The 144,179-nt window shown below is 40.0% G+C and overlaps 1 protein-coding gene across 5 annotated transcripts; it reads left to right on the forward strand.

Moving 5' to 3' along the window:
• Nucleotides 1-1,653: 1,653 nt before the first annotated feature.
• TRAF3 (TNF receptor associated factor 3) lies at nucleotides 1,654-115,741 on the forward strand. 5 transcript variants are annotated; one of them, XM_067463003.1, is made up of 13 exons: nucleotides 1,655-2,066; nucleotides 5,214-5,272; nucleotides 57,176-57,295; nucleotides 68,772-69,030; nucleotides 73,435-73,486; nucleotides 77,658-77,762; nucleotides 79,949-80,116; nucleotides 84,195-84,275; nucleotides 87,751-87,825; nucleotides 95,744-95,836; nucleotides 100,850-100,990; nucleotides 104,418-104,592; nucleotides 109,468-115,741. In XM_067463003.1, exons 4-13 carry the CDS (start codon nucleotides 68,789-68,791, stop codon nucleotides 110,037-110,039), a joined length of 1,704 nt encoding a protein of 567 aa, XP_067319104.1. In that variant the 5' UTR covers nucleotides 1,655-2,066; nucleotides 5,214-5,272; nucleotides 57,176-57,295; nucleotides 68,772-68,788; the 3' UTR covers nucleotides 110,040-115,741. The 5 variants fall into 5 exon arrangements, with proteins under 5 accessions (XP_060611100.1, XP_067319104.1, XP_067319106.1 ...); XM_067463004.1 differs by lacking the exon at nucleotides 1,655-2,066 and adding an exon at nucleotides 2,073-4,672; XM_060755117.2 differs by lacking the exon at nucleotides 57,176-57,295 and having other exon boundaries at nucleotides 1,654-2,066.
• The last annotated feature ends 28,438 nt before the right edge of the window (nucleotides 115,742-144,179 follow it).

A 144,179-nucleotide genomic window follows, 5' to 3' on the forward strand; every position in this document is an offset into this window, starting at 1 on the left:
GGGCTCTGGCTTAGGGATAAGGAGAGGAAAAGCAGGTGTGTGAGAAATGATGTCATGAGAGGGCTTGATGCCTTTTAAGTGGGTTTCTGCTGTTACAAAGCCATGGTATTCTCTGTAGTAACCTATGGATGTGAGAGCTGGAACTTAGGGAAGGCTGAGCGAAGGAAGAGAGATGCTTTTGAACTGTGGTGCTGGAGGAAAGTTCTGAGAGTGCCTTGGACTGCGAGAAGATGCAACCAGTCCATCCTCCAGGAGGGAAGGATACTAGAGGCAAAGTTGAAGTACTTTGGCCACATCATGAGGAGACAGCAAAGCCTAGAGAAGACAATTATGTTGGGGAAATTGGAAGGTAAAAGGAAGAGGGGCTGACCAAGGGCAAGATGGATGGATGGCATCATTGAAGTGACTGGACTGACCTTGAAGGAGCTGGGGGTGGTGACGGCCGACAGGGAGCTCTGGCGTGGGCTGGTCCATGAGGTCCCGAAGAGTCAGAGACGACTGAACAAATGAACAACAACAACTGCTGTTACAATCCTTTGTGAGAGCAACATTGCATTTAGGTGAATAACTCTCCGTTCCTGGTCCTACATTTGTTTCTCTCTTGTGGGTTTGCTTATTTATATATGAGTCGCCTCTGGCTGAGAAAGGCGGTATACAAATGTAGCAAATAAATAAATAAATAAATAATCAATTGCGAGTTCCTTCATGGCAGAATGGGGTTGGGCTGCATGGCCCCTTGCGGTCCCTTCCAACTCTAGGATCCTATGACGCCATTCCAGTTGGAAAGTCCCTGGGTTTTCAACCTGGAATATTGTGTCCAATTCTGGGCACCACAATTCAAGAGAGATATTGACAAGCTGGAATGTGTCCAGAGGAGGGCGACTAAAATGATCAAGGCTCTGGAGAACAAGCCCTATGAGGAGCGGCTTAAGGAGCTGGGCATGTTTAGCCTGAAGAAGAGAAGGCTGAGAGGAGATATGATAGCCATGTATAAATATGTGAGAGGAAGCCACAGGGAGGAGGGAGCACGCTTGTTTACTGCTTCCTTGGAGACTAGGACACGGAACAATGGCTTCAAACTACAAGAGAGGAGATTTCATCTGAACATGAGGAAGAACTTCCTGACTGTGAGAGCCGTTCAGCAGTGGAACTCTCTGCCCTGGAGTGTGGTGGAGGCTCCTTCTTTGGAAGCTTTTAAACAGAGGCTGGATGGCCATTTGTCAGGGGTGATTTGAATGCAATATTCCTGCTTCTTGGCAGGGGGTTGGACTGGATGGCCCATGAGGTCTCTTCCAACTCTTTGATTCTATGATTCTATGAAATAGATAAATAAATAATCATTGGCGAGTTCCTTCATGGCAGAATGGGGTTGGGTTGCATGGCCCCTTGTGGTCTCTTCCAACTCTAGGATCCTATGATGCCATTCCAGTTGGAAAGTCCCTGGGTTTTCAAGAGCTGTTGATGTTAAGGCTAGTGGGGCTTGGAGGCCTCTCTCCTTGCTAGGGTCGCCATAGGTCAGTCCACAACAGCAGCAGATATACAGCAAGCCCCTTGGTTCTTAGTCCCGCTGCTGGCGAGGAAGGGAAGGAAAGGAAAAACGCGCAAGAGAGAGGGAGGCAGGCGGGCGGGCGGGCAGGCGCGAGAGGGGCGGGCAGTCTCTTGGCCCAGGCCCGGCCCTTCTGCTCCACCTCCTTGGAGCCAGACGAAGGGCTGAGCCGCAGAAAGAGAAAGAGGAGAGCGAAGGAGGAGAGAGAGAGAGAGAGAGAGAGAGGGAGAGAGAGAGAAAGAGGAGGCACCGGCGGCGGGGATTTCCAGCCTGGGCTGCGGGAGGGCGGGAGAGGAAGTGCGGGGCGGGGTCGGAGGGGCAGCGCACCAGGGACTTTCCAAGCCGGGGCCAAAGCAAGGCGAAGGAGAAGGCAGCAGGAGCAGCACCGTCGTGGGGCTTGGAGCGGCTGCTGGGCGCTTTGGAGGCGGCGGTGCAGAAGGAGGAGGAGGAGAAGGAGGAGGAGGCCGGGGCTGGAGGGACCTCTCCTCCTTCCCTTCCTTTCTTTCCCCCCAAAGGAAGAGTTAAGTCGGGGAGGGAGACCGTATGGGGAAGGAAGGAGGGATTGGGTGGGATTGCCTGTTTCCTTCTCGAGGCTGCTTCCCAAAAAGCTGGAGGAGAAGGTGTCTGCGTGTGTCTATTGTGGTGCACATTTACGCATTCCTGCATTTTTTGGCCGGGGAGGGAGGGAGGTGTGTGTCTGGTGCGTAATTACGCCTTTCTTGGCTGCTGGCTTTGGAGAGAGAGAATGAGAAAGAGGGGGAAGGGGGGGGGTGCTTGGTCTGAATGGAGGGGCTTCAGCTGCATGGTTGGGTTACATTATTTATGGTGGTCTTTTGGTGGGGAGGGGTGTGTGTGTGTGTGTGTGCTGTGCGTAATCCCACACGCCTGTATTTGTTGGATGGCTGCTGTTGGCATTGCTGGCTGGAGATTGGCTCAGGAGGGGAAAGACTTGGTTGCAGGAAGGGGTTTAGGTTGTGTGGGGGTTATATTGTTATTGATCTTATTAGGAGGGGGAAGAGGTGTGTGCGGTGTGTAAGTACGCACTGCATCTGTTGGATAGCTGCTCCTGGCATTGCTAGCTGGGGATTGGTTGTGGATGATATGACTGGATTGCATGAAGGGGCTCAGGCTGTGTGTTGGGTGGGTTGTATTAATATTATTGATCTTTTTGGAGGGGGAAGATGTGTGTGATGTGTAAGTACGCACTGCATTTGTTGCATAGCTGCTGTTGGCATTGCTACCTGGAGATTGGTTCTGGATGGGATGGCTGGATTGCATGAAGGAGCTCAGGCTGTGTGTTGGATGGGTTATATTATTATAATATTATTATTATTATTTGGAAGGGGAAGAGGTGTGTGTGGTGTGTAAGTACGCACTGTATTTGTTGGGTGGCAGTTGTTGGCATTGCTAGCTGTAGATTGGTTGTGGATGGGTTGGTTGGGTTGCATGAAGGAGCTCAGGTTGTGTTATTATTGATATATTATTTGGAGGGAGGAAGTGGTGTGTGTGGTGTGTAATTACACATTGTATTTGTTGCTGCCTGCTGTTGGCATTGCTAGCTGGAGAGTGGTTGTGGATGGGATGGCTGGATTGCATGAAACTGCTCAGGCTGTGTGTTGGATGGGTTATATTATTATCATTGATGTTGATACTATTTGGAGGGGGAAGAGGTGTGTGTGGTGCATAATTACACATTGCATTTGTTGCTGGCTGCTCTTGGCATTGCTAACTGCAAATTGGTTCTAGAGTGGATGGCTTGGTTGCATGAAGGAGCCCAGGCTGTATGTTGGGTGGGTTATATTATTATTGTTGATATTGATCTTATCTGGAGGGGGGGGGGGAAAGTGTGTGTGGTGCGTAATTACGCATTGCATTTGTTGCTAGCAGCTCTTGGCATTGTTAGCACGAGACTGGCATTGGAGAAAAGGAGCTGTGTGGAATGGAAGGGCTCAAGCTGTGAGTTGCCTTGCTATTATTGGGTTGCTGTGAGTTTTCTGGGCTGTATGGCTGTGAGAAGCATTCTCTCCTGATGTTTCGCCTGCATCTGTGGCAGGCATCATCAGAGGTTGTGAGGAGCCATGGAGAGGAAGAGCTAAACAAGTTCCTGGACCACATCAACAGCATCCACTCAAACATCCTTAGAGGTTGTGAAACGTCAGGCCAACTGCAACATTCACAGTTGCCTCAAACAGACAAGAGTCCTTTCTACCATCCTGGACATTCCACACTTGCCTCTGAGGATGCCTTCCATAGATGCAGGCAAAACGTCAGGAGATAATGTTTCTGGAACATGGCCATACAGCCCGGAAAACTCATAGCAACCCAGTGATCCCTGCCACGAAAGCCTTCAAAAACACATTATCAGTATTACTATATTGATTTGGATCCTGCTTTTATCTCTAGGCTGAGAAGCAAAGTTGCATGGAGAGGCTCAGGCTGTATATGTGTGTGAGAGAGAGGGGGAGACTTTACTGCTGCAGGAGGTGTGCCATCCATCCCTGCCTTGAAGTCATTCTTGGAGAGAAGGAATTGTCTCCTTGTCCTCCTGAGGAAGGGGATATAGACCCACTCCATCCCTCTATTCCTTAGAGATAAGGGGCTGTAATAAAACACAAGGGATTGTCTCCTTGTTCTCCTGAGATACAGACCCAATGAGAGGTCCCCAGGCTCATGCCAGCTCATGTGTCCATTTGGAGAGGCCAGCAGAGGAAAGGGGATGGTGCTTTTGCTGGTGTTTGCCTCTATGTGCTTGTTCGTGGTCCAAGAATGTGTGGGACCCCCCTTTTCTCCCCCTGTTGCCTCTCTGCCCAGCTGCTTGCCCCTGCTTGCCTTTGCTGCCCTGCCCCTCCATGCTTTTGGCTCCTGCTGCTCTGCCATGGCTTCAGTCCCTTGCTGGGGCTGCTCTGCTCTTTCTCAGGAGCCCATGCTCTCTCCTTGCCTCCCTTGCGGCTGCTGAGAGGCGACTTGCTTTGCCTGAGTCCCAGTCTCAAGGCTGTTGCTGCTTTTTCTCCCCTCTCGCCTCTGCTTAAAAACCTTTGCTGCTTTAAAGAGACTGAAGATCTTGGGAGACCAAACACACACAGGCACAAACCACCCCCTCCAGGTGTTGGAGCATGGAGCTGCTCTGTAAGTCTTTCCAAGGCAGGAATGTCTGAGGTCTTGTGTCTGTCTGTGGCTGGGGTTGGCCAAGGGTAGCACGCTTTTCCTTTTCATGCTGTGCTGAAAAGGTGTCTTTGCATGCATTTGTGTATGTGTGTGTGTGTTGTGTGTGTTTGAATGCAGAAATGCTCTCCCTAATTCCTAGCTCCCTCCATATGCAGTCAGTGTGGGCGGAGGGTCGTTTGGTTTTAAAGGGGAAGTGTTTGGACTGGAAGCAGATTTGTTGGGGGGTGGGCTGCTTTATTCATTCACTGGTAGCAAACTCTCTTTCATGGTATCCACTTGGCATGTTCCAAAAGCTTGTTTTGCTTGAAGGCTTCCTCGTGAGTGCATGGATGCACGAACAGGTTACATTTTCCCTCCCATTTCGTTCCATGATAGCTGTGTAGGATAAGGAATGTTGCGGGTAAAGTCGAGGGATGGATGTAGGATAAATGCAATGTAGGTTTAGCCTGACTGAGAAAACCTTTTATTTTTGTGTTGTATTGTTTATTTCCCCCCCCCATAGGGATAGGATTGTAGCTGGTCCAGAAGAAGGAGCAGGTTGTGAAAGGGAGCCGCAAGAAGGTAGTACGGCCTTATATTACCAATTTGTTTGCTGTTGTAACCCATCATGCTTTTAGATGTGCATTCACATCCAGAATGTCGATCCATGTACCATGCTGTCATGTTGCATTGCTGTCAAAGGGAATTGCTTTAAAAGTTTACACTGAGTCATTCTACTGCAGATAAATCTGTCATTTGTTATAAGAGCTAATAGCCATAAATAAATATTTTTATTTGGATGGTGCATTTGTTCATTCTTAATGAAGCTTTCTAATGGATTGGTTGCAAAGATGCATATTTAGATAATGCTAAAGGTATGATTGAACTGAAAAAAATAATACTGTTGCTTGCCATTCTGGTCATGCCTCTGTACTGGGATATTGCCTGTGTGTGATTTGAATCCATTGCATAAACTTCTGTCTTTTCAACTCGCCTAAATCTATTACCACATCTTGTGTAGCAGCAAAATAGATAGAATGTAGAATGCATTATATGTTTGGGATACTGTTCATTTGCGAAGTGGAGGAGGGGGGAACAGTTGTTGATCTGTAGTGAAAACTATATCTTTGCTTGTTCTTATCAGTGCTGTGAAATGTATTTGGCAACATTAAGCTCAATTTTGCCGGTTACTGACCTCATTGATTGGATTTCTATTGATATCTTGGAAGTTAGGCTTTTACCCATCATATTCTACTCTCAATGCATGTCCATAAAGGGGAGATAAGTCTTTCTGGCTTATGCTGTTGAGTATTGTGGCATGAATGGGTTTGAACATGGATTCTGTCACTGGTTGTACATGGAACACAAATAGCCACATCTTTGGTTGCTAGGTCTTTAAGTTGCTTTTTTCCCTTCCAGTAGACCTTTCTGTTTCATTTTGGAGGTATAGTTGATGGCTTTGAAACATTATTTCTCTTTTCTATTAAAAGACAACAGAAGGTAGTTTTGCAAAGTTGTGTTCTGGTTTGCAACATCGGTGGCTAAAATGTACCCATGTGCATTACAGCATAGAGAGCTTATGGCAAAGATGTTCCACGTATGAGGCAACATTGCTTTCATGTCTGAATGTGTGGTTCCATGATCGTGCTGGGAAGCCCCTGAAAGTACCGGCTAATAATGGAAACAGTGATCTTGCTTGAGGTTAGGCAGCCGAAAGTTATCTTTGTACATAGGGCTTTTGCATATGCTATTCCACGTCAAGTTGTACCAAAGCTATATCAGTTTGGCATGTCTACTAAAGGCATATGACTGAATTGCATCTTGGTAGAATGTACTGCTTGCGACTGAGGCTAATGTGTATAATCCTCGTGGGAATTAACCCCAACCCAATTGGGTGCTGAACGATATTAAAAGCCATGGTTTTCTCTGGAATCCAATCTGTAAGAAAATTATATTTCATGACAGTTTGACACAAAAATTCTAGAGGTGGATCAGGCGGGCAATTTCCAATGTTCCGAAGGAGGCATTAGAGTCCACGGAAACGCATGCATTATCGTCATTTCGTTTCCAATGGATATGGAACGTGTCACCAGGCTAAAAGCAAGAACTTCGTGGTACTGTGTGCACCAAAGCCTGCTCTTATTCCATGAAAGAGCTAGTCCAGAACCCTGTTCCACAGAGTGACAAACCAGATGCATGTGTGAGATCCACAAGCAGAACAAGGCAGCAGGAGCCCTTTCTTGCTCTTGTTCCCCAGCAACCAGTGTTCATGATCTTGCTGCCTCTGATCCTGGAGGTTGTATGAAGCTGGCATGATGGCTGGAAGTCATGAATAAAGCTGTAGCTTCCTTGAATTTGTCAGTGACCATTGGTTAATAACGGCATGAGCAAATTCCAGAATTTTCACAGAAAGAAAGCATTTGTGATTATGAGAATTCAGAATATCTGGATGCATGTGATCTCAGCGTTTGCATCCAAATGTACACATGGTTTTTTCATTGCAGTATAGACAAATGAAGTATGAGGAACAGAAACAGCACGTTAAGTATAGGTGGCAATAGGGTGCAATACTCAAAGTATGCACACTGAAATTGTCTATTAGAATATACTCGTAAGCCATTTTGATTCTAGCTTATTTATTTTTAAGTTGGGTACTCTGATTCCAGCTGTTTAGAAAATCAATGCTAGTTTGTGTTAGTGACAAAGAACATGATTAGCTGATTTTGTAATTCACCTCCTGAAACTTTGAATATAACACTTCTACAAAAGGTCCTATGTTGTAATAAGAGCAGAACAATTTGTTCCCAGTTTTATGAGAGATTTTGTTGGGCCTGTTTCTCATTGAGTATAAAAATAAGGATCTTGCCCTCATTTTTTATATGTATGGCAGTGGCAGTGAGAATGCACCTGTTCCGTCTCCAGACCCAGTGGGCAATCACATATGGGTATAATATTTGCATAAGGCCAATTTGTGTGAAATGGTAAGGTATACATGGCTTAAATACCCCCAAACCACCTGGTCAGCCTCAGTTGGTACTTGAATGGGAGATCTACAGCACCAATGAATATGAAGTGCTGTAGGCTTTATTTCAGTGGGAAAAGGCTAGCAAAAACACTTCTTGAGTATTCCTTGCCTAAGTAAATCCTATGAAATGAATGGACTTTCCATAAGTGACTTGAAGGCACAGATTCCCATATGTATAGTTCTCAGTTGTGTCACCAACTGGAACTGAATAGGGATTTCAGCAAACATTCCAAACTCTGGACATCCAGTGGGCCTAGAACAGTGCTTCTCAATCTGTGGATCCCCAGATGTTTTGACCTTCAACTCCCAGAAATCCTAACAGCTGGTAAACTAGCTGGGATTTCTGGGAGTTGTGGGGACACACAGGTTGGGAACCACTGGCCTAGAAGTATAACTTTGTTTTCCTGTTATGCCAATATTTTTGTAGTAGTCTGAACCAATTTGTGCCTGAGGGGAACTGTTAGTTAACCTGTGTGTAGTGTACCTTCAGGTTTTCTTCTACAACCAAATGTGGTTATGCTTTAATTTGAGGAGTTTCCTCACAGGATAATGTAACACGTTTCATTCTTTTGGTAAGAAAGAGCCAAAGGAATATACAATATTTTGTATTGCAAATTGACTGAAATATATACATGACTGGTAGATAAGAACATGGAATACCACTTTAATGGAGAAGATGCCTGGAAGGGCATTGGAGATAAGACCTTTTCTGGGACATGTGGTTCTCCTTCATTCAGTCTGTACACAATATGGTCAAGCTGAAGGATCACCAGATTTATATTCTCTATTCTAGAAAGTTATCTGCTGGAGATTGAAGATATCCTGATGGTATTCTACACTGTTAATGCCGTTTGATACCACATTAAGTGGTATGCAGTTTGGAGAGGCACCAGCACTCTTTGACAGATAAGGGTTAAGACCTTGTGACACTACAACTCCCATAATTCCATAACATTGAGCCATGGGAGTTATAGTGGTGTCAAACTGCATTAATTCTATAGTATAGATGCATCTTGAGTTTCCATAGCTCATTTATCACCATATACCTGCCAATGGTTCTCAACCTGTGGGTCCCCAGATGTTTTGGCCTTAAACTCCCAGAAATCCTAACAGCTGATAAACTGGCTGGGATTTCTGGGAGCTGTAGGCCAAGACACCTGGGGACCCACAGGTTGAGAGCCACTGCCATAGACTGACTATGCTGTTGAATCTTTTGTTCTTGAAACATGACTTGTATTAACATAAATAAAACATAGAAAATAATGTATTAACTTTTTGGAAAAAATATGTTGTATTTTGGTTTTTTGTTTTAATTATGTGTAGATGCTGAGGCTAGTTATAGTAAATCCAGGCAGAAATGTACATAGGCAGTTAGGTCTATATAATCCTTCATGGAGTGGCTAAAGATGCATCTGCACTATGGAATTAATGTAGTCGACATCACTTTGGCTCCATGGCTCAATGCTGTGGAATTATGGAAGTTGTAGTTTTACAAGGCCCATGAGGTCTCTTCCAACTCTTTGATTCTATGATTCTAAGGCCTTAGGCTTTTCTTCCCAAGAGTGCTGGTGCCTTACCAAACTACAGCATCCAGGATTTCATAGCATTGAGCATGGCAGTTAATGTGGTATTGACCTGCATTAATTCTACAGTGTAGATCAGTGGTTCCCAACCTGTGGTCTGTGGACCACCAGTGGTCTGCAACAACTAAAATATGATCCTTGGCCTCACTGTTACTACACCATTGCAACGAGAGCAACACAAAACCCTCTTATAGTGTTGAAGCTTATTAAATATGGTTTTCTGTGGGCGAGCAGATGGTGACTACTGGATGGGATATGTTCTGTATCAGAAACTAGAGCTGATGTGATCTATCCAATGCAATTTTCTGAATCAGCACCCCAAATAACCAAACCGAATCTAAAGTTGACCAAAAACTGATTCATAACCCTTTTGGTATTTGGCAAAAAAAAGAAAAAGAAAAAAAAAAGGTTGGCAATCACTGGTGTAGATGCAGCCTAAGATAACCAATGCCCATCTTGTTTAGTCAAGTAGCTCTTGTTTGCAGGAGGACAACTCTACGTGGAATTCTGAAGGTGTCCTACAGAAGCCTTAGTTGTTTTGCAAATGAACTTGCTATTAAGTCCTGAATCTACTGATATATTGTGGTCATTCTCTACACAAACGTAACTGATAAAGGCCTGTGCTGTGGTTGAGCAGCACTGTACTTTGGGTTTATAACCCTACCACTTAGTGGAAAGTCTTATGCACCTTATCTCTCTCATCATATGATGCTGCATGATGGGAAGATGTATTTGTCACAGTGGAACCTCTTTTGGTTTTCCTTATCTATGTTTTTTAAATAAAAAACTGGATCAACAAGGAAAAGGAAAGCCAAAAAGTTCCACTGTGACAAATACCTCTTCCTATCATGCAGCATCATTAAAAAAACCCCTCAGAAATCTTGCCTCATTCATGACTAGCAAGTGAATTCATAAATTGCTGTGTAAGCTTTTGAAATCTGAAGGTGAGTGGGTGGATCATCTCATTTATGTTAATTTCAGCTTGCTGCATCCCAAATAATCAGGATGAGTTACAGCAAATTCAGTGGCGCTTTCTCTGTACCTCGAATTGGACATACAACCCAATATCTATTTTCAGTCCAAATCTGAAATGCAAAATCATTCTAGTTTTTGTAAATTCTCAATTTTTCTAGATTATTCTAGTTTCCTAGTTTTATCTCTTGCAAATCACTCTGGGTTAAATGGCAATCCATTTTGGGGTTGTGACCTACAGGTTGAGGTCTACAGCTCTCTGAATGGCCTTTAAGGAGTCAGGATAGGCAAGGTCATGCTGTGACCATTGCAGTCAAAGTAACCTGTGGGAATAGTGTCATTTAGTTAGTTCTTCTTAAAAAATTACCGTATATACTCTAGCATAAGCCAACCTGAATATAAACCGAGGCATCTAATTTTACCACAAAAAACTGGGACAACAGATTGACTTGAGTATAAGCTGAGGGTGGGAAATGCAGCAGCTACTGGTAAATTTCAAAATAAAAATAGATACCAATACAATCACATTACTTGAGGCATCAGTAGGTTAAATGTTTTTGAATATTTACATAAAACTGTATTTGAAGATAAGACTGCCCAACTCTGATTAAACCATTATTATAACCTCCTTCAACGTGAATGTACTTATGTCTTCTTCCAATAAGAATAAAAAGAGTAAAATAATGGAAATGTAATAATAATAAAAATATTTAATAGATGTAATAACAACAATAAAGTAAAATAATAATTGTAATAATAAAGTAAAATGATAAATGTAATAATAATAAATAGAGTAAAATAATAAATACCTTTGACTTGAGTATGAGCTGAGGGGGTCTTTTTCAGTCTAATGAAAGGGCTGAAAAACTAGGTTTATACTTGAGTATATACAGTACATCTGAAACAGAATACCGCAGTTTCTCCCTTCTCACCTGTTAGAACGGATAATAAAGTCTACCTTTATGTATTTTATTATTATTTTATATTATATTATTTGGAGCATCCGGCAGTGCAATGGGTTAAATCCTTGTGCCATTTGAACTGCTGACTGAAAGGTCGGTGGTTCGAATCTGAGAAGTGGGGTGAGCTCCCATCTGTCAGCTCCAGCTTTCATGCCAGGGACATGAGAGAAGCCTCCCACAGGATGGTAAAACATTTGGTCATGTCCTGGACTATGCCCTTGCAGATGGCCAATTGTCTCACACCAGAAGCGACTTGCAGTTTCTCAAGCTTCACAAAAATATTATTTTTAATTTATATGTTACCTTTCTTACAAAGGTGGCTTACAAAAATAATAAGTTAAAAATCCTATCTTGTCCAATGTAAAACAATTAAAATCATATACAGTCATCCCTCCATATTTGCTGGTGTTAGGGGCACAGGACCGGAATGAGAGTGAAAAACTATGAATGAAGCAATTGCTGGGTTTTTTTAAAACCTGAGATAACATTTATCTAGCCCAGGGGTCCTCAAACTTTTTAAACAGAGGGCCAGGTCACAGTCCCTCAAACTGTTGGAGGGCCAGATTATAATTTGAAAAATATATATGAATGAATTCCTATGCACACTGCACATATCTTATTTGTAGTGCAAAAACACTTTAAAACAATACAGTAATTAAAATGAAGAACAATTTTAACAAATTTAAACTTATTAGTTTTTCAGTGGGAAGTGTGGGCCTGCTTTTGGCTGATGAGATAGGATTGTTGTTGTGTGCATTCAAGTTGTTTCAGACTTAGGTTGACCCTGAGTGAAGGCTGTTGGGGTGAAACTTGCTATAATGGTAGAACTCATTTACCACTGTTGGCCACCCAAATTTCAGAACATTTCACTTTTCTATAGATTTTGGGGAAATTTTCAAAGTTTTTATAAACAACATTTTTTTTTAAAAAAACTACAAGTACTAGCTTTTATGAATTTTCTATATTTACTGATTTTACAGATTTTTTAAAAAAAGTTTTGACAAACTTTTTGACAAAAAACATTTTTTTAAAAAAACGCCACAATAGCTATCTCATTGAACCGTTCTCATATTGACCAATAGAAACCAATATTGTCATAGAATCCTAGAGTTGGATCCCCCCCCCCCCAAAGAGCCATCTAGTACAACCCCCTTCTTCCAGGCTGAAGGGCACCATCAAAACTCTACTGACAGGGGGCCATCCAGCCTCTAAATTAATTAAGATGCTTCTCCTATAGGATGGGGGCCATCAATTTACGGATTTCTTCCCAGCCCAGCACATAGATTTACTTACTAGAAGTATCAGTCAGTCCTCCTCTTTGCAGATTCACCCATTCATTGAACCTCTCGCTGGCTGCCGTTAGGGAGGGATCTCTCTCCACCACCCTGATTGGTGCTACTAGATAGTTTGGACCTATTTATTTATTTATTTATTTATGTAAAGCATTTATATTCCACCCTTCTCACCCCGAAGGGGACTCAGGGCGGAGCACAACATATAAATGGCAAACATTCAATGCCAAAACATATTAGACAATACATATACAAAAGTATTAAAAATACATAAAATCACATACCTAAACCTTATCCTGGCACTAATAGAGCGCAGATACAGGCTAGATCCCAAATAACTAGTGACTGCTATCTAAAGAGAGCGGAAGTGAGTCTGCATCCAATAAGTAATGCCCAGTTTGGGGTATTTGGGAATAGATGCATCATCCATATTATTGGAATGAGTGAACTGGATTCGCTTTCCCCCCAGCATATTAATAACACTTCTTTTTAAATGAACTAATGCTGGTGCTGAAGCATTGGCTCATTTAAAATACTTCTATTCCTTCTTCCAGCAAGTTATCTGCAAACTATATTGCACTACATTAAAACCAACATAATTATAAGACAGAATAAAAGTGACACAGGGAGATAAGTATGGAAAAAAGAAGAGCATTAGCTCCTTGTTAACCCTTTTGATAAAAGCCCTACAAAAGTACCAGACTTTGCCTTTGTCTAAACCCATCAAAGGCGAAGATATTTCTTAACCATGTACCTGTCTCATCCAATATCATGTATGTCCTTTAAACCACGTTGGAAAGAGGATGAAAACTCACACAAGACTATTCATTTCACAAAAGTCTCTCAGGAAGACAACTATCTATAACTCAGGATAAGAAGAAGCAGAAGTGCTTCAGTCTTTCAGGTACTTGCTTTATTCCACAGCTCATTATCTTGGTCACTCTTTTGTGGCAAAGTACCCAATTACTCTGGGTCTAAATGCCTTAAGGGCACCAGATCCTGTTTGACCTTAGAAGCTAGGCAGCTCAACCCTGCTTAGTACTCGGATGGAAGACCACCAACACTTATCAGGTGCTGTAGGCTATGTTTCAGAGGAAAGAACTAGCAAAACTATTTTTGAGTCTTCCTTGTCTTAGAAAACCTTTTGTATGGGGTCACCATAAGTTGATAAGTGATCTGAAGACACGAGCACACTCTCTTCCTATATGATATTTTCAGAGTAAAATGTGGAAGTAGCTGCGAAATAAAGAGGATATTTTCTCCAAAACTAACACAGCATTCATCTTTCAAGGTGATTTGGTTTTCATTCTTGCCGTAAGAGACAAACAAATAGCTGGAGCCAGATTGTGCTCATTTGAAATTAATGTCTGGATTAATTAATATGGATCTTCCAGAATATCAGCAGACCTTGAACTTGTCTATTTCTGAAGAGCTTCCTCTACACTGACTGTATTAAATATGGCATATCCCAATTAAGATGATTATGAGAAAAGCATCAAAGATGGTCCTCTCTTCAAACACTTTAAAGGGCAAGTTTGTCTTTTAAAGAACCCTTTCTTGCAGAGAAAGGCCAAAATTACAATATGAATTTACCCTCATTTTAAAAAGCTGGCACCTATTCTGTTGATGATTAAGATTGACAGTTATCAGCTTTTGTGGCAACAATGTTGGATAATTTTATTCTTAATATCGTCATGAACCCTCTTTTAATTTTGATCCCAGAATCTTCATATGAAGCCTGTCTTTTCTGAGGCTGCACTTGAATTCTGAATATGAACTTGTACTGTAGACATTTGTGTCGTTATTGTCAGTCATAGAATAATTGAAAAGTAAGAGCTTGCAGTCATAGAATCATAGACCCATAGAGTTGGAAGAGACCTAATAGGCCATCCAGTCCAACCCACTGCCAAGAAGCAGGGCAATCACATTCAAAGCACCCCCGACAGATGGCCATCCAGCCTCTGCTTAAAAGCCTCCAAAAAAGGAGCCTCCACCACACTCCAGGGCAGAGAGTTCCATGGCTGAACAGCTTTTACAGTTAGGAAGTTCTTCATAATGTTCAAGTGGAATCTCCTTACCTGTAGTTTGAAACCATTGCTCTGCGTCCTAGTCTCCAGGTACATTGGATATGTAGACTAAACTCTTTCAAAAACTCATTCCTTGCTGAATTAGGAAGATGGCATAGAGATAGAGATAGGTCTTCTCAGTGGTGTGTTGGACAAGGTCTGATAGGTAAATATGGTTTGAAAAGAATAGAAAGGCAGATAGTCCTGAGGACATCTTCTTTTAAGCCCATTGACCAAAGTATTAACCAACTTTAACTGGAAAAGGTATTGACTTTATTGATACTGGTAGTGTTACCTGGTGTCCAGAGGTGACACCAGTGAGCTTCGTTGATCAATTGTACATGGCATGTTCATGATAACATGGTTGTCTAATCTTGTTTCTCTGCATTCCATATATACATTTCTACTGTCTTTGCCTGATAAAGAAGTCTGTGAACTTCAAAAAGTTAGAACAATAAATTTGTGCTTTTCAGTTGGCCTCATGAAGGCATCACCAAAGTAGGGATTTTTAGATGTAATACAGTTGTTTGAGCATTGGATTATAACTTTGGAGACCTGCTCAGCCATGGAAAGTCATTCAGTGACCTTGGAAGAATCACACATCCTCAGGCCCAGAAAATCCCATAATATGTTCAACTTGGGGCTGCCATTGGTTGGAAATGGTGGAAGACACGCAAAAACAAACAAACAAACAAACCTTCCCTGGTACAGGGAATTTGAGAGCAGAAGTAAAGTGAAGAAGAAAGATGGTAACATTTGAAGCAACCAAACAACAATCTTCAAGCATGATTCAGTTTCAAGTATTCAAATGAGAGAAAAAGTGAAATAAAGGGAAGGTTAGACAGATACTACTGGGTAAATAGAAGACTTTTGTTGTGTTGCAATACATCCTTTGTGGAGCAATAGCTGATTTTTTTCATGCTTTGTGCATTTCATAGAATTGTACACTGCAGAACAATGTGTACCCCAAGGCTGTTTTTTCAGCCCTCAGTCATTTCCTCCAGTTCACATTTACATTACACCTTTCCTGGCAAATTTCTGTTTGTGTGTATATTGCCTTTCTTGGAAGCCTGAAGGAGTGGTGATATGTCTTTCAAATAGATCATAGCTCTTCTCCCCTTGATTAACATAAAGTAACCGGTTTTGGATAATCAGAACTGAATGCCAGGTTATATTTGTTTATGAGTTTTTAATGTGGGTGTTTTGCAAGTTGTGTGGTCCCTGAAGGGCCCCAGGAATACATGGCCCTCAGATCGGTCATTGCCTGCACTTAATTTAAAGATTTCTTAATTTAAATATACCTTGGAGAAGATTGCTTCTTTTAATGCAGTGGGTCTTTGGTATCTGCTGGGCTTTGGTTCCAGAATCCCCAGTAGATACAAAATCTGTGGGTGCTCAAATCCTATTATATACAACCGTATGGTAAAATCGTGTGCCATATATAAAAAGGCAAAATCACTTGCTTTTGGATATATTATCAAAAAGTTGGTTAGTTGAGTCCATGAATACATAATCTGTAAATACAGAGGGTCAGATGTACTTGGAATTGCTATCTGTAGATTTCTTTTAAAACCAAAATCTTAAATTGGCATCCATATTTCAAAAATGTTTGACACCAAAATGGAAGATAAGTAAATGAAGGGAGAAATCAAGACCAAGGGAAGTACTGCCTGATGGCACTGAAGACAAGAAGGTGAGTGGATATTATTCGAAGAAACAAAAGGAACATCAAGAATGGCATGGGCCCTTCCACACAGCCATATAACCCAGAATATCAAGGCAGAAAATCCCACAATATCTGCTTTGAACTGGGTTATCTGAGTCCACACTGCCATATATTCCAGTTCGAAACAGAAAATGTGGGATTTTATTCAGCTGTGTGGAAGGGGCCTTAGAAACCAGAGATGGCAAAACTGAGAGATGGCAAAAAGTGATATCTTCCAGTTTTCAGAGAATAGTTTTCATTGTGCTTGGCCTTACTCAGAGAGAAGCTGTGATCTTATGCATTTTGCTTCCGTTGCGACAGGAACTGAATTGGTACTTTCTGAGGGTGTTGTTAGTGGTGTCACTAGGTTAATGGCAACCTTTCTGGTGCAGCGGTTTGGTTGATGTTTTGTCTTATGTCTGTTATAATAGGCTGTGTTTTTATTTAATTTTAGTTGTTAAGTCATAATTTGTGTTTATATGTTGGGTTGTTTAAACTTCGTTAGTATAGATGTATTGTTGTTGTATTTGGGCATTGAATGTTTGCCTTTTATGTTTGGAATCTGCCCTGAGTTCCTTCGGGGAGATAGAGTGGAATATAAATAAAGTTGTTGTTGTTGGTTGTTGTTGTTGTTGTTGTTAGACTAGGCCTCTGGGAATCAGGATTCAAGTCCCTGGTTGGCTATGGAAACCCATTGCATGACATAGGGCAAGTCACGTTCTTTTGATCTTAGAGGAAAGTAATGGCCAACCTACACTGTTTTCCAAGAAATTGCATGATAGGCTTGCTTTATCATCACCATAGTCAGACTAATGGCATGCAGGGATGCAGCAGCAACAACAAATTGAGTTAATTGGGCAATTTTCTTTTTTTATATAAAAGCACATATTTTGATCCAATAAGTTATTAACAGTTTTCAGTTTAGCTATAATGCAAAGCCATTAATTTCTTTGTTGTTGTTCTTACCTGCTGCTATATGCCAAGTATGTGCTGGAACATGTAATTTCACTTAAAAGCTGCTCTGAAGTGGGACATAGTGCGACATGAACGTTTGTACCAATTCTTGCAGTATTTCCATTCTTGCTCTTGTATGTATCTTAACTTCTCTCTTGCTACTGTAGAAACTAGTAATGATCTCTGGAGTCTTTAGTGGCCTTTGTCCTGGTCATAGCGAGGGGTAATAATCTCTCCATCTCTTCTTGGCCTTTCCTGAAAGAGCTTTTCCATCAAGAAAATAATTACAGAGTGGCATTCATGATTTCAGATTTTTAATGAGCCTGTTGCATGTTCATTGCTTTGAATAAAAGTACTGTATGTTTTCACTATAGAAAGCTCACAATCTGAAAATGTGAATTAGCTGAGGTTTACAATCTGAGAAAACTGTCAGTACTAAGACTAAGTAGAACGTTGTCTAATAGCTCTTTTATTTTATGAGATTTTTTTTTAATCTTGGAGAGTAATTGCATTATGAAATCCATCTCTTGTCCTGAAGAAACGAGATTCAGTAGAACGTTTATCATTCTGAGAAACTAGCCCTAGCTATTGTTGATTTGCTTTGTGTTAGAGTCATTTTTAAATACAGTTAGAAGAAGGATCTTGGGAGACTTCTTTCTGCAACTTGTTCAACATTGGTTGGAAATGTATATGTGGTTAAGGCTAATAAACATGGAAGAGTCTACGAATTTGAGACTTGGCAAACTCAGAAGGTCAATATAGACTATAGCACTTGGCTTTCATTTTTGAACAGGACCTTTCCAGTTATATTACTGTCATGACATTTTATGTGCCATGGCTGTGTCTTCTGGAATTCTGGGCTTTGTAGTTTGGTGAGGTACTAAAGCTCTCTGATCAAGGAATCTAAATAGCTCTGCACCTAAAGCAGTGTTTCTGCTAACACCTAAAGCAGTTTTTTCTCAACCTTCCCAAAGCCACAACCCCTTAATACAGTTCATATGTTGTGTGACCCCCCCAACCATAAAATTATTTTTGTTGCTACTTTGTAATTGTAATTTTGCTACTGTTATGAATCATAATGTAAATATCTGATATGCAGGATGTATTTTCATTCACTGGACCAAATTTGGCACAAATAACCGATGCACCCAAATTTGAATACTGGTGGGGTCGGGGGGATTGATTTTGTCCTTTGGGAGTTGTAGTTGCTGGGATTTATAGTTCACCTACAATCAAAGAGCATTTTGAACTCTACCAATCATGGGATGGAACAAACTTGGCACACAGAACTCCCATGAGCAACAGAAAATACTGGAAGGATTCGTTGGGCACTGAACTTGAGTTTTGGAGCAGTGTGGACTCAAACAATGATGGATCTGGACCAAACTTGGTATGAATATTCAATATGCCCAAATGTGAACACTGGTGGATTTTGGGGGAAATAGACCTTGGCACTTGGGAGTTGTAGTTACTGGGCATTATAGTTCACCTACAATCAAAGAGTATTTTGAACCTCACCAACGATAGAATTGGGCCAGACTTCCCACCCAGAACCCCCATGATCAACAGAAAATACGGTGTTTTCTGATGGTCTTTGGTGGCCCCTCTGACATCCCCTTGCGACCTCAGGGGTCATCACCCCCAGGTTGGGAAACAATGACCTAAAGGCTGCAAATGCTTTATAATTTCACATGTTGAATCTTTTCTGTAAGATAATGCAGTGATGTCGCTAGCGGGATATGATGTGGTGTGGACTGCTTTGGGTGACACCTTCAGAGAGGGTGATACCAAAATATATGAAATCATTGTACACTTTTCCAGTACATATTGCCTCTTTCAAGCTCTTTTACAAAGTTCCTACATGTACATTGCTCTCTTTGATGCCCGTTAATCTCCCTTGTCCATCTTTGCACTGCATAGCCCAACTAGAAAAAGGTCCTCTGGGGCTCAGATATTGTGGGGCACCATAATAAAGACCTCCTTCTTTGTTCCTTCTCCTTTCTGCCTCTCCTGCTCTTCCCTTCCATCTGTTGATAGTTACCAGGGCAGAAGAGTGCTACAGAGAAGAGTGTACAAGGTAGCTAGAGGTGGAGTGATGATGTGAGGTGGGAGAATGATAGAAGTTCACTCACTTATTTAAAATTGGATCCAGTGGAAGGGGTGGGCATGCACATCTGCCGCGGCTGCTGATTTGGAGTGCGGTGATGGAACATTTCCTGAAACCAGTAAAGTCCTTTCTGGAAATGGCATTGTATCCCCTCACCTTGATCCTAAAGTGTGGATTTAAAAAGAAGTGCTGAGTTCAGATAAACCTTTCATATGCCTGGAATAAGAGACAGGTGTACACACCAGGTTTCTAAAAGTGCACCAAAATTTAATACATCTTTCAAGTTGATATACCACTATCACTTTTGAGCGTTTTTTCTGCATAGCTGTTTAGTATGTCCACTCTGGCCAATTATATTAATGATTTGAAGTTCTTCAATTGGGTGCCTGAAGTAATGTTTGCATTGAATTCTTTGACAAAAACGAGGTGATGTAGTTTTTAGCAGATTAAAGGCAGCTACTGTGGCTGGGAAGAACTATTCGTTATTAAAAAGCAAAACTTGGACATTTATGATCCCTATCCACATCATAGCACACTTAAAGAAGTGAATATGTTAAGAGTTCAATAAAGTGGTTGTCAGGTAATTGAAAAGACTGAGTGAAGTATTTGGGAGAAATGTTGTCTCCAATATGGTGAAGTTCCTTAGTAGAAATATTCAGGGTAGTGTAGGAGGGAAGAGACAATGCTTCCAGTTCTAGCTCCAGAAGCAAGGGAAGAATGTGTTAGTGCAGGAGCCTGGAAAACTTAAAACAGACAAATTCAGAAACTATTGTAGTCGAATTAAGATGCATTAGTACCCATCTTCTGAAGCAAGCAAAAAAAAAAGGGGGGGGGGGAAATACTATTACTTTTTCTGGTAATGCATTAGTACCCATCTTCTGAAGCAAGCAAGCAAAAAAAAAAAAAAAAAAAAAGGAAATACTATTACTTTTTCTGGTTTTGCCAAAACATTTTTATTGATTTCAATCCTCCAACTCAGATGGATTTGATTGTGATTTCTCCATTGTTTTTTGGCAGTACTTATGGAGAGGTGGATGTGGTTGGTGGCAACTCCATTCCCTTTCCATGGAAAAGGACAATATTTGGTAGAGCATCTCACAACAATGTACAGACTGCCTGCACAACAATGTACAGGCAGTCCCCAAGTTACAAACAAGATAGGTTCTGGGTTGTTGTAGGCTGTTATGTGGTCATGTTCATGTTTGGGCAATGCTGCGTTTGGAGGTCCCTATGTAGACTTGCCCACAGCTGCATGGCATTTGTTAGACTCCTGCAGAGGCGAGAGGATCCCTCTTGTCCTTTGCTGAGCGTAGCATTTGTTGGATTTTCTTAGTGAGTCTGTAGATAGTTTGTAGGTTGTGTTTCTTCATCAGCTTCCCTATGCAGTCAGTGGTTCCCTTGATGTATGACAAGAACACTTTTCCTCTGGGTGTCTACATAAGGACCACCAAATACAGTGCCCAAACATGAATCAAGGAATATGAAAGGCACTGCAGACTACTTCACGCAGAAGAGTCAGTCATAGCAGAGCACCTGATGAACCAACCTGGCATATTATTTGAGAACACAGAAATGCTGGACCACTCTAACAACTATCATTTCAGGCTACACAGAGAGACCATTGAAACCCACAAGCATGTGAACAATTTCAGCCAAAGGGAGGAAACCATGAAAATGAACAAAATCTGACTACCAGTATTAAAAAACTCTAAAATTATAACAGAAAAATAAAGAACAAAACTCAAACACAGGGGAATTCCAGAGAAGAAACAATCAGGAACAGCTAATCACCTCTCAACAAAGAATTCCCCCAGGCAGTAACAAGGCATCCTAAAAGCTGTCAAGCCATCAAATGCTAATCAAGGTGGCCAATTGAAACATTCATACCTAGCTCCAACAGACAAGAGTTCTTTCTCCCACCCTGGGCATTCCACAGATATATAAACCCAATTTTCCTAGTTTCCAACAGACCTCACAACCTCTGAGGATGCTTGCCATAGATGCAGGTGAAACGTCAGGAGAGAATGCTTCAAGAACATGACCAAATAGCCTGAAAAACCTACAACAACCCAGTGATTCCGGCCATGAAAGCCTTTGACAAGATGGATTCTGTAGTTGAATGTGTAAGTCGGAACAGGTACATTTTTAAGTCTAATGCCAGCTATATCTATCTATCTATCTATCTATCTATCTATCTATCTATCTATCTATCTATCTATCTAAGCTTTGGATAGTTCAGGGAAGAGCTAATATCTCTGTGGTGTTTGCTTTGCTGTCTGTGCCCCTGTTTAGAAGATTATGCCTCATTTTCTTTCCCTGTGATAATTGAAATTTGAAAAATGTAGCTTGTTGTGGAAACAAGAATTGGTGGGAAAGCTTCAGTGGAGACACCTTTTCCCCATGATAACTCTTCTAGGAGTGAATTTCTCTTCCTAGAAGTAGATTTCTCTCACTTTCTGAGGTCTCACCCGTGTTCTTAACTATGAAAAATTTGTAAGTCGAATGTTTGCAACTCAGGGACTGTCTGTATATTGATCATGGTCAGTGATCACTAGGGAGGTCCATCTACAAACATCACTCTTGACTTCTGGAAAGTTTCCATTAGCATTACTTAAAAAAACCCTGCTAATCTCTTGGAAAGACAAGTGGACCAAAGTCATGCTTCTGAAAAAACAAAGACCACCGACATTGAAGCTATGATCCTCCATCTAACTTCACTGGACTGGCCATGTTGTACGAATGTCCAATCACAATCTCTCAAAGCAGTTACTTTATTCTCACATTAAGAACTGAAAACAGAATGTTGGTGGTCAACAAAAGAGATTTCAAGATGGGCTGAAAGCTAACCTTACAATATGTGATATAAACACCAAGAACTGGGAAGCCCTGGCATTCGAGTGTTGTAACTGGGCGTCAGCTGTTACCAATGATGCTGAGGTACAAATAGTGGGCAAAAGGAAGAACATGCCAAGAGGATGGTGCATCAGGAAAATCTTTGTTGGGACTGCCTTTCATCTGAAAATCTATGTCCGCAGCGTGAAAGATTCTGTGGATCCAGAATAGGTCTTCACTGTCATTTACATACTCATTGTCAAGACTCTACCTCTGAAAGACATACTTGGACCATACTTGGACCATGAAAAGTGATTGCCTGTGAAAAGGTTAAAACTCTATGCTAATTTGTTTTTTGAACCTTTGAATGCACAAGTTGTGCTTTTTTGGTCATTGCAAATATGTCAGAGCTGTCATTTTTGCCTATCTGCAAGGATGCTTTGAATCACATGCTTTTGTCTTCCTGTGTTACAGACATGCACTGTTGCTGTTTTTTTTAAATAGTGGCTGATTTTCTCAAACTTTCTAAGATTTTAACTACAATATTGTGGTATGGTTTTGTACAAAGGGCAGGTACAGGTTGGTTGACATCTTGAGTTACTGCCCTGGTGACACCAATCCTAGTGACACCACTGGATTCTGAAATTATTCTGTGGTGTCTCCATTTTCTGCTACTCTATTGAATTTATGTTGAACCTGTATATCAGGGTTGTCAAACTCATTTTCACCGAGGATCAGATCAGCCTTAAGGTTCCTTTCAAAGGGCTGTATTTTTTTAATTGCAGTACTATATAAATGTAACTATGCTTCCCTGACATTGAAAGCCTTCTGAGCCTTGTGTTTGGCACATGAGTTGTTGGTGGTTGAATGAAAACGGGTGACTCCTAGTTCTCTTAAATCAATACCTAGCATTGGAAGCTGGAACATGAGTTTACTTTTCTGCTCAGCAGCAAAGCCTGATGTTACCTACCTAGTACTTACACTGTGTCTGGCCAAGACAAAGACTTCATTTTTCTTGCCAATTTCAATATACAATATTTGTTTTGTTCCTTTCCCTAGGTCTATATTGTACCTTATTGCCAAAGCCTGAAGGGAGCTAACAGCAAATTTAAAAATAAAAATGCAAACACACTACAGCCAGTTAAAAAGCAGCAAATACAACCAAGAATAAAAGCAACCAAGGAACACTCGGAGAAGAACCAAAAACCAGAATAGCAATTACATGCTCCTAGCACAATATGAATTTTGTTGAACATTAAAGGATGATAATGACATCCTTTTCATCTGTACATATTTTAACTTTTCTAAGCTGTCCTAGACATCAACTTATATCTCCATACAAAAAAAGGGAAATGCTAAAGAATGCTCAAACTTTCATACAGTGGCACTTATTTCACATGCCAGTAAGGTAATGCTCAAGATCCTGCAAGGTAGACTCCAGCAATACATGGAACAAGAGTTACCAGCTGTATAAGCTGTATTTAGAAAAGGCAGAGAAACAAGAGACAAAATTGCCAATATCCCCTGGATAATGGAGGAAGGAAAGAAGTTTCAGAAAAACATCTATTTCTGTTTTATTCACTCTCCTAAAGTCTTTGACTGTGTGGATCATAGTAAATTGTGGCAAGTTCTTGGTGGTATGGGCATATCAAATCACCTTGTCTCTCTCCTCAGGAATCTATATAATGACCAAGTAACAACAGACCATGGAACAACAGACTGGTTCAAGATTGGCAAAGGAGTATGGCAGGATTGTATAGCCTCACCTGACCTATCCAGCTTGTATGCAGAATACATCATGTGACATGCAGGACTTGACAAATCAAAGGCTGGAGTTAAAATTGCTGAAAGAAACATTAACAACCTTAGATATGCAGATGATACCATTTTGATGGCTGAAAGTGAGGAGGAGCTGAGGAGCCTTATAACCAAGGTGATAGAAGAGCAAAAGCTGGGTTACAGTTAAACAAAAAAAACAAGATTATGGCAATCAGACTGATTGATAACTGGCAAATAGAGGGAGAAAATGTGGAGGCAGTGACAGACTTTGTATTTCTAAGCTTGAAGATTACTGCAGCCAGGAAATCAGAAGACGTTTATTTCTTGGGAGGAGAGCAATGATCATTCTCGATAAAATAGTTAAGAGTAGAGACATCACACTGGCAACAAAGGTCTGCGTAGTCAAAGCAATAGTATTCTTTGTAGTAACCTATAGATGCGAGAGATGGACTATAAGGAAGGCTGAACAAAGGAAGATAGATGCTTTTGAACTGTGGTGTTGGAGGAAAATTTTGAGAGTGCCTTGGACCGCAAGAAGATCAAACCAATCCATCCTCCAGGAAATAATGCCTGACTGCTCATTGGAAGGAAGGATATTAGAGGCAAAGATGAAGTACTTTGGCCACATAATGAGAAGTGCAAGATGGATGGATGTTATCCTTGAAGTGGCTAACTCGACCTTGAAGGAGCTGTGGGTGGCGATGGCTGCCAGAAAGTTCTGGCGTGGGTTGGTCCATGAGGTCATGATGAGCTGGAAGAGACTGAATGAATAAATAAACAAAACAAAAAAAGCTGTCTTGAGTTCCAGGATGGGAAGAGGACAAGAGGATGATTTATTACAGAATCAGTTCCACCATGTAGGTGCCACCATAGATAGGGTTACATAGATGGTGATTATTTTCCCTAAAATTTGTTGCTGTTGGTTGTTGTGTGCTTTCAATTGTTTTTTATTTATAGCAACCCAAAGGTGGGGTTTTCTAAGGCTGAGAGTGTGTGACTTTACCATGATTATGCAGTGGGGTTCCATGGCCAAGAGGATGTTAAGACCCTGGCCTCCCAAGTCGTAATCCAACATTAAACCACTACATGCTGGCAATATATTACCCTAATCCTTACAGGAATTTCTAAAATAGACCAATTAAATTAATAGCTGAATAGTAAGTCAACAAATATTCAGTCAACCCCATTAAGGTCAGCCCTGCACATTTATGGGTTGGACTTTTGTGGATGTTCTCTCTAGGAATCTCTAGATTGTCCAATGCAATGCTGCAATCAACTTCTGCCAGAAGGTGGTCATAGAATCACGCTGAAGGACCTAGAGGTGTTTTTACCATTTATTGTGTTGTAAACCGCTTTGAGCCCCCCCCCCCCCCCGGGGTGAGAAAAGAGGTATAGAAATGCAATAAATACATAAAATAATACAATCTAAAATATAGGGTACTTCATAAGCTCTATTCTGATTTGGACAACCCATTGGATTTGAGCCTAGACATGCATGAAAAATATGTATGTAGGGCAAACAAATTATTTCCTGAACCAACTAACTTCTAGCTTTTCTGCTGTCATTTAATACTAGAAAAGTTGTAGTGCAGATTTTTAACATTTAAAGCACCTAGACTAAAAAGCGATTAGTGAACCATCCTTCATAAGGAGAGAATTGGAAGATAATGAGAATGTAGATTTTTTTCAGGACTGGAACATCAATGAGCCACCAAGAGATCTTTTTTGAAGGATCTCTTGATGGCTTATTCAGCATGTACCTGAGGACAAATATGTGTTTTAAAGCATAAGCTTGAAGGACTTAATGCCTTGCAATTCTTCACCCTCCTGAATATATATTGTTGACTAATGAGGAAGTAGCTACTAATGAGGAAAATGGATGTGACTGGTCAGAAATATTTTAATGGAATATGCTTGTATGTAGTGATATACATACATGCATATGAAAGTTGATATATGCGTATGTAAGAATAGAAAGTCATGGACTTTATGAAATCTGGAAACAAGAGGTATCGACATGCAGATGTGATAGAATTACAATATTTGAACAGTCCTACAGGCAAGCAAGCCTTTGAAGTGCTAAGACAATTTAATATAAATCCAGTGTAGAGTTGGGAAGTGGCCCTTTTCAAGGCACTTTCCTCAACTCCTATCTCTACAGCACACATCCTGTTGAGACCCTTAACTTGAACAAGAGTCTAAGCAGTTCAAGTTTTTGGTAGGAGTCCATTTGATCTGCTAGAGGAATGGAGGATGACACATCCCCTGAAAGATAAGCCTTCAACGAAGCCTTGTCAATGAGAAGCTCAATAATGTGGATTGTAATGGAAGTAACAATTTGAAGACACAAAGTTTTATAGAGGCCATCCAGTGCTCTGTTGTGTCATAGGTACTTAAGCATTCAAGATAAACAATGTCTGTATGGAATGTTTCCTGTGAACAGATGATAGTTTGCTAATATACGAAGGTTATCTAAAAAGTGAGGTTACCAGGCATGTAGCTCTCGTGGAGAATTTTCTCGGGGGAAGTTGGTATCACTGCTGTGTAGAGGGAAGCCAGCGGAAGAGAACGAGCAGTGCCAGTCTTCAGTAGCTCATCGAATAGCATTGTAGTGAAGGTTAGAAATGAGCATCTTCATTTTGTTTTCCCTCCAAGTGAGAACTTTGCGCTGTAATACGCTACCTAAATGCTAAGGGCATGAACGTTGCTGCGATCCATCGTGAAATAGTTTCAGTTTATGGAGAGGCTGTAATGTCAAGACAGCATGTGACAAAATGGGTACGGAATATATTGTGAGACCATGAAGAAACTTCACAGAACCATCCAGAACAAACATTGTGAGATGCTGTCGGGGGAGTCTCTTCTTCATGACAATGCGGGTCCGCACACTGCTCATACAACACAAGAGTTGTTGACTTCATTTGGTTGGGATGTTCTAAGCCACCCCTCTCACAGCCCCCATCTCACAATCAGTGACTATCATCTGTTCACTAAATTGAAGGAACACCTTGGTGGAAAATGCTTTTCTGATGGCGATGAGGTGAAAATCAAAGTGACAAACTGGTTGAAAAAGGCGGAGGGAAACTTCTATGACACAAGCATAAAAAACTCGTCCCACAGATGACAAAATGTATTGAACTGAATGGTGATTGCGTGGAAAAATAATGTAATACCTATGCTACAATCCATGTAAGTTCTATTAAAATATATTCTTTGTATTAAAAAAAATCTTATAACCTTACTTTCTGGATCACCCTCGTATATCACTTTTTTCTTTTGTGTTTAAATAATAATACATGTTTCAATTTAATGGGAAAAAGGGAAAAAAGACAAAGTGGGAACAGATCCATCCTTGAGTCCCAATTTGGTTCATTGAGTTGTCCAAAAGACTACTCACATACCAGTGATGCTGTCATCCAGTGGCCTTCCAGGTTTTGTATGGCATTAGCATATTTTGAAAGGAAGAAATGCTTTTCCTATGACTTAGTTAATGGTAGGAAAAAGTTTAAGATTAAATATGCTGGCCTTTCATATATCACCTTTTCCTTTTGGCCTGTTCACCACAGAAATGCAGACCCACGCCCTGATTCTCAGAGTTCAGCTCTTGATCTGATCATTGCTTTCAAGAGAGTCCTTAAGCTTACATTTTCATTCACAGACACATTTTGGAAGGATGTATTATATACTCACATTTCTATTCATTTTGCGCCTTTTGGGAGTTTGATTTTAATTGTTTCTGCATATTAATAGTAGGCAGTTAGCTTCGCCAGTTTGTATCCCAGCAGGAAATGCCTGAACATTGAAAATCCCACTGAAAACAAGATCAGATTTTAACAAAAGGAGACGGTGTATTAATCCATTCTGAATACAGCAGGCCAACAATATCCATGGGAGACTGGTTCCAAAATCCCCTTCAGATTCCAAAAAAGTGCAGGTGCAAGACCCTATTAAAATGGCATAGGGTGGAAGTCAAAACGGAAGAGTCCAAAGAATATTATGTGTCAGGTGGCCAGAGTTTGTCATCATTTTTATTAAGGACTCACTGTACATGGTAGGATCATGCATTTCGCTGAGTTGTTTTTTAAGTTAATAGAATTTCTCTTGCAGTGTAAAGGGGCACTTCCTAATACAAAAAATGAGCATGATCTTCATTTAATATAAGGGAAGGCTCAAACATCTAGAGAAGAAAGGGGTGCATAGTAGTTTGATTTGGTTGCAGTTCAGCACTGCTTATGTACCAGCCAGTACTAATTACATTATGTACACATCATGCATTATCTACTCAGTTAAGAGCAGCCCATGTAAATACATCTATATCAGTGGTTCTCAACCTGTGGGTCACCAGGTGTTTTGGCCTATAACTCCCAGAAATCCCAGCCTAGAATTTCTGGGGAACCCACAGGTTGAGAACTACTTATCTATATCCAATATATTTTTCAAGAAACTTCCAAGCATATTAACATGTGGTGAAAAGGTAGTATAGCCAATGTTTTCTGAAATTGAATATATGTTTGGAACTGGAAAAACTAGCTTCACCCATAATCTGCCTATTGCATTTGTGTGGAAACTGGGGTTCTGGAAGGAAACTGACAGTACAAAAACCAGTACTGTTGCAAAAATTCAAATCAATAAAATATAAGTACAAATCCTTTCAAAGCAGGAGGCTCACATGTGATTTTTTTCAGTAGCTTTCCCAGATTTTTTTTTTAAATCGATATATGGTTTGGCAGAAAACCACTAAGTGCACTATAGTCAATGGGAAAAGGAATTGAATGGACTGTAGTTCAATAGGATGGTCAGAATCGTTTTCAGTTTAGTTCCTTTTGGTTCTAGTATCATTAGTATTATAGCCTTTATATTAATTAAAGTCAAGTATATTTAACATTTGTTTATATTTAAATATAAATGTTATAAGTGTATAACATGGGCTTGTCCATGAGGTCACACAGAGTAGGAAGCAACTAAACGAATAAACAACAACAACAACAACAAGTGTTTATGGAATTTTATTTGATGCTGTTCAGTAGAAGACATTTTAATGATTCATGCTTTAAAAAATTATCCATTCCATGTTATGTTGGACTAATTCTAAGCATTTTTGATGTTAAAAACAAAAATAACTGATTATTGTCCTCAACCTTATTCTTCTGAAGCATCTTGGGTGGCTCAGTGCCTTCTACCTCCTCTGTTGTTCTTGTGGCACTTTATATATATATATATATTTATATCCTGCTTTTCTCCCATGGATGAGACTCAAAGCGACTAGTAAATGGTAAAAAACACAAACTACGTAATACAAGAACACAACATCATCTCTCCAACCCAAACATATAAACATTGCATAAACACGTTACAGAACACATATAAAATAAGCGTAAACATAAGAACATTTATCATTAAAAATCACAGGGCCTCAGGCCACTGAGGCTGTATTAAAAACATTGTACTAAAAGGTCTCCAAATCTTTGGCAATGTGAGCCTTGCCTGACTGAGATAGCATGCTATTGTATGTTGTCGGGGGAGGCCTGCTTCCATAAAAAAGTTTGAACCTGGAAGTGAAAGGCCAATAAGGAGGGGGCCGAATACGCACCTCTTTCGGGAGAGAGTTTCACAGCTATGGTGCCACCACCGAGAAGGCCCTCCCTCATGTTCCCACAAGTAGTACTTGTGATGGTGGTGGGACTGAGAAAAGGGCCTCTCCCGATGATCTCAGAGCTCGTGTGGGCTGATAGGAGATTCGGTCCATCAAGTAGATGGCACAAACTGTTTATCTTATGTGTTTCCCTACATTTACTACAAGGAGCCCCCCGGTGGCACAGTGGGTTAAAGCACTGAGCTGCTGAGCTTGTCGATCGAAAGGTCGCAGGTTCAATTCTGGGGAGCGGCGTGAGCTTCCGCTGTCAGGCCTAGCTTCTGCCAACCTAGCAGTTCGAAAACATGTAAATGTGAGTAGATCAATAGGTACCGCTCCGGCGGGAAGGTAACGACGCTCCATGCAGTCAGGCCGGCCACATGACCTTGGAGGTGTCTACGGATAATGCTGGCTCTTCGGCTTAGAAATGGAGATGAGCATCACACCCCAGAGTCAGACATGACTGGACTTAATGTCAGGGGACTACCTTTACCCACTAGAAGGAGCCATGCATGATCCAAAGTGTAAGCAGGGGAACAGCAGGGTAGTGATAGCAAACAGATCTACAAGATACTTTGCAGTCAGAGATCTAAACTTCAGGCAGTAGTCTATTGACTTTTGTAACATCTACATCTTCCACAGCACATTAATACACGTAGTTCTGCCACTTTAGGTTGAATTGGCTCTTTGGTCCCATTTCTATGAAACTTTCTATGCCTGACACAAGGTGTCATCTTTACCCTTCAACCTTTTATAATATGCAAGTAGTGGCATTAACCGTTGTATTTGGATGCTGAACAAATATGCCCTGAGAGGTTAATTATGAGCAAATTCACAATGAAGATTTCAGTTAGGTTTCAGAATTGCCTTAGGCTTCTGTATTGCTGTAGTATATCTGAACCCCTTGCTGTTGAAGACACCTAGATTTTCAAGTGTTTACCAAATTCATCATTTTCTGTTAGACTATGCTGCTGGGTACCTGCAGGCTGTCGTGTAGACAAAAGGTGGAATGGCTTTTGATTGTACCCACTTTGTTTATTTTCCACAGAGAAAGTTCCACTAAGAAAGTCTTTCTTAGTTTGATATTATGGGGATTTTAAATATGATTTTGCTTGAATACAGTACTCAAATGAAATTAAACCAAGATCAAACTGATGATGGCACCAATTTTTACCAGTGGTTGTGGTAATTTGTGCCATGTTTTGAGTTCTTTCAAGAGCAGATAAAGTTCTCTTTCTGCTTTACTGACTACATGGCCATGTAGAGTTAGAGTCCAAAGAGAAAGGATTCCAACCTTTTATACTACAGTATGTATATATATTTGAAAGTGCCCTACTTTTGTGTTCAGTGGGACCCACAGTCCTGGGTAAGATGGCAATCCTTTCTATTATGATATCTGAAGTGGTATTGATAATTGTACTAAAGCAGTGGTTCTTAAACTTCCTAATGCCACAACCCCATAATGCAGCCTCATGTTGTGGTGACCCAACCATAAAATTATTTTCATTGCTACTTCACAACTGTAATTTTGCTATGGTTATGAATCATAATGTGAATATTGATAAGCAGGATGCATTTTCATTCACATGACTAGATTCGGCACAAATACCCAATACACTCAAATTTGAATACTGGTGGAGTTGTGGGGGGTGGGGGTTGATTTTGTCATTTGAGAGTTGTAGTTTTTGAGAGCACTGTGGACTTAAAACAATGATGAATCTGGACCAAAATTAGCACAAATACTCAATATGCCCAAAGTGAACACTGGTGGAGCTAGGGGAAAATAGACCTTGACATTTGGGAGTTGTAGTTGCATTCCGAACCCCACTAACAATAGAATTGGGCCAAACTTCCCACACAGAGACCCCCATGACCAACAGGAAAATACTGGAGGGATTTGGGATGAATGACGCTGATTTAGGGGAGATGTAGTTCACTTATATCTGGAGAGCACTCTGAACCCAAACGACTATGCCAGAGGGATTCCGGTCCATCAGAAACCCCCTTGTTACCCCCCCAAGGGGTCCCGACCCCCAGGTTGAAAAACATTGTACTAAATCCTCTTTTGTCTTATGCTCAATATTAGTTTTTTGCCAGTTGACTTGTGTTCCATTTTGGATAATGGAAAACTATTTATGGGTATCATTATCCCATTGGATACAGCTTTTCCCCTCTTCTTTCTGTCTGCTGATTGGAAGTTAGAGAAGAGATGCTAGATTGTACACAATCTCTGGCTTGTGTTTGCCAAAGGTGGCCACAAAATCTGTTGAACACACTTGTAGTTGGGCCAAGGCTTGTGGCATTTGGGAGCAATGAATGAGAGAGCTGTCTTGGATTACAATGTTTATGCCAAGTGGCAGCCTTACAGGTACTGACTGACCTGGCCTTTCTAATCTGGTTTTGCTTTAGCTCAGAATGGGTTATCTTCCTGGAGTTCTTCAAAATTACCTTTCAGACATTTCCACTGGATAAAATAATTTTGTGTCAGTTGGCTAGAGAAGTATCTCCAAATATGTTGATCTCAAGAGAAATTGTACTATAAATCCCACCATCCCCATCTAGCAAGGCAAATTACCATGCTAGTTGAAAATGTTAGGATTTACTGTAAGATCAGCCCCCTCGCTGATGGTGTTCCGTAGAAAATTAAAAACCTGGATGTTCGAACAGGCATTTGGTTAATTCGGTGCAATGAATGTAATGATTAAAGGTTTGGTAATATGGACGACGAAACTGGATCACGATTTTAGTCAGGAGATGCATTGGATTGTTATTGATGTGCGAATATTGTGTATTATGTTTTTATGGTTTTAAATTGCATACTGTTGTTGTATTTTGTTCTAAACCGCGTTGAGTCGCCGGCTAGGCTGAGAAACAGCGGTATACAAGTATAGCAAATAAATAAATAAATAAATAACATGTCTTGGGTGATGTAAGAAATGCTAGGTTGGGTGCCGATTATTTTGAAGCTTTTAAATTAGCTATTCTCTGCATTGTGTTATACTGCTACCCCTTTGCTTTTTTGTCCAGGATTGGGACATTGTTATCCATGTGATTATCTTAAACAGTTGTGACCTGCTGCTATGAATGTATAAACATACTCACCCTCCATTGGACGTCACCCTTTTACATTGAGCCTCTCTCAATGTCTGCAAAACTGAATGAATTTTTGGGTCTTGAAAAGCCCAGGACCCCTTGGCGATGTATTTCCCCCATTCCTAATGTATAAGATCTGTTAGTTAGGCAGTGTGATCCTATCCAAAAAGCTGATCTGACATCACTCATTTGTAAACGCTAGTTGAGAAATCATTCTGCAGGAACGTGCAGCAGTAGAGTGTGTCCTTACTCATCCTGAATAGTTCCTTCACCCTAAAATTTATTATCTTAGTAGCTTTAGAATGCCTGTATTAATCCCATTAGTACTGATTTGATATATTTTAAGGAGGCATGTGTGGTCATTTCAGATCTTTGAAACTAGTGAAAAAAGTAGCACCCTAAATCAGTGGTTCCCAACCTGTAGTCCGTGAACCACCAGTGGTCCCCAAGAAAAAATATAGTCCATGGCCTCACCATTACTACACCATTGCAACAAGAGCAACTGGTCTTACGAAACCTTCTTATAGTGCTAAGGCAATGGGGATGTTGGGAGGGCAGAGGCTGACTACCCACGAAAGATGCGACAACAAGCCTCCTGACTGTTGCTTCTCTTCGTCCTCTCTCCCCCTGAGCGGTGTCATTCCATGTGGCACCTGGAAGCAGGGTGCCTTGGTGTCTTCCATTTTAGGCCTGTTCCTGGGGTTGTTTGGGGTGCTGATTCAGAAAATTGCATTGGATAGACCACATCAGCTCTAGATTATTAAATATGGTTTTCTGTGGGCGAGTAGATGGCAACTATTGGATGATATATGTTCTGTATCAGAAACTAGAACTGATGTGGTCTAGACAATGCAGTTTTATGAATCTGCAGCCCAGTTAACTAAACTGAATCTGAAGTTGACCAAAAACTGTTTCGTAATCCTTTGGGTACTAATGTTGGAGAGTGGTCCCTGGTCAAAGTGGTTCTTAGTCAAAAAAAGGTTGGGAACCACTGATCTAAATGCACCTGGGTGGCTGCCATGCTTCCTTTTCGTAGTCTACAAGTGGGGGCTTTTTCTTAGAGCCAAAGATTTTCAAGAATTCCTGTTTTGCTTTAAATTGTATTTTTGAAAGCTGTTTTTAAAAATCATTTTACAGTCAATATTGTTGTCATGTTTTTAAAATTGTTTCCAACTTATGGCGACTTTAAGGTGACCATATCATGGTTTTTTAAAAATTTGTTCAGAGGGGTTTGAGGCTGAGAGAATGTAATTTGCCCAAGGTCACCCAATGGGTTTCAGTGACCTTGTCTGGATTTGAAACAGTCTCCAGAATTGTGGTATTAGAGAATGGCACATGGGTGTCGGGGGGCGGGGGGGGGGGGGGGAAGATATATCTCATTTTAAATGCACTTGCTTTTACTTTGAGAACCTAATGGATATTATTGGCAGGACCAGTTAGGTAGTTTTGTTTGTGTACAAAAGCCACATTGTGACCTGATGTGATTTTACAAATGTTATTGTGCCCTCTCTCACATATTGCATGGCACATTGGGTGTACAAATCTGTTTCTAAAATCAACTTTAATGCTGTCCCTTGCATTTTATAAAATATATGTTCATGGAAAATACTGCAAAATAGTAAAAAAATAACTATTTAAAATAGCTTGTAACAGATAACAAGCTCTAAGGAGAAATGCTGTAAGAGTGTTTCATAGTTGAGCATGATTAATGCATTGTGTTGATTTAGGCACTAGTTGGCAGCATAGTTATACACACTGATGGAAGGTGCTGTAAATGTGAATGAGTCTGGTGCTGTTTTGCAGTACACTTGGGATTCTGGCATTCAGAACTCTGCTGGTGAAGATCATTTTACTATAACTGCTCTGTTGTGGCAGAACTTTGCTTACTGCTTGGTGGCACAATGCTAAGGGCAACCTCCTTAGTTAGTATGATATATAAAGTATATGTGTATTTTCCTTCAAGTTGACTGTTGATTAATGAGGACCACATTAATTTCATAGTGTTGTGAGTACTTCAGTGACTGCAAAATAAAATGCTAGAGTCTAAAATAATTGGCTAAAAAAATAACCCATGTTTCTTGCTTTACAACAACACGTGATAGTGTTTGAAAGCCTTTTTTCAAACAAGAGATAACTTAGGGCGCGCACACACTTAGGATTAATGCAGTTTGACACCATTTAACTGGCATGGCTCAATGTTATGAAATCCTTGGAGTTTGGTGAGGCACCAGCTCTATTTGGAAGAGAAGGCTAAAGATTTGTAAAGCTATAGATCTCAGGTTCCATAGCATTGAACCATACTAGTTAAAGTGATATCAAACTGCAACAATTCTACAGTGTATATGCATGCTAAGATTAAAAATCTTGGTTTGATGTAAGGAAAAAATGGTTTTGAAAAGGCAAAAAATAGTTTGACAAGCTGGAAAGGGAGACTGCATTATCAAGGCACTTCCACATCCCAGTAAATACCATTGGAAATCAATTTGCAATGTATCTGTTTAATTATATGTGTCTACAAAAATCAGCTTTACTGTAAACTTCTCGTTCTTCAAGTGCTTTTGCATGCTGCTTTGATTGTATACTCATTGAGGAAGACTGCAATGCAGTATTTAGTGTGAGCTGTAGTATACAACTGTTGAAAACTAGAGCCAAGGGTACATTATCACCATGCGTTAGTGTATCAGAAAGGTTCTTCTGAGCTTAAATTGGTCTGTGCAGCTCACAAAACATGATGGATGGAAATGCATATCACGTCTTCTTGTAGACATTGGGGGGGGGGGGTATTTTTTGTGAATGATTTAGAAAAATCATTTCTGATTCAGTGGGGTGGTGTTGTCCAGGGAATCTCCAGGCATGGTGGAAATGTCCTATAATGCCTTTGGGCACATCTCACAGTGACATCTAGCCCACTCCTGTCCTCGGCATAAGTAAATCTGTGCTGGGATCTTGCAGAAAGGTTGAGTTAATTGCATTGGTTTTGTATGAGCAATTACATCCACGAGGGAGTGTGTTCAGTTATCTACAACTCCCTTTCTGCCCTTCAGAAGTATGTACATAAAGCTGGGCTACTGTACTTGCAGTGCAACAACAACAACAATAACACTTTATTTATATTCTGCCCTTCTCACCCGACTCAGGGCGGATCACAGTACATATGCTCAGCAACATTCAATGCCGCTTTGTATATACAGTACACAGACAGAACAGGAGGTGGCTTGTTTCAGCTGTTTTTGGTGCCATTGAAGGTTGGGCTTGAGTCCAGGGGGTGCTGCTGCTCTATTTTCTATGACGAAGAGCCATCAGGACTTCCTTCCTTTGGTTGCCCAGCATTTTCAGATCTTTCTTTATGGCGTAGTAAAGCACCTCCCCTGCTTTTTAGCAGTACCTAATTTCTCTAATTACAGCTAAAGCTGTTTTCAAATTGCTTAGGTAAACAATGAGCTAGGGGGACAGTTGGCAGCTCATGCCAACCCGGGGTTTCAAACTTACAACCTTTTGGTTGATAGATCTATCAAAAATATTTACCAGCTGTGCCAAACCTCCAGAAAATTGGCTCAAGATAGCCTTTTAAAAAGCAAATACAATGGGTATAGTTGCAATATTAAATCTTTTGGATAAAGTGCATATGATTTTGCAGAATCGGAGTATGCATATTTTTAAAAATGACATTCTTGCCAATATTATAAGCGTACTACCTTGTTACTTCTTCTGTTTTGGTGTTCTCTATCTGAGCACCTTTGACCGTGGGGATTATGCTTTCACCTGATAAAGGAGTAGTGACCTTGTATGCACTCTAGGAATACTGCTGGATAGGGATAATTGTTCTTTCGGTTTGGGTTTCGATATTCTTAAGAGCAAAAGGAGGAGGAACAATACAAGTACCTAGTAAACAAGTCTCTCCTTGTGCTCTCTTCTCTAACTTCATTCAGTATGTGTTGGAGAAAGAAAAAAAGACCTATGACCTGGTTAATCTCTGTGTACTGGGCAAAATGTCAGATTTACCTTAAACCTGTACAGCTGTAATTGTGCTTTGAAGCCATGGTACTGCTAAGGTATCTGATTATGAGTGGATATACAGCATACCCTTCTATTCAATTCTGCTAAAACAGTGGTTCTCAATCTGTGGGTCCCCAGGTGTTTTGTCCCACAACATCTCACCAGCTGTTAGGATTTCTGGGAGTTGAAGGCCCAAACATCTGGGGACCCACAGGTTGAGAACCACTGCACTAAAAGGATGAGAATAATATTCTCAGGTTTTCTCCTCCTTGCTGAGAAACTGTCTTAACACATATTGAGAAACTGGAGATTTGCAACCAACTTTTTCACATTTTAGGGTAGCATTTTGTGATTTTTTGCAGAAAAGCTTAACAAACATAAGACTTGATAAAAATGCACAGATGTTACAAAATTTTGCTTCTTTTTGTGTTGATCCATTCCAACACTCCTCACTTTCCCCTTTTTTGGAAGAAAAGTCCTCAGATGGGGGAGCTTTGTGTTCCTCCCTGTTTTTTAACTGCTCCCTCCCTTATCATTCATATCTGCATTCTGTATACATAAGCATCTATGAACTGGTGTCATACCTGGGACTTAATTTTGTGTCAGGCTTTCTATATTAAAGGTGTCGTTTCTTCACAGGATACCCAGTCTCTGGCTTACCTACTTAAAGCTTGGGAGAGCTTCATGGAGGACTTAGGCAAGGGCCTTCTTGAAAAATACTCCGCAAAATAGTTTCCAAGTATGGCAGTTCTTAGGGGGTTTTTTTATTAAAGGAATTCCCAACTAGAGATGCATATGGGAATGTCAACTCTCTCCTTTCAGGCATCAAATTTGTGTGATTAACTTTTGCAGACTTGATTCTTCATGGATTTGATTAATAAGTTCTCCAGTGTGACTGTGATCAATTTTTAACAGAAAATGACTGTAGAGCAGCCATGGGCAAACTTCAGCCCTCTGGGTGTTTTGGACTTTAACTCCCACAATTCCTAACAGCCTACTGGCTATTAGGAATTGTGGGAGTTGAAGTTCAAAACACCCGGAAAGCTGAAGTTTCCTCATGCTTGTTGTAGAGTCACATTGATGGACACTTTTCTAGGAATCTCTAGGACCTCATCACACTAAAGAATGGATCCACTTAATCTGGTTTCTGCCTCCTGCAGAATTCTGGGGGTTGTAGTTTAGTGAGGCTGTTAAAGGCTCCTCCCTAAACTACAAACCCCAGAATTCTGTGGATTAATTCAATAGTGTGATGAAGAAGATCTGCCATTGTGGTTCTGTTTTCAGTTTCTGGCAGAGGTTGACCATAAAGACGTATTGAAGGACTATTTGCACTATCCCATTCCCTTGTCTTGTTTACAGTCTGACCATGCCTTATGATAGTTTTCACCATAGGTTATTGGGCGTTTTTCTGAGTATAATTGTTGTTTTATAGGCTATGTATTACTTCATTGTATTGTACTATGTGCTTATTTTATGCTCTGTGTGCTTATTTTATGTCTCTATCTCCCTTTGGGGAGATAGAGGCAGGGTACAAGAATAAAGTTATTATTATTATTATTATTATTATTATTACTCTTTCACTTCTCAAGCACCATGTGCAATGTTAACATATAAACAAATGATAATAATACACATACCTGTATGTACATCGATCTCATGTTATCCTCAGAGGACAGATTTTGGGTCCAAAATTAAGGATTTTGATAGGACTCCTGGATCCATTTAGGATCATTCTGCTCAGAGGGGCATCGCTACCATTTTCGCACTCATGCATTCAGAAAGGTCCTTTCACTACTTTTCTAGAGAAGAGAATGCTTCCCTTTGTGATCAAAGTTAAGGGTACTGTATTATCACTCATCAGAAGAAGGAGCCATCACCCTCTCTGAGTTGAGCAGCAAAAGATGAGAGCTTATTCTCTCTTGGGAGAACCTCAAAGAACCAGGGACCCCCTTCTACTTTCTCAGTGCTCCTTTGAAAGGAAGCCCCAATGACCCATTCTGCTGCCACCGTTTTCTCACCCAGGCATTCAAACAAGCCAGGCACAGTTCCTTTATTTGATAAGAGTTCAAGCACCACACTTACCTGTGGAAAAATAAATCCAGTTTTTTTGGGCTGTCTTTTTGACTAACAGTTCTAGAGTTATACATGCGTACAGTCCGTCCTCAGTATCCACAGATTCAATCATCCATGGCTTGAGATATCCCCCATCCCTCATTCCAAAAAACAAAATTTGATTTGCTATTTGCCATTTGATTTTGTTAATGTCTACAGTAGGACTTGTATAAATTAAATGGGTTCCTGAATATCCACCAAAGTAATCTATACCCACAAATACAATCCATAACCAGGAATGAAATATTAACTTATATTGGGTAAACAAGTACACATTTCCAAGTATAATGTGTATGCTCCATACATCAGAATGAGTAAGAAACTAAACATAAATTTGCCGCTTGTGAAGTCAGTTGGTTGAACTGAAGAGTCTGTAGAGCACATGACCAGTTATATCCCCCATCTCTTATTCCAAAAAACAAAATTTGAGTTTGCTATTTGCCATTTGATTTTGTTAATGTCTATAATAAGACTTGGGCATTCCATGGATTTTGAATCCTTTTTAGAATAGAATAGAATCAAAGAGTTGGAAGAGACCTCATGGGCCATCCAGTCCAACCCCCTGCCAAGAAGCAGGAATATTGCATTCAAATCACCCCCGACAGATAGCCATCCAGCCCCTGTTTAAAAGCTTCCAAAGAAGGAGCCTCCACCACACTCCGGGGCAGAGAGTTCCACTGCTGAACGGCTTGCACAGTCAGGAAGTTCTTCCTCATGTTCGGATGGAATCTCCTTTCTTGTAGTTTGAAGCCATTGTTCCGCGTCCTAGTCTCCAAGGAAGCAGAAAACAAGCTTGCTCCCTCCTCCCTGTGGCTTCCTCTCACATATTTATACATGGCTATCATATCTCCTCTCAGCCTTCTCTTCTTCAGGCTAAACACGCCCAGCTCCTTAAGCCGCTCCTCATAGGGCTTGTTCTCCAGCCTCTTGATCATTTTAGTCGCCCTCCTCTGGACACATTCTAGCTTGTCAATATCTCTCTTGAATTGTGGTGCCCAGAATTGATAAGAGTTAAAGTACCGACGTCATATTGACTTGTGGAAAAGTTACCGCAAGTTTTTTTTTAGTTGATTTTAAAAAAATAGGGTCTGCTTAATGGCTTTGCATAGTATTGTTTACCATATTTTAGGAGGCAATTGATTATTCTTGATTTGATTTGATGAACATGAATCCAAGCTGATGATCAAGCGGATCTTCGCCGTGAGACTCGGTCTTATTTTAAAAACGTAGGTTATTTGAAGAAACCTGGGAATCCTGATTAACACCAGCTAAAATAGATGTAGCTGAGGCAGCGCATTTATTATTGTCTATTCCCTTTGCGTCCACTATGCTGTATGATTGGCAGGATGCAAAATGGCGGATGTCCTCTGGATACCTTTTGATCTGGCAGTTTCCCATTTAGAAGCTGCTACTTATATGCATCCTGCATATCTTTAGCATCCTTGTATAGCTTGTAATGCCACTAGACAAATCCCCGTCAGCAGAAATCCCCACAGACTTTTAAGTGGCTCTGACTGTATTGCAAGAGCAGCTTAGGGAGGGCATCATGTTTGATTGCCTTAAAAATTACAGGGGGAGGGACATTATACGTCCAACGGTTGTCTAATGCATTTATTTTAAAGTCCCTGGCTTCAAACTTTGGTTGGCAACCAGTACTATTATCCCATTAGTATTTGGTAGCACAGACTCCTGGCCCTGAAGAAGGAGTAGGGATTCTATAAATAAAACAGTTGTCTGATTCAATAGCACACTTTAAAAAAAATGACATTTTTGAGAGCTTTGAAAAGTATTTTTTTTAAAAAAATTACAACTCCCCAAATCCCCCATCTACCAATCCAAAGAAATAAGGATTCCATGCTTTAATTATACAGCACGAGTATGATTGAGTTGCTTAAGCCCATTGAAGGGATTTTGACTAATTCAGTGTATAGGTGGGTGAGAATTTTGTGTGCTTTGCTGTTTTTTTTAAGAAGATTTTTTTTTTTGAAACATTCAGATTTCTTTCTAAAGTCAGTGGAAAATACTATTTTTTTTACAAAACTTTTACAAGATTTCACAAAATTGAGAGAAAAAGAAACTGTGACTAGCTGAATTTTTTGTTTGTCCCATTTTGAAAAATAAGAACTTAATGAACATTTATGAATTTCTTCATAAATGCCATGGAAAGAACTTGATTTTGTAAAAAAATCTCTTATGTGCTAAAAGCAAAACTGGCCAATCTTTGTTTATTTAGTGTATTTATGCCTCAACCTTAAGTCAGAAAGGCTCTCAAGGCGATTTGCAAATTGTTAATTTGGTACAATACTAGCTACATTTCAGAGGAATTGTCAAATCCATCTTTGAATATTCCTTGCCCAAGAAAATCCTAAGTTGACAGACAATTTGAAGGCACATAGCACATAACAAGGAAAAGGGGATGGCCGTGGTGGACAGCATTACAGTATATAAATTGACCCCGTGTATAAGTAGAGAACAGGTTTTGGGGTCAAAATTACAGATTTTGGTATAACCTGTGAATAAGTTGGCAATGATTCTGCTGGGAGGGGAAAGCTGCTCTTGGCTGCCACCACCATTTCTCCATTAAGTTGTGCAAAAAGGTGGAGTGAGTAGAAGGTGTTGGTGCTTCTTTCAGATTCTAGGACAGACTAGGTTCTTGCCTTTCAACACTCTTCTCAGAGAAGGTAGTGATTCCTCTTTTTTATAATGCGTAAGGTACAGTACTCACCTTGACTGTAGGGTAAGTCGACCTAGGTTTTTTTATTCAAAGAAGCAAACGTACAGTCAAACAAACACATATAAAGAAAGACAGATTTCACAAAACAAAAGGACCCCTTATAAAAAATATAGACTTTTTAAATATAAAAAATAAACCCAGAACAACTATCAAACTCAAATCTAAAACAACAATTCTAACTACTACTACTCCACACACCCTACTAAACACATCCTACATATAGAATACTAAAAACTAATCTATGATTGGTCTAAAAACTAATCTAATTGGTCTCACACTCTCTGGGTGTTGGTTTTCATTTCTCAGTTTACTGTTTCCTTGAAATATTCTTATAGAACTACCCTTCTACTTTTAATAACCTTTATCTAAGCCAGAAAACCAATAATTGTCCCCATCTTCAGTCTTTCTTGAGGTTGGTCAAGGAAAGAAATCAACATCATCAATTTATCCATCTCAATTTGTCCTTCAAAAGCCAGTTTTCTTCCATCAGGATACATTATTCTTTCTATTTCTGGTGAAGTTGATGCTCGCTGTCGTAATCAAATAGTAGTCTTTCATGTTTTCTCTCTAGGTGATCATTCAATATCCCTAACAAATTAAAACTCTGGTTTTAGCTTTTACCATTTATTTTGACATTATATGTATTTGATTCCAATATTTCTAAGCCTTTTTACAAGACTACCACATATGGTAAAATGACCCAACGGTTTTCTTACATTTTCCTCCAAGGCCAGAGTAGCCCATTTACTATCTATCCTTTACTGGTTCAGTAGATTTTTCTTTCATCTCAACTTTAACAATCACTTCCTCTTGTATTATATCATAAACCCCTGTGATTTCTGGAACCAGGTAGCTATATAACATGCGGGACTAGTATTAGTGGACAAACAAGTGTAAAGTCCTCTTCGGCTCACAGATTTTCACGTTTCAAAGGTTTGGTTTAATCGTTACTTATAAGTTGTAGCTCTCCTTGCTGAAAATGTGCTTGAAGTTGCAGAGCAAACATTGCAGATTTGATCAAACAACTAGCCACCCCTGCTGGTTTAGTAATAAGCAAATATCAGACATCACTATAGTTTCTGTAATAGTATTCAATGCATTTCTTAGCCATCATCCTTGGCCTTTCTAGTTCTTGGACTGTTTGGGATTATATAAACTGTGTCCAGTGTCCAAAATCCTTCAAAATCCAAAATTGGCCACATAGGTGGCTGACATAGTGGCACCATTGCTTTCAAATGGTCCAGTGATTTCATGCACAAAATTATTTAAATTTCTATATAAAAATTACCTTCAGGCTATGCACATGTGCAACATATATGAATTTCCTGTTTATACTTCATTCCCATTTCAATATATCTCATTATTTATATGCAAATATTCCAAAATTTGAAGAAATCCAAATTTTGGAACATTTCTGGTCCCAAACGTTTGTGATAAAGGATACTCAAGCTGTGTAGGCTAAAGAGATGGCGCTGGGAGAGTTCAGTGTCTTTCTCGTTCCACCATCCTTATTTAGAGGAGCTATGTTTTCTCCTACTTTCAGTAATTATCACAGTTTGTGACATCAACAGCAATTACACTAGTTTCTGGCCTTGTATCAAAGTTTTTTGTGTGCCTAACAACCAACTTCACATTAAGGAACAGTGCAAAATCTATTACACTCAACTGCACATTAGTGATGGAAGCAGAAAGCCAAGAATAGAGACTATGAAGGAAGGAGCTGGGAAAACATTGCAGCCCAGGAAATGGCATGAAGTGGGGAATTATGGGGGAGAAACTATATAAAACTGATGCTTGTCTTTGATACAAGGCAGATAGGGAAAATATGGTATAGACATTGAGAAAAGCTGTAATAGAGATAGGAGGAGACTGAATAGAGTTTTGGAGAGCTTCACATGATTAAATAGTTCAGGAGTTCTCACCACCTCACTACCTCTGATGATGCTTGCCATAGATGCAGGCGAAACGTCAGGATAAAATGCCTCCAGAACATGGCCATATAGCCCGGAAAAACCTACAACAACCCAGTTCAGGAGTTAATATGTGATATAAATGTTCCTTAATAAAATTATTCTTGTTTATTGTTGTGTGTGGGGTTTTTTGCAGTTGTGTGGCTGCTTTTACTAAGTTTGATTTATTTATTGCATATCAAAAGCATTGCACCAATTAGTATAAAACTGATAAAAATAGAAGAAGCACAAGCAGCTAAATATCTCTTGACCAAAAACGGGCAACAGCGACCGCATTGTCTATAGCCTCCAACAATTCTTCCTCTGAACATGAGGCAAGATATGGATGCAGATGCAGAGTTGTCTGTTCTGCTCCACAGTTGCGCAAGGTAGAGGATTGTTTTAGGGAGTGCCATTTTGCCAGATTGTCTTTTGATCTGTCCACTCCACTTCTGAGTCTGTTCAGGGACTTCCAAGTTGTCCATTCTTGGTTTGCTCCTGGATGCAGGCCCTGTGGGGGCGGCCATCCAATTGGGATTTCCTGGTTTAGCTGCCCAGAAGGACACTCCTGCTGTTGCTGGGGGAAGGTTAAGAGGAGTGGTGGTTCTCATGAAGCTTTCCCCTGATTTGAGTCTACTGGGAGGAGGCTGATAGCCATGCAGTGGATAGTTTTCACAGTATTCAACTTTTATTTCTCTCACAGTTAGCATGTTTACCTAGTAAGTTTGAGAGATCAACATGATGATGGTGATCAGGATGATGATGATGATGATGATGATGATGATAAACAATGTTGATACCAGCCACTCGATGCAGGGCGCAACACAGTCAAAACGCATCAACATAAAATATGTACAATAAAATATATTTAACACATTGGTATAAAATACAAAGATTAAATTACAGTAGTAATAGAATGTAAATTTAGATGCTCTGGTCACATGTTTTAAAACAAGTTTAGAAAACAACACATCCATTTGTCCACATAGGGATCACCTTGAGGCACAGGTACCCAAGCCAGAGAGTGATTGAGAGGGATTAAAGGGACAGAGTCAACCTGGAGAGGGGATCCATCATAAGGGTATACAAAGTGAGCAATACATAGTATACATCACACAAATTTCCTCCATCTGGTTGACTTTTTGCACAACGATAGGTATGAAATAAACAGTAAATTGCAGATTTCAAGAGAAATTGAGTGATTCTCATCCTTACTCAAAGGTATACATGGAAATCTGCCCTAATTATGTGGCATTCAAACTTTTGAATCTATAATGAAAGAGAATGTTGTGCTTGTGTCTGTGGCAGTCATAATTCATAAAGGTGCCTTAGTGGTTTTGGTTGTTGTCCAAGTTGCAGTCCTAGATTTTAAGTTGAATTTTCCCAGTCTATTGGAAGGGTTGTTTCAAGCCATAAATAAATAAATAAATAAATAAATAAATAAATAAATAAGGAGCGGGATAGCCACGTTTGTAGTGCCTGCTATTTGGTTGTCATTTAACTAGGTTGTAATCAGAAGGTGAAAATTCCATGGTGCAGGGTTGTGGAAACAAAATAGAAAGGCTTGCCTTAACTCATCAAGAAATATTTTAAAAAGAGACCACAAAACAGGAGTGGGCTTTCTGAAACGTTGCCTTTAAAAATTCATGAAGCAGGAAATGAAAGGCAATAAAAGAGGATGTGGCAAAGGTACTAATGCTATGATTAGGGACCATGGTGAAAAGGATCCAGAAGTAATACTGGTAAGATTGCAAAGTTAAATCAGTGGAGGTGGAGGAGACATGAAAACATGAGTGCTTTGTAGTGTTGTTAGCTGTGATGTATGTATGTATTTATCTGTTTATTATGGTTAATAATATATATTATTATCAGTCTCCATAAAGCTCTTTGGATATACAAGCTTCCCTTACCTTTTGACTCTATACCTTCTGATGTCTTGCTCATTCAGCACATCAAAATTATAGCTATATACTGCACTTTCAATCCTTGGTCTGCTTTTTCAGTTACGCTCGGCCACTTTTTTTATTCTTCATTGACTCAGTGCCACCTAACATCCAGTTTTGTATTTACAGACTAAAAAAGGACAGTTTTGTTTTACTCACCAATCTGTTGAATATAGGGTAGAAGCCTTGTATTAGGTACTGAATTTGGGAAGTACTGGGTTCAATTCAGTTGGAAAATAGAAGAGGACTGTCTTGATGTATTGCTGCTAAGATTCTTGGGAGAGAGAGAAACATAGAAAACTAGAAAAGGGCCACAAAACTTCTATTATTTCCAGGCTTAAAAGGGGGCAGGAAAGCAGGACAAACACTGATTCCTCATAAGATTCCTTTAAAAGGTTTCTAAGAGCTCTATTTTAGGGTATTAGATATGGACCCAGGCAGCACTGTGGATATACTACACATTTTTCTATATTAAAAACAAATAAGTCTGAAAAGATGTTATCTGAAGGTATAACAAAAAAACAATATTTGAGGATAGAAAAGGAAATTTACAAGAAGAAGGTTCCTTATTTGTCATTCAATATAAATAGACCAGACATGTTGTTTTCTGAAGCAGGGGTGTTGCAGATTTCATAAGGTCAATTAGATTCACTCCTTGACAGAAGTTATTTTCTGTAATTGATAGGGTTGTTCTTCAGTACACGGTCCTTGCCGATCCCCATGCTATGCAATTTTTGGTAACTGGAATGGAAAGATATTTTAGGTTTACACAGGTTAGTCCTAGACAAGATCATCTGATCACAGGTATGAGTATTGTTTCCACCCCTAATCCATATAATTCAAAATAGTAGGTCACTTCCTTTATCTTAATTGCTGCTTCTCTTCACTATAAATAGTATGGTTATAAAATAACTTGGCCCTTTTACTATGTTTTCCACTTCAAAATGGAATATTGGTTTCATGGCCGGAAAGCAAGAAACAGTTCCTAACTTTTTCAGGTTTTGATTAAAACTGCATTAGAACTGCTACATAAATTTATTTATTTATTTATTTATTTATTTATTTACTTTGCTTATATACCGCTGTTCTCAGCCCGAGGGCGACTCACAGCGGTTCACAACCAATAAAAACAGCAATAATTCAATGCAATAATGTAATAGCAATTAACAAATTAACATATTACCCAACAATAAACAGTTACTACATTAACCAATCACTAGTCTCATCATCCAAAAAACATAATCCAGAATTCATCCTCCATTGTTCCATTCCTAAGTTCATTGCCAATCATTGCACTAGTTATTTGAACACCTGCACAAACAGCCAGGTCTTCAGTTTTTTGTGGAATACCATTAAAGATGGTGCTAGCCTAATGTCCGCGGGAAGGGCATTCCACAGCCGAGGAGCCACCACCAAGAAGGCCCTATCTCTCGTCCCCGCCAGCCGTGCTTGAGAAGCAGGCGGGATCGAGAGCAGGGCCTCCCCGGAAGATCTCAAAGTCCTGGTGGGTTCATAGGCAGAGATGCGATCAGATAGGTATCTTGGGCCGGAACCATTTAAGGCTTTATAGGCCAACGCCAGCACCTTGAATTGAGCCCGGTAGCAGATCGGCAGCCAGTGGAGCTGGCGCAACAGGGGAGTTGTATGCTCCCTGCGTTCCGCTCCTGTTAGAATCATGGCTGCCAAGCGTTGGACTAGTTGAAAATTGACATTTTCATCCAAAAGTCTCATGGGTGTTACACTTCTCCTCTCCAGCAACCATTCGAGGTAGTTCCTTCTCATTCACAAGGTAGTCTAAAAACTGTAAGATTGTCACAACAAAAGAGACAAAAAGTTGAGAGCCCTCAATGGAATCTAATGGAAACACTGGTGACATGTCTCAATAGATGACTATTTTATTTTAGGAAAATCATATATATATATATATATATATATATTCAATGTATCATATTTATTTCAATGGCTACCTTCAGAAGCTACATAAAACATATAAATATACATTTGAAATTTAAAAGGGGAGTACCTAGTTATATAATAAAATACACACATGAATCCTTTGAAGATAGCATGAGAAGACATTATACAACAAATCCAAAATCCACAACCAGTGATACCTTTATTGGGCCATCCTCAAGGCATAAAATACTTTATGCAAGCTTTGAAAACTTCACTGGCTTCTTCACCTGGCAAAGGCGTTAAAAAGCAGAGAACTTTGAGAAGACATGACTCACAAAAATACAGTAATGCATGGCGAGGTAGAAGAGGAAAAGAGGAAGGCAGCGTTAGCAGTGAATAGATTCAATCAAGATAGTCAAGAATTTGCAAGACCTAAGCAGGATTATTGATAATTAGCCATCCCCTGCCACGCGTTGCTGTGGCCCAGTCTGTGTATATGTGTTTTTTGTGTATATATATTTGTGTATATGTGTGTATATATTTTTGTATATGTGTATATATGTGGTTTTGTGAATGCATTGTAATGTAATTTTTTTGGTTTTTTAAGTCCCTTCTGCTGTGTTTTCCAATGTTTTTATGAGTGATGTTCATTCATTGGCCTGATAGGTGTATTGTGTCTAAATTTGGTGTCATTTCGTCCAGTGGTTTTTGAGTTATGTTAATCCCACAAACGAACATTACATTTTTATTTATATAGATAGGTATATTTGGAGGTCTCTTATTTTTAGGGTTGCAATAAGTCGAACCTGACTTGATAACAGTCAGCAACAAGAGACACATAATATATCAAATCATGTATATGTTCCAATCATTGTACCTTGTTTAAAGCCTATACAGAATGATGGGAAATTTTTGCAGGTAAAAACGGTTATGTGTTGTCCTTTTAAATGTATAAGTATGTTTTTTTGTAACTCCTTAAAAAAAAATAGAAAGATATTTGGGCCGAAACACACTGGGGTTTTTCTGAAATAAAGCCACCTATTGAGAACTTTGAGATATGTTTCCAGGTGTTTCCTTTGAAAACAACAAAAGCCTTATATATATTTTTTCTTTCAAAAATGGTGCGAATACTATCGTTCTTCTAACTAAGCTATTGTTGATGAGATGAGTCAGTCTTTAAAGGATGTGAATATTCTAAGTCATTTTAAAGTTTTTAGCAGTTGAAGCTCAATATCCTAGTTGGGCCCAGAAGCAAATTTTCAGGTAAATGCAATTGAAACTCAGCATGTTGAATGTGTATCCCTCTTTCTGCACAGGTGTGCATCTCTATGTGCATAGTTGCCTTCAGGATGTCTTGACTTATGGTGGCCTCATAAATTCTATAGGTTTTTCTTAGCCAAGGAATATTTAGATGTGGTTTTGCCACTTCAGTTGTCCAAAACATAGTCTACTACAGCATAGTCTTGGTGGTCTCCCAGAAGTGTACTAATTAGGACTGACCCTGCTTAGTTTCCAAGCTTGAACAGGATCTTTTCTCACTTCTTAAAGCTTTGGAGTTTCCTTCCAGGGCAGTCCCATATGGCACTTGTAGTAGTAGTCAGGTTATAGATCAATGTGGCCTTAGACCAGAATGGAAGAATTTACACCAATCAACAACTTTAATCTGTGTCTCATGGAGGAGATCTAGGCTTAGAGCTCTACTCCAGGTTTTAGAAGTTCCCCTACTCAAAAGAGTTGCCAAGGCCCCACAGTCATAAATGTCAGTACGGGCATTTATGTAAATTGAATGAAAAATATTGTAGGTCTATACAAATGATTGTGTGCACTCTCCTTTTTGCTCCAAGGCAGGTGTAAGGAAACACACATTAACCTCAGATAAAATCTCTCAGTGTGCTCATCTTATTGATGCATCCTTTTTGTTTTAAGTGCATTCGTTAGTGGGAGTATTGTAAGCTTAGTATAAACTAAGGGTAGGATCAAGGCTTTCTTTGAAGAATTTCAGCTGTTCATTCCCTAGAATGTGCTCATTTCAGTTAAAAATTATTTTGTTCTTCAAGCCAAAACGTTGAAAGGGATCTTGCTGGTCGGAAGAAAAAAGCCCCACTATATCTGTTGGCATGAACCGTAACCTAAAATGTTCACACTAGGAACATCTAGCTGAGTAATTGGGTGTTACTGGAAACTTGCCACTGTACCTGTAGCTCCATACAGTTATATGACTGGACTAAGTAGAGGAAGGGGGCCCAACCTCAGCCTCCAATGTGATTTAAATTTCATTCAAAGGCAATCATTACAACTAAAATGTGGGGTGACATTTTGTGCTCGAAAGCCTCCAGAAAATTATATCCTTCTCTTCCCCACTGCCCAGTTGGAGAACCACTGCTAAGACCAATAATTGTGTTTTCAATTAATAAGCTTAAGTTTCCAGAGTAAGCTTTTTGTGACGGACAATGCAAGAGAAGGAGCAATATTGGTAGATTTTTTTGTTGTTCACAGCAGTGACTGAAGGTGTTCCTCAAAGGGAAAATTGCTGGGGGAAAGCAAGAAAAGAAATGTCAACTGTGACAAAAGCTGTGTTGACTACAACAGCTTAAGGCCTCAATAAGGAAGCAGAAAGCTCCCATACAAATTTCTTTATTTGGTTTTAGTTAGAAATGCTTTAGAATAGTTTTGGTGAAGTTAAAGAAAAAGGGGAACCAAATCTCACAGGTGCATCAATGTGTATTGATACTCAGATAATAAAACTTGACTTTGTGTAGACCAGTAGTTCTCGACCTGTGGGTCCCTAAGTGTTTTGGCAGCTGTTAGGATTTCTGGGGGTTGAAGGCCAAAACATCTGGGGACTCACAGATTGAGACATTGATGACAATAGAAAGGAAGAAAGCTGAAGAATTGATAGGCTAAAATACAGGGCTGTAGAACTGGATTTATGTTGAAAGATCATAAAATCTGCAGACTTAAAAACAACAACAACAACAACTTTATACTTATATCCCACTACCATTTCCCCGACGGGATTTGGGGCAGCTTACATATGGGACAGAATGTCCACAAGAGAAAAAGCAAAACAATCCATTAAAACAAAAACACAATTAAAATAAAACATAACAAAACTTAATCCAGATAACAACACAATTACATAAAACATAAGAGTATAAAACGGAAGCATTGAAAACTCCATCAAAATGACATTTATTTATTATTATTTATTTATTTACTGCGCTTATATACTGCAATTCTCAGCCCAAGGATGACTCATTGCGGTGTACAACATGAGAAAACAAGTGCAAATTACAAAACATAGTGCAAAATAATCTACAATTCATCATTATCAGAAAAACATCTTATCAAAACATCAACATTACTACAAAAATTCTACTACATTCCGAATCGTCTCATCGTCAACCCACAATCCGATATCATTTCCGTTGTTCCATTCCTATGGTCAAATTACCAGTCATTGCACTTCTTGCTCAAATGCCTTCTTAAATAGCCAGGTCTTTAACTTCCTGCGGAATATCAACAGGGAGGGGGCTAGCCTGATGTCCACGGGAAGGGTGTTCCACAGCCGAGGCGCCACCACCGAGAAGGCCCTATCTCTCGTCCCCGCCAGCCGTGCCTGTGACGCAGGCAGGATTGAGAGCAGGGCCTCCCCAGAAGATCTCAAAGTCCTTGTGGGCTCATAGGCCGAGAGGCGGTCAGTTAGGTATCTTGGGCCGGAACCGTTTAGGGCTTTATAGGCCAAAGCCAGCACCTTGAATTGAGCCCGGTAGCAGATCGGCAGCCAGTGGAGTTGGTACAGCAGGGGAGTTGTATGCTCCCTGCGTCCCGCTCCTGTTAGTATCATGGCTGCCGCACGTTGGACCAGTTGGAGCTTCCGGGCCATCTTCAAAGGCAACCCCACGTAGAGAGCGTTGCAGTAGTCTAAGCGGGATGTAACCAGAGCGTGGACTACCGTGGCCAAGTCAGACTTCCCTTTTTTGACATTTGACAAAAAAAAAATACACCCCAATAACCAGAAATACTAAAGTGGACATAACCATGCTACCCAGGTTTTCAGATCCCTGTGAGAGGAGAACAGTGTTGGGGTTTGTCTAATTTCCCTTGGAAGGGTGTTCCAAAGTCTGGGGGCCACCACTGAGAAGGCCCTCTCCTTCGTCCCCACCAGCCATGCTGGCGATGGTGGTGGGAGCAAGAGGAGGGCCTCTCCGGGAGATCTTAGTGCCTGCGCTGATTCATAAGGGGAGATGCGATCACAAAGATAGCTGGGGCCCGAACTGTTTAGGGCTTTTTAGGTCATAATCTGTACTTTGCGTTGGGACTGGAAACTTATGGGCAGCCAGTGGAGATGCTTTAATGGGGCGGGGGAGGGGGGGAGGTATTCAGCTGTCTCTCTGTGGTTCTCAGTTCCAATCTATTATGAACCACAAAAGTGACCATATGTCATCAGGTCAGTCACTGTCCTTAACATTGTGAAGACTTCAGAGGTGACATGATTGCTATCTTAAAATATCTAAAGGGCTGATATATAGAAAATGGATCAGGATTGGTCCATTGACTAGAATACAGATCAGTGGGTCCAAATTACAAGAAAACAGATTCTACTTGAACATTAGGAGAGACTTTCTTTATTGTCAGAGCTGTTCCACATGGAATCAACTGAGGCTGGATCTACACTGCCCTATATCTCAGGATCTGATCTCAGATTATCTGCTTATCCTAGATTATCTGGCAGTGTAGACTCATACATTCCAGTTCATAGCAGATAATCTGGGGTCATATGCTGAGATATAGGGCCGTGAAGATCCAGCCTGGGGTTCTGAGAAGAAGTTCTTTGACATTGTCGAAGGCTTTCATGGCCGGAATCACTGGGTTGTTGTAAGTTTTTTCAGGCTGTATGGCCATGATCTAGAGGCATTTTCTCCTGATGTTTTGCCTGCATCTATGGCAAGCATCCTCAGAGGTAGTGAGGTCTGTTGGAACTAGGAAAAAGTTCTTTGATATCCTTGGTTGCTGTCAATCTGGTCCTGAATATTTGAATTTGTTTAAAAAGTAACTGGATCTACATGTTCCATAGCATACAGTGGTGTGATAAAATGGTGTCTCTTATATAAAATGGCAAAATCACAGTTTGCTTTTTGAATATTTTTGGGGGTGAGGTGCATGTATATTTTCAAATTATTGATGGTTGAATCAGTGGATGCAGAATCCATGGATATGGAGGACTGCATGTACTTTATGAGGCTTGCCAAGTTTTTTTGCAAGCATTTAATTTTGCAAGCATTTAATTGAACCCCTGTATAGACTCACTTCTTTAGTTCACAGACTTGTGCATTCTTCAATATAAACCTACCCTAACATCAGGCTTTACAATTTACATAGTAGCCTGATGCATCCTTTCATTTTTCAGTCAAGCAGCAAAGATGCAATTCTTGTGACAGTTTGAGTTCTTCCCCTTAGCAAAAGTGGTTCTGACTAAATGTGCAAATAGAGCAAAATTAAGTTAATGCCTCGTTGTGAAACAAGACCTTTCGAACTCAGATTCTACTAGTGCTAAATGTTATTTTGCCGCTTGTAGCTGTTAATTTTGCATTCATGGCCTGGGAAGCATGTCTTCATCATGGACTTTCCCAAAAGATGCTGCGAACCAGATATGCAAAGCAGTGATACTGCACAATCTTGTGATTTCCTTTCATAACCTCCATCCCTCTACCTATCATTCTTCTTCTAGAATTATCGATGTAACTCTGCCGCTTGTCATACTGTGGCCAATTTTTAATTAAAACAAGCCTGTTCTGATAAGCTTGCCAAGTACAAAGTAAATTTTGGCATCATATTGAAAAGCTGTTGTAGATATATACATTTTGCAAGACTTCTAGTCCCTTTTTGCTCAGTGTTCTTATAATGCAAGATGTTTCCAACAAGAAAGACAAATACTTGGTGCAGATTTTCCTATCTGGAATACCCATCCACCAATCTGTTTCCATGAGTTCATATATGAACTAAAAGATTTGGGTTTTGAAGGTCTGATAGTAACTGTGACGAGAGAAATACAATATCTGTTGATGGAAGCCAGTGACTGATTTCACTGAGATGGGGAATCAAGTCTGGGATTTAGTCTAATTTAATAGAGCTATTGGGTGTTTCTCAATCTGGGGATCGGGACCCAAGAGGGTGTCAGAGGGGTCGCAAAACGCCATCAGAAAACGCAGTATTTTTTGTTGGTCATGGGGGTTCTGTGTGGGAAGTTTGGCCCAATTCTGTCATTGGTGGGGTTCCAAATGCTCTTTGATTGTAGGTGAACTATAAATCCCAGCAACTACAACTCCCAAATGTCAAGGTCTATTTCCCCAAACTCCACCAGTGTTCACATTTGAGCATATTGAGTATTTGTGCCGAATTTGGTCCAGCTCCATCATTGTTTGAGTCCACAGTGCTCTCTGGATGTAGGTGAGCTACAACTCCAAATCTCAAGGTCAATGCCCACCAAACCCTTCTAGTATTTTCTGTTGGTCATGGGAGTTCTGTGTGCCACGTTTGGTTCAATTCCATCATTGGTGGAGTTCAGAGTGCTCTTTGATTGTAAGCGAACTATAAATCCCAGCAACTCCAACTCCCAAATGACAAAATCAATCCCCCCCAAATCCCACCACTATTCAAATGTGGGTGTATCGAGTATTTGTGCCAAACTTGGTCCAGTGAATGAAAACACATGCTGCATATCAGATACTTACATTATGATTAATAACAGTAGCAAAATTACAGTTATGAAGTAGCAACGAAAATAATTTTATGGTTGGGGGTCAGCACAACATGAGGAACTGTATTACGGGATCGTGGCATTAGGAAGGTCGAGAACCACTTCTGTAGCTGTATATGGGGTCAGTGTTCAATTTACAGTAGGAAGGAGGATTCTTGGATTCATGCATGACTGTGAAGAAGATAGATTTTGGAAAGGTGCTTTTTCAGGGCTACCTTTTTTCCAGGTTCTGGAAGAGAGATGTTGTGTGAAGCCTTCTTCCTAACTGAACCTCCCCTATGCTTCCCTTTCATGCCAGTATCTATAATGAAATGTAGCAAGCACTGATGGAAAACTACATTGGCTCTCTATCCTATGTGTAACATGACTAATATGATGAATATAATTATTTGACTATCTGGCTTTGGATCTATGCACAATAGATGTTTACATACGTTGTTTTAAATTGTTGTTTAATTGCTTTTAATTGTTTTTTCTTGTTTGGGCATGGAATAATGCCAATTATGTAAGCCGTCCTGAGTCCCCTCCAGGGTGAGAAGGGCAGGATATAAATGCCATAAATAAATAAATAGATTGATTGATTGATAGTACCAGCTAAATTTGAGGAGAGTTGTTAGTGGAGAATATACTTGAAAACTAAGAGTAAGCTTGAAACTCTAATATCTGTAAAATTAAATCCATCCTTCTGTGACATTTTTTTGGATGTCGTTGCCCCGTTTCTTCTTTTGATATGAGGTAGTACCATGTTGCGGCCATCAGAAAGGCATGTATAGGTGATCCATTTTGCTAGCAAAGCTGCTCTAGCATATTGATCAGCCAGGAACTAGTAACCACATTAGTGCCCATTGACTAAAATTTTTGGTTTTTTCTCTCCCTGGAAACTTGCCAGTGACCAGCAACTGGCATTTCATAGACCAGCACATTAATAGGGAACACAGTTTTGAGTAGCATTGCCCTAGCAGAGTATTACATAGCGTCTCCATCAGCTCAGCCTGAAAATGATGGTGATGATGATCATATTTATTTATACCCTGCTTTATCTCACCAAACAAGACAAAGCGGCTTGACATAAAATTAGTAGATCAAGATTTTCCAGGGAGGTCCTGCTCTCGGCCCCACCAGCCTCACAGGTGTGGCTGGTGGGGGATGAGGGACAGGGCCTTTTTGGTGGTGGCCCCACTGTTGTGGAACTCCCAAGTGAGATCAGGAGACAGCTAAAGACCTGGTTGTGGAACCAAGCGTTCAGCCCATCATAGGAATATTTAAAATTAAAGTGAAAGTCGAAAGTGCAATAACCCAGGACTGTTTACGGACAGTGGCTATGCCTTTGTGTGATATGTGATTTTATGTGCCATGTTTAATAATGTTTAATGTTTTGTCAGGGAAGCGTCAATTTTGATGTTTTATACTGTTGTTTATCAATGTCATAGAATTGTTGCCAACACTGTGAACCGCCCTGAGTCCCAATCCCTTTCAGGGTTGAGAAGGGTGATAAATAAATACCACAAATAAATAAATAAAAATAAATGTATTTATTTATTACACTTATATCCCACCTTCTCAAACCCTGAAAGGGACTCAAGGCGGCCTTTCAAAGGCAACGATTTGATGCTGCATGTATATATATCATTGATAAACAAACAAAAACTTTAAAAACAACCAGTTAACATAACATTAAAAGAACAATTAAAATCACATCCATATACAGTTTGAAATATACAAATATATAAACATTAAAACAGAATTAAAGACAAACAGCCCTAAAACATTCAGTTTAAATCCATCAAAAACACCCCCTAACTAGATCAATAACATTGTTCATCTTTAAAAGCCAGCAAAATCTTATTATAATTCTGTGAAGAATATATAGGCTAATCGAATTATATCTTCCTTTGTTCCACTGGAATTGTTGCCTTGGAAATTTAGAGCAAAATTGGACGATTTGCAAGTCTCTGCGTTATAGGGCAGTGAAAGATATGGTGGACTGTATCTCAAGCTTCTCTTTTGTTTCAGCGTTTTTGTTTTAGAACCAGTTCGTAGAGCTAAGCTACTATTTTGAGTTAAGAGTACTCCAATTAAAAAAATAACAACAGGGTGCAAAAGTGTTGGCAACTGCTTGTATTCCATTTTCATAGTGTTGTGTTCTTCAACTTAATTTTTATTCTCAGTATGGTGAGGGCCTCTTAGGGGTTGGAAATAGACAACAGATTCATGGAATGCGTGTTTGCCTCTAAGGCACTTGTGTACAGTAGATAACATCAGGAACTCAAGTCAAAAAGAATCTATTTTCATTGTTTTTTTGTGATTTCTGAGCTTCAATGTCAGTTCAGGCTTGAAAGGGAAGTGAGTTGATGCAATGTTACAGCTGAAGACAATAATATGTACTAATATGTATGCAGAAATGTTTACCTGGCAGGCATTGTTACAATACATCCTTACTGTTTAGAAATACATTTTCATGCCATTGTATGTATGTTATAGGTGGCTCTATTTATTTTTTCTTTGCTTGCATGCAAGTCTACAAGATTTTGAAATTCTTTTGTTTTGTTTTTTATCGTGTCAGGAGCGACTTGAGAAACTGCAAGTCACTTCTGGTGTGAGAGAATTGTCTGTCTGTAAGGACGTTGCCCAGGGGACTCCTAGATGTTTTACCATCCGGTGGGAGGCTTTTCTCATGTCCCCGCATGGGAAACTGGAGTTGACAGGAGCTCACCCCTGGATTCGAACCACCGACCTTTTGGTCAGCAGTCCTGCCGGCACAAGAGTGTAACCCATTGTGCCACTGGCGACTTTCTGATCAAAATGCCTATATACCATTTCAAACCAATAAATATAAAGGGTGAGATTGGGGACATTTTAAATTAAGCCTCACAATCTCTTGGCAGGATTTCTGTAGTTCAATGCAGTACAAAAGTAATTATTTAAGGGAAGAGTAATAAGAAATGAGCATACTTGTGAATTTTTATGGGGGCTATTCATGTGGTCTGATTGTTTTCTCCACATAATGTTCTGTGATTTTATTGTAATTTCTGTTATTGTTAAAGCTGTCTGAATTTTGGAAGTGAATATAAATTGACTTTCTTTTCCCTGTAGGTTGAAGAATCCATATTTCACTGCATCAATTTGGAACTGCATCACTGTTCATTCTTCTGTTACGTTTTCTTCTCTGTTCAAACATAGATGTCCTTGCCCTTTACCTTTTCCATTTTACAGGTAAGCTGGTAAATGGCACAAACACACACAATATTATTAATGTGTGTGTGCTTGCGTGCGCTTTCAAGTTACATGTTGACTTATGGTGACCATGAATTTCGTAGGGTTTTCTTAAGGAAGGAATACTTAGAGGTGGTTTTGCCAGTTCCTTCTTTTGAAATAGAGCCTACAGCACCACAGGTATTTATTGATGAGCTCCCATCCAAGTACAGGCAGTTCCCAAGATGTGAACATTTGACTTACAAATGACTCATAGTTAAGAACAGGAAGTGAGAGAAAACTACCCCTCGGAGGGGAATTCACTTCTGGAAATGATATCTTGGGGAAAAGGTGTCTCCACTCAAACTTTACCACCAATCCTAGTGCCACATTTTCAAAATCCAATTATCACAGGGACAGAAAGTGAGGTGAAATCTTCTGAACAGGGGCACAGATAGCAAAACAAACACCACAATGGTGTTAACACTTTCCTATGTTACCCAAAGCTCATGTTGTGTGTGTGTGTGTGTGTGTGTGTGTGTGTGATGTGGGGGCCAAACAATTGACCCTTCCCCTTGTTGCTGTCTAATTCAGGTCTTCAACTCCTGATGTTGAGTAAGTGTTATAGACCCAAATAATATGTCCATAGTTTGGAGTGACATTTTTGTTTGTTTTATTTATTATTGTTGTGTGGGCGAATGGTGGTAGAAATTTGGTGATACTTTTTCAGAGTCTGGGGAGCTACTTTGTGTGGGATAAGAGGTGTGTGATGTAAAATAAACCATGTGTAATTCATGTTTGATCAGCCCACACACTGCCTTGTCAGAGAAAGAAAATATGCCACGCAGATGAACAATAAAGAAGTAGTTTACTCTTCGTGATTCAGAACAACATAGTTACAATCAGGTGATCAGTTACATTGACTCACATAATGTCCTTTTATGAGAGATTTAAAATGGCCTTTCTTTGTCCACGTGGATAAACTCCACCAGCAGTTCATGAAGCAAGAGTACACTCCAAACTCTTTCTCTCTGAAAGCACCTGCATAGCTCAAGCCTGAGAAATGTAACAGTATCCAAAAGTCCCAGGCTTAGCTTGCTCCCTGGGCATAGCCCTACCAATCAGCTTCATGCATCTTATTTCACAGTTGACTAATGGATTTCTTGCATGCTCCAACAAGGTGCCTATCAGAAGTGATTTCTCAAAAGTATACACAGTGCAAGGACAGAATAATTTATTTTACACTCACAATGTTGTCCAACTCTAACCAATTGATAGGTTTCATTACAGAATGAGATCAAAGGTATGGTTAACAAACACAGCTCGAAGGCATGTAGCTTTGTTTCCCCTGTTGATTGTTCTCTAGCTTCTACGTTAAATAACAGGCTGGTTTTTCACAAGAATGTATGAAAAGCCAAGCTGAATTGTCCCAAAGGCCTTTGTAGTCCAGCATGCTGGGAAATTCACCATTGGGAAGCACAAAAACATAATATGAGGCCACAATATGCTTAAATTTGCTGGCAACCCCTGTGCTGCTTCCTCTGATACTGAAGACTCTGAAGATGATAATATGCTCACCATCCCATTGATGACTTTAACTTCCATAAATTGATCTTATTTGCTTCTGAAGCCTTTAAAGCTGCATCAATTTTGGTTAATGGTTGTTAAGAACATAACATTATTTCTTGAGATCCTTCCAGAGCTGTTATCCATTCACAGGGAAGGAAACGTTCCAGTCTCCATGTAATTTTTCTCAGTTGAGGTCCTAGCACAGTTGCTTTAAGAAGCTGATCCATCAGCTGCAAGCATTAGGTTAGCAGTGGTTCACTATTGTGGAAACCTGCTGTTGCAAGAGGTACAAATAGCACTACTTTGACATTCATTTGTGCAAATTAACATGTTAACATGGCCTGCAGGGATATTGTCATTTTCAGTTCAGATAATTATCCCTAGCAATGTGTTCATTCCGTTATAATGAATATGCTCTGTTGGTGCATGTATGGTCCCATTGTCCTCATTTTGAGCAATCACGTTCTTACACATTTGTCTTATTTGGTTGCCAATTTTTGTTTTGAGAAATATAATTTATTAGTTGCTGCCAAGGGCATAGCTTCTTTCTTTCACTAAGTCGTGCAGTATTGTTGTCTCTTCATATCTGTAGAGTCGGCAAAGCACATTAATTGGTAGGAAGCTCCTCTGCAGGAGTCTACTGCATACCATGCAGCTGTGGACAAGTCTACATAGGCACCAAAAACACGAATCAAAGAACATGAAAGGCACTGCAGACTACTTCAACCAGAGAAGTCAGCCATAGCAGAGCACCTGATGAACCGACCTGGACATAGCATATTATTTGAGAACACAGAAATGCTGGACCACTCTTAACATCTACCTTGTGAAAAATATCTTGGGGTCCTCGTGGACAACAAATTAAACATGAACCAACAATGTGATGCGGCAACAAAAAAAAGCCTATGGGATTTTAGCCTGCATCAATAGGATTATAGTGTCTAGATCCAGAGAAGTCATGCTACCCCTCTATTCTGCCTTGGTCAGACCACATCTGGAATGCTATGTCCAATTCTGGGCACTACAATTGAAGAGAGATACTGACAAGCTGTAATGTGTGCAGAGGAGGGTGACTAAAATGATCAAGAGTCTGGAGAACAAGCCCTATGAGGAGCAGCTTAAAGAGCTGGGCATGTTTAGCCTGAAGAAGAGAAGGCTGAGAGGAAACATGATGGCCGTGTATAAATATGTGAGAGGAAGTCATAGAGAGGAGGGAGCAAGCTTGTTTTCTGCTGCCCTGGAGACTAGGACATGGAACAGTGGCTTCAAACTACAAGAAAGGAGATTCTATCTGAACATTAGGAAGAACTTCTTGACTGTGAGAGTTGTTCAGCAGTGGAACTCTCTGCCCCGGAGTGTGGTGGAGGCTCCTTCTTTGGAGCCTTTAAAACAGAGGCTAGATGGGCATCTGTTGGGGGTGCTTTGATTGCAATTTTCTTGCTTCTTGGCAGGGGGTTGGACTGGATGGCCCATGAGGTCTCTTCCAACTCTATGATTCTATGTCAGACTACACAGAAAAGCCATTGAAATCCACAAACATGTGGACAATTTCAACAGAAAGGAAGAAACCATGAAAATGAACAAAATCTGGCTACCATATTTAAAAAAACTTTATTTATGACAGTAAATAAAGAACAAAACTCAAACACAGGGGAACTCCAGAGAAGAAACAACCAGGAACAGCTAATCACCTCTCAACAAAAAATTCCCCCAGGCAGTAACAAGGCACACCTAAAAACTGCCAGGCCATCAAATGCTAATCAAGGTGGCCAGCTGAAACATTCACACCTAGTTCCAACAGACAAGAGTTCTTTCTCCCTCCCTGGAATTTCCACAGATATATAAACCCAATTTTCCTAGTTTCCAACAGACCTCACAACTTCTGAGGATGCCTGCCATAGATGCAGGTGAAACGTCAGGAGAGAATGCTTCTAGATCATAGCCAAACAGACTGAGAGACCTACAAAAACGCAGCTTTTCCCTTTTATTTACTTTCTTTCATTTTAGTTTTGCTTTCACGTTGCAATCAAGAACCTAGTATTGCTCCTGGGCATAGTTCCTTTTGTCTTGGGCAGTATGTCTTGCTTTTTTCTGTCTTCTAGCAAACTTTTTAGGCTGTCAGTACTGCTTCCCGTTAAGACCTGGCTCGCAAATATGCGTTCTGGCTGCTGCCAGAAAAATCAATAGCCAATATATGTCATTTTATAAAATGAAACCCCGAGGAGTTGTCTGTTGAGTTGATACGAAACATGGTTTGTCAGTGTACAATCCAGCCTCCTAGTTTACACAAAGTCCTCGTAGACTCTTCTCAAATTTAGTTTGGTGGCCCTGTGACATTTCAAAAAACCAACAACATCAACCAGAAAGAACTCATCCAAATAGAAATATTTTACCCCCTTTTCCCATTGTATTGGAGTAGCTTTTGCCATGTGGTAAAATGCTGCTTTTTGGAGTTTTTTAATACTAAAATTTTGTTTCTTTCTTTTGAATAAGGCACAGATATTAAATCTTGAATGCCTGTCCTTTATCTGCCCCTGACACCTTGTCCTCTTTAATTCTCCTTAAACCATAAATGGTTTCTTCATCACCTTCTCAAATAGCCTTCTCTTTCCCCAATTTAGGCTTTATTCAGGAGTGATGAAACTTGTTAAGTCCATGCTTATTTCTCATCTGCTCGGGTGAATTCTCAACAACCTCCTGTGATGAGTTCCTAAATCAGTCAGTGACCTCTGTTCAGGGTCAAAACTAGATGTAACACACAGTTCTACACGTGTGGGCAAGCTCACTCACATACCTTTTTTGTGCTTTTCCCTCAATAAAAAGTAAACCTGAATTATTACAGTACGGGATAGGAAAATGGAAGAGCATTGTCGAAGGCTTTCATGGCCGGAATCACTGGGTTGTTGTTGGTTTTTTCGGGCTATATGGCCATGTTCTAGAGGCATTCTCTCCTGACGTTTTGCCTGCATCTATGGCAAGTATCCTGAGAGGAAATGAGGATGCTCCTCACTCAGAGGTAGTGACGAAGCATCCTCAGAAGTAGTGAGGATACCTCTGAGGATGCTTGCCATAGATGCAGGCGAAACGTCAGGAGAGACTGCCTCTAGAACATGGCCATATAGCCCGAAAAAACCTACAACAACCCAAAATGGAAGAAGATGCTTAAGCTTATCACTGTCGTGTGCTTTGGTGGTTTTTTTTTTAATTGCTTGTTCCATCTGGGAACAAATTGTTCAAATTGTGAATTTATAATCTGCTACTCGGTCCAACCAAGCATAGGTAACAAGGTAACAGCAGATCTAATCAGTGTATTGGTGATTAAATGGCAAAATCAAATAAATTGAATTTCAAAAGGGATAAATGAAGAGAGCCAGCATGGTATTGTGATTTGAATGTTGGAATATGACTCTGGAGACCAATTTCCCACTCAGCCATGGAAACTCACTGGATGAGCTTGTGCGAATCCCACACCCTTAGCCTCAGAAAACCCCATGATAGGTTTGCCATAGGGTTGCCACAAGTTGGAAATGACTTGAAAGCATATATAACAAAAGCAGAACTATATTTTGAAGGGAATAAAGAAATTCACCTGGGCCGGTTGGACAGCAGTATATGTCAAAAAGGCCACTGGAGTTCTAATAGTAATAATAACAGCATCAATGTAATAATAATAATAATAATAGATACCATATTTTCTGGCATATAAGACAACTAGACATATAAGACAACTAGACATATAAGACAACCCCCAACTTTTCCAGTTAAAATATAGAGTATGGGATATACTCACCATATAAGACTATCCCTCTTCCAACACACAATTATTTTTTTTATTTATTTACAACATTTCTACCCTGCTCTACTCAGCCCTCCAGGGAGGATTCAGAGCAGCTAACACTGACAACAATTTAATGCCACAAATCACAGTAAAACAACAATATAAAACCATAAATACACAATAAATTAAAAATAATAACATTAGATAAACAGTCATACAGCCGTTTCCATTAATATCACAATCATATGGTCCAGTTCAATGTCCAAAGTGCTGTTATGCCTGCTTCCTGTTTCCAAAACCACAATTTCAGGTTTTTCCTAAAATATTTTTAAAACATCAGATTTGATTTCAATATGATAATTTTACTATTACCATACCTCCTCTGCCTCTCAGATATTGCAAATGTGCACCTGCACCACTTCAGTGCAGTCCTCAGGAACAAGATTTGAGAGGCAGAGAAGGATACAAGGGCGGGCCAGACAGGTGAAAGAGGCGTATTTTTCCGGGCACAGTGCCTCTCAATCTCTTTTTTCCATACCCTGGGCATCCCGGACGCCTACAGCTTGCTCCGCCCTTCACTTACACCTTCCCGGTGAGGCTCCCCCTCTCCTCATCATTGGGACCGCGTTACGTCATTTTTTTCCACGAATCCTGGTGAGTGGATTTTCTTCTACCGTACTTTACAGCACTGCCCTTGCTGCTTTTATAAGGTCACTGCGTACGGCAGGGTTGCAGCCATGGCTGTTTTTTAGCTTACCCACCATATGCGGCGACCGCAGATTCTCCAGTCCGGCTCAGAAGTTTCAGCACCTGCCCAATAAGACTACACCTGCCGTATAAGACGACCCATGACTTTCCTGGGTTAAAAAGTAGTCTTATATACCAGAAAATACAATATTTTGAATACAGTTGATAATTTTGCCTTGCAGCCAGTGTGGTACTATGGTTTCAGTGTTAGCCAAAGACCCGAGAGGACAAGAATTTGAATTCCCACTTCGTCATGGAAATATACTGAGTTACCTTGGGTGAGTCACACTTTCTCAGTCATAGAGGAAAACAATGTCAGACCTCTTAATTGTGCTGAGAGGTTCCCATGATAGGTTTGCCATAAGCCAAAGTCGGCTTGAAGGCAGATAACAGGAACAACACTCCCATCTGAAATTTGTAGATCAGCTCCTTCATAAATTCAATTTATCCAGTGGATCTACTCGGGTTGAAATTAGGTGATTCTATGTAACCCAATGATTTTCTTTTATTTCTTTTCTTTTTTTAGTAATTTGTAATAAAATGATACAAGAGCACATGTGACTTTTAATCTGATGTGTCTCAAATTGGCCTAAATCAGGAATAAGCTTGAATATGAAATTATGCCACTGGGGATCTATGTGTTTAAAATGCCAGAATTCAGTATGAGACAAGTCTCAGATGCCTTGTCAATTTAATCTGGTTCTTGCAGAAATGTTCATGCTTCAAATGTCAGCTGGTATAAAAAGACAGTTATTTATTTGATTCTAACACCAAGTAGCAATTAAGTTTCATATTTTGATTGGGTAGCTAAGCAGTCCTGATTTAGGTGAATTAGGCAAAAGGATTACTCTTAAAGTGAGGTTAACCAAATTAAGGAGCCTAATAGGAAGTGTGGGAGGCCGACATATAATTGGGAAGCTGACAGATTTTTTGATGAATCCTACCAGTATTGGAAATGGAGCTGGAAAAAGATTGAATGACTGTCGCCAGCATGGAGGATTTGTGGAGCTGTAGCTCTGCGTTAGCGGGTGAGCAAGTGAGTAGGAGGCTAGAGCAGAATATCGGTCGATAAATAGAATGGGCTACAGTGTTTTGGAGGAAATCTGTTCTCCTTCAAGAAGGGATTGATGTGGATGTGTAAACTGAATCGTACATTTACCAGTTCCATTGTTTACAGTATGTCTATTCTGTATTTCAATTTAGAACATTTTTCCAGAGCTGTCTTCTTATCAATGAAATGGGTATTCTTGCAGATTGAATTCTGTTACAAGGTTGATAGAACCTTGGGAGGAAAATTTGGGCATCCATGGTGTTGGATGTCCCAAATTTCAGGTAGTTTGAATTCTGTTCACATAATTTTATGTGATGCTTCCAGGATGTAAAACAATTCTATTGGGGGAGGCTGTCTCTTTCTCTGTTGTCCTTTTGCTATCAAGCAAAACCAATTTTTTATTCAGGTGGGCCTTTGGAAACTGGCTTCACTTAACTGTGGACACATTTTTAAAAATCTGGGTGGGTGCTAGATTTACTTTTATTGGTGTATTTTCTAACTGTAACTTTATGCTTTTATTCATGTTGAGCCTTCACTGAATTTGTACTACTTAATTTTAAGTCCATATTGGGAGGCAGGACAGCATACACACATATATGTGCTGATTTCTGCTTGGACTAATACAACGTTTTGGAGTAATAGCCCTTCTTTATCTGCTGAAATTAAATACCAACCAAATAGATCTTCCTGTCTCAATATAAATCTTATCCTCCTCCCCCAGATTATCTAAATCATTTTGTTTTAAATTTTGTACTATGTTGACAGTGTATTTCAGTCCCTTATAATCAACAATTAACACTATCTTTACTAATTGCATTTTTATTTCGTATCAAAAGCATTTCATAAATTAGTATAAAACTGATAAAAAAATAGAAGAGATACAAGCAGCTAAATATATTTTGACCAAAAACGGGCAATGGCATTATCTGTAGCTTCCAACAATTCTTCCTCTGTACATGAGGCAGGGCATAGCGGATAAGCATATAGATGAGGAGTTGTCTGTTCTGCTTCACAGTCACACAAGTTGGGGGATTCTTTTAGGTAGTGCCATTTTGCCAGGTTGTCTTTTGATCTGCCCACTCCACTTCTGAGTGTGTTCAGGGACTTCCAAGTTGCCCATTCTTGGTTTATCCCTGGAGGAAGACTCTCATGTGGGGGGGGGGGTGTGCATCCAATTGGGATTTCCTGGTTTAGCTGCCCAGAGGGATACTCTTGCTGTAGCTGGGGGGACATTAAGAGGAGTGGTGGTTCTCATGAAGCTTTTCCTTGATTTGAGTCTACTGGGAGAAGACAGATAGCCATGCAAGTGGATGGTTTTCACAGTGTTCACCCTTATTTCTCTGACAGTTAGCAGCAACTTCCCACATCCGGGGGGAGGGGGGGGGCAATACCAGCTAGCTTGTAGTTTATCAACAGGTGTAGGTTTAAGACATCCTCTGATTATTCTGCATGATATAAGACATCCTCTGATTATTGAATGTTATGTTCAACTGCTTCGCGTGGGCAGACTTGTACCAAACAGGGCAGGCATGCTTGGCAGTTGAGTAAGACAGGCTAGGCTGATGTTCATATTAATTTTGGGTCTGCACCCCAAATTAATTTTGGGTCTGCTGCCAGTAAGTTTCTGCAGGATGTTACTGTGTGCTAATTGTATGAGGTCTCATATTACTGAAAGAAAGCATAAAATAGATTGCCTTGAAGGGTGTTGCTCTCCATGTTTGAAGGTATTTAAACAGAAGTTGTGGGGTCATCTTCCAGGAGTGCTATAGTTGTGTTTTTCCTGCATGGCAGGTGTCAGGATATCTGTACCAGCTTGGAACTAGCTGCTCCATCCACCCTGTGACATGGATGTTCAGTGGGGGAATCTAGAAGAATGGATGAGAACACATCTCAGATAAGGCCATTTGGACTGGGGAGAAAGTAAAACTGTAGGATAGCATTTGTGGGAATGGAATATAGCTGGTGAAAAGGGATGGGATAGTTGAATGACAGGGGTTGGTGGGAAACTTTCAGAACTGTCTTCCTATTGCTTATGGTAAGACAGAAATAAAGCTGTATCCAAGGATTTGCCATTGTGAGTGTCCTTTTATTTCAAGTGCTTCTAGTTTCTGACAGCAGGACGTTGGACTAGATAGACCTTGTGGCCCCTTCCATTGTGTTATTTTAAGTACAGTCCTCCCTCTACTTTTGTGAGGGCTGTAGTCAAAGTCCTACCCAGTCTGAATGGTAAAACCAAGAATATCTTGAAAAGAGTATTGTGGGGTGACACTCCCACAGTCCTACCATGGTCTCAAAGAGAAGAGAAGGAGGAGGTGAGGTATCACACGCCACTTCACTTGCCTTACAGATTTGGTTCCTTAGGGAATCCTCTTCCTGCATGCCCTGTGTTCCTGACCACCTGGAGCTTCCTTCCTTTGCCCGGGTGAAACAGAATTTCATGGCACATGTGAAAAGAAAGATGAGTCGAATCTGCAGGATAACTTATGTGATTTGCGGGTCTGGTTCCACCACCCATCTGTGTGCCTTGAGTATCTGTTTTGTACAGGCAAAGAAAAGGAAGTATCAGGTGAAACAGAAACGCATGGCATGCCTGCCTCTTAAATAGCAGCCCTGCTCACTTCCTGAAGATAAGGCTGCCGCGTGAAGGTTCACATAGCAGCCCCAATTTTGGGAGGTGTGGACATTGGGCAAGCTTACAAATACTCAAAACCATGAGCATGAAACTTGTGAAATTGAAGGGATGACTGCATTATAAAATGGTGTGCAGTCAGCTGTGTGGTATTCTCACATCATGCAAAATCCTGGAAGTGGAAAAGGAGAAATCATGCATTAATTCTACACCAGATTGCCAGAGTTTCATTTCAAAGAATGGAATATAAATTAATCAAGAAACTTTTATTTATGGAAATCTCATAGTGATGGATGTGGTTGCTCTCCTGTTTTCCCCTCAAAATCCGATTTGTATTGAAGCTGGGAATGTTTGCTAGGTTGGAGTCAAAGGGAAGGCATATTGGTGACAGGAGAAGGATGAGATGGCAGCAAATTTAATTTATGCCCTTTAGCTGTCAGCTGTAAGAAGATCTTGTTATTTTGTCTCTTAAGAGCTGGCCAACCTTGATCTAAGATCAAGGCTTTCTGGGTTGACTGGGATGTAGAAATGGGACAGGAGAGAAGGCTAGTGACAGAGTTATTGCACAAACATGTACAAGAGGTAAGTGGGTCACATGTTTCTGAAATAGTATCTTGACAGCTACTGCATTTTAGCCCCTTAACACTACAGATCTGTAATCAGACAGAAATACAAGACTAGTGATGATTTGAAGGGTGGGTTACCACTAATTGCTTCTCCCTGTCATTAATAATGACTCCAGTTTTGAGAACTTGATGGGATGAACAAGCTAAAAAATGTTATTATGATCTTTCTATCTATAAGTTTTGCTGATAGTCTTGTGTGTCAGTAAGTTTACTCATGAATCTCATTGAAATGATGATATTTACATAACTGTTTGACTAGCCAGCCAGCAAAGGAACAAACTGAATAATCTCAGGTCAAAACACTTATATCTTAAATGGTAGGTGGTTACTAGGGCCTCTAGTGTTTCAATGGGTTAAACTGCTGAGCTGCTGAACTTGTTGACCAAAAGGTTGGTGGTTCAGAGGTAAGCTGTTAGGTCCAGTTTCTGGCTACCTAGCAGTTGGAAAACATTCAGATTTATTTATTTATTGTGTCATCAGCAAGCAGACAGTTGTATTACATTTTTAACAAAAACAAACAAACAAACAGACAAAACAGAATTTGCAAGCTTGGTAGTTGATTAAATGTCCTTTGACCAGTAGCTGGCCACTTGGAGTGCCTCTGGCGTTGCCGCAAGGAGATCCTCCATTGTGTATGTAGCAGGGCTCAGGTTGGATCAATTGGTAACACATCTGTAGGAAGGTAACAGTGCTCCATGCAGTCATGCTGGCCACATGACCTTGGAGGTGTCTACAGACAACACCGTCTGTTTGGCTTAGAAATGGAGATGAGCACCAACCCCCAGAGTCAGATACAACTAGACTTAATGTCCAGGTGAAACCTATACCTTTACTTTAGGTGGTTACTTCCCATTACATCTGTTGGTTGATGAACCTGCATATGTGAACTTGTTTGTATAAAACGCAATGTGCTTCACATTTTTATGTGTCCAGTAGTTATCAAACGTGTCGTATCAATTCTCTTCATGCAAATATATATGTATCTGGTTCAACAAAACAATTCTCATATGAATCCGAGGTATATCAGACCATGTCTTGTTTCGATCTTAATGCTTCAAACAATGCTGTATTTATATATTGATTTATTTATATTGCAGTACTTACCAGTTGCAACATGGACACAAGCAAGAAAACAGAACCCCCAGTGTCTGTGGAAACAGCCCAACAAAAAGCAAATGTTGAGCGCAGTCCAATACCATCTGTTTATATACCGGAACAAGGTGGCTACAAAGAGAAATTTGTGAATGCGGTGGAGGACAAATACAAATGTGAAAAGTGTCGTCTCATACTGTGCAATCCAAGGCAGACAGAATGTGGTCATCGGTATTGTGAGACCTGTATGAATGCTTTGCTAAGGTCAGTATTCCTTGGTGGTGTTACTGTTATTTAATTGATTTATCTTCCACTTCCTCAACCTTAAAAAAGAACCCCAAAACAACCACAAGGCAGCGTGTTAATTGAATATGGCATTACTAAAATATACAAAAAAGTAAGCATTAAAATGCAATTTCTACGGTTGATTGTATTAAAAAAACAACTGAAAACACACAATTAAAAGTAATAAGAGGTATTGTCGAAGGCTTTCATGGCTGGAATCACTAGATTCTTGTGGGTTTTTTCGGGCTAAAGAGCCATGTTCTAGAGGCATTTCTCCTGACGTTTCGCCTGCATCTATGGCAAGCATCCTCAGAGGTAGTGAGGTAACGTAGCATTTGTTGGATTTTCTTGGTGGGTTTGTAGATTGTTTGTATGTTGTGTTTCCTCATCAGCTTCCCTATGCGGTCAGTGGTTCCCTTGATGTAGGGCAGGAACACTTTTCCTCTGGGTGGATCTTCATCTTTACCACGAGAGTAAAGATGAAGATCCACCCAGAGGAAAAGTGTTCCTGCCATACATCAAGGGAACCACTCACCGCATAGGGAAGCTGATGAGGAAACACAACATACAAACAATCTACAAACCCACCAAGAAAATCCAACAAATGCTACGTTACCTCACTACCTCTGAGGATGCTTGCCATAGATGCAGGCGAAACGTCAGGAGAAATGCCTCTAGAACATGGCTCTTTAGCCCGAAAAAACCCACAAGAACCTAATAAGAGGTAATTTAAAAACAGTGCAATTAAAAACAATACAGCTCCCTATTAATTGTTTCATTAATCTCAAAAAATCATCCTGAACTCAAATCTGAATCCTCTTATGTTTATATTCTACATTAAAAATGGGGAAAGAATAGTTATCACACATATAAGATGTCATTTAATTGCATTTCTGATTTGTGACACTTGATACATATTTTAAGCATTCAGAGATAGAAGTTGACATTTTCATACCTGCTGGATAGATAGAAACAACAATGTCAGTGTTGTAGAAGCGTGAAGGAAAAACAAAGAGGTGAAGACATCTGACACAAGGACTTTACAGCAACCCTCAACCTTTTGAATAATGGATTTTAATGTTGTTTGAAACAGTTTTTAATTGCCAGCTGTCTTTGTTAAGGTCATTGCACAGCATCTAGTATGTCTGGATCAATTCCTCTAAATACACAAACACCAGGAAAATATGTAGTATAGGCTAGTGGTGCTCCCATGTCTGTATCAATATCTGTTTGCTCAGAGAAGTTAACTTTTTGAATTACATAATTTTATATAACTATGGGGATTTTGGGTCTTACAGTCATAAATGGTAACTTTTCTAGACTCTGGTACACTGACATTAAAAATAGAGAGCGTTTGTAAAGTAAAGCTGATCAGGAAAAGGAGGAAGAATAAAAATGTAGGTAGACTAAAAAAAGGATGAAGAATAAAAAATGTAGGTAGACTAAAATATATATGAAAAAATTCACTTGTAGGAGCAATTCCTATGTCTGCTCTACCTTTGCTGCTGTTAAACATTTGAATGCTATCAAATAGGAAAGTGTACCATTGTATGTATTTACTAGGCCAAGAATTTATATCCAGACATTTAAAAATAAATTTAAATAATATGCAATGTGGAAAACACAAATGTTTTGTGAGGAATTTGCTACTCAAAATCCTCCTCTTGATGTTTTTAATATGATAGTCCTTTTCTAATATTTTTTCCAATATTTTCCATGACTGTTACCAATGGGCTTTCCTAAAAATGTTAAAATGAATGAAATATGAGTCATGATGGTGTTGAATTCAGAATTGTAGGTGGAAAGCCGTTGGTGCAAGTCATTCCTCTGTCAATGCCCATATATGCGTTAGCATATAATGATTGTGCTGTAGAGCTTTTAACACTCTGCTTGGGTCATCTGAGGATACAGATATGAGAACCACCGAAGATAGCTGAATGGAGATTACGCTCAGTATTCACCATCAGTTTAAAAGAGCAAACAGGATGCTGGAATGCATTCAGTAAGGACTAGAAGACAATGACACTAGATCTGGTGTTTGTTCTAATGCAGAATACAATTTCCAGCCTTCTTCTCCTCTGAAAAGGAACTAAAAAAAGGGAGATTGAAAAAACCAGGGGAAAGGATGCAGATACATGGAACTGTGTTTCTCTTATAATCACCACATTGAGAAGAAGAGGATTAAGTTTACTAAAGTAGGCACGCACTGTAGTTGACGTTGCTGATTACACAGAGTGTAGTAAAAGCAGTATGTGTTGAGCATCCCGTATGTGGAATTACTATATACAAAATAGTGAAACCTTTGCTTTCTGTTCGTTCAATGTTTGTTAAAATATTATATAAAATTACTTTCAGACTATGTGTATATGAAGCATATATGAATGTTGTATTTAGATCTGGGTCCTATCTCCAAAACACAGCATTATGTATGTGTATGCAAATATTGGTATTCCAAAATCAAATACACCAAAGGATACTAAATCTGCACTTTACAACAAATGTGCTGAAACAACACACTGTAGAGCAACAGACAATTTGACTTGTGTGCTGGCATCTTGAGGAAGAGCAGAAGTGTTAGATCTCTTTAGGACAATGGTTCCCAAACTTTTTTTGACCGGGGTCCACTTGACCAGGGATTACTTTGAACAGGGGCCATTTTGACCAGGAACCACTCTCCAACATTAGTACCAAGAGTGTTATGAATCAGTTTTTGATCAACTTTAAATTCGGTTTGATTATTTGGGGTGCTGATTCATAAAATTGCATTGGATAGACCACATCAACTCTAGTTTCTGATACAGAACATATGCCATCAAGTAGTCGCAATCTGCTCGCCCACAGAAAACCATATTTAATAATCTAAATCTGATTTGGTAGTAATCTTTCATGGGTAGTCACCCCCTCCCCTCCCAACATCCCTGTTTTCTCTGCACTATAAAAGGGTCTCATGCCACTCGCTCTCAATGCCACGTTGTTTTGAGGCAATGGTATCGTAATGGTGAATTCGCAGACGATATTTTTGTTCTTGCGGACCACGGGTGGTCCACAGACTACAGGTTGAGAATCACTGCTTTAAGGGATGAATAAAGGTTCCGCGATCATAATGATGATGTCTAGGTGCAGAAATAGAGTGACTTTCTCACCAATACTATGTTGAGGGAATGTTGTCCACATATACAGAACTTGTGTGCCCAAAGGCTAAGCAGAAAGATCAACTGAAAAACAACCTTATATTCCAGCCTCACAAAGGCTTTGTATTTCAAACATAAAGTAAGAAGCATATTTCAGTTTAAAGATTAGATTTAGTTCTAGAAAAGGTATCAAGAGTTAGATTTCAATGGTGGGCATGTCCAGAGGCAAAAGGATGGGTCTAAAGTACCAACATTAAAGTAATTAAACATTTGGAGAGAAGCATTTCACCGTTTTAGAATAATGCAGGGAAAGGAGGACCACAGGAAGACTAGGGAACCATCAAATGATGATGTTAGAAGGAAGGGATAAAGGCCGGATTCAACCTCAGGATAATGGCCTGAAGTTCCCTAGCCTTGGAGTAGGTAATAAGAGGCTTGTGTTCAGTGTTACATTTCTCTATACAGATGTTATTGTTATATCCACAACCAGCAAGTAATGGCTTGGTGCACTATTGTATGAAGTGCTACAACAATGTTGTTGAAAGAACAATGTGTCCAGGTTCCAGCTGTTTAATAATAATAATAATCATCATCATCATCTTTATTTTTATGCTGCCACCATCTCTATAGGGACTCAGAGCGGCTCACAAATAACGCACAGTGGTTCCATACATCACATAAAATGCAATACAACAACATATAGAATCAATAACACATTACGTAAAACCAAACATATAAAATTAACAAAAGCAGCCTCTTTTAAACAGAAGTCAGGAAAATATAGCTATAGCCATGAGGAAAAAATCCATTTTAAGGCCTTTAAAAAAAACTTGCTTGAACAATACATTTAAATAATGTTAGCAGAAATTTTCATCTTTTCGTTTTCAAACTTTCAAAAATAACAGTAAATAGTTTCATTCCTTTTATGACATTTTGATATTGTTAATAAATATGTTGACACAAAAAGGGGTAGTAATAAACTAACTGATAGGGATAAATCCAGTGCTATCCTAGCTAGAGAAGACCCCATAAAGATGACTGGGACATCTTGGCTATTTTCAGAGAGTTACGTTTGGATTCAGTGTTTTCTGTCCTCTTTGTGTGTATGTTATTTGATCTCCATGAGCTACATGATCCCAAAGTTTATTGTCCATAGACTTCTGTGTGGTTTGCTATCAGTGCTTTCTAACGTACATGAAATGTTACATGAATGCAGTGTTTGGTATAAGATCACATTTTCTCTTTCTTCTAGTTCCACAATTCCAAAATGTACAGCATGTCAAGAAACAATAGTGAAAGAGAAGGTATAGTTTTCCCCCTAATTACTTCTTGTGAACTTATAATAATAGTTATTCTTACTGTGTTGTTTTGCTTTGCAAACTTCATAACATAGATCAAATAGGAAAGTTGCTTTTCTTGTGATATAAATACATCTTTAGCTTTCTTAGGCTTACTCCAAAATTTTCATGAATACAGTTTTTACAGATTGGCTTTCTTTCAACGTTTTAATGCTTTTGCCTTATGTCAAGTTTTTCCATCAAACGTCAAGGCATGACTTCTTCATCTGTTTGAAAGTTGCAGATATGGTGAAGTGTGGTCGGGTTGCTTTTCAAAAAAGTAACAAATAAATAAACTGAATGTCTTCAGTGAAATAAGATGGAATGACTTTTTTTGATTTTTTCAGTATTGCCTAGAGAATTTAATTTTGTACATACATGGTGAGCCATAGATCTTTGTTTTTATCAGTTATTTTTCTGCAGTGTTTTTATATTTTAATTTTTTTATTCCTGCCTGTCAGACCGAACAAACGATATCTATTCATACTTTATGTATGCCAAAAGGAATCTTTACACTCAAAAGTTTTTGATAATAACAGTATCAGAAATTGATTTTTTTGCTTGTAAGATATGATAAGATTCTTTAAAGAGAGAGACAGTAGGAGCAGGTGGAATCGCTTAGTTGAACAGCTTAGACACATCCAGAGGCATACAGACCAGAACAGGCAAGGCTATAACAATAACAATAAAGAATTAGCCAAAAGGTCCAAATGTCTGCATGTGAATTGGGGCAGGTTAGTGGTTTCTGCAGCGGTAGTGGAGGCGAGTCTGGGCCTCCCTCTCACTTCCTGCCTCCTCCTTCTCCTCTTCCTCTTTTTCCTCCTCCTTTTTCTCTTCCTCCTTCTGTTCTTTCTTCCCTTCGGGTCAGGCCAGGCTTCCTCCCCGTGGGAGTGAGAGAGGGAACGAGTCACTGGCTCCAACAGGGCCGTGGTTGGTGGCAATGCTTCCCTTCAGCCCCCGGGAAGTCTCCTCAGTGAAGTGAGGAGCAGGATGCTCTGCTTTAGGTATTGTGTGTCCTCAGGGGGAAGAAGTAAAGCTGTGTCTGCCGTTGTACCATACTCAATAAAAATAAAGCATCCCTTGAAAATAAGCCCTAGTGCAGTGGTTCTCAACCTGTGGGTCCCCAGATGTTTTGGCCTTCAACTCCCAGAGATCTAACAGCTGGTAAACTGGCCAGGATTTCTGGGAGTGGTAGGCCAAAACACCTGGGGACCCACAGGTTGAGAACCACTGCCCTAGTGTGTCTTCACGAGGAAAAATAAATATAAGAGTGTCTTATTTTTGGGGAAACACAGTACATTTCACTTGTATTTCACATTCCTTCTTCCCTCATTATTTCTAAATAATACTAAAACCCATATATCCTTTTTTTGATGGACTGCTTTACATTTTGAAAACATGGTTAGGCTTTCCCTGACAAACAAAATTTAGGACATTTTTTTTTTAAAAAAAATATGCTTACACATTAAAACATATTATGAAGAGCACACCTCATGCATGGCCCTCTTTCCCAGCCAGTTAAGGCTGAAGACCTCTTTAAATAGGAAGGTTTTTGCTGTCAGCAAAAAGATAGCAGAATGGGCTTCAACTAAGCTGCAGCAGGAGGTCCCATAGCCAAAGAGACTCTCTCCCATGTCTTCATCAGGTGAGGCTATGAGAGTGGTGGAATGGCAAGAAAGCCCTCTCCTAAATATAAGACTTGGGAAGGTTTATATTCACAGATAATGGGCTAATCTGAACCGAAGACTTAAGGCCTTATATAGGTCATAACCAACACTTTGAATTGTATGAAGGAGAAGTCCAAGAAATTCCTTTTTTTTCTGTGAAGAACACAAGACTGAGGAAAAAAGCCCTACTATCAGATAGCATAAAGTCTACTATCGTTTTTCTAGTTGTGACTGTCCAGATGCTAAAGGAAGTCATAGACAGAACATGAAGGGAAGCAATAATTCCCTTGTTTGCCTTCCAGAAACTAGGATTCGGAGGAACCCATTTTTAAACACGTAGAGTTATATTTCTGTTCATCAAAGCCAAGCTATTATAAAAGGAGACTGACATATGGCTCAATTTTCTGGATTAAGGAATGTGGCAAGGAAAAAAGAATATGATAATATTTGCACTCCAAAGCTTGGAGGCTGGAGGATAGAATCATAAAATCATAGAATCAAAGAGTTGGAAGAGACCTCATGGGCCATCCAGTCCAGCCCCCTGCCAAGAAGCAGGAATATTGCATTCAAATCACCCCTAACAGATGGCCATCCAGCCCCTGTTTAAAAGCTTCCAAAGAAGGAGCCTCCACCACACTCCGGGGCAGAGAGTTCCACTGCTGAACGGCTCTCACAGTCAGGAAGTTCTTCCTCATGTTCAGATGGAATCTCCTCTCTTGTAGTTTGAAGCCATTGTTCCGTGTCCTAGTCTCCAAGGAAGCAGAAAACAAGCTTGCTCCCTCCTCCCTGTGGCTTCCTCTCACATATTTATACATGGCTATCATATCTCCTCTCAGCCTTCTCTTCTTCAGGCTAAACATGCCCAGCTCCTTAAGCCCCTCCTCATAGGGCTTGTTCTCCAGACCCTTGATCATTTTAGTCGCCCTCCTCTGGACACATTCCAGCTTGTCAATATCTCTCTTGAATTGTGGTGCCCCGAATTGGACACAATATCCCAGGTGTGGTCTAACCAGAGCAGAATAAAGGGGTAGCATTACTTCCCTAGACCTAGACACTATGCTCCTATTGATGCAGGCCAAAATCCCATTGGCTTTTTTGGCTGCCACGTCACATTGTTGGCTCATGTTTAACTTGTTGTCCACGAGGACTCCAAGATCTTTTTCACACGTACTGCTCTCGAGCCAGGCATTGTCCCCCATTCTGTATCTTTGCATTTCGTTTTTCCTGCCAAAGTGGAGTATCTTGCATTTGTCACTGTTAAACTTCATTTTGTTAGTTTTGGCCCATCTCTCTAATCTGTCAAGATCGTTTTGAATCTTGGATTTAGAAATGGTGCTGCTTCTTCTATGCCTAAAGATAAAGCTTAACTTGTTTTTTCACTATCATTTTGAAAAGTCTTCACTTGGTAATTCGTTGGCCAGTTGATTTCTTCCCTCTTTACCTGCTCTCTGTTTCTTAACTAGTCTTTGTTGCGTTCCTTCTAAAAAATGTTTACTGTACACTGTCGCTGCCTTTGCTTGGTTTCTCATGTAAAATTCTTTCTATAGCTCTATATAGATTTTATTACATGATAAAACCTGTTTCATATCCTGTAGGGCATCTATTGAGAATCTATTGAGAATCTGTCCTCATATGGTATGCTTTTATCATTGGGTCTATGTGGTCCAACAAAGAAAGGGTTGGATCTGAACCTGGAAGAACCTGTGGTTAGATCTCCGATCTACTATATACTCATTGGCTTTAACTTCATTTTGAAATGCAAGTGAGCTATTGAGATACTAAAAAGCAATGTTATGATATAAAATGCAGTATGGAGTGATAGGAGCCAGTAGTATTAATGCTACATTGTACACCTGGTCTGCTTTAATAACTGAGAGTCTCATAGTCAATAGCAAGCTTTTGTATTTGTGATATTAGATCCTTTCCTTCTATTGATTTCTTGGAAGCACTGTTAAAGAATTATGGCTTCATATTCACTCTAAAATGAAGCTCGCGCCTTTTCGTGCATTAGCTTCTTGCACTTTTATATTGCTAATAAAAATAGCGAATAGTATCAGCAGAGCAAAGAATGCTTAAAATGCAGGCAATCTCCAGTCTTTGTGTAGACATAGCACAGAAGAACATGACGTAAATAAAAATGTATTCCGCCCAAGCTATATCAGACATCACAGCAATACTTGTCATCTTGCTGTGTTTGCAGAAATCAAGAGGTTTTTGTTGAGATGATTTATGGCGTGTCATCTTGTGGTGACAACAGCAGCAACTGTACCAAGAACTGGAATTAGCAGATACTTTTAGATTGTTCTAGAATACTTATTTCTTGTGAATATGTGTTTTTATAAAGCCCTAAAAGAACAAGTAAGTTTAGTAAGCAACTTAGCAATAATGCAGTCTTTGCAATATACTAGACAGCATTGGCGTAAAGAGTTGACCCTTTGCTATAACTCTTGTTGAATGTTTCTTAATTCTAGATATTTAAGGATAATTGCTGTCGGAGGGAGCTTCTTGCTCTTCAGATATTCTGCAGAAATGAAAATAAAGGTTGCAGAGAACAACTGACCTTGGGACAATTACTTGTGAGTATTTTGATAATCAGTGGTAGCTTCCTCATTTTACATGCTACCTGATTCAGAGGTAGACATTATATTAACCAGCAAAGATAATGAACGTTGGAATATGTAAAGCAGTAAATGACATCGAGATTTAGAATATTACAAATCTTCACAATATTTTTTGTCTTAACAAATATTCAGTCAAATAAGGAATTGGTGGTGTTTATGAGAGTCGTACAGTCACTATTAGTGTGATCCCAACATTTCATTCTCCTGTTTTCTCTTACCTGGTGCAGACCATCTCATCTCAGGTCATGGTCCAGTTGTTTGCTGTGATTGAGATGGTTGAATAATTGAGTTGTTTATGATCCCAGTACAGACTGATCTGATCTGGGGAGGCCCTGCTCTCGGTCCTGCCTCCATCACAGGTGTGGTTGACAGGGCCGAGAAACAGGGCCTCCTCGGTAGTGGCCCCGTGGCTGTGGAACTCCTTCCCCAGTGACATCAAGATGCCCCCCTCAAGCTTCAGGAAAAATCTAAAGCAAGCCTTTGGGGATTAATATGAACCATAAGTATGACAGAATCTGTATAAGAAAACGAACCAATCAGTTTAATGTTTACAAATGCTTGACCTTTAAAACGTTTTATCATTTGATAGATTATTTATAATTTATTTGTTTTTTCTTCTTGACCTCTGTGAATGCACACTTATGGAGAATCTGCACCTGCGCAGGTCCCAGATTCTCCATAAGTGTGGAGTCACAGAGAACCACTCGAAGAAACATGGTTACAGGTGAGTAACCTATCAATATGCTTTTACAGTTTTAATATTGTGTTTTATTGTTATTGTCTGAATTTGGCATTGAGTTGTTGCCATAGTTTGTAAGCTGCCCCTGTCATCGTCCCCCCCCCCCCACCCCTGGGAGGTAAGATGGGTGGGGTATAAATATAGTAAATAAATAAATAACCTGTGGTTAGATCTGACATCTACTATATACTCATTGGCTTTAACTTCATTTTGAAATGGAAGTGAACTATTTACGTTACATGTAAATCAGATGTAATGATAAAATTTTCCAAATATCCCAGTGCAGATACCTGCTTACAAAAGTATTAAAAGGTACAAAAGTCATTTCATAGTGTGTACTTGAGATCAAACAAATGTTAAAAGACAAAAAAAACCCCCACCTTTCTACAACATGTACCCAACGGCATTTAAAAACCAATCAGAGACTAATGTAGAAATGGGAAGGAACAATTTCAAACTCCAGTGCATGCAAATATACCAAAGACAGGCCAGTTTATCATTTTGTTCTGGTCTGTTCTGCCAGAGCTAGAGTAGTGCAATGTCTAATAGAAAGCAGGGGTAGATGTTATGGTTATCCTTGGATAGTTGAAAGAAGCTATATATTTACACATAAAAAATAGAGTACGGTAACTAGAATGCTGGGAAGAGAGGAAGATTGTGTTGTTATCAATGGTGTGGGATATAAATATTTATTTTCATTTACATTTTTAAAAAATCTTAAATACTAGGGAGACTTTTCAGTTGATAGTCAATGTTGAAGTGTTAAGAATTAGGACATCACCATTTCTTTTAAAAGTTTGAAAATCTGGTTGAAATATTTGGGTAGCAAGTCAGATGTTTTAAGCTTGTCCCTACCACCAGTGATAGATGTGATTAAAATGGTGATAGATGTGTTCTGGAAAGAGCTAACGTGGGGAAAAGGGGTGCTTTGAAATGTTTTTGTTTGTTTCTTGTTCTTGGAAGTTGGCAAGTTGTCCTTAAATAGGTTTGGTCAGAATTATATTTGATAGAGTCTCACTTATCCAATATAAACATTCTGGCAAATCATTTGATAAATGAAAATGTTGGATAGTAAGGAGGGATGAAGGAAAATCCTATTAAACATCAAATTACATTATGATTTTACAAATTAAGCACCAAAACATTATGTTTTACAACAAATCAGAAAAAGCAGTTCAATACACGGCAACGTTATGTAGTAATTACTGTATTTGCAAATTTAGCACCAAAACATTGCAATGTATTGAAACAGATGTGGATCCAGGCGAGAGGCAGACTGCATTGGATAATACAGAACGTTGGATGAGCAACAGTTGGATAAGCGAGACTCTACTGTAGTTAAAACAGAGAGGGGTTAAAACAAAACGACGAAAAACATTTCTCTGGTAAATGTTTGTTTCAGACACATTTGAGAAATGATTGTCTATTTGAAGAACTACCATGCCCTCGTGTTGATTGTAAAGAAAAAATCCTGAGGAAAGACTTGCCAGATCATGCAGAAAAGACCTGTAAATACCGAGAAACAACATGTAAATACTGTAAAAGCCAAGTTCCAATTATTATGATACAGGTGCGTATTATAACAAATTCTCTCCTTCTTCATGTCTGTCTGTCTATCTATCTATCTATGGTGAAATGAGGACGTATTTGTGCCAGAAAAGTTTCTGTCAAAACCGAGCTCTGTTTAGGACAGGCATGGGCAAACTTTGGGGTGTGGACTGCATGGCAGGCCAAGCTGGGGCAGGTGGACTTGGTGCTGGGAGGTGGAGGCAGGGTTACGGTTGGCATGCAGCGGGAGAGTTTTGAATGCCCAGGCCCTCCTCTCAGCCTGGGGACACACATACCCGGTGTTCTGTGCCTGGATAGGGGTGCACACACGCTATCTTTCCCTCTCCCTTTTCCTCTTTCCAACTGAGAGAGTGGCAGCATGCACACACACTCAGTCTCTCCCTCCCTGTTTTCCTTCTTTTCTTGTTCTGACACCGGGAATGACATTGGCCCCCGCAGCCCTGTGGCCAGCCAGTGATGGAGCTGCAGTGGTGTTGCCCTCCAGAATAGCATGAGTTCCTCCCTTGCTTCCCTCCCTTCTCCAAACTGAGTGACGTTGAGACTCAGCACCAGTGGCAGGGAACCATTGGCCACTGTGAGAGGGAGACAAGAAGTGGGTGAGGAGGGCGGTAGCAGCGGTGGCAGCTTCTCCTTCTGAAGGAGTGTTCTCAAGCTACTTGAGAGGATAAAGCCTCTGCAGATCCATTGTTGGCTGGCTGCGGAGACAGGAGGCCAGCATTACTCCCCTTCTTCTTTTTCTTGTTTTTCCTCCTTCCTTCTCCTGCCAACTCCCAAGGAGAAGGAGAAGGCAGAGATGGAGGCAGAGCCAGGGAGGGAAGAAGGAAGGCAGGGAAGAAGGAAGGGGGGCACCACGCCACAGCCACTTCCTCTGCCAGAGAGCTCTCCAAAGATCTCTCAGGCACTTGCTGCATGTCTCTGCCTCAGTCCACCTCTCAGCCTGGGGACGCAGCAGGCCACCGTGTCCACATACTGAGGAGAGGGCCAAGGCAGATAGGGTGCTGGATGAAAGAGCCCAAAGGGCCACATTTATTTATTTGTTTCTGGTATTTCTACCCCGTCACTTCTCTACTCCCGAAGGGGGACTCAGGACGGCTTACAGTGGGCACTGATACGATGCCATTACATAACAATTACAATAATAAAACCACAATTGAACATGTTATAATTAAAACAATACATCAGCTATTTAAAACAGTAAAACAGTCTCATAAGCCGTATTGCCGTTCCAGTCGATGTCCCTCTAAAGTGCTACATACATCTACTGTCTGAAAGCCTGGTCCCAAAACCATGATTTTAATTTCTTTCTAAAAGCCAGGAGGGAGGGAGCAGATCTTACCTCATTTGGGAGTGTGTTCCACATCCGGCCCGCGGGCCTGGGTTTCCCCCATCACTGTTTTAGGATCTTAAGTACCCCAGCTTTCTTAAATCTGTCCCAAATCCCTTACCCAAGGGCACATGGTTTCTAGGGTCAAGCATAACAACAAACAATCATTGAAGCAACCCAAATTTGATACACTGTTATTTCAAAACATTATTTGTTGCTGATTTATTATTATTATTTGTTGCCTCTTTGTGAGTTCAGATATTAAACGACACCAATTAGGCTGCATAAAGCATGTGTCTCTTTATCTAGGAAATGTAGCCAGAAAGTTGCTTGGATTTTGCAAAATATTTTCAGCAGATGAAAGGCTGTTCTCTTCTTAATTAGAGGAAGCCAGCTGCTTGCTTGGAGGCTTGTCCTTTTGGTCACAAGACAGTCCCCACGTATTTTCTGTCACATGAGGGACTATCATTTTGGTGACTCTCAAAATGAAAACGGAAAGAAAAGCAAGCATTCATTTTCCTTCTTACAGAAGGGGTTGTATTGGCAACAAAGCTGTACAAACGACATGTTTGTGAGTGTGCGCGTGTTCTATTTTAACTCAACTTTGCATGCCCTGGAGAGGAGGAAATTCCCTTTGTGATGTGAAGAACTAGTAGTAAATTAATTTTCAATTAAAGGAATATATATTATTTTTCTCAAGAATGCTACTTTGGGGCATTCATTCTCAATGCTCCTATTACATTAACTTAGCAACAGGAGAGAGCGTAATTACCAAATCTCTATGGCAATGATGGGCAAAGTATAGCCCTTTAGGTATCATGCAGCTTTGGAAAAATACCCTCCTGGCTGCAATAATCGTGGGAGGCTTTCTGCAGTATGATGCTCTCTCTTTGGCTGTCATTTTTGAACATTGGGAGGATCATGTATTTAGCCCTCTGGGATCCCACAGAGCAAGGGCATTCCCCCAACCCTGGAAGTTGCCCATTTCTGTATTATGTTTGTGTATGTTAGTTGTTCTTATTGAATGTACAAGTAAGTTCAATGATTTCCCTCACTTAATATGGCACTTTGAGTAGCGACACAGTCTTTACTGAATAGCAAATGTGCTTAATAGTAAAAAGGAAGCGGCAGGATCCCGAGAGGTAGTTCGCATCCAGTTCTTGTGTTCAAACAAATCAGACTATCAAATATGTGTTTTCCTCTACAGCCCTTGTTGTATTGTAGAGTATCTCTCTCCTAGCATCACAATTGGATAAATTCATCTGGTTTTCATTTCAAGGTGAACATAACTTAAATAGTACTTCATTTACAGATATGCCCCCCCCCCCAGGTATTTGTGGTGCCATTTGGGGAAAAACATATAGAAATATGTATGTTGTGAAAAGTGCACACAAAGATGGGCTCATTTGGAAAAAAGTCACAAAAAAATCTTGATTCGGTGTGATGTAATAGCTTGAGCACAGGGGCTGTGACTCTGCATGCCTTCCTTTTGAACCTCAATTCAACCATGAAACCCAATGGGTGACCTTAAACTGGTCACACTCTCTCAGCCTCAGGGGAAAGGTAGTGGCAGACCTTTTCTGAACAATTCTTGCCATGAAAACCCTTAGGATTGCCCTTGCCATAGGTTGGAAATGACTTGTAGGTGTGCAACAACAAAACCCTACATTCATACATTTTCAAATGTATCTTTTAAAAAAAGCCATCAGCAAAGGATAAGGCAGAGACAACTTCGTGGCAAACCTTGTGTGTGACTGTGGAGCAGAACAAACAACTCAGCACCTGTATGCTTGTCCACAATGCCCTGCCTCATACACAGAGGAAGAAATGTTTAAAGCTACAGACTATGTAGTTGCTGTTGCCTATTTTTGGTCTAAAACGATTAAGCTGCTTGTGATCCCTTCATTTTATCAGTTTTAAACTTATTTATTTATGGAATGCTTTTGACACAAAATAAATGAACTTCATGGTGGAAAAATGAGAACCTGAGCAAAATTGAATTTGGAGTCTTTGCCTAGAATTCTACGGGATACAACCCATTATGTTAAGGAGTGTCAAGGCTTTTTTGTTAATAAGATAATATAACAATTATGATTACATGGCGTTCTCATAGCTGCATTATGACAGATAGAAAACTCTTAGTACATGGAGCTCTTTCCAGTTGTCAAGTGTCCAGCATATATATCTTTAGATTTCTTAGTACTATGCATATTTATTATTTGTTAAATAGGCTTTTGAAATAGAGAATGCATCAATAAAGATAAAAATATCAGTGGAAAAACACAGAAAGGTTAGAAAAGTAAAACAATGCTGTCTAAATCCCATTGTAGAACTCCCTTTTTTCTCCTGGCAAAGCAGTTAATAGAGAAAGACTACATTTGAACACAACTTCAAAGTATTTCATGCCATTGCAGGGAGCTCTTGGAGATGCCTTATTCAAAACTCAATGTATTTTGTATAGGCTCTGTGCAAATTATGAAAAATGTAGCTTGAAACTTCAAATAATGGAGATCTATCAACTAGACATGAAAGCAAGGTTGCCTTTGGACAATTATGTTTTTTATTTCCTGCATTCATCCTCTATGGATGAATATCTGCAGGAAGATAGTGTGTTTTTGTGATTATATGTTTGATTCTTAGGAAATTTCCTAACCCCACTGAGTTGCAGATTATGAAGTGGAATTCTTTTAACATTATCTCTTGAAAGTGTTATGGACTTTCAGACGATGTGATGTGGTATTTTCCTGTGCCTTAGAAACATGAAGATGCAGACTGCCCTTGTGTTATGGTTACCTGTCCTCATAAATGCAGTGTTTCAGCACTCCTGAGAAAAGAGGTAAGCGATCATGTTGCAAAGTCATTCATAGCAATTTAAAATGCCCTATATTACTCAGTTTTGAATGTTCTTCTTAGCAATGTTCATGAGAATTTTGCCAGAAATACCTCTAACCTCTTTGAGAAACAAGCAAAAGAAATATTTTGACTGCTGAGATCAATGCCCATTATGTTATGAAGTGTTGGAATTGTATTAGAGTTATAAAACCAAAACCAAAACAATCTTTTAATGATGGCGTACATTTTTTTCTCCCTTCAGTCTTACTGAAAGCTAAAATTAAAATGTTTCCTTATTGCAGTATCAAAGAGGAGATGATAGGAACCTTATGATCCTAGCAGCATCTAGGTAACAATTTAGAGCAGTTAGGAAGTCTAAGGCATCACTGCAGTGCACTTAATTTGTGGTTTGAGAGCCTTTAAAACATTAAATAGACAGATGCGAACAACAGAGTTCATAATTGTCAGTATTCTAGTTGAACTTGGGAGTGCACTGTGTCGTTGTTTTTTAATGCCACCCTAAGGTGTTTTGTGTCTGTTGTAATATACACAGTGAGAAGCAGTATGGCCAGAGAGCCCCTGTGATGCAATGGTTTGAGTGCCCGACTAGGACTCCATGAAGCCAGGGTTCAAATCAGTATTCAGCCATGGAAACCTATTGGGTGACCTCTGCATTAAACAAAAGCAATGGCAGACCTCTTAACTGACCTGGTTAAGAAAATCATATGACAGTGGCACCATATGCCAGGGTCAACTTAAAGTCACAACAGCAACTTAGTGTGCACAGCACAATCCCTGCAGCCATTTGTTTGATCTGTGGAACTGTTGTCACTGGGAGGAAAGCTAAGACGCATCCATATCCATATAACATGTTTATTATTAAGAATATTGTCATGGGAAAATTGGAGAGTTTGAAATGTAGCGAATTAGGCCAGTGGTTCTCAACCTGTGGGTCCCCAGGTGTTTTGGTTTACAACTCCCAGAAATCCCAACCAGTTTACCAGCTGTTAGGATTTCTGGGAGTTGAAGGTCAAAACATCTGGAGACCCACAGGTTAAGAACCACTTAGCTAAGCCATTTTTCTGCTTTCAACTCATATCCAAGTATTATTTTCCCCACCCACCCCTGAAAATAAGCCTGGATGAGTGGAAAAAAATACCTTTGGGGGAAATGAGAGGAAGGGCTAAATATTCCATTGTCCTGCTCACTAATTCTCCCTTGCAGTTCTACCATATGTGACCATATCATGCACATATGTTTGAGAAAGATATCAGCAAAGGTAGTGAAAACAACAGGAATGAAGTTTATTGGGACTAAATTTGATTTCTGGTTTATGAAGAGGCATGTACTTTGCTGCTTTTAACAATTACCGTGGTTTGGAGGTTGAGAAGAAGACCATGAAAGATGCTAGTTAGATGTTTTTGAAATACAGTGTTAGACAAAATCTGACTAATACCCAATATACTTCTGTATGCTGACCTCCTATATAATTCAAGGGAAGGTTTGGGAACCAAATTATGGATTTTGATCTGGCCTGTGGATAAGTCAAGGGTTATTCCATGGAGAAAGTGCCAGAAGTTTAGGGGATGTGCAGTATGATCTCAGATTTGTGCTGGAGCTTGGTGGAGCTAAGATACAGCAGGGAGGTCTTCCAATGCTTTGAAAAATGTCCTGCTATTTCTTACCTTCCTTTGAGTCCCTAAGCAACTATGAGAGAACTAGAAAGGGGAGCTTATCAGCTACTTGATACCTTGTTTTGCAACAGGATGGATGAGTATTTCCCCCAGTGAGCTGGCAAGAGGATTTGCGAATGCTCAGACTGAAAGCACGTTTCTTTTTTAAAAGAATGTGTTATTTACTTGTGCAGCCTTTGAATAGTAGATTTATCATATACTCATGTAGAAGTCAACCTGTTGTATAAGTGGAGTGCAGATTTTGGGACCAGAATTACGGATTTTGATACAAAACATGGATAATTACCTTGGTCAGATGACACCTAGAATACTCTGCCCGATTTTGGGCACCACAATGTAAGAGAGGTGTTGGCAAGTTGGAATGTGTCCAGAGGAGGGTGACTAAAATAATCAAGGGTCTAGAGAACAAGCCCTACGAGGAGCTGCTTAAAGAGCTGGACATGTTTAGCCTGCAGGAGAGAAGGCTGAGAGGAGACATGATGAGGGCCATGTATAAATATGTGAGGGGAAGTCATAGGGAGGAGGCTTGTTTTCTGCTGCTCTGGAGACTAGGATGTGGAACAATGGCTTCAAACTACAGGAAAGGAGATCCCACTTGAACATTAGGAAGAACTTCCTGACTGTTAGAGCTGCTCAGCAGTGGAACTCTCTGTCCGGAGTGTGGTGGAGGCTTCTTCTTTGGAGGCTTTTAAACAGAGACTGGATGGCCGTTTGTTGGGAGTGCTTTGAATGTGATTTTCCTGCTTCTTGGCAGGGGGTTGGACTAGATGGCCCATGAGGTCTCTTCCAACTCTATGATTTTAAATCGTGGCTCATTCTGTTGTAAGGGAACAGTGCTAGTATTGTCTTGGGCCAGTCTGCCCTTGGCCATTGTATTATCCTGTCCAGGCCTTCAAAAACATCATAGGAAATGCCATGGCAGATCACCTAGTCATAATAGAACCAGCAATTGTTAGACTATGACCTATGCAAGCTCAAAAGCTCCATGTTGTTCATACAAACATGAATGCTCCCCAGGCTTTGAAATAGGCAACATTCAGTCATTACACTTAGAGATCCCAGAGTGTTTTCTGGAAGGATGAAAACAATAATTTCCTCTATCTATTCCTTGGCATTTTTCCTCTTCCGGTCTGTCAATAATTTGCTATGGTCTAACCCACAGCTAGCTTAATTCTCAGAATGGCAAGTATGAAAGTACTTTCTGCTGCTGAAGTAACACTTATTTCTGCGTGTTGCTTTAATAAATCTGGGATCTGTTTGTTTCATGCAATATCTGTTCTAAGTGTCTGTTCTGTTCTATATTGTTATCACTGGGAATTTTGCATGATAATGTTTGCGGGAAAAAATCTGTCCTGGATTTTAAAATTTGGAATGTTTATTGGAGGGGGGAAAGTGCATTATACAGTGAAGCCATTATCAAAAGTGGTTGGTTCAGTGAGCCATGACGAGTGTCCCTTTTGAAAAATTGGTCTTTTATCTGAAATCAAAGCTGCTTGAGAAGCATACTTGAAATCCGTTTGAAACAGATCAAAAATGATGATATGAGGTTTCACTGTAAATGTGTCACTTTGTATATTCTTTCTATGGGAATGTTCATGTGCTCACCTGTGTATGTGTGTACCCTCAAATAAAACTGGAGATAATATGAAAACCTGTTTTTAAAATGAAAGCTAAAACAAAAACAAACACCATGATGCACATCTGTATTGTGTGTCATATATTTTTGAACCTTATTGTGCATACATTTACCATTTTAAAAAAACTCACATTTTTTTCCTGTTGCAGTTGAATGCCCATTTGTCAGAATGTATTAATGCCCCAAGTACCTGTAGTTTTAAGCGTTATGGCTGCACTTTTCAGGTCAGTATATAATGATTTATATACTTGATGAAATTCTGCAATGTGAAAAATGAATATTATTAATAGCTATCTTGCGCTGGACATGATGTCTCTTCTTATCCTTTAAGAGGAATACATCCAGTTACTTAAGTTATTTAAAACTGTGGATTGATTTATTTTATTTTACTCTTTTTGACCTGAAATACTTCAGTGTGTGAAGAAGCATGTTTCTGAGAATGTGCTTGGAACATGCTAGTGATGTTTCGGGATTTTGTAGTCTCTCTCATAACGAAACCAATTTATTTAATTTGAAATAAAAAAAAACCATTTTAACCCCTCAAGAAGGGAGACTGTGGTTATTTCAGATGTTTCCACTGTATTGTTTTTGTTCTGTGAAGGAACCTATAGGCTTGTGTACAGTCAGCCGCTAAAAACTGTTGTTGAACGTACTCTGTTACTATGCATTTTACTGGGGTATATGCATGCATTTACTCTTTAGTCAATATTCCTTGGAGTTCTGGGGTTCTGTTACAGCAGTGATTCTCAATCTGTGGGTCCCCAGATGTTTTGGCCTTCAACTCCCAGAAATCCTAACAGCTGGTAAACAGGCTGGGATTTCTGGGAGTTGTAGGCCAAAACACCTGGGGACCCACAGGTTGAGGGTCACTATAAAAAAACTTGTGATTGCATTGTCCTCAAAACTATTCCAAGGTTATATCCAAGGGTAGAGATGCTCAGAAAGGCTGTTTTAGTGGGTTGTGTTCAATATGTTAGCCTAAGATGGGTCCTGTAATAATCTTAATGCAAACCTGTCCAAACACCGTAGTGGTAAGCACCACTCTGCAGAAGTCACAGCAGTAATTATTGGAAGTAAACATGCTATCATGGGTTGTAAATGAATCCTCTGCCCTGGGTCTAGCTTCAACCTTCAGCTCCAAGGCTGATGACAGAGTGGCACTTGCAGAGATAACTATATGGAAACTGGGGTTAAAACCAAGAAAATCCAGTTGTTGAATGACATATACTAAATTAGCAAAGCGGGACAATAGTGTGCAATCTAGTAAGGAGAATGTCCCTTTGAGGCAGTGGTTCTCAACCCGTGGACACCCAGATACTTTGGCCTTCAGCTCCCAGAAATCCTAACAGCTGGTAAACTGCCTGGGATTTCTGGGAGTTGTAGGCCAAAACATCTGTGGATCCACATGTTGAGAGCCACTGCTTTAGGGAAATCTAGAAGAGGCAGGGTATTCTTCACTTCTAACACTGGTGACCACAGGCAGGGACCTGAAGAATCAATGAGTCTCCTACTTTTCTGCATCCATCTCTTGTGTCTCATCTCTAAGTGACTTGTGTAGACATAGAGCTTCATAATTCCTACCTTGTTTCATCCTGAACCTTACTCATAGGCCACCACTTACGTGCTTTATAAGGCCAGGCTGGCAGTGAGCCATTCCTTGCAGCCCCAACAATCTTGTAATTTAGTGGCAAAGCTGCAGGTCCTGGCCAAGTTTCATGCCTGTCCTAAGACTCTATGTTAGGAAATAAGAGATGACTAGAAAATAGCATTGAAGACCCCAGATCCTTCAATTGCCCTGTCAGAATTAAGGACTTTACTCCTTCCATGCCAGTGGGTTCTGGTTTAATGTGTTTGGAAAGGGTAAAGCTGTCCACACCTATACAAACACACAAAGTTATCAAGCCAAAATACATGTAGGGCATTATTTAAATTAACTTTTTTTCCTTCCAGTGTTTCTTTTCAATATCTGACTTTCAGATGTAGTGGTTCTCAACGTGTGAGTCCCCAGGTGTTTTGGCCTACAACTCCCAGAAATCCCAGCCAATTTACCAGTTGTTAGGATTTCTGAGAGTTGAAGGCCAAAACATCTGGGGACCCACAGGATGAGAACCACTGAGGTTGAGAAAACTCAGCAAGTGTTTGACATCATTATCAGGATATGCACAAAGAGCTGTTCTTGTTTTAAGAAGGGTGCTAAAGCAGTATTTCTTAAATACCATTTTGAATTGCAGCCATTATTGTTTGTTTATTTGCATTTAAAACAGCCTTAACAATAAAAAGGACAAGCCTATGAAATCCCTTTGTGTGTCCATGTGTATCCCCACCCTCCTAAAAAAACATGACTTGTAGCAGTAGGCATCCTCAAGACCTGCCCAAAAGTGCAATTTTTGTGGCTCTAAAGCTATTCTGTATTTATAGTATAGTATGCTGCAAAATCAGCAAGGAATAGTCTGTATAAACTCTTTTCCTCCAAGGGATTCTTTATGTCTGATGGCAATGGGAATTTAGTGAATTAACAAACACATACCAAAGTGCATTCTGCCATTTGAGTGCACACACAACACGCTCTACTTCAGTGTTTCTCAATCTGGGGGTCGGGACCCTTGGGGGGGTCACGAGGGGGTGTCAGAGAGGTCACCAAAGACCATCAAAAAACCAGTATATTCTGTTGGTCATGGGGATTCTGTGTGGGAAGTTTGGCCCAATTCAATTGTTGGTGGGGTTCAGAATGCTCTTTGATTGTAGGAGAACTATAAATCCCAGCAACTACAACTCCCAAATGTAAGGTCTATTTTCCCCAAACTCCACCAGTGTTCACATTGGGGCATATTGATTATTCGTGCCAAGTTTGGTCCAGATCCATCATTGTTTGAGTCCACAGTGCTTTCTGGAGGTAGGTGAACTACAACTCTAAAATTCAAGGTGAATGCCCACCAAACTCTTCCAATATTTGCTGTTGGTCATGGGAGTTCTGTGTGCCAAGTTTGGTGCAATTCCATCATTAGTGGAGTTCAGTATGCTCTTTGGCTGTAGGCTAACTATAAATCTCAGCAACTACAACTCCCAAGTGACAAAATCAATCCCCCCTTCAACCCCACCAGTATTCAAATTTGGGCATATCGGGCATTTGTGCCAAATTTGGTCCAGTGAATGAAAATACATCCTGCATTTCTGATATTTACATTATGATTCATAACAGTAGCAAAATGACAGGTATGAAGTAGCAACGAAGATAATATTATGGTTGGGGGTCACCACAACATGAGGAACTGCATTAAGGGGTCACAGTAATAGGATGGTTGAGAAACACTGCTCTAGATCGAAGGAACAGTCTTGTCTTGTTAGCACTGCTTGCTATTACCTTATCACCGTTCATGATTTTTTTGTTGTGTATTTGAATTTATGTGTTTGTGGGTCTATATAATTTGACTATATTATCCAGAGTATATATATACCGAAGACCGTGAAAATAATGATTTGCAACTTAGTTTGCATGTACTTTGTTTTGGCTAGTATGATGAAAATGAACTATAGATTGAGTCTTTGTTGTACATACTCTGCATATTAATTGTTCTGTGTGTAATTATGTGTAGTAGTTACACTGATGTAAGGTTTATTGTTTACAGAACAAGCATTAAAATGAAGTATTCTGCAGAATATCTATACAGTCAGAAATTTTGCTATCTGTTGAAACTGCTTCCATTTCCAAGCTAGATTCCTAGGAAGTATAATCTAAAAGCATCAATCATGGGCATCTTAAACACTTATTTGAAAATACTGAGACTTAATCCACCAAATTGTTCTTCTCATGGATTAATAAAGAATTTGTTCCTCCTTGGGCTTATCATTTTCCAGCCATAAATAATATCCCAGCTAGTGTCTCTGCTATTACTATGTCTTGCATAGAATGCGGCATCTTGAGAGTCAAAGTAGGCTATACTTCAAAGACACCGCCAGCAGCTATGCCTCTTTTCTTTTGTTCTTGCTGTATAACAGAGCTTGGAAATAATGTGTCAAAAGTAACTACAGTGGTGAACCCTTAGGATCCGTGGATTTAACCAACCACAGGCTGAAAATACAGAAACAGCAAAAGAAATTGCTGTTGTGTTGTCAAAGGCTTTCATGATCAGAATCAACTGGGTTGCTGTGAGTTTTCTGTGCTGTATGGCCATGTTGCAGAAGCATTCTCTCTTGGCGTTTCGCCCACATCTATGGCAGGCATTCTCAGTTCAGCCGGCACAAGAGTTTCACCCATTGCACTACCGCGGCTCCGCTAAGACAGGCACATGAGACTTGGCCATGACCAACAGCTTTGCCACTGGATTACGAGGTTGTTGGGGCTGCAAGGAGTGGTGATGTTAGATTCACTGCCAGCCTGGCTTTGTAGAGCAGGTATGTCTTGAAAGGTGGTGGCCCCGAGTCCCTTTGGGGAGATAGAGTGGAATATAAATAAAGTTTTTTTTGTTATTATTATTTTACTGACACAAAAGCACAGTATGTCACAGCAAATGAGATCTCTATGCTGGATTTCATGTCAAAAAATCACAAGCCGAACACTTCCCAAGCGTCTATTATTATTATTATTATTATTATTATTATTATTATTATTAGTCTATTATTATTATTATTATTCAGGATGAAACAAGGTAGGAATGATGAAGCTCTATGTCTACACAAGTCACTTAGAGATGAGACAAAAGAGACGGGTGCAGAAAAGTAGGAGGCTCAGTGATTCCTCAGGTACCTACCTGTGGTTACCAGGTTGCAAGGTCTGTTGGAAACTAGGCAAGTGGGATTTATATATCTGTGGAACGTCCAGGGTGGGAGAAAGAACTCTTGTCTGTTGGAGGCAAGTGTGAGTGTTGCAATTGGTCAGCTTGATTAGCATTGAATAGCCTTGCAGCTTCAAAGCCTGGCTTCTTCCTGCCTGGGGGAATCCTTTGTTGGGAGGCATTAACCGCACCTGATTCTTTCCACAATCCACAGATAATATAATCCCCTCTTGCCTTGTTTCCAACAGACCTCACAACCTCTGAGGATGCTTGCCATAGATATGGGCAAAATGTCAGGAGAGAATGCTTCCGGAACATGGTCATACAGCCAGGAAAACTCACACCAATACAGAAATTACTGTTTCTTGATACTCATGAAGCAAGATAGTAGTAAAAATCAATGTGACCTTTTAACACTAATTATACAGATCTTAGTCACCTGTATTGGGACCTTAGTGTACAGAGCAGTGGCCTAAATCTTCTCTCCCCACTACGATCCCAGTTCTGGGTTTAATTCCCTGTCCTTGCACATGTTATTGCCTTTAAAAAAAAACCAATTCTTTTAAATAGATTGTTATTTCAGACATACCCCACCCAGCCTCCTCTCCAGCCTGGATTGGGACTGGAGCAATGGACACCATTTAACAACACCAATGTTTTTGTTATGCTTGAGTCCCAGTCTTGATTGAAAATAGGTAAATGTAGGCTGTGCCTTTAAAGTCTTATCTCATTTGACCCTCTGTTATACTGATCCAAAATTGTATTCTCACTGTAGTCAGGTACCTAGGTATCTCTAGGAAATCTTGAATCAAATCACAAAGGCAATTTTATAGTGCCTTCTCACTTCCCTAGGAGTTTCTCCCAGAGGAAACATGCAGCTATCGGTAGCTTTATCCTTTATGAATGATAAATCTCCCAATCTCCCTTCAAAGGCTGTTTTAAGATGAGGGCCATCAGTACATCTTCTGACAATGAATTCTACCTATGTGTTATCTTTAAAAAGTGCTTCCTTTGTCCTGAATCTCCTGCCAGTCAGCTTCATTGGATAGCTCCATATTCCACTATAGCGAGGGAGAGAGAGAAACATTTTGATTTCCACCATACCTAGCATAAATATAGAAGAGAGCCCAATCAGAATAAAGATAGAAGAGGGCTATGTCACACAGGGATTGACCTTATGGTGGGCTGCATAATTTTATCTACATAGTTCCTGCAAAGGGAGATAAGAACGTATCGCTGACATGATGAGTAGGACAGGGTTTCTTAATCTTGGTCCACTTGCAATCCCTTTTTACCCAAAATATTTTCATATGACCGCAGGTATGTGGGTGTATAAAATAGGTATACAAATCAGTCATTAACTTATAATCAGTCTGCTTTTACAAGGCTTGCTAAATGGACCAATTGTCCTTTTTATGAAGTACAGCTGAAGCATTTTCTGCAGAGTCCACTGTAAACACTGCTTGTTGTTGTGAACATATTTGTGTAAATGGGTGGTACCCAGAAACCTTTTACTGTTGCCAAATTTTTCACAACCCAAACATTGATCTAGGGCAGCGGTTCCCAACCTTTTTTTGACCAGGGACCACCTTGACCAGGGACCAATCTCCAACGTTAGTACCAAAAGGTTAGGTTACAAATCAGTTTAGATTTGCTGGGTTGCTGTAAGTTTTTCGGGCTGTATGGCCATGTTCCAGAAGTATTCTCTTCTGACATTTTGCCTGCATCTATGGCAAGCATCCTCAGAGGTTGTGAGGAGTAAGGAAGTAAGAAGCCACACCTTGAAAACTGCTAGGCCATTAAATGCTAATCAAGGTGGCCAATTGAAACATTCACACCTAACTCCAATAGACAATAGTTCTTTCTCCCACCCTGGACATTCCACAGATAGATAAACTCCAATTTCCTAGTTTCCAACAGACCTCAGAACCTCTGAGGTTGCCTACCATAGATGCAGGTGAAACATCAGGAGATAATGCTTCTGGAACATGGCCATACAGCCCGAAAAACTTACAGCAGTCCAGTGATTCTGGCTATGAAAGCTTCTATAGTACAGTTTAGACTCGGTTTGGTTATTACGGGTGCTGATTCAGAAAATTGCACTGGATAGACCACATCAGCTCTAGTTTCTGATACAGAACAAATGCCATTCAGTAGTTGCCACTTGCTTGCCCACAGAAAACAATATTTAATAAGCCTTGGCACTATGAGGGGGTTTCGTGAGACCAGGCACTCTTGGTGCAACGGTGAAGCTGCAGACCGTATTTTAGTTCTTGTGGATCACTGGTTGGGAAACACTGATCTATTGAAACCCCTTTTGGTTTCAGAACCCACAGTTACAAAGCAGTGGTCTAGGAGAGAGGAAAGGTTAATAATGGGATAAGTAATCCACTGCTAACTGTTTGAATAAATACTCAGCACTGTAGAATAGGCAGGAGATTGTAACTGTGTTTATCTAAAATGCTCCAGTTATGGAAATACATAGGGATTCGTTTCAGGACAAAGGTGGAGTGGATTGACCCTTGTCTGTGGTAATGTCTCCCTTCTTGTCCTTGAGTTAATTAATAGATGGTCCAGAAACACAGTTTATAGTGAAAAGAAATATACTTTGGCTTGTTGCTTTTTCTAAAGGAATACACGAGGAATGATTTTACTTACACTTATTAGAACTCTGAGGCTAAGTTTAACTATTAGTCCCAGTGAGAGCAGATAGCAGAAGGTTGGTAAATCAACCCGTAAATAAATCTCATTTATGCTTTAATCGGATGTGGCCTCTGATATTAAAGTGTCGGTGTTTTTACTAGTACTATAGGTTGAGCATCCCTTACCTGGGAATTTGAAATCAAAACCCAAAATTGTCCACATGGGTGACCGAGATAGGGATACCTTTGCTTTCTGATGTTTCAGTGTTTGCAAAAATTATTTAATGCACATAATTATTAAAATATAGCAATAACAACAACAAAACTTTATTTATAACCCACCCTCTCACCCTCAAGGGGACTCAGGGCGGTTTAGAAATATTGTATACAATTATCTCCTAGCTATGTGTAATAAGGGGTAAACAAAGCATGTATTATTATTATTTTTTAGACTTGAGTTCCATCTCCAAGATAACTCATTATGTATGCATATGCAAATGGTATTCTAAAATCTGAAATACGGAACCCTTCTGATACCAGTCATTTTGGATAGGGGATACTCAACCTTTATTACTACTGTTAGTATAATAATATTTTATAACACTACAGGGTTTTTAAAAAATGCATGGGTCAAATGTATAATACTGCTTTTTGGAGGGTGGTTTGCTGTTTTTTTGTATAGGCTTGCTTGAGAAATAAAGTTGGCTAAAATATATTCTTTGTCACAGGGAACAAACCAGCAAGTTAAAGCACACGAAACCAGCTCAGCAGTGCAGCATGTAGACTTATTGAAAGAGTGGAGTAATTGTCTAGAAAATAAGGTACACTTCCTAACTCACCTTACTTATTTTTTCATTACATTCATGATTTTTGAAATGGGTGAGAGTTTGGAATGGCTACTGAAATGCTTCTCAGTTTCCAAAAGCAACTAAATCATTTTGGATCTATGATTTTAACAAAGAAATCCTAAAACAGCATCATCTTTCAAAATAATTAGTTTTCAGATGGGTTTTCATTAGTCAGTGGCATCTTCATCTTGAACACATAGCTGATTTATGTTCCATTGGATGCTTCATAACATGCTCTTTCTCAATTGGATCCTGAAAAAGCCTCATCCACATGGTAGATATGTTTTGTCTTAATGTAAGAGTTGTGTTGTTATAACTGCTACTCACAACCTTTTCCTTCACCTCCACAAATCCTCTTTTTAATTTTTTTTTTATCACAGATCCCTCCCCCCCAAACATACCAATACAAAGCTATGGTGCCTTAAACCTCCCCTTCCTGCATGGTGAAATCCTATAGCACATTGATCCCATTCACTCCTTCATGCTGCCCAGCTGACTGCTGCTGGAAACATAGTCATATATCACTGCATTCACCATTGTACAGAGAAGCCTTTTTTGTGTTGGTGGGAGGTTTGATTATCTTAATGCAAATGGAGAGTTTAACAAGCACCCAGGAAACTGTAATTCTGTATATAAGAGTAACTGTGTAAGATTTCTGTTGACTACAATGCAAGAAACAGTAGTACACTTTGCATGTCCACTATAGAAATAATGCAGTTTGGCACCACTTCAACTGCCATGGCTCAGTGCTATGATGTTCTGGACATTGTAGTTTTACAAGGTTTTTAACCTATCAGATAGTGCTGGTGCCTCATCAAATTACAGATCCCATAGCACTGCACAATGGCAGTTAAAATGGCGCCAGACTGCATTAATTCTACAGTGTAGATGCACCCGAAATTAAGAACACTGCTGTTTTCATTCCCGACATTTATCTTGTCTCAGTTGAAATATTGGCAATCATAAGGGACTGTTTCAGCTAATTGTTCATGATATATCTTAAGATGATAAAATTAATTGTGGTGGATATTATCTCTGTTTAATGTCTCGTTAAGCTCGTGAGAAGATTAGTCTAAAGGAAGTTTGAGCTGCTTCAACCCAGCAGGATTTAACCGCCATTCCTGTTCCCAGCAGACTGTACTTTTGTGAGCTGTGTAATCCAGCTCTGTGAGCATGGCTGTAGCTCTCAGACAAGGCTCTTATCATCCTCATCCATCTACCATCCTCAAGTTTCTTTGGGGGAAGCCATGACAGTTAAAGTGCTACCAGTCTGATCATAGATTTGTGTTGTGGAGTTTTTCTCCCTTTAAATAGTCCCAGAGTTATCACCAAGTAGTGCATAAAATCTTCATCTACAGTCGCCTCTTCAGAAATATTGATTAAACTGGTGGAATTTTTTGGAAGGCATTTTATGTGTGCCAGTGATAATTAAGACAGGTGCACTTTCCAAATATTAATGATGACAATTCGTATTCTGTTCTCATCTCTAATAAAACCTGCTAAGGAATGAAAAAGGTTTCTTTTTGGCTGACATACAGCATTTTATGAAACCTGAAGTGATATGTGGAGTTTTTTTGGGGGGGGGGGGGGGTCTGGTTCATAGTAATAGTCTTTTGAATTACTAGTGGAATTTAACACACTACTGCACTAGACAGTCTGTCCAGTGAAATAGTTGAAATGTTAAAATAAGAAAGAGAAGTATATTACTGTAGGAAAGGAACCAGTATTATGGTGCTGGTTTTTTGGAAAACCATTAGTCACATGACCTTTTGGAAAATGGAAATCTCCATAATCTTTTTGGAGATTTTATTATCTCTGGAACGGCATGACCTTGTTAGAAGTCACAACCTTTTGAAAAATGATTCCTTAACCTCTTGGTAAAAAGCATGACCTGTTAGAGTCATAACCTTTTTGGGAAAATGGCATTCACCAGCATGCGTGTATATATATATATATATATATATATATATATATATATACACACACACACATGCACGCACACATACATACACACACACACACACACATATATACACCTATATACATCTACATACACACACACATTCATACACACACATATACATACATACATACATGGTTAATTCCATTTTCCCAAAAATGGTTATGACTCTCTATATACACATACATACAGCAGAGTTCCAGAGGTGTTCTTTTTAGTTGCCAAAAAACATCTACTCTCCCTTAAAATCATGCTCTCAAGAAACACAAATAAGGAGACTTCTTTAAAAGTAACATAGTTGGCTTACTCACAAACTTCACATATTCAGCATACAGGTGCTTTGCTTATCAATCCAGTTACAAGAATATTTGAAGGTAGTCTCTCTGTGTAGGTAACACAGGGCATCATTCATAGACTCAATAGCCCACAGTCCAAAGCATCTCTGTTTTGAGAGTCTAATAGAGTCTCTGTCTAGTCTTCAAGCATACAGTTCCTGCATTGACGTCTAAATAAAGGCACCACTGTTCCTGCAGGCTTCCCAAAGCAAACTCTTCTAAAATGGAGTCTGAGTCCTGATCATGCCCAGTTTTGGTCACATGGTCTGCAGCCCCTCCCACAACAGAGAGGTTAAAGAAAACTGCAAACCAATACATACAGTAAGCAATTATATACATGAAAATAACTACTGGAGGCTTGAGAAGGTTGCCATTTCCAACAGTGTTTGCTCAGATATTTACTTCTAGAATGGGCAAGGGTCCCTACACCTGCAAAAATGAAAAGAAAACTAGTTTGTGCCATAGTTTCCTTACCTCCTACATTTGGATTTGGTTTTTTCTAGTGCTTCTGGATGCAACCTTGCTCTTAAATAAGTGTGATAGTATTAAAGATGTAATTAGACCCCTTTTGGGTTTGTTTGGGTCTCTTAGAGCCAAGATCAGTGAAAGAGCCCTTGTAGGCTGTGCTGCTCCTGATACCGTGGAGAAATATCTAATCTCCTTTTGTGGAGATATTTGCTGTGTTTGAAACAGACGCTTGTTCTAGGATCCTGGTCTCTTGGGTACTCGAAATTTCATTCTTCTGTACCTTAAGGCACAAGCGTTCTGTAAGAAAGCGCACAAACACTCAAATACTGTTTTGGTATGCTTGAGACTTCAGCACATCATAAAAGTCTAACCAATATCAAAGAATTTAACCCTCTCATCTTAGTGTAGAACATTTTATTCTGTATTCCATTCAAAACCATTGAAACTATAGTTATTGGTAGACAGCATTGTGGTCAGGTTTTTCGAATAAGTGTTTCCTGTTTTTAGATGGGATTCTGTTCTATTATTTCAGGAGCCAGAGCATCCTCTCTAGCTATTTTCTTTACATTTTTAGATGAACGGCGACTGTGTCGTACAAACTCTTCCAGGAGAAGAGGGCAGTGTTCAGAGTATGAGATGTTTTAAGGAATAATAAACAGTGACAAATGAAACTATCATTAGAGTGGATTCCATGTGATGAATGTTCTTTGAGGGTTCAGTACATAGTCTGTTGTGAGGTCTGAGAATTTTAAGAGAACAAAAGCAAATATTGATCTTATTTTGAGGGTATAACATCAATGCATTTCCCATTTTCTTTCATCTTCTTGGTTGAGTGTGTTGCTTTCATTCACAGAAATTATTATGGTCTGCTGTTGGCTTCCTTCCTTCATTTACAAAATCATTCAAATGTCAGACTTAACAATAGCTTCAGCCATGATCACAGGGGGGAATAAAGGAGTGAAACAACTTGATTTTTTTGAAAGGGAGAATCTTAGTAGGACTTTCTTCTGACTATATATATAGAGCCCCTGGTGGTGCAGTGGGTTAAACCCTTGTGCCGGCAGGACTGAAGACCAACAGGTGGGAGGTTCAAATCAGGGAAGAACGTGGATGAGCTCCCTCTGTTAGCTCCAGCTCCCCATGGAGGGACATGAGAGAAGCCTCCCACAAGGATGGTAAACATCAAACATCTGGGTATCCCCTGGGCAACATCCTTGCAGATGGCCAATTCTCTCACACCAGAAGCGACTTGCAGTTTCTCTGGTCGCTCCTGACGTGAAAAAAAGGTCTGTATTGGACAGCAAGGTTCATTGTTGAACAGTGGAGTTGCCCAGTTTGCCAAAAATGACAAATTTTAAATAAATGTGCTACAACTAGAAGTTAGAGTTCGAAGCAGTGTTCTATGCCTTCTTTATCATATTGATTTTAATCAATTTGGGCTGGAGAGGAAACAGTTCATTTTCACATTCAGGAACAGTTGGAAAGTACTCTTGAGTTATATTTAATGCTGCAAAAGTAGAAGGAGAAATCAGAAGTCAAGCACACACTACAAGTCTTTTGCTTCCACTTTCAGCTTACTGTATTTTTAAAAAGATAGTCCAAAGGCAGATCTCCTACTACACTGGTTCACGACCTGTGGGTCCCCAGGTGTTTTGGCCTACAACTCCCAGAAATCCCTGCCATTTTACCAGCAGTTAGGATTTCTGGGAGTTGAAAACCAAAACATCTGGGGACTCATAGGTTGCGAACCATTGCCCTACTGGATCAGTGGTTCCCAACATTTGGTCCCACCGTTGTTTTGAACTTAAAGTCCCAGAAATTCAAGACAGCTGACCAGCTGTTAGGAATTGTGGGAGATGAAGTCCAAAACACCTGGATGACCAAAGGTTGGGAACTACTGTACTAGATATTGTAGGTAGTGTCTTTAGGGTCCCAGTGGAAAGGACCCCAGTGGAAAGGACCCCAAATCAGGAATATTGCATGAGAAGCACATCTCTAGTTTCCTCTGCAAGATTCCTATAGTTCGGGGAATTTCTAACAAAATTAGATTCATTATGGGAATGAGAAAAGTCGGGTTAATTGTGCAAGTTTGCACAACATCAGATATAGCCCTTACAAAACAGAGTATATAGTGTTTTATGGGATATTTCTCCATTGATGGGGAAAGTCCGCAGATGCTTACTTGCGAGTATGGCAAATTAATTTTACTTTTTTTGTTACCAGGTGGCCATGCTCCAGAATGAAAGTTTGGAAAAGAACAAAAGTATACAAACCTTACACAATCAAATTTGTAGCTTTGAAATAGAAATAGAGAGACAGAAGGAAATGCTGAGGAGTAATGAATCCAAAATACATCACTTACAGGTAAGATCTTCTCTTTCCCTGTTGAAATAAAATACGATGAAGCCTTTTCTCTTCTTTTTTCTTCGCTGATGCTTAAAGCTGTAATCCTGGATATATTTACATAGGGAGATCCAGTTTTAACTCATTAGGACTTTTCAAAAAAGTAGCCATGTTAGTGTCTTGCAGTGTAAAAGGGAGGAAGAGAATGGAAGGGAAAAAGCAACATGGCATCACAAAATAGTTTTTATTTTAGCATGAGCTTTTGTGGATATAAACCCACTTCTTCAGATTCGGGTATTAAGGCCTCAGTATAAAGCATATTTAAACAGCTGGAAATCAACTCATGGAATCCCAGCAATTTATAAATGGAAAGGAATTGCAAACTTGGTTTTGATTTATGAAAGGAAAATAATGGGGTTTATGGTGTGAGGTGACCCTACAGTCTCTTTCATTGGGCTGATTCCCAATAGGAATGACTGACAGGTCACATCACACCAACAGTTGCCCACCTTGCAATGCATTTTCTGTTTAGATTTTTTTAATGTAATCCATATGTACCTTTATATCTATTTTCTCCTGTGTCAAATGGCCCTGACCTTTCTTGTACTGTGGAGATGATCTCAAAAGACTATGATTACTCATTGAAGAGGAGTCGTGTCATTATATTTATCAGTTCCCCCTCCTCTAACACAATTGTGTAAATTTTTGTTCTTAAATCATATAATACAAGTATTGGAGCTATAATAGGAACAACTGACACAGACATAATTTGATCCATTTTACAAAGATGAGAACCCGTTTCCAATAGGTCTTCACAAAATAGGTTTTTCAGAAGGGCAGGCATAATTCAGTTTAGGCATGGTTATGTACATTAGATGTCAAGTGCTAGAACAGAAAGTCTTGTACAGTAAATGAGTATCACTTGAAAATTGTATAAAAATAGGGAGCTGCTACTGAATTTTCAAACGGTGTAATTAATCTCAGCTCCAAATGGGTCAAGTTGATACTTCAGCTTTCTTCCACGACTCAGTAACCTGAAGGAGTCTGTGTTTGTGCCTCCTTCTTGTAAAGGATGCACATATACAGTCAGCCTTCCCAATTCATGGTTTCTGCATACATGAATTCAACTATCCAATTGTTCGAAATTATTAAGAGAAATCCAAAAAGCAAACATTGATTTTGCCATTTTACATAAGGAATCTTCCACAAGGCAGAAATGCGGAGTAAGGAACGATGTGTAATCCAGTGAAAATAAAGCCTTGGATACTAGAAATATTTCAATTCTTCTGAAAAGCTTGGACCTGCCCAGATTTTTTTTTTCAAAATAGAAAACTCTGGATATTCATTCGCTTTTTTTGGGTACATTTTCCATTGTCTAAGAAAGGGGTTCTCAACCTGTGAGTCCCCAGATGTTTTGGCCTTCAACTCCCAGAAATCCTAACAGTTGGTAACCTGGCTGGGGTTTCTGGGAGTTGTAGGTCAAAACACCTGGGGACCCACAGGCTGAGAACCACTGGTTTAAGGACTAGAGGGGTTAAATTTGGTCATAGAGCTCATGGGCTTTAATTTGATGTCCCTGAGACATGGAACAATGGCTTCAAACTACAGGAAAGGAGATCCCGCCTGAACATTAGGAAGAACTTTCTAACTATTAGAACTGTTTGGTAGTGGAACACTCTGCCCTGGAGTGTGGTGGAGGCTCCATCTTTGGAGGCTTTTAAACAGAGGCTGGATGGCATCTGTTGGGGGTGCTTTGAATGATATTTTCCTGCTTCTTGGCAGAGCAGTGGACTGAAAGACCCACAAGATCTCTTCCAACTCTATGATTTTATAATATTACTGAAATAATATTTATTAATATCATCCCATAGAGCATGGGTACACCTTCCTTCATCTAGGGTTCTCCCAAGTCCATCTGAGGACATAATGTTTGAAAACAACCTGTACATGTGGGCCCAGATTGCATGGCCAGTTAATAGGTTTTATCTGGAAAATCGGTCATAGAATATGTGCGTTGAATTTTGTGTTCATAACTCATATGCTACCCTTGAATGGAGATCTGGAGATGGCAGAGGTAAAATTGGTGTAGTCTCATTCTTTCCTGCATGTTTGGTTGCATCAATTTATTTATTTATCATGTCAGCAGCAACCAGACATTTGTATTACATTTTTAACAAAAACAAACAGACAGACAGACAGAACGCAAAGTTTGAAAGCTTGGTAGTTGATTAAATGTCCTTTGACCAGTAGCTGGCCACTTGGAGTGCCTCTGGTGTTACTATAAGAAGGTCTTCCATTGTGCACGTGGCAGGGCTCAGGTTGCATTGCAGCAGGTGGTCAGTGGTTTGCTCTTCTCCACACTCGCATGTCGTGGATTCCACTTTGTAGCCCCACTTCTTAAGATTGGCTCTGCATCAATGAGATATGTTGCATCAATGAGATATGTTGTTTGACTTAATTTGTATCTTCCTGGTCACAGTTTTAGAATGGAATAAGGAACTATTATTCAACAAGGTTAAAACAGCTGTGAAATGCGGGGAGGGGCTAACCGCAGGACGTTTCCTTGAGTGCCTCCCTGCTGTAAACTGGCGGCAACGCCACTCTAGGAGAGCATGGTCTTGTTGTTGGGGGATTCAAAGGCTCCCCTCCGGCCATATGGTTGACCTTTCTGTCCGGAACTGAGTGTTGAAGTCCATAGGATCAGCTAGTTTCTACTATCTGAAATTAAAAAAAGAAAATTTGTACAGGTAAAAAATTACATCAAGAACAAATATTATATTTGGCACTGCAAATTTGGCTTTGAATAATGTTTGCTACTAGCAAGTATTACTGTGTTTAAATTTAAATCCTATGTCTATAATTGCTTTTAGCTAAAATTCCTGGTTTTTGAAACCATCAGGGCAATACATTGTGTCAAGATGGAGAAATGCTTTTATTTCATCCCACATTCAACACATGAAAGAATTGTATTTCACAATTGTGTCAGTCTGAATATTTTTCCAAATATATCTTGCTTAAGTTTAGATATATTGGCATATAGTTGAAATCATGAGTGTGAGAGAATAGACACTCTGCTAATTGGCATGGCATGGATTCAGGTCATGCCCAGTTCGAGCAACCAGCTGTGCCTGGCCACTAAGTCAGTCTGTGTTGAAATATGGACAGTAAACTTGTTATATCATGTTCAAGGCTGTGTCTGAAATGGGTGAAGAAACATTCAGTATAGAATCCTACATTTGTGTTTAGCTGACTCCATTATATTATGACTACAGCTTATTAGGGAGGTTACACTACTGTTTAACCCTAGACATGTACATCTATTTGAAATGGTTCTTCAAGTCCTACAATATCCTTCTTACATTACAGCTAATCTTCTTGTATGCCATGTCTGTTGCTTTTCTTGAAATTTTGATACAATATAATTTTCTATTGTTTTGTTTTCAAAAAGCGGGTGATAGACAGTCAAGCCGAGAAGCTGAAAGAACTGGACAAAGAGATTCGCCCCTTCCGCCAGAACTGGGAAGAAGCAGACAGTATGAAGAGTAGTGTTGAATCCCTCCAGAACAGAGTGACTGAACTGGAAAGTGTTGATAAGACGGCTGGACAAGGAGCTAGAAATGCAGGTAAAGCTGAAAGAAAGGCAGAGAAGTAGTGACAGGTACTACCAAATAAATAAATAAAAACAGACATTCTGAAATGGAGCATCTAGCAGGGGGGCATATCTTCTCAAGCATTATCTGTTTAATAATTGGGGCTTGTTGCTTATTTTCAGCATGCTCATGACAGGATGGCTGTCGTGTGGCCTTCCAGATCTTGTTGGGCTGCAACTCTCAGCAACCCCGGTCAACATGGGTATGGTGTTGTTGTTTATTCGACTCTTCGTGATTTCATGGACCAGCTCACACCAGAGCTCCCTGTTGGCCGTGACCATCCCAGCTCCTTCAAAGTCAAGCCAGTCACGTCAATAATAACATCCATCCGTCTTGTCCTTGGTCGGCGCCTCTTCCCTTTTCCTTCCATTTTCCCCAGCATCATTATCTTGTCCAAGCTTTCCTGTCTTCTCATCATGTGGCCAAAGTACTTCGTTTTTGCTTCTAATATCCTTCCCTCTGGCGAGCAGTAGGGCTTTATTTCCTGGAGTATGGACTGGTTGGATCATCTTGCAGTCCAAGGCACTCCCAGAATTTTCCTCCAACACCACAGTTCAAAAGTGTCTTATCTTCGGGTTGTTGTAGGTTTTTTCGGGCTATATGGCCATGTTCTAGAGGCATTCTCTCCTGACGTTTCACCTGCATCTATGGCAAGCATCTTCAGAGGTAGTGACGTAGCGAAACGTCAGGAGAGAATGCCTCTAGAACAGGGTCAATAGCCCGAAAAAACCTACAACAACCCAGTGATTCCGGCCATGAAAGCCTTCAACAATACGTCTTATCTTCCTTTGCTTAGCCTTCCATGTGGTACAGCTCTCGCAACCACAGGTTACTACGGGGAATACCATTGCTTTAACTATGTGGATATTCGTTGCCAGTGTGATGTCTCTACTCTTCACTATTTTATCGAGATTGGTCATTGCTTCGCTTTCCTAGCTGCAGTCTGCGTCTGGAGTAATCTTCGTGCCTAGAAATACAAAGTCTGTCACTGCCTCCATGTTTTCATCTATTTGCCATTTATCAATCAGTCTGGATGCCATAATCTTGGTTTTTAAAATGTTTAACTACAACCCAGCTTTTGCACTTTCTTCTTTTACCTTGGTTATAAAGCTCCTCGGCTGCTCCTCACTTTCAGCCATCAAAGTGGTATCATCTACACATCTAAGGTTGTTCATGTTTTGTCCAGCATTTTTAACTCCAGCCTAGAATTCATCATGCCCCGCACATTGCATGATGTGTTCTGCATACAAATGTAATAGGTCGGGTGAGAGTATACAGTCCTGCCATACTCCTTTCCCAATCTTATACCAGTCGGTTCTTACTGTTGCTACTTGGTCATTATACAGATTCCTCAGGAGACAGACAAGGTGACTTTCCTTATCAATGAAGACAGCAGATATCTTGCCTCCCCTATGGCATATTTAACAAACTTAGAGGTTCCCATTCATCGAAGGGCTTTCACCCTGGCTCGATGCCACGCTCTCCCATCAGCTGTACTCGAAGGCCGCTACCGGAAGATCCCTTTCTCAGAGAGACTTTGCCCCTGTGACTCGGGTCATGTAGAAACAATAGAACATGTGCTCCTTCAGTGCCCGTTCTACAGGGATATCCGTGCCAGGCTTATCTTACCTCTGTTATACAAGCATCCAGGCCATTCAGGACAATTTTATACCTCCATGCTACTTGCAGATATTAATTCAGCTACAACCTACAGTGTTGCAAAGTTCTGTGCAGCAGCATACAAAATCCGTCAGGGAATGACTAGTCCCAAAGTCAACTGTGTGTCCAGTAATCTTCTTCCCTGAATCTGCAATTTGGTGATGGATCTGGGCATTGTATGTTTTTACCCTGTCTCCCCTTCCCTTCTGCTCCCTCACCCATATTGTGCTTCAGTTGTTATATTTATATTTTTAATGTACCAAACATACCAAGTTTGTATGAAAATGTGACTATTTTCTGTGCTGGTCAATGACCGAAATAAATGATTTGATTTGATTTGACTTGGTATCCCCATACCACCAAAAACTTGCCACAATTATGATCCACACATCTAAAGGCTCTAGAGCAGGGGTTCTCAAACTTTTTAAACAAAGGGCCAGGTCATAGTCCCTCAAACTGTTGGAGGGCTGGATTATAATTTGAAAGAAAAAAAAAAGAATTCCTATGCACAATGCACATATGTTATTTGTAGTGCAAAAAAAAACCCCACTTAAAAACAATACAATAATTAAAATGAAGAACAATTTTAACAAATATAAACTTATTCGTATTTCAATGGGAAGTGTGGTCCTGTTTTTGGCTGATGAGATAAGATTCTTCTTGTTGTGTGCTTTCAAGTTGTTTCAGACTTAGGTTGACCCTGAGCGAGGGCCGGGTAAATGACCTTGGAGGGCCGTAACTGGCCCTCGGTTCTTAGTTTGAGGACCCCTGCTTTAGAGTATAGTACAGCATACTCTGTTTGGCAACATCTGGAAGGCCATACATTTCTTATCCCATCTGTCCTAATGGGATTGTATCTAATATTGGACTTTAGCTTATACACACACAAGCATACACACACACAAAGATCCTTCACTGTGTTTTCTTTGGCGACTCCTTCGCGACCCCCTCAGGGGTCCCGACCCCCAGGTTGAGAAACACTGCTGTACAGTATATTATTTTTAGAAGAAGGCAATAATTCTTCCAAATCGGCAGCAGGTCTCTCTTACCCTCTTCCAGACTTTTGCTGGGGTTAAACAATGTCTCCACTCTAAATACCTATTAATGATTGCTTTCTAAGGAAGAGAGTGGAATCAAACTATAAATGTAATTTTATGTTTTGGAGGTTTAATAATCTCCACATGTACAGTTTGCGGTTGCTTTCATGTGTCGTTCAGAGGAATGTTTCATCTGAGCAGCAGAATGAGATCTGATAACATTAAAAGGTCATTGCCTCATTCAGTGAACAAAGTAATAAAACCACAAATTAGCAGTATGACATGGACTTTTCCAAGCGGCTGACATAGCTTTGCATTGTTCTAAAGCAAATTAGCATGCAAAATAATTTTTAGCTAGGAGTAACCATCTGTTAATGCACATTATATTGCCTTTTCTAAGTAGGCAGCCCATTCATTGCTGAAGAACCGCAATGCATAAATTCCGATCCCAGTGTAAAGGTAGGCCTCTCTCTGCCAATGATGGCAGGTTAATTCCACAAGGACAATTAGGCAATTTTGTGTTCCCAATTCAAATGGAAGAAAAACTGCTGTTGTGTGCTTTATTGGCCAAAAGAGTTGAATCTTGAGTATATCAAAAGCCTCAAATAATCCTATTCTATTATTAAATTGATACAGCTACTAAATGTATAATACAGCAGTCCTCTGATTCTAAGACATCCCTTTTCTCCATAAAAACATCTCTAAAAATGGGGAGTATTTTAGAATCATAAGTGCTTTAGCCTATATAAAAATAAAGCTTTTGTTCTTTTGGTGGTTCTGAAATTAATAATGATTCAATACACTTTATTTATATTCCGTCCTTCTCCCCAGGAGAACTCAGAGTGGATTAGAGCATTTGCATACATAGGAAAACATTCAGTGCCTTTACAATCACATGAGACACACAGACACAAACAAAGGCAAGGCTGGGTTGTTGTAGGTTTTTTCAAGCTGCATGGCCATGTTCTAGAGTCATTCTCTCCTGACGTTTTGCCTGCATCTATGGCAAGCATCCTCAGAGGTAGTGAGGTCTGTTGGAACTAGGAAAAGGGTTTATATATCTGTGGAATGATCAGGGTGGGACAAAGGACTCTTGTCTGCTGGAGCTAGGTGTGAATGTTTCAACTGACCACCTTGATTAGCATTCGAAAATGAACAAAATCTGGCTACCAGTATTAAAAAACGCTAAAGTTACAACAGCAAAACAACAGAGAGGAAACAAACAAAAAATCTAATCACCTCTCAACAAAAGATTGCTCCAGGCACTGCCAGGCCATCAAATACTAATCAAGGTGGTCAGTTGAAACATTCACACCTAGCTCCAGCAGACAAGAGTCCTTTGTCCCACCCTGGTCATTCCACAGATATATAAACCCTTTTTCCTTCGACAATACAAAGCCAAGGCTTCTCTGTTCATTTCTGGCTTCTGGAGGCGATGCTCATCTCTGCTTCTGGGAGGTGCTTTTCTCCATTTTCAAGCTGAGGAGCCTGTGTTGTCATCTCCTGGTCATGTGGCTGGCAAGATTACTTGGAATGTTTCTTTGCCTTTTCCCGCCGAAGTGGTACATACTTACATTTACATGTTTTTGAATGCTAGTTTGGCAGGAACTAGGGCAGGCTGACAGACAGCTCACCCCGTCTCACGGATTTGAACTGCCAAACTTCAGTCAGCAGTTCAGCAGCACAAGACTTTAACCCATTGAACAATGTAAGTGTTCATCTTACATTCAATGGCATCTTGGAATTGAAGAAATACAGTATCTTCTCTAATACACATCCAATTACTTTTGGTGCTTATTCAACATTGTTTTGTTTGCAGCTTTAGAGTGTGAAAGTTTGGGATGTGAGGGTTGGAAAGAACACAGTTCATTGAGATCTTGACATTAATAACAAAATCACAGCAAAACACATAGGTTCTTAACTCAGTGATTTTTCATGTGGCAATATTCTTGTCATTGACTCAGCAAATGTTTAATGGCACGATTTTCATGCTCAGAAGACAATCTGCTTGTATGAACAATAAAGTATAGATTATTGCTGTCAGCTTCCCATTTGTTACTCGTGTCGAGTTCTTAGCTACTCAAAGTGGAATTCAAGGTCATATCTGTGTATCTTAATCTTTCCTTGGTGTTTTCCTCCCACTTTCTCTTAGGTCTTCTGGAGTCTCAGTTATCGAGGCACGATCAAATGCTCAGCGTTCATGATATTCGTCTGGCCGACATGGATCTCCGCTTCCAGGTTCTGGAAACAGCGAGTTACAACGGAATATTAATCTGGAAAATCCGAGATTATAAACGTCGGAAGCAAGAGGCCGTCATGGGAAAGACTCTGTCTTTATACAGCCAGCCGTTTTATACCGGATACTTCGGCTATAAGATGTGTGCCCGGGTTTACCTCAATGGAGACGGGATGGGCAAAGGGACGCACTTGTCCTTGTTCTTTGTCATAATGAGAGGAGAATATGACGCACTGCTTCCCTGGCCATTCAAGCAGAAAGTCACCCTTATGTTGATGGATCAAGGACCTTCTCGGCGCCATTTAGGAGATGCTTTCAAACCAGACCCCAACAGCAGTAGTTTCAAGAAACCCACTGGAGAAATGAATATTGCTTCTGGCTGCCCAGTCTTTGTTGCACAAACCGTACTAGAAAATGGAACCTATATTAAAGATGATACTATTTTTATTAAAGTCATAGTGGATACTTCGGACCTACCAGACCCCTGACATACGCCAGAGAAGGAGATTTCACAGAAGACACCTCCATTTGGGGCTCTTTTTTATATCTGTCTGTCTTCAATGAGAGGTCCCTAAAGCTCAGAGGGACCCTTGTGCTAACGGAACGAAGAGTTTGAAGGTATAACTTGCATAGGGTCCAATGGCAAACATAGCAACCCATTAAGGAATCATACCATGGTATATTTTCTAAACTAGTAGGAACAAGTCAAATTCTGACGCGCCACTTAATCCTCATGAGGACAAAGATTACAGTCTGGAAAAAAAAAAGATTTTCATAATTTATTGATAGTTTAATAAGTGGGAAGAAGAAAGACAAAGTAACCTATGCTGAATAAGACTTTTCCTTTTTAACTAGAAACAAAAGTAAAAAAAATTCACACGTGGGTTAGCTAGAAACTGTCAGCATGTTAAGTTAAAAAAAAAGAAATTATGAAGTAATGTTGCAGTTAAAGATATATTATTACTTTGAAAATCTAAGTGCAATCTTGTCTGTAATATAGTATATTGTCTATTTTTAAGGCCTCACCTGGTCTCTGTTTTAAAATAATTACTTTGTCAGACCTCGACAAAATGTCCAGATCTTCTTGAAAAGCGTCTAAATCAGAGTCATATTTTTGTTTAGAGTTCTATTAATTGCTACAGAAAACATTTTATTTTAAAACTGTTGATAAGACTGATATTTCTTGGAAGAAAAAAAAAAGATCAAATGCAGGTTATCACTTGTGATATGAAAAGAAAACTATTCAACTACTGCTGTTATTTCTCTTTAGAAATGTAAACCTACAATATTATGTCGTAGTTAATGACACTATTTCAAAATTAAGAAAAAAACTAATCACTCATGGATGCTGTGCATCATTATCAGATTTATAATTTTCACCCTAAAATAGGGCATTTGTTGAACTTTGGAGTTCTAAACGGAATCCTGTATGTTTTTAAAGTTCTGCCTCATGCGCTCAGACCAAGCTCTTTAAAAATATATATGTGTGTGTGTGTGTGTGCGTGCGCGCGTGTATATATAAATATATATAATCTATTTTTTGCTAAAGCATAAATGTGCAACATGTTTTTGGTATTTGAGAGGAGGCATAGTGCTGAGTACTTACCTATACGGGGAAACTGCTCATTCATCCTCGACTTGGAAGTGACCGCATCTTGACTTGCAGAGGACGTCCGCAAGGAGAAAGTAGTGTCTTAATGGGAAAACGGTGGCTTGCATGCATTCATGTGCCTTAGCTGTGATGTGCTGCTTTATAACTCATAGCTTTGTATTCAGATTTTAATTTCAGATTCCTGAAATAGTCATTTTAACTGGACTTTAGGCATAACGTGCTGTCTGGTCTGTAAAACCCACCGATATTTTGCAGCGTGCCGAAAAACGAAGCCTCGCCCCATGCTTCTGGCTTCCCGGAGAGTGTGTCCATTCAGTCTCATGGAATACTCTTTATTCAGGTGCTATAATTCTTTTGCGCACAATGCTCCTATGGAGCCGGGACTTCTGACAGCACTCCCCTATTTTCAAGGCAATAGGAGAACGGATGTTGATGCCATTCTTATAGGTAGCGGAGCTAACGTAATTCCAGATTGGCTCAATTCAGAATTGTGAGGAAATATATGGACTGGTAGAGTAATGATGGTTGTCTTCTGGCAGACTGACAAGTAACCCCTGCTGGGGAAACCCACAGGATCCTCCTATTTAATTGACTACCTGAGCTTTTACTAGGAAGCATTTTCCAGTCTTTGAGTCATCCTGAGTGCAACCCACAGAATTTGTTGGCTTCCGTTTCAATAGTCCCTTGTGCAATTAGTCAAATCAAATGGCATAGCTTGACTTTACACCAACCATGTGGGTGCTGCTTCAATTGCATGGGTGCCGTGTAACATGTAGGTGCTCCCCAAGATTGGGCTCGTGGAAAAAGGAATAATGTGCCCTGTTCTTGAGCAACCTTGTTGTAGCCACTTGGCGTTCCACTTAGGTAGGGTATTATAGCCAGAGTTCATGTCTAGGGCTCAGTTGAATGTTCATGTCTCTTGTAGTTAAGTTCCTTGCTCTTGCCATTGTCTTTTATGGCTGTGCCTTCCCACGCAGTGCCTGCCAGAAGTATTTTTCTGTTAATAAATATACAGTGCATGCTGAGTGGTCCTCATGGGTTTTTTCAGGCACCTGCTTGAATTCTGCCTGCTTTTTTCTGGCAGCCAAAGCGTTCAGTAGCAACACGTCTTCCTCTTCTTGCCTTCCATTGTTCAGGTACTGTATGCTCTCTTATGGTACTTTGCTGTCAACTGATACAACTTAATTTTACGAAGGCACGTGTTCGAATTCTAGCCCTCGATATCAAAGGAAGACTCCCTGCCGAAGGTACCTGCGGTGCAGTTTTATGCAGGCTGATGTAAACCCACCACCTTCTGCTTTAGGAGAAAGAGTTAACTTGGCTTTATGATACTATTCCAATAGTCATAAATATAGGCAGCTGAGCTTTTGTATATGCATTACAGAATTTTACTGAAAACAGGATTCCCTAGTGGAAATGTCCAAAGGGCTCACCTATCCATTGCTAATGTGTCACAGAAATGTTTAACGAATGTGATCTTCTACGAACAGTTTATGTCCTATTTGAATGTGACGCTACAAGAGAATAGTTGTGTTACAAACAAGGCCGTAGGCAGTGCAGTTGCCTTTCAAATTAAATCTTATTATTAAAACTCTTGAAAATGAGCAAGATTCCCTCTAATTTCCTTTCCTGGCACTCCAAATGACTTGTAAGAACTGTGAGTTATGAAGGCCACTTTTCAGATGTGTTAACAGACATGTTTTTAACCACCTCGGTTTAATAAACCCCCTCTGCTTTGAAAGGCCTTAAGGCAGGTATGGATAAACTTGTGCCCTCCAGTTGTTTTGGACTTCAACTCCCACAATTCCTAACAACCTCAGGTTGAAATCCAAAACACCTGGAGGGCACAGGTTTGTCCATGCTTGCCTTAGGGGCTCTTTCACAATTGCATAGCAACTGTGATTCCACTTTATCCACCATAGCTATATCCTTTGGAAATGGGGCCACAAAGTGGAGTCCATGACATGCGAGTGTGGAGAAGAGCAAACCACAGACCACCAATTACAATGCAGTCTGAGCCCTACCACATGCACATTGCAGGACCTTTTTGTAGCAACACCAGAGGCACTCCAAGTGGCCAGCTACTGGCCAAAGAACATTTACTATAGTGCCAAGATTTTTTTTTACTTTGTGTTTTTTAAAATACATTACAATTGTAGCCTTGGCTTGCTCATGATAATGATAAATAAATCCTGTGGACGCCTGTAATTTGTAGTCTGGCCAAGAATTCAAAATACTCTCCCAAAATTGTTAATTCCAGGGTTCATTAATACATACATACATACATACATATTTAAATTAATAAGATGGAGCCATGGCAGTTAAAGTGGAATTGTAGCACTATGGTGTTTAGAATTTAAGGACATCAGCTCTTTAAGGGGCATGTCATCATTACACAATTAAAACACTCCTGAGAGATAAGCAGCCCAGCCTCTGTTTAAAAACTTCCAGGTGGGAAAACTTCACTGCACTCCAAAGCTGCTGTCTAACACAGTGGTTCTCAACCTGGAGTCCCCAGATGTTTTTGGCCTACAACTCCCAGAAATCCCAGCCAGTTTATCAGCTGTTAGGATTTCTGGGAGTTGAAGGCCAAAAACATCTGGGGATCCCAGGTTGAGAACCACTCTAACAGCTCTTCTTGTCAGGAAATTTCTAGTTTTTTTGGTAGAATCTTGCCGTTTGAATCCATTGTTCCCTGTGCTAGTTTCTAGAGCTGTAGAAAACAAGCTTGCCCCTCCTCAATATGAGATCCTTTCAAATATTTAAACATCTCAGCAATCTCTTCTCTAAGCTAAACAAACCCAGCTCCCTAAGCCGTTCCTCATTAAGCTTCTCTTCCAAACCTTTTATCATTTGAGTCACCCTTCTCTGTTCCAGTTTGAACAGATCTAAACAGAGTATTCCAAGTGAGGTCTTACCAAAGCAGTGGTACTATTGCTTCCCTCAATCTAGGCCAGTAGTTCTCAACCTGTGGATGCCCAGATGTGTTGGGCTTAAACTCCCAGAAATCCTAACAGCTGGTAAACTGGCTGGGATTTCTGAGCGTTGTAGGCCAAAACACCTGGTGACCCACAGTTTGAGAGCCATTGGTCTAGACACGATACTCCTAATGTAGCCTACAGTTTTTATTTATTTATTTCCAGTATTTATTTTCCGTCCTCACCCTGAATGGGACTCAGGGTGGAACACAGAACATACATACACAGAACATACACAACTTAACAGACAATCATACACAGACAAGAGGCATATACATCGGCCTTCCCTATCCTTCTGGCATCCCGGAAGGTGCTGTGTTCGACTCCGGCCACGAGGGGTGCTGTGGTTCCATCTCCCTGCCAAGGAGCCAGTCTGCAACCTCCTCCCTTGGATTGAATTGATGGCATTCCCTCTGGATGCCTCAGAATACCCCCCCCCCCACATACACACACTTTTAAATAAGTGGTACCTATTTATTTAATCACATTTTTGCTTTCGAACCGCTATGTGGGCAGAATTACATTGGCTTTTTAAAGCTGAGACATCCCACTGTTGACTCATGTTTAGCTTGTGGTCTGCTAAGACTCCTAGATCCCTTCCATTGTCTTGTTTTCAAGCCAGGTGTCACCCATCCTAAATCTGCAGTTGACAGCCTAAGTGTAGAACCTTCTCCCTGATGAAATTTTATTAATTTTTCTGAGCTCTCATCTGTTAAAATCATTTCTAATTTGGATCCTGCCATCTGGGTATCAGTTACCCTTTCAACTTAGAGTCATTTGCAATTTTGATAAGCTTGTCTGCTTTTTCATTGTCTTAAGTCAGTGGCTCTCAACCTGTGGGTCTCCAGATGTTTTGACCTTCCAACTTCCAGAAATCCTAACAGTTGGTAAACTGACTGGGATTTCTGGGAGTTATGGGCCAAAACACCTGGGGACCCACAGGTTGAAAACTACTGAACTAAGTCATTGATAAAGCTAATGAGATGATGTCTATAAATGTAATATTGTCTAACTAGGAAATAGGGAAGGAAGCAAGAATCAGATTTATTCCTCAATGTTTATTGTGAACTACCGATTTATAAAATAGATCTTTCAGTGACACCTTTTGTCTCTTCTTATTTGAGGTGCTGGAGTGGTTGCAGCCCTTCTGCTGTTGCGCTGCACTGAAGTTATTTAGTCCTCTAGTATTTTGTCTTTCAAGGCAGCTGCACAGAATTCATTGTTTGAGTACAAGTTGTGTCCATTGATCTTTGAGGACCTCTTTAACAAAGCACAATATCAATGCTGCTGTTCTTCGTTCCCCATACTAGACATCCAAGGAGCTTTTGTTTCTTATGTGTAACAAAGCACTTTAGTCTGCATATGTGTCTACCTTATGGGGTTACCTTTTGAAAAGTCTCACATCCAAACAGGATTAAACTGTTCCAGTGCCTAAGATCAAAGTGTGATCCTCCTGCATGATTGTGTTTGCATCTGTTGATTTCATTTCCGCTACTGTTGACACCACTGTTTAGAGAAGCTTACATGCAGCATTGATTTCCAGCCTTATACTGTAACTTTCATTAATCTTGAGTACAATGGTAGAGTAAGCCTGGGTGGGAGGGAGGGAAGGTGGACGTATAGCGTTACAAGTAATGAAATGTAATCGATCTATCACGTTACAAAGGGAAGATAAGCTCAAGTTGCCCTTTAGAAGCTAGTTTCCCTAAACCTTGGGAAAAAGCAAATTTTTGCCGATATGAAATGTTTTATGCTTGGCCAATCATTTCATATCCAAGTAGAGATTTAGTTTAATAATAATAATAATAAACCCTACAAGTTGTTAAGGTTGCATTGCTTAAATGCTGCCTGTTTGTCCTGCTTCAACAAGACTTTGAATGTCTTTTTAAACGACTTTTAAAACCTCGCCTGTTTATATTTCCCACCATGCTGAACAGGCATTTCACTGATAAATCAGCCTTCTACAATATCGATTGTTTGGTGCATATCAAGGCTGGTAAACAGTATTTACTACAGAAGATATTTTCTTCATCTTGGTGATACATCAAAAGTTCCAGTAACAACTGAAGTCTTGATGCCTTCATATACGCAAACTATGCAAAAAGTATAAATAGGTAGGCAGGTTTTAAAGTAACCTGGAAATTTAATTTCACTTGCAAAGTTGATTTCCTAAGTGGCATGTGCCTGTGCTCTTCTGAATGATCTCTTCGTCTCAGAAATTGTCTCCAACCTGCTGTCTTAGTAGGGAAGAGGCCATTGCTCTGAGACAGAACATATGCTTTGCATTCAGAAGATGCCAAGTTCCATTCCTGACATTTTGAGCTATAATGTTTAGGTTGCTGTGAAAGGCACCTAACCTAGACCCCCAATGAGCCACTGCTATTTAGAATAGCCAATACCAGGTTACATAATTAAGTAAAGCAACCTGATGTAAACCCTCTTTTTTGCCTCTCTTGTTAAATAAAATGGGAGGAAGAGGGGAAATGGCTCATGTGCACAGGCAGCACTTTTCCTATGAAAAGCTCCAGTGCCGAATCCAAGGAGATTCAGGGGTTCCTTTGAAGATAGCTCAAAGAAGACACCATTACAAAACACTGGGGTACACATACGCTCTAGTGAATCACAACCTTAGTTTGCTACCAGTTATGTATTCTGAGGGTTTTGTTTTGTTTTTGATCATGTAACAAAATAGAAGCTTTAAAATCAAATTCCAGTTGATAAATTGGATATTTACTTCCCGTTGCCCATGCTCTGAATGTAAGAGGCTTGGGGATATTGCCGTATATACTCATTTATAAGTCAACCTCATGTATAAGTCAAGGATCCTAGGAGAGATAGGCAGAATACAAATATTACTTATTATATAAGGGCAGGTTTCATGGCCAAAATTATAGATTTTTTCTTTTTCATGTCAGGAGCAACTTGAGAAACTACAAGTCGCTTCTGGTGTGAGAGAATTGGCCATCTGCAAGGATGTTGCCATGGGGATACCCAGATGTTTTGATGTTTTACCATCCTTGTGGGAGGCTTCTCTCATGTCCCCGCATGGGGAGCTGGAGATCATCCGCACTCTCCCTGGATTCGAACCTCCCACCTGTCGGTCTTCAGTCCTGCCGGCACAAGGGTTTAACCCATTGCGACCCATGGCTAAGTCAAAGGTTATTCCATGGAGAGGGGAAAATGCCAGTGTCATTTCAGGGGTCTGGTTGCCCTTGGTTGCCACCACCATTTTTCCACCCAGTTATTCACAAAGACCAGAAGTGGTGCCATGATGGAGAAAGTAGAGGAGTTGGTACAGCTTCTAAATTTTCATGGGATGGACTAAGCTTTCACCTTTTGCCACTCTGCTCACCAAAGTGGATGGTTCCATTGTGGTAAGAGTTAAGGATAAGTCCACTCAGTATTCGGTTTTTGGGGGGGGGGGGGTCAACTTTTGTATTGAAACTTCCTGACTTATACATGAGTACATAGGGTAATATGCTAGCTTAATTGTCTTGATCAGGGTGTGGTGGGGAGGGCAACTTTGGCAGATCCAGGAGCCAATTTTCCCAACCCAACATTTGCAGTAGATTTTGCCTCCTCCAAAAAAGAGTGATCACAAAACTAGATCACTTCTAGTTTTGACCATAAAAGAGCATGCCACATCCCATGGAAGATCCTGTGCCTTGCTTTGGAGAAAGGTCCAGGAAAGTCCAGGGTTGCAAGAATGGGTAGAGGCACAAGCATTCTGCAATCTGTACGTTGCTCGTTCTTTGTTTGGGCAGCGAGATCTCTGAACATATTAATTCAGCTTTGCCTGGTGTGAATTAGACATGGCTGCTGATTGTAAATGCCCATAGTGAAAATGGATGGAATTTCATAAGGGTGCTGAAAATGTGTGTATGGAAGGGTCATCAAAATTTATTCAAAGGGGACAATGTGTAAATTGACAGCCTATAAATGCCTACTAGCTTTCACAATTAACTGTACTTGGTACTTCTCACTGTTATCAATCCAAAAATAAGTTACTAAAGCCAGTCCGTCTGGGATTTCAGTCTATTTAAAACAGTAACTTGGTGCTTGGTGCATCTTTCGTCTGTGCACTGCTTTACAAATGTCAGTCAAGCCTCAATATAAGGATTGTTTATTTATGTACAAACTGAAATTGAATGTTACACGGAGGAACAGTCAGTGTTGGTGCTATATAGGATACACAGGCTCTTACCTCCTTGTGCTACTTTCAAGCCACAGAAACATATTTTTTTGATCTCTATCTCAAAGAAGAACCCACTTTACAAATTGTAAAGTTTGTAACTGGCATATCAGCCGCCATGCTTTGGGAACGTATTTGTGATGTGATAACATAGCTGTCCCGGTTCCAGTGTCCCTTCACATTAGGAACAATTGAGACAAATGGGAAATCCAATATGCATATTCCCATGTGTGCCCCATGATAAAGATAACCCGTGTCTTGGTTTTATAAAAACTTCTGATAAAGCTATTTCTGTCTGTTTAGTTTGGGAGGATTGCGTTTCAAGGGCTTTATCAGAAAAGGCAAATGGGGAAAAATATTTGTAAGTGCATGACTTAATTCTGGTTCGTCAACTTTTGCACTGTGAATATTTGAATTATATACTTTAAAAGAAAATATTGAGGGCTTAACTATTTCTTCCTGCCTTTTAATTCAAAGGTTATTTTCAACATCTTGCATTCATGACATGGCTCCTGCAATTTCTTCCTAAGGGATACATATATATAGGACATGTACATTCATTTTGTGAGAAGGGAGTATTATCGAACGTGGGCTGTTGTGAGTTTTCTGGGCTGTATGGGTATGTTCCAGAAGCATACTCTCCTGACGTTTCACCTGCATCTATGGCAGGCATCCTCAGAGGTTGTGAGGTGTGTTGGAAACTAGGAAAATGGGGTTTATATATCTGGAATGTCCAGGGTGGGAAAAACCTCTTGTTTGTTTTAAGTAGGTGTGATTGTTGCAATTAGCATTTAATGGCCTAGAGTTTCAAGGTCTGGCTTCTTAATGCCTGGGGGAATCCTTTGTTGGTAGGTGATTAGCTGGCCCTGATTGTTTCTTGTTTGGAATTCACCTGTTTTTAAGTGTTCTTTACTTACTAGTATGGTTTTAGAGTTTTTTTAAATATTGGTAGCCAGATTTTTTTTTCATTTTCATGGTTTCTTCCTTTTTGTTGAAATTGCCCACATGCTTGTAGATGTCAATAGCTTCTCCATTCACACCTATCCCCCAAACAGACAAGAGTTCTTTCTCACACCCTGGATATTCCACAGATACATAAACCCAATTTTCCCAGTTTCCAAGAGACCTCACAACCTCTGAGGATGCCTGCCACAGAGGCAGGTGAAATGTCAGGAGAGAGTGCTTCTGGAACATGGCCAGACAGCCTGGAAAACTCAAAACAACCCAATGATTCCGGTCATGAAAGCTTTCGACAATACATTATTGAACTTGCTCAAAAATAATATTTGCGAATTGCTGGGTCTAATCTTTCAGCCCCTGCTTATATACAGCTGGCCCATTTTTACAAAATGATTTACATGCATGTGCCCCTGAGAATCACTTTTTCAGGAACCATCCCTTGGATGTAAATGATAACGGTGAAGCTGATATTTTTCATTGAGACTAGTGCTAAATGGAAGAAATTGGAGCGTGTCTATGGATGTAAATTAGAAGTATCTATCACTGCTCTGAAGCAGTAATAACCCCACAAAGGGGGTCTATCTGTTCAATCCTAAATTACCTTCTAGTGTATTGGCAAGACTATGTAGCTTTTTGTCTTCCACTTCATGATACGTTAAGCCCTGATGCTAAATATTTGCTCGAAGTTCTGGAATAATATTTGAGTTTGGTTTGCTGGAACAGCTGTTGTTTATGCCCGGTTCCAAGCACTGATTTATGAGTTATCAAAGTTTAGGATCAGGCAGGGGATGTCTATATTAGATTATTTTTTTCATTTAACTGATTTCTTAAGGTTCACAAGAACATTTGACGTTTTATAAATATGCAACTTAAACGAGTCTCCCCGACCTTGAATCCCATAATTCATTCAAAAATTGATATCTGGATCCCCCACCTCATATTAGATTAGATTCATCCACCAATTAAGTACAAGAGTGAAGGATAGTTTTTTCTACCGGCGAATCAAATTATAATTGCAGTTATCACTTCTGCAAGGACTGTAACTTCTCATAAATGCCAGAATGGGCAGTGAGCTGCCTGATAAAACTGCGTTTTTGAGAAAAGCAGCCATTGCCATCATGAAAGATCTCATTGCTTGCAAAGAATATTCTGAGCTTTACATGAAGCTGTTGCTTGCGAACAAAACATTTTCCAGCTACGAACCTCTTCCTCTGGCAGAGGAGTTGAACTTTCAGTACTTGTAGAATAGGAAAAAATGAATGCTTCTGCCATTGCTGAGGCACCAAGTCATCCTCATAGTATTAATTTCCATGTAGCTCTCTAGGATACATATATAATATCTATATATCTTCTGCATTTTGTATAAGAAACATATTTTTCTCACTGTGATCCAAAAGCTCCTGTAGTTTGGGGATAAATAGGGGGTGCTTAGGGATACTCCCATTTGGAACGACGAACTTATGAATTGATCCCTATTTAGGACAAGTAGGATAACCTTTTAACATCCGTAAAATGCCATTGAATTCAAGGAGCTGGAAAAACGAGCATCCTTTTCCAAGAAGAAATATCTGTTAATTACATCAATAAACAGGAACAGTGTACAAATCAGTCTGTATAAAACTTGTGTGACTTATTATTTTTCTTATTTCATATTCTTTGGTAAAAGGTACATTGGTTGTGTTCAGTTTTCTGATCCAGAAACAAAGACCAAAGAAGGCCAACCTCATTTGATTGTGTATATTCTGCCTGTCTTAATTATTGATAGCTATAAAGGATACAGTGCAAGTAAGTGAATCTGGTAATCAATGGTTTTTGTATGTTTTTTTTAAGGAAAAGGAAACTTTAAAGTGTATAATTTATTGCTCAGCAATACCATGTTGTTAATAACAATTAGCAACATGTCCTGATTTCCCAATAGCATTACTATATGTTGTCCTTCAGTTTGTTGTATTGTTATTTGGTATTTATTTGTGTTTTGAAGGTCTTGCTCTATGTGTTTTGTGTTTCGATGCTAATAAATGTAGAATGCAAAACTTTGAAATGCTGAACTGTATTAAAGGGAAAAAATAAACCTGAGTAGGAATCATATTTTTTAATAAACTGAATCGTGTTTTGATTTTTTATTATACAGCATTGAGTCACAGTTGTGAGGAGCATTTTTTTAATAATTTGTTCTGCATAAACCTTTTTCCAGGAAGGATTTGAATTCATAAGTGGGATTTTGTTGTTGGGTGTTTTTGTTTCTAACATATGTCAAATAAGGTTTTTTTTTTCTCTCCTTTGTCACACTAGTAGACATCCGTATCCATGTGAGCAACATACGGCTTTCTTTGGACTCCCAGAGCCATTGGCCATTCCCCAAGGCACTCCAAAAATAGCATATTTAGTGACATATTGCTGTTTTAGATGGCCTGTGGTTTGCCACCAAACTAAAGGCAATTTCTTATCCTGTTTTTTCACCTAGTTGCAATTGAAATTCAGTTTGCTTCTAAATTCCAGTATTATTGGGCGCAGTTTGTGGTATGTCCAGGGATGGGCAAAATAGTTCCCTGCCCCCTTCCCATCACCCTTTCCCCGGTCTATACTAATTGTAGTACAAACACCCTTTTACAACAAGGCTTCTTAGGCTTTTTCCACTCTGGTCCCCTTTTGCACCGAAAAATGCTTTTTTACTTTTACTTTACTTAGACGATCCCTTGTTGTCTGAGTATGATAACCTTCCAAGTGTCTTGGCAGTGGATACATAGGTGACTGTGTAGGTATATGCAATAGATATAAAAGTCAAACATTTTCTGATAAAAAAATGGCATTTTTAAGATTTGCTGAACAGGCTGGTTTTCCTTTTCATGAAATAAACCTTAAGCATCTTCCATTGTGTTCACTGTAAGCACTTCACAACATATTCTTGTAAATAATATAATGAAGCCACTTTGTGACATTCAGAAAGCTTACTGTTGCCAATCTTTTGTCATCCCAACATTGAGCTAAGTGGACCCCATTTAGTGTCAGGATTCAGTTGCATTGACTGGCCGTCTGCGCAGGGTTCCATACTTCGCACTTTAACAACACAACCATTCAATGCTAAGACTTCCCGCCAAAATGGAACTGTAGGGGAGAGTGTACTGAACAAGCCAGTACCTGCCATATACCAGTACTGCCATCTGTTGAGGAGTTACGAAATGGAGGCATTACTTTTCATTCAACCCTTGTAACATTCCAATTCAAGCCAATGATTTAGTTTAAAATAAATTGTCCCTTTTCATTAGCGGATTATGATCTCAATAACGTCTCTCATTTTAATTAGTTCTGATCATTTATGGTGGCTACATACTACCATCAGGTTCATAGGAAATAAACCTGATGTATCTTTTAATGGGAAGCACAGAAAGATGGGAGAACTGACCCCCAGTTTAGGTCCCCAGTGGCACTCATTGTGGGGGGGGGGGGGCATAAGATTAGGTGACTGGCACAACCTGGGGTTCACAATCAGATACAGTGAAAACATCTGCCCTTGCACTGTGCTACTCTGCTGCTGAGTATGCATGCCCAGTGTGGAACACATCTCACCACACTAAAACAGTGGATGTTGCTCTTAATGAGACATGCCGCATTATCATGGGGTGTCTGTGCCCTACACCACTGGAGAAATTACACTGTCTAGCCGGTATCGCACCACCTGACATCCGCCGGGAAGTAGCAGCCAATAATGAAAGGACTAAGGCAGAGACATCTCCAGCTCATCTCCTGTTTGGGTATCAGGCAGCATGTTAACGACTTAAATCTAGACATAGTTTTCTAAGATCTACAGAGACACTCGCTGGAACGCCTCAGCAAGCAAGAGTCCAAAAGTGGCAGGCTCAAACCCAGAACCTCAACCAATGGCTGATACCAAATGAGAGACTCCCCCCTGGGCACACAGAGGACTGGGCGACTTGGAAGGCGCTGAACAGACTGCGCTCTGGCACCACGAGATGCAGAGCCAACCTTCAGAAAGGGGCCACAAAGTGGAATCCTCGACATGCGAGTGCGGAGAGGAGCAAACCACTGACCACCTGCTGCAATGCAACCTGAGCCCAGCCACATGCACAATGGGGGACCTTCTTGCAGCAACACCAGAAGCACTCCAAGTGGCCAGATACTGGTCAAAGGACATTTAATCAACTACCAAACTCACACATTTTGTATTTTCCTTGTTTGTTTGCTTTGTTCTGCTAGAAATGTAATATAATTGACTGGCTGCCCTGACACGAGAAATAAAATAAATAAGGTGAACTTCAATCTATTCTAATAAGTTCTCACTTATAGTACAGGTTAGAAGATCTTCCAAATAAATTCTTTTGTACTCTAGTCTATATTCCCCAAATCACTTGCCCAGGAAATCTGCATAACATGCTACAAATAAAGGTTGTTCACATAGTCATGATGACGAAAGACTTGAGCCGGCTCTGTTATAACCACATTAATTCAGCGCATATGAACACAAAGACCTGCAGCGTTCTAAGCATGACTGATAAGTTTTAATCTCCCCTGTACCTCTGGAATTAAATTCAAGGCTGCATATTTGAAGCTGATACATCTATATTTAGGATGCTGACCTTCATCTTGAACATGAAGCTTGCTTTGTGTGTTAATAAAGTCTCTGCCTCTGTATGATTGTCCTAAGCACAATTTGGCAAGGAATGACTACTTTGTCTTGATATCAAAGTGACATTCCACATCAGTTGTGGGAATTAACATCATGTCTAGTTTAGCCCAGTGACTTGAGCGTATGCATACAGAATGAAAAAATATACAAGAGAACAAGCAGAAGGCTACCTTCGAAAAGAAACTAGTTCCACTCTCCTTATTCATGAGTTGCATCCCTCGTATTCTTCTCCTTCACCTCCCAATGAAAACATGTCATGTTGAATCTCATGCAACATTTCAAAAACCAATTTTTGCCCATTTTTACTGAGTCTTTTCTACCATTCAAAAGTTATAAAATGTTGGAAGTGTCTTAGCAACATTACACTAGTTAAGCATTGGGCCCCTTGTGGCACAGCAGGTTAAACCACTGAGCTGCTGCACTTGCTGACCAAAAAGTTGGCTGTTCAAATCTGGGGAGTGGGGTGAGCTCCTTACTGTTAGGCCCAGCTTCTTCCAACCTAGCAGTTCGAAAACATGCATATGTTAGTAGATCAATAGGTACCGCCTTGGTGGGAAGGTAACAGCAACATGACGTTGGAGGTGTCTATGGACAAGGCAGACTCTTTGGGTTTGAAATGGAGATGAGGACCACCCCCCAGAGTCGGACACAACTAGACTTAATGGGGAAACCTTTACCTTTGCCTTTAAGCATTAAGAATATTTTGTTTTAATTCTAGGTTTATTCTTTCCCTCACTTTATCTCTGTTGAATTGTATCCGATTAAAAATAGCAATGATAGCAGCAATTTAAGGTAGTTCTGAAAATGTAGATACACAAAAAGCAATTACACATAGGAGTAATTGCACATTCAGAAGATAGTGTGTTAATTTGGGCTGAATTATACATTCAGAGGATAGTGGATTAATTTGGAGTGAATCTATACTAAAGAATTAATGCAGTTTAATGCCATTTAACTGGCATGGCTCAATACCATAACAATGTAATCTGGTGAGGCACCAGCATTCTTTCACAGAGAAGGCTAAAGACTTTGTAAAACTACAGGTGAGCCTTAAATTTGACCCTTAAATTGCCATGGCTCTATGCTAAGGAATCATGGGAGTTGTAGTTTCACAAGTCCTTGAGCCTTCCTTGGCCTCATCAACCTACCAATCCCAGGATTCCACACCATTCAGCTATGGCAGATAAAGTAGTATCTAACCACATTAATGCTATAGTGTAGATGCGCCTATGAACTAACAGAAATGGGGACAGATACAAGACTAGGGACCTCTGGGATTCTTTATTCATAGAGCATACAATAGAAAGGATGCAGTCAAGAGCAAAATGTAATAGTGATGAATAACAAGGAACTGCAATATTTTAAAAAGAGAAAGCATTAGATTTATGTACTGAATTTGGGAAGAAAATTAAATCAATAAACATTATTTCCTTGCTGCATATTATACAGCAGCGAAGGGACTAGTTCTAAGGTAGTGGAAAATTACCAGCCAAAACAGAGTTTAGACAAGGGGATGTTCAAAAGGGAAATGGGTAGTAACAAACAGGTGTGGGGGAAGGGGGCGCAGAAGGGGGAATCTGAGAAAAGAATGTGCAGGAACACTGATAAGAGCGGACACCAGAAGGGAACTAAAGGAAGAGATAGGGATGAGGCATGGATTGAAGGAAATAGCCTGTGCTCATGCTTAAAGTGTTGTTCATAAAACCGAGCTCCATCTTAATTTTGGGTGGCACTTTTCCTTTTGTTCACCTGGCAGGGTGATTTGATCAAATAAACCTGTTGAACGACCTTGCTTCCAGTGTTTCATTGGTTAAAGAGACTGGAGGGTTTTGGGCCATTTGGTTATAGAGAGATACGGGAGTGTATCCCAATAGTAGACTCTCCATTTTTGTAGGGATTAGAATTGTAGGACCCTCTTGAAATGGGGGTCCTACACCCCTACAGCTGCATGCTGCTAGCAGATTTGTGGAAATGGGTGATGTTCAGAAATCTTTTACTATTGCCAATTTTTGGGATCTCAACTGGGGTCCCCTTTGGCTCAATGTTGGAGTCCCAAAATTGGCAACAGTAAAATATTTCTGAACATTACTTACTGGCTATTTTAGCCATCATATGAATCTATTGTGCAATGTTTACAGTGGACTCTGCAGACAATGCTTCAGCTGTACTTCATAAGAATGCAAATCAGCTTGTTTAGTGAGCCTAGCAAATACTGATTTCTTATCAGCAAATGTTTGATTTTTATATTTATTTCACATACCTATGTACCAAAGTCATGTAAAAAATTCTCAGGCCGAAAGGGGTCCCAAGTTGAAACATTTGAGAAACCGTGCTCTAGCACCTTTTCTCGCTGGTAACAATAAAAAATATAATTGTACATATGTCAGTACCTGAAGATAGCAAAATGTAATAGTTTGAGCATTTGACTGAGTCTGATGCAAAGAACTGGAATCCCCATTGAGCCTTGGAAACACACACTAAATGGCTTTGGACAAATCACACTTTCAACTTCAGAGGAAAGCAAAGGCATTCCCTTCATCAAATCTTGCAAAGAAACCCCCCTGATAGGCATGCCATAAATAAAAAAAATATTTGAAGGCACACAACAACTTATGTTAGTTCTACATCCAAGGCCCAAACAACATAGCACAAGAACACTATTTGTGGCCCCATAAAAGCGTCACTATTTGCGGATGTTGATGTATTTTGCTACATTGTCCACAGAGTAAGCCTTGAATATATATTTTTCTGGATTTCATGGTGCCAAATTTAGTTGCCAGATGTTCAAGCTGGGTTTAGAAAAGGCAGAGGAACGAGAGACCAGATTGCCAATATCTGCTGGATAATGGAGAAAGGCAGGGAGTTTCAGAAAAACATCTGAAATCTACTTCTGCTTCATTGCCTATTCTAAAGCCTTTGACTGTGTGGATCATAATAAATTGTGGCAAGTTCTTGGCGGGATGGGCATACCAAGCCACCTTGTCTCTCTCCTGAGGAATCTGTACAAGGACCAAGTCGCAACAGTAAGAACTGACCACGGAACAACAGACTGATTCAAGACTGGGAAAGGCATACGGCAAGGCTGCATCCTCTCACCTAACCTTTTTAACGTGTATGCAGAACACATCATGCGATGTGCGGGGCTTGATGAATGCAAAGCTGGGGTGAAAATTGCTGGAAGAAACATTAACAACCTCAGATATGCAGATGACACCACTCTGATGGCCAAAACCGAGGAGGAGCTGAAGAGCCTTCTAATCAAGGTGAAAGAAGAAAGCACAAAGCCGGGTTGCAGCTAAACATAAAAAAAACAAAAAACCAAGATTATGGCAACAAGAATGATTGACAACTGGAAAATAGAGGGAGAAATTGTGGAGGCCGTGACAGACTTTGTATTTCTAGGTGCAAAGATTACGGCAGATGCAGACTGTGGCCAGGAAATCAGAAGACGTTTACTTCTTGGAAGGAGAGCAATGTCCAATCTCGATAAAATAGTAAAGAGTAGAGACATCACACTGGCAACAAAGATCCGCCTAGTCAAAGCCATGGTATTCCCTGTAGTAACCTACGGATGTGAGAGCTGGACCTTAGGGAAAGCTGAGCGAAGGAAGATAGATGCTTTTGAACTGTGGTGTTGGAGGAAAGTGCTGAGAGTGCCTTGGACTGCGAGAAGATCCAACCAGTCCATCCTCCAGGAAATAAAGCCCGGCTGCTCATTGGAGGGAAGGATACTAGAGACAAAGTTGAAGTACTTTGGTCACATCATGAGGAGACAGCAAAGCCTAGAGAAGACAATTATGTTGGGGAAAGTGGAAGGCAAAAGGAAGAGGGGCCGACCAAGGGCAAGATGGATGGATGGCATCCTTGAAGTGACTGGACTGACCTTGAAGGAGCTGGGGGTGGTGACGACCGACAGGGAGCTCTGGCGTGGGCTGGTCCATGAGGTCACGAAGACGACTGAACAAATGAACAACAAAGAGGAACCCTAAATAAGGGGGAACCAAAGAACTGGGGTTTCACTCTTTTAAGTTTTCTACATTCAATAAAGGCAAAAAACCTATAATCTGGGACAATGTTTGGTGAATTTTACCTATATAGAGCATTTAAATGTTTTTTCTAGTAGCAGTATGTCTTGAGAAATCCAATATCCCCTTATTAAGAGAGGCCCAGTTAGCTTTGTGTAGGACAAGGGCAGCTGAACTCAAGATAAGTTACTATTCTGTTGCTAAAAGAGTTGAAATTTTCTTACTTGTCTTTTACTGTATCTAGTCCAATAAAAAAGTGCTCTCTGACTGTATTGAAATCTCTCAACGCCATCTTAACTGACATCTCAGACAGAATGAAGACCTGTTTTTCTCCTGTATGATTTTTAACGGCTTTGCCTGAAGCCTTGAAAACTTGCATAATGCATTTTATACTTTGAAGTCGGCCCAATAAAGACATTGCTACTTTTGGGTTTCCTTGTGTTTTGCTACACAGCCAAGATGGATACCCCTGAAAACATCAGATTCTAATTCTAAGGGGAGTTGGAAAAAATTAAAATACAAGAACAAGAGGATGTGGAACTCTGACTCCACGGGCACTTATTTCCAGTTATCTTTTGCTGGAGAGGATCTGAAAATGGAAATAATCTCCGATTTAAAAAAAATCAGGAATGGAATTGTTTATTTATTTATTTTACTTCATATAAAAAGCATTGCATAAATTAGTATAAAACCGATAAAAAAAGAAGCGCAGGTGGCTAAATATCTTTTGACCAAAAACGGGCAACAGCAATGTCATTGTCTGTAGCCTCCAGCAATTCTTCCTCTGTACATGAGGCAGGGCATAGTGGACAAGCATACAGATGCCGAGTTGTCTGTTCTACATAAATATATACATAAATGAATATATACACACATATATGCACACAGAAAACACATACACAGAAAGGGAAGGAAGGAAGGAAGGAAGGAAGGAAGGAAGGAAGGAAGGAAGGAGGGAGGGAGGGAGGGAGGGAGGGAGGGAGGGAGGGAGGGAAGGAAGGAAGGAAGGAAGGAAATAAAAAAGTGAAAGAGGGAAAGAAGAGAAAGAGGGAAAGAAGGAGAGAAGGAAAGAAAAAAAGGTAGAGAAGGAAGGAAAGAGAGAAGGAAATAAAAAAGTGAAAGAGGGAAGAAAGCAGAGAAGGAACAAAAGAGAGAAAGAGGGATGGAAGGAAGGAAGGAAGGAAGGAAGGAAGGAAGGAAGGAAGGAAGGAAGGAAGGAAAGAGACAAGGAAGGATGGAACCAAAGAGCAAAGGAAGCGACAAAAGAAACAGGTAGAGAAGGAAAAAAGAAGAAAGGAAAGAGGAAGGGAAAGAAAAAGAGGGAAGGGAGGAATGAGGGAGGGAAGAAAGGAGAGAAAGAAAGCAGGAAAGAAAGAGGGAGGGAAGGTTGGCTACAGCAACGTGTGGCGGGTACAGCTAGTAATAATATAAAACATCAATGTTGAAACTCAGAACAATGCTCCACAAAAGCAAAGTGAAAATAGAGGAGAAAATCAACACTCTTCTTTCCTGTGAATGCAAGAAAAAGTAATGCTGAAAATGCTCCTATGCCATAAAAAACAAAACTTGTTTTTCTAACACCTGACGTTTATTTCATGGCAGCACTGGAAATGGTTTAAAGTCTTTCATTTGCTAGTGACTAAATCCAGACTTTCTTAATGACAACAAGCTTGCCACCTCATGTGTCTTCACACTATGGAACCAGAGTAAGCAATGTTCCTTATATACCAAGGTAATGGATTTTCAGCACATTTCCGTGTTAGGCAATTCACACTCATTCCAAATGTGCAACCTGTTGGTATGCTTTTTAATATCCTTTTTAATACTCTCCTAGTTCTTGCATTGTGATGAGACAGGATTCATCTTCTGTTTTTTTCCCCCTCACTAGTGTTCATTATGCTTTGTGTGCTTTCTACATGCTGCTTCCCACCCTCTGCCTTCTCTTCACTCCGACAGGAACAATCCCCATCATTTCGGGTTTTAACAGAGATGGATTTTGTTCCCGTAATCACTTCTTCCCGGTGATATGCCAATCCCTTGGATGTGACTGGACAGTGAGTGCAAAAGAGCATAAATGTAGCTGAAATAAATTAAAAGCACTTACAAAAATGAAGCCACACAGGTTGGCTATTGTAAGCACACAAATCTTTGTAGTGGGGCTCCTGCCAGACGAAACGAACTGCAGCTCCTTTGCTGAATTATATGCCATGACCTCACAAATAGGACCGAGGGTGGGAAAGAATAAGGTTATGGTCATAATTTTCAGTTAATGTCTCCCTTTCATACACTCCACAATTTCTTGCTCTGCCTCTGAAATCTGCACATTTGCAAAGCCTTTGAGATGTCTTGGAGAAATAAAATATGCACAAAATGATGCCATTTTTTTTAAAGATGTGTAATGACTAAAAATCTTTGAAAAAATAAGGAGGCAGACATATTACTCGACTGAGGAAATGAATTTGTACATATGTCAATAACAACAACAGCAACAATAGGTTCTTGAGCTGGAAAGAACTGTCCAAAATTACCTTGAAAGAAGAAAAGAAACTCCTAATCCTGACATCCTGTACCAAGAGATGTAAAAACGTCTCTGTAGTTACTTCTCCTGGTTGTTGTTGTTATTGTGTGCATGCCAATAGTTTCCAACCTATGGGCACCCTATCACAGGGTTTTCTTGACAAGATTTGTTTCGGGGAGGGTGATTTTTGCCATTATCTGAAGCTGAGAGTGTGTGACTTGACCAAGGTCTCTCTATGGGTTTCCACTGCCAACCAGGGATATAAACCATATTAGTCTATACTGGCATATAATCCAGTTCAAAGCAGATAATCTGGATTTAATATCACAGTGTAGATGGGGCTTGAGAGCTTACAACTCACCCCAGAGACAATGGCTGTGAAGGCCAAGGTTCAAATCCTTGGGGCAGAGAGGTCCACTGCTGAACCGCTCTCACAGTTAAGAAGTTCTTCCCCATGTTCAGGTTGTATCTCCTTTCCTGTAGTTCGAAGTCACTTTAGATTTACTATAAGCCAAAATCAACTTGAAGGCACACCGCAATTCATGAACAGGATTTCAGCTAAAGCCTCATACCCCAATACAAAGCAAAGAGAGGATCAGAATTCAGATAGAATATGAAGAAGATAAACTGAAATAAAGATCAAATGACTCAGCTCTAAGGTTTCATTTCAAACTCATTCACTGACTGTTGGGAGACATCCCATGAAAACAGCGGAAATAATAATCCCAACAGCTTCAAGAAGAGAGAAAAATGGTCAGAGAGCATAAGGTTGGTGTGACGATATGCTTCATTCATTTATTTATTGGAAACCTTTTCACCCCGTTTCTCAGCTGAAAAGATTTCCAGAACAACTGACATAAAATCAGTAAGAAACAAGACATATAATCTGGAGGCATATAACCTGAAACAATGATTCTCAAACTCTGGTCTTTCGGGTTATTTTGGAGCTAGTTCCCAAAATTTTTGGACATTGGCCCAAGTGACTTAGGCTGCTGGGAATTCAAGTTTAAAAAAAACCTGGAGGACGCAATTTTGGAAATCAATGGAAGTAAATCACGTAAAAGGAACTGGGAAGCAAAGTTTAGGAGCATAGGCCCCTATTTCTAAAGCAGATGTGGTCAAATTTGTTTTCATTAATGGCTATGCTGATTAGGGTTCATGGAAGTTGCAATCCAACAACTGAAAAAACACGGAATATACAATTCAATATTTTGTGCAGTTCAACATCTATTCAAGTAAGGGCTGAAATTAAGGTACCATTGCCAGACTATTCGTTTTCTGTAGGTACAATGCAGAAGTATTTTCATGATCCTTGCCTCAGGCATTAAAATGTCTTTGACCAGCTCAACCAAATGCTGACACTAGGCACTCCAGGGATGGTCCCAAATTTAAACTTGTTTTACCTCCTGTTGAACAATCTTCTGAAATCCTAAATGCTGACAAACTCCCATATCCACAGAAGTTGATTCGATTTGTAAAATAGAAATAATTATTGTATATTTTTGTTTACAGCTTTTTTTGTCACTGCTAGTCAATAGCTAACCATTGAGTAGAGCCTGGTAATTCTCTAGAAGTAATGACATGGTTTGTGTTGAAGTGGCAGCAAAAGTATGATAGCTGGGACCCAATGCTGGTACCGCAACATGGGCCAGAATTAGAGAAGAGAAGACGTGGGCAATACAGCGGATTTATTCTCAGGTATTGGTAACTGCCTTTTTTTTTTTTTACTTACCATTCTTCATTTTCACTCAAACTTAACGTGGATGAAGCATGCTATAAATAACGCTCTCTCACGCACGTCTTCGCTTCTCTAATGCTGACCCATGTTGCGCAATCTGGGAGACTGGGAGAAGTCTGAGGAGAGAAGTGCTTGGAGGTCGGAGGGAAAAACCTCGGGGGGGGGGGGATTAAAAATAGCCTCTGGGGAGAAGTACAGTGTTTCCTCGCTATTTTGCGGTTTGCTTTACGCAGACTCGTTGTATCGCGTTTTTAAAAATAAATATATATATGAATAAAAATGTAATGTTAGTTGGTGGGATTAATATAACTCTATTATTAGTCTTTTTGTCAATTCACAGTAACCATGGAACTCTTCTCCTGCATCACCCTTTGTGATGGTTTGTCCGAGCTTTTGGAAAAACTATATTGTTTGGCTTTGTTGTTGTTGTTCATTCGTTCAGTCGTCTCCGACTCTTCGTGACCTCATGGACCAGCCCACGCCAGAGCTCCCTGTCGGCCGTTACCACCCCCAGCTCCCTCAAGGTCAGTCCAGTCACTTCAAGGATGCCATCCATCCATCTTGCCCTTGGTCGGCCCCTCTTCCTTTTGCCTTCCACTTTCCCCAGCATAATTGTCTTCTCTAGGCTTTCCTGTCTCCTCATGATGTGACCAAAGTACTTCAACTTTGTCTCTAGTATCTTTCCCTCCAGTGAGCTGTCGGGTTTTATTTCCTGGAGGATGGACTGGTTGGATCTTCTCGCAGTCCAAGGCACTCTCAGAACTTTCCTCCAACACCACAGCTCAAAAGCATCGATCTTCCTTCGCTCAGCCTTCCCTAAGGTCCAGCTCTCACATCCGTAGGTTACTACAGGGAATACCATGGCTTTGACTAGGCGGATCTTTGTTGCCAGTGTGATGTCTCTACTCTTTACTATTTTATCGAGATTGGACATTGCTCTCCTCCCAAGAAGTAAGCGTCTTCTGATTTCCTGGCTACAGTCTGCATCTGCAGTAATCTTTGCACCTAGAAATACAAAATCTGTCACGGCCTCCACATTTTCTCCCTCTATTTTCCAGCTGTCAATCATTCTTGTTGCCATAATCTTGGTTTTTTTGACGTTTAGCTGCAACCCGGCTTTTGCGCTTTCTTCTTTCACCTTGATTAGAAGGCTCCTCAGCTCCTCCTCGCTTTCGGCCATCAGAGTGGTGTCATCTGCATATCTGAGGTTGTTAATGTTTCTTCCAGCAATTTTCACCCCAGCTTTGCATTCATCCAGCCCCGCACATCGCATGATGTGTTCTGCATACAAGTTAAAAAGGTTGGGTGAGAGTATGCAGCCTTGCCGTACGCCTTTCCCAATCTTGAACCAGTCTGTTGTTCCGTGGTCAGTTCTTACTGTTGCTACTTGGTCCTTGTACAGATTCCTCAGGAGAGAGACAAGGTGGCTTGGGATGCCCATCCCACTAAGAACTTGCCACAATTTATTATGATCCACACAGTCAAAGGCTTTAGAATAGTCAATGAAGCAGAAGTAGATGTTTTCTGAAACTCCCTGTCTTTCTCCATTATCCAGCGGATATTGGCAATCTGGTCTCTCGTTCGTCTACCTTTTCTAAACCCAGCTTGAACATCTGGCAACTCTCGCTCCATGTATTGCTGGAGTCTTCCTTGCAGGATCTTGAGCATTACCTTACTGGCATGAGAAATAAGGGCCACTGTACGGAAGTTGGAGCAGTCTTTCGCATTTCCCGTTTTTGGTATGGGGATATAAGTTGATTTTTTCCAGTCTGATGGCCATTCTTGTGTTTGGCTTTACTCGGGGGCTATCTGATACCTTCTGTTAAGATGAAGACCCTTAGCAGACAGAGGCACTTTAGGCAAGGTGAAAAGATAACTAAATGAGTTTACTGAAACAAGATGAACAAAGGGTTAACTCCACTTGGGGCTATCATAAATTTAAGCAATATATTACAAAAGGAGATTTTGCTGGTTGTAGTCATCTTTCCGGAATCTTTGAAAGTCGTTTGCCTCTGGTGTAAAGCAATGGATTATAAATTGTTGCTTACAAACTGTCTTAATCTTCCCTCCTGTGAAGCATAGGCTAACCCAAAGCTTCTGTTGTCCTTTGGACTGTTGGCATAATACTGCTAAATGGAGAAGGTAGAACCAAGTGTAATGACTTTAAGTTATAAGGAGGTAGATTTTGATTCAATTTTAGAAGGAACATCTTAATGAAACAATGGTTTGATAATGAAAGCAAATGTCTAGAAAAGCATCAGGGTCTCTTTCTGTGAACATCATTTAAAAACAAAAAACAAAAAACAGGCAGGATAGCTACCTGCTTGCCATGCTTTAGCATTGAGTGGGAGTTTGACTTAATGTCCTATGAGGCCCCTTCCAACTCTATGATTCTGAATATCATCATCAACATGATTAATGATGGCCAAGGTGTATTAACACACACTACATAACAACAAACTAAAATTTGCTACCTTATCTATGCTCAACAGGGAGCCACAATCAATCCCAATGTTCTTGCATGTATTCAGCTCCAGCTGGGCATTGTGTTATCTGTTATAATGCCCACTAGATTTGCAGTTAGAACTAATTTAATTTCCTTGTACAGATCTATCAGCACTGGATTAGGTCTGACTGATACAATCAGAACTTTTGCCTTGTTCATACTGGCTTTGTAACAGGAATAAACATCACATGGCCCTGCACATGTTTTTGAACTACAGTTTCCAGGATTGCCCTCAAGTGAATAGGCTGGTCAGGGCTCCTGGGATTTGCAGTTCAACAACATCTGGAAGACTTTGGAATTTCCACCAGGCCCTTGGTCTTTGTTCTTTGAAGGTACTCAAGATGCAGAAATGAAAGTTTGGCTTTGTTTGATCTTTTAACTTTATCTACACCATTTCTGTTATCACATCTTTCTGTGACCACCTAATTTTTTCAGTTATGCTTGTAAGTTTCATTGTGAATGAAGTTGTTGTCTTGAATTCCATGAGTGTGAGAATTGGAGTTTACCTTTTAAACCAGTGGTTCCCAACCTGTGGGCCATGGTACTAATGTTGGAGAGTCAAAGTGGTCTCTGGTAAAAAAAAAAAGTTGGGCACCACTGTTTTGAACAGACATACAGCACTGGATGTATGCTATGGGTTCATGGGGACTATAGTTTGACAGACCTTGAGCCTTCTCTTCCAAAGAGTGCAAATGCCTTTCCAAACTACAAATCCCATGTGATTACAGGTGACATCCCTCAAATAAGAGCTCCAGGTGCTCCTGAAGCAATCTCCCTATTGTTTGTCTCAGTACTAAGATTATCATATTTTACGTGAATCTAATGTTCACCCTAATTTTGGCAAGGTGATTTAGCCAAAAAAGATGAGCATTAGATTGGAGTAAATACAGTATCTCTTGCGCCCACTGTATTTTAATCATTACTCTGTATTTTAATCTACCGGTATGTATTCTGTAGAAATACATTTTAATATGTTATTTTATATAATGATTATGTGTTTTTAGCTATGTTGTAACTATGAGACCTTCCGGCTGGAGATATCTCCCACCTCCGCTCACTCCTTTGTGTTTGTGCCTACCTTCAGGAAAGGTGGGCATCTCCACCTCTCTCTCTCTCTCTCTCTTGGCCCCAATGGCTGAGGAGAAAGTCAGGAGAAGAGGTGACTTTTGGTGCACACGCCGGGGTCTTCAGGCACGCCTCCGGACCCAAAGCAGGCCAGGCAAGGGAGCAAATGCGGCAAGTGTAGTTACTGGGATGTATAATTCACCTACAATCAAAGAGCATTCTGAACTCCATCAATGATGGAATTGAACCAAATATGGCACACAGAACTTCCACGACAAACAGAAAATATATATCAATGATTGGTTGGGGGGGGGGGGGCAAAATACTGTTTGCTTAACGTTGAAAATTACCTAGGGCCGCCTCTGCAGATAGCAGCAAAAAGTTTCAGACTTTGGAGTATTTCAGATTTTTAAATAGAAGATGTTCAATCCGTACATGCATTTTCAATTGCTTTTTTGTCATAACTAACTGGCAAACACACATTTTGATGCCTCAAATATTAGCCCTGTTTCTAGGTATATTTGACCTGCTGATTCCAAAAACGACACCAGTTTTCCCTTATCAGCTCTAGTTTTTGAGACACAGAATATATGCCATATATCAGTCTCCATCTGCTTCTCCATAGAAAGTCGTGATAGCCACATCTAAGGAACTAGAGTTAACGTTGTTTATTCCAATGCAATTTTTTATTTAGTTGGTCTGGTGCAACCTGAAGAGAGATCCTAAAAAGAAAATCTGTAATAATGAAGAATAGAACGGCACAATTTAGACAAGTTTGATAAAGGATTTTCTGTGCAAGATATCATGTAAAACTTGTCTTATTAGGTAAGACACTGCTATGATAATCATTGTGGTCTCTATTTATCAAGCCCTCTGAGATGCAGCCAGCTTAATAATATTAGCTGCCAGTTTTAAATGGGCAAAATTAAGTTTTGGCAGTTCTTTCACTCAGTGTATCAAAGGTTCAGGCACTCTCTATTCAGTTTCATCCTTCCTTGTAAAAATGGTTGCCCAATTATGAAGCTATATGACACCAAATTAGGAGGGATAGCTAATATTCCAGAGGACATGATCAGAATTCAAAATGACCTTAACAGATTGGGCCAAAACTAACAAAATAAATTTCAAGAAGAAGAAGAAGAGGAGCAGCAGCAGCAACAACAACAACAACAACAACTTTATTTTTCTACCCCGCCTCCATCTCCTTGAAGGGACTCGGGGAGGCTTACATGGGGCAAAGCTCAAGGCAACATACAATTAAAAACAGTACAATAACAGTTAAAATAGCATAAAACAACATAAACAATAATAAACAAGTATCAAGAGCAGCAGCAGACTAATTTTGGAGGGGGGGGGGGAAGAGGCCACTATGTGAACTGGTTAAAGGATAGGGTGATTCAATAGGTGGATAGAAGCGTATAGTAGCATAGGAAATAGCATGGAAACAGAGCAATTAAACAGGGTCTTAACTTAAAAATATAGTAATGTAATATAGGAATTCAGATTCAGGTCAGCAAGGACAAATGTAAGATACTACACTTAGGCAGGAAAAAAAATGAAATGCACAGATACGGCATGGGTGACGCCAGGTTCGACAACAGTCCCTGTGAGAAAGATGTTTTGGACAACAAGTTGAACATGAGCCAACAGTGTGATGCAGCAGCTAAAAATACCAATGGGCTGCATCAAAAGGTGTCTACTAGGCCTGGGTAACAACGGAAAAATTTATTTCTAAAATCGATTCGTTTTTTGGGGTTTTTTGCGTTTCGATATTTAAAAGATTTCCGAAATTTTCCTTTTAAAAAGTTTGATATTTACGAAATTTCGTTATTATTAACGAATCGATTCGTAAAAATGGCGGACGCGATTGCGCATGCGCAAAAACGGACTTCGGAAACTTCGTTATTAAATACGAATCGATTCGTTATTAAAATGATAACGAATCGATTCGTTAAAATGGCGGACGCGATTGCGCAATGCTGAATGCTCTACAAACAAAATCATTTCATAAAATAAATCAAATAAAATAATCAAATAGAATAAGATATTAAATTAAAAAGTAATAAGATAAAGTAGCCAAAACTGAGTCAAATAATATAATGAAATAAACAATAATATAATAATAAAATTTAAATAAATATAAATAATAAAAAATTATAATAATTTATAAATAATAATAATAAATAATAATAAATTATATAAAATTATATAATATATATAATATAATATAAAATAATATAATATATAATATACTATTATATAAATGAAATAAATAATAATATAAATAATTATTATATCATATATTATAACATTTAATAATAATTATTTAATATTTATTTAAAAATAATATATAAAATTAAATTATAAATTATTAATAATATATTAAAAATAATGTTATTATAAAAACGAGCACTGTATTATAGCACTTTGTGTTGGCCAAAGGACCGCACTGGTTGGAACTACACAAATAATGAGCACTGTATTATAGCACTTTGTGTTGGCAAAAGGACCGCACTGGAACTACACAAATAAGGAAGGAGCACTGTATTATAGCACTTTGTGTTGGCAAAAGGACCACACTGGTTGGAACTACACAAGTAATGAGCACTGTATTATAGCACTTTGCGGTGGCTAATGCGCCGCACTGGTTGGAACTACACAAATAAGGAGGAAGGAGCACTGTATTATAGCACTTTGTGTTGGCAAAAGGGCCGCACTGGTTGGAACTACACAAATAAGGAAGGAGCACTGTATTGTAGCACTTTGTGTTAGCAAAAGGACTGCACTGGTTGGAACTACACAAATAATGAGCACTGTATTATAGCACTTTGTGTTGGCCAAAGGGCCGCACTGGTTGGAACTACACAAATGAAATTCTTGCCCTGTTGTGGAGCGAAAACAGCCACAGGACACACAACAACTGGGTGAAACAGCTTTTGTTTCACCAAAGAGAAATGTTTTTTTCTTTTTTTTTGGAATATTTTTTTAATTTTTTTAATAATAAAAGAAATATTTAGCAGAAAAAGTTTAAAATAAAAATTAACAAAATGCTAGCCCTGTAGTGGGGCAAAAACAGCCACAACAACTGGGTGAAACAGCTTTTGTTTCACCAAAGAGAAATGTGCTTTTTTCCCCTTTTTTTGAATATTTTTTAAATTTTTTTAAATAATAAAAGAAATATTAGCAGAAAAAGAAAAGTTTAAAAATAGAAAATTTACAAAATGCTAGCCCTGAAGTGGGGCAAAAACAGCCACAGGCACACAACTGGGTGAAACAGAGCTTTTGTTTCACCAAAGACAAACAGTCAAACACACACAAGAGCAGCAAGCAATGCCTCCTGCTCCCTCCCACCCAAAACGCTCTCCCGAGTCCCAACAGTGAACTGAAGCAAGCCTCCCGCCCGCACCTCCCGTCTCCTCGCCTTCCCAGCAATGAGCAATGCGGCCACGCGGAGCCACTTTTAAAGGGCAGCCCGCCCAATCAGAATGAGACACGGTGCTTGGGAGCGCCGGATTGGCTCCCGGCGCACCCAGCATCCTCCATCCTTAAACGTCATTTCCGAAATGGGCGGAAGCTCGTAAAAAAGATGGTGGATGCCGTTTCGGTATTGAAAAACACTTCCGGGTTTGAAAATATATTTCAATATCATTTTGTAAATGAAAAAAATAATGAATAATTAACAATATACAAAATTAACGAACAAAACCACCCAGCCCTAGTGTCTACTGTCTAGACCAGTGCTTCTCAACCTTGGGTCCCCAGATGTTTTGGGCCTACAACTCCCAGAAATCCCAGCCAGTTTACCAGCTGTTAGGATTTCTGGGAATTGTAGGCCCAAAACATCTGGGGACCCCAGGTTGAGAAGCACTGGTATAGATCAAGAGAAGTCTTTGTATTCTGCTTTGTTTAGACCTCACTTGGAATACTGTGTCCAGTTCCACCAGAACATTAGGAGGAATTTCCTGACTATATGAGCTGTTCAGCAGTGGAACTCTCTGCCTCAGAGTGTGGTGGAAGCACCTTCCTTGGAAACTTTTAAACAGAGGCTGGGTGGCTATCTGTTAGGGATACTTTGATTGTGCTTTTCTGCATGGCAGGGGATTGGAGTGGATGGCCCATGTGGTCTCTTCCAACTCTATGATTCTATGATTCTGTGATTCTATATCTGAGCAGATGTATGGGAACTTTCCATTCCCATCCAAAGTAGAGCAGACAGCAGAAAACTAATCCTCCTTCATAGGAGGCAAACATGTTAGGAAGTCGTGGTATTTGTCACTGTAGATCTGTGAGTATTTTAAGATATACTCAAACAATATTCCATCCCAGACTATTCTCTGACAATTTTGGTCTCTTTCTCTTCTCTTCCTTAACTGAAAAATCACATCAATGAAATGACATTATTGCCATGTAATTTTGAAAATGCAGAGGAGTAATTTTGCTCTTCAAACTAGAGAATCAACTCAACAAAACAAGCTCCCGTTCTTAGAAATCTTTTTGAAGCACCCCAGCTTCAAAAACACATCTGAAAAGAAAGGAATGGATTTATGTGGAGAGGACAACTGGCAAAAACCAAGGAGTACACACATACACATACTTATGTATCTATGTATGACCCCACTTTTCCCCCATGATGGGATCCAGAGGAGCTTACAGTAATTTAAAACAAGATTAAATTAGAATGTTATATTTTTAAAATTTAACTAATAAATTATATTGTAGTATTATTTTAAAATGCACATTAAAAGGCAAAACATATTTGAAACATAATAATTATTAATCTATACACATATTAAAGAGAAAATGTGTATGTGTGTTTGTGGTGGAGGAGTCCATTTACACAGACAGGTTCCTGCCTCCACAAACAGCTATAGCTCACACTATGCAGGAAACACCAATGGCCCTTTCTCCAATGACATTACAGGTTATAATGAACACCACATCCCAGTGTTCCCCTCTCTCTCCATTGGTGTGGAATTTGATGACCCTGCTCACTGCCTCTCCCTTATTCCTTTCCTATACTTTTCTATGATGCACAGCAAACAGAGCAGAATTCATCAACAACTGAAAATACTGGAGGGGTTTGACTCAACATGATGGAAGTTGTAGTTCACCCTGCATCAAGACACATCATTGTGACCACCCCATTAGCAATGGTCCCAAGTTTGGAGGGAATTGACTTTGATTACTATTACCTCAACAAATAACATTTTTAAAAAGTAACACTGTGATTGTAATATTATTTCTGTAAGAATGTAAAAGATATCAGTTTCACATTGGTTTATTTCTGCTTGCAGAAACAATACTATTGGTCAAAGACAAAAAAACTAATATTGTCTTGTCCCATCCTGTTAGTTCTCTGTGTTAACAGACCTTCTTACTTATGGATGCCTTTGGATTTTAGTGTCTAGATTTTTATCACTCGCCTACCAAATTGCATACGATCCCTCTGAGATTTCCTCTGGATTTTTATTGTATTTTCTCACTCTAATTGTTTTTATTGCTGGCTTTACCGGTTGTTTGTTGCTTTTGTCCATTGTATTTTAATATTCTTGTAGGCATCCTCGCACCATGACGAAATGCAGGTTATACATTTTTAAACGTATTAATGAATAAACACATCTGAATTAGCATAGCCAATGGGCAGCATTCTTCTACTGGGCATAAGCCACGTAGTGTACTCTCGCAAGTGCCAATTGTGTGTTTACTGTGTTTCCTTGTTCTCCTGCTGTAATTAAAGCTGTGGCATTTACTCAAGTGCCAAGTGCAGATGGGGATAGGGTTGCTTGGGCTTCTTAACTGAAATAAAAGCAGAATAGCCACCAGTAAGTCTTGGCTATTTGGGACCACAGAGGTGTATAATCTTAACATTTTACATGTTTTTAGCTGTATTGTTCTTCTTTTAAATGGTATGCCCCTTCAGGTACATTCACATTGTAAGAATAAATTTAGTTTGACCTCACTTTAACTGCCATGGAATTCTTTGAGTTGTAGTTTGTCAAGGTACCAGCACTCTTTGGCAAAGAAGGCTAAAGATCTTGCAAAACTAGAACTCTTAGGGTTCCATAGCATGAAATGCAAAGATACAAAATGGGTACCACAGCAGTTAAAGTGCTGTCAAACCGTATTAATTTTACAGTATAGATGCAGTGTTGATGCACCCAAAGATTCCCAGTTTTGGATTATGAATTGAGACTGTTGTGCATCTGAACACTGGCTAGGAATACTAATACGCACCAGAACACTCTTGTCAGTGTAATATTACATATCTTTGCAATTTACTAACAGTGCAATCTACTAATAGTGGGGGAAGTATTATTTTTAATTGAAAAAACACCTTTCAAGGAACCTCTAATTCCTCCAGCACAACTGCGAGGGTGGGTCAAAATGTTTTGCCTCCTGTGTCATAAAAACTTTATGAATAAACATATAACCACAGAAATTTCTATGGATCGTAGCCTGGTCAGAGGTCCAAAAAGAAAACCTACACAGTTTCTGATTCAATGACTTGAATGATGTTAAAACAACTTTAAAATCATGGGACACCAATGGAAGCCAAACTCTGAATGTTTCCAAAATGGTTTTTGATGCCTGGGTAAAATGATGGCACAAATGTGTACAAATTGATGGTGATGATGTTGAACAGTAGTTTTGTGTGGTCCACACGGTGGTCCACACTCTCATTACATCTATGATAGACTACTGCAATACGCTCTCTGTGGGATTGCCTTTGAAGACTGTTCGGAAGCTTCAAACAGTCCAATGAGAGGCAGCCAGATTAATAACTGGGGTGGCATACAGGGAGTACATAACTCCCATGTTGCGTCAGCTCTGCTTGCTTCCAGTTTGCTACCAAGCACAACTCAAAAGTGCTGGTTTTGGCCTATAAAGCCCTAAACAGCCCTGGCCCAGTTTGTCTTTCCAAAAGCATCTCCTCTATGAACCACCGCTGAGATTAAGATATTCAGGGGAGGCCCTGCTCTCGGTCCCATCACCACAAGATGGGCCTTCTCAGTGGTGGGCCCTCAGCTATGGAACAACCTCCTTGGTGAGATTAGATCAGCTCCCTCCCTCCTGTCCTTCAGAAAGATGGTAAAAACTTGGCTGTGAGACCAAGCCTTTGGGACAGTGCAATAAAGCAACAATAGGAAACTCTACCCTGCTGCCCAGATCCGGTATGGCTGATTTGAGATGGTTTTAAACAATTGATTTTAAAGTAGAGATAACTGATTTTAGTGTTTGTGTATATTTATAGTTTATTTTATGTTCCAGCATTGAATGTTTGCAGTATATATAGAATCAATAGTATATATAGAATATGTTGTGTTCCACCCCGAGTCCCCCACAGGGTGAGAAGGGCAGAATATAAATGCTTTAAATAATAATTATATGTCCATTCATAATGTTTTTATGACACAAGAGGCAAAACTATCAGACCCACCTTCATATATGGTCAACTTTCATCAAAAATTGATCATAGGAATCTAGGTGCTGGAGGATCTCTAAATTAGTAAGATAACATATTAATTAAAACTTGCAAATGTGGAGGGCTGACTGTAAACATAAAGTTAAGTAATACTTTACACAGTGATTGTAGCCAGTAATAATAAGAAAGATTTCAAGCTCTATTGGGAGGGAACAATCCTATGGCTAATGGGATCAAGAAGCAGAAGAACATAGAAAGAAAGTAGATTAACTGATATCCTCTCTTTCACTTTCTTCTTTTTTGGGAGAAGATGAAGAAGGGAATCTGCACTTTCTTTTTAATAAAACTTTACTGTGGCCAAACACCCAAGAGACCTTTTTTCTCTTTGGCTTTGTTGGTGAGGAAATGCATATCTGAAATACAACATCTTGCAGTTCTACTGTATTCATCACTAATTTCTCTTTAGCTGGGTTCTCTCTGGACAGGCATGTAGCCAGGGGGGGGGGGGGCTCGGGGGGCTTCAGCCCCCCCCCCCCCCGAAATTCTCATGGTGGTTCGCGAAAAGGCCTTACTGGTGCATTATTTAAACTGTTATGTTTATTAATATCATGATTTGATCACCATTCTCAATATATCCCATATGTATGGGGGTATTGGGGTAATGATACAAAAGGTTTGGTAGGCTAGACCCTCTTTCACTCAGACTCAGCCCCCCCAAAACTCAGCCCCCCCGAAACCCCCGCTGAAAATTTTTTAGCCCCCCCCCCCCCCCGAAACGAAATCCTGGCTACGGGCCTGTCTCTGGATCCAACCTTTTAAAAGAATGCATTGCAGTAATAATCTGATCCCAATACATACTGCTCTGGGGGAAGGGGGGGGGGGAGATATAAAATTAATCAGCCAGGCAAGGGGCTAGTGTCAATAGTGTAATGAGGTTTTAAGATGGTATGAATGAAAGTGCATCAA

Source organism: Anolis sagrei, chromosome 1 (genome assembly GCF_037176765.1).
Source record: "Anolis sagrei isolate rAnoSag1 chromosome 1, rAnoSag1.mat, whole genome shotgun sequence".
Classification (NCBI taxonomy): Eukaryota; Metazoa; Chordata; class Lepidosauria; order Squamata; family Dactyloidae; genus Anolis; species Anolis sagrei.

Excerpts from the sequence above, each read along its gene's own strand:
- TRAF3 (XM_060755117.2), top strand. The coding sequence starts at position 68,789 with ATGGACACAAGCAAGAAAACAGAACCCCCAGTGTCTGTGGAAACAGCC. Across the intron at positions 77,763-79,948 it reads TGACCTTGGGACAATTACTT|ACACATTTGAGAAATGATTG; the intron begins GTGAGTATTTTG and ends TGTTTGTTTCAG. Across the intron at positions 100,991-104,417 it reads CCAAAATACATCACTTACAG|CGGGTGATAGACAGTCAAGC; the intron begins GTAAGATCTTCT and ends GTTTTCAAAAAG.